Source organism: Eriocheir sinensis, chromosome 45, assembly GCF_024679095.1.
Source record: "Eriocheir sinensis breed Jianghai 21 chromosome 45, ASM2467909v1, whole genome shotgun sequence".
NCBI lineage: Eukaryota > Metazoa > Arthropoda > Malacostraca > Decapoda > Varunidae > Eriocheir > Eriocheir sinensis.
The window spans coordinates 5,728,878-5,873,056 of NC_066553.1; the positions used below are offsets into that span (position 1 = coordinate 5,728,878).

At 41.2% G+C, this 144,179-nt stretch overlaps 5 protein-coding genes across 20 annotated transcripts in view; 1 reads left to right on the plus strand and 4 right to left on the minus strand.

The window, feature by feature from the left end:
- Positions 1-9,991: 9,991 nt before the first annotated feature.
- On the minus strand, positions 9,992-73,684 carry LOC126980671 (polyamine-transporting ATPase 13A3-like). Of its 8 annotated transcripts, none has more exons than XM_050830789.1 (20): positions 72,408-73,684; positions 49,162-49,229; positions 48,563-48,730; positions 46,351-46,418; positions 38,818-38,892; positions 36,692-36,825; positions 34,697-34,794; positions 33,790-33,945; positions 32,876-33,031; positions 29,060-29,275; positions 28,598-28,837; positions 27,094-27,186; positions 26,722-26,829; positions 24,553-24,723; positions 23,098-23,256; positions 22,597-22,719; positions 20,711-20,981; positions 18,809-18,966; positions 17,871-18,090; positions 9,992-11,860 (listed from the first exon to the last, which is right to left on the minus strand). In XM_050830789.1, the coding sequence occupies exons 1-20, from the start codon at positions 72,568-72,570 to the stop codon at positions 10,782-10,784; spliced, it is 3,924 nt and encodes a 1,307-aa protein (XP_050686746.1). In that variant the 5' UTR covers positions 72,571-73,684; the 3' UTR covers positions 9,992-10,781. The 8 variants fall into 8 exon arrangements, with proteins under 8 accessions (XP_050686746.1, XP_050686748.1, XP_050686747.1 ...); XM_050830791.1 differs by lacking the exon at positions 72,408-73,684 and adding an exon at positions 63,689-63,808; XM_050830790.1 differs by lacking the exon at positions 72,408-73,684 and adding an exon at positions 56,229-56,306.
- A 7,040-nt stretch (positions 73,685-80,724) lies between these two features.
- On the minus strand, positions 80,725-96,766 carry LOC126980673 (protein Mo25-like). 3 transcript variants are annotated; one of them, XM_050830796.1, is made up of 7 exons: positions 96,602-96,766; positions 91,835-91,971; positions 90,347-90,511; positions 86,904-87,022; positions 85,210-85,378; positions 83,862-84,026; positions 80,725-83,258 (listed from the first exon to the last, which is right to left on the minus strand). In XM_050830796.1, exons 2-7 carry the CDS (start codon positions 91,934-91,936, stop codon positions 82,968-82,970), a joined length of 1,011 nt encoding a protein of 336 aa, XP_050686753.1. In that variant the 5' UTR covers positions 91,937-91,971; positions 96,602-96,766; the 3' UTR covers positions 80,725-82,967. The 3 variants fall into 3 exon arrangements, with proteins under 3 accessions (XP_050686753.1, XP_050686756.1, XP_050686752.1); XM_050830799.1 differs by having other exon boundaries at positions 96,480-96,729; XM_050830795.1 differs by having other exon boundaries at positions 96,373-96,729.
- Positions 96,767-102,745: 5,979 nt separating this feature from the next.
- LOC126980674 (aspartate dehydrogenase domain-containing protein-like) lies at positions 102,746-121,856 on the plus strand. 4 transcript variants are annotated; one of them, XR_007733454.1, is made up of 8 exons: positions 102,746-102,913; positions 109,720-109,780; positions 110,044-110,143; positions 110,559-110,643; positions 112,943-113,122; positions 113,257-113,486; positions 114,351-117,334; positions 117,407-121,856. XR_007733454.1 is itself a non-coding variant. In XM_050830800.1 (7 exons), the coding sequence occupies exons 2-7, from the start codon at positions 109,738-109,740 to the stop codon at positions 114,538-114,540; spliced, it is 828 nt and encodes a 275-aa protein (XP_050686757.1). In that variant the 5' UTR covers positions 102,746-102,913; positions 109,720-109,737; the 3' UTR covers positions 114,541-121,856. The 4 variants fall into 4 exon arrangements, 3 of the variants coding, with proteins under 3 accessions (XP_050686757.1, XP_050686759.1, XP_050686758.1); XM_050830800.1 differs by having other exon boundaries at positions 114,351-121,856; XM_050830802.1 differs by lacking the exon at positions 102,746-102,913 and adding an exon at positions 105,592-105,612 and having other exon boundaries at positions 114,351-121,856.
- On the minus strand, positions 121,854-128,162 carry LOC126980675 (uncharacterized). Of its 2 annotated transcripts, XR_007733455.1 has the most exons (5): positions 128,003-128,162; positions 125,285-125,460; positions 124,345-124,660; positions 123,021-123,153; positions 121,854-122,089 (listed from the first exon to the last, which is right to left on the minus strand). XR_007733455.1 is itself a non-coding variant. In XM_050830803.1 (4 exons), exons 1-4 carry the CDS (start codon positions 128,111-128,113, stop codon positions 122,030-122,032), a joined length of 663 nt encoding a protein of 220 aa, XP_050686760.1. In that variant the 5' UTR covers positions 128,114-128,162; the 3' UTR covers positions 121,854-122,029. The 2 variants fall into 2 exon arrangements, 1 of the variants encoding a protein (XP_050686760.1); XM_050830803.1 differs by lacking the exon at positions 123,021-123,153.
- A 6,986-nt stretch (positions 128,163-135,148) lies between these two features.
- LOC126980678 (uncharacterized) overlaps positions 135,149-144,179 on the minus strand; it is a 56,376-nt gene continuing 47,345 nt past the window's right edge. For all 3 annotated transcript variants that reach the window (XM_050830806.1, XM_050830807.1, XM_050830808.1), the window contains exons 4-5: positions 143,956-144,055; positions 135,149-135,524 (exon numbers count right to left, since the gene is read on the minus strand). In XM_050830806.1, the coding sequence (XP_050686763.1) occupies positions 135,294-135,524; positions 143,956-144,055 (331 nt within the window). In that variant the 3' untranslated portion in view covers positions 135,149-135,293. The remainder of the gene's footprint in view (positions 135,525-143,955; positions 144,056-144,179) is intronic.

Genomic DNA, 144,179 nt, shown 5'->3' on the forward strand with positions numbered 1-144,179 from the left:
ACCACGACCGGCCCAAGTCTTGGGGCTTCCAGACTTGCTGCAAGGACTGCGGCAAGTCTGATCACCGCTCCAGCGCCTGCCCCAAGCCGAAGCAAGTGGCGCAGGCGGGAAACAGCAGCGGGCTGGACAAGGGGGCGACTACCCAGCCTGCCAAGGTCGACACGCCCCCACTTGTGTAAGATGCCGCCATACCACTAGTTCGGTGCAGGTGGAGGGCAACGTAGACGGTAAGTCTTGCCGCCTGACAGTCGACACCGGGGCTGAAAAGACCCTGGTGCGCCCCGAGTTGCTGGACGCTGAGCGGCTCCCAGACGCCCCGCAGAGATTGTGCGGCGTGACGGGGCATTGCGTGGCACTCCAGGGGCCTGTAGTGGCTCGTGTCGGCGTGGGCGGCGCAGAAGAGCGGCTGCCAGTGTACGCCGCCGACCTGGATGAAGAGGGCTTGCTCGGTTTTGACTACCTGGTGCAGACTGGCGCATGTATCGACTTTGGACGGAAGCGGATGAGGGTGCACGGACAAGAGGTGCCCTGGCTTCCGGAAGTCGGTTGTGCCGAGGTAGTGACGGCCGAGCGACTGCACCTTGCCCCCAGGACGGAGCGACGAGTCCAGTGTCGACTGTCGAGGGTGATGCACGACGCGGAAGGCATAGAACCCTCAGAAAACCTGCACCTGACTTACGGTGTGGCAGTCGGGAGGAGCCTCGTGGGAGCGGGGTAGGAGTTAGGGACAGTACTTGTTGCTAACTTCTCTGACGAGGCTCGGAGACTACCCGCTGGTGCCAGACTAGGCACATGTGAAGAGGTGGAGCGAACTGAACAGCCGTCGAAGAGTGCGTCTACGCCTGCGGAGGAGTGCTGCCTGACTTCCTTGAAGACCTGGCGCTCAGGGGCTCCGCTAACCTGACGGAGTCGCAGGCGGAGAGGGTGCGCCACACCTTGACGCAGTACTCAGACGTGTTCAGCTGGGGCGACTTGGACTTGGGCCGCACGTCGCTGGTGAAACACAGCATCAACACTGGAACCAGCGCGCCCATCAAGTGTCCCCTCGACGTATCGCACCTGCCCGACGAGAGGAGATGCAGCGCACCGTCAACGACCTGGCAAATCAGGGGTGATCGAGAAGTCCGACAGTCCGTGGTCTTCAGCGGTAGTCCTGGTTAAAGAAGGACGGCACACAACGCTTCTGTGTGGACTACCGGGCACTGAATGACGTGACTGTGAAGGATTCTACCCCTGCCGAGGATCGACGACACCTTGGACGCGCTGGTAGGGGCGAGGTGGTTCTCCACGCTCGACCTGAAGTCGGGCTACCACCAGGTGGAGATGGCCGAAGAGGACAAGCCGAAGACAGCCTTTTCCTTCGGGCAGGGCTTGTGGCAGTTAAATGTCATGCCCTTCGGCCTCTGCAACGCCCTGGCTGTTTTGAACGTCTGATGGAGCGGGTGCTGGACGGCCTGCAGTGGAGGACGGCCCTCATCTACCTCGACGACGTCATCGTCTACACGGAGGCACCTTCGAGGAGGAGCTGGGAGGCTGGAGGAGGTCCTGCAACGCCTGAGGAAGGCTAACCTCAAGCTCAGCCCCAAGAAGTGCTCCCTCTTCCAGTACGAGGTGCCGTTCCTGGGCATGTCGTCAGCAAGGACGGCGTGCGCACAGACCCGCAGAAAGTGGCAGCAGTAGCAGACTGGCCTCGGCCCACTAACGTAGCTGAGGTCAGGAGCTACTTGGGTCTGTGCACCTACTACCGTCGCTTCGTGCAGGACTTCGCCACCATCGCGGCGCCCCTACACCGCCTCACTCGTAAAGGAGTGCCTTTCGAGTGGGACGAGGCGTGCCAGGCTGCGTTCGACGGCCTGAAGAGGGCCCTAGTGGAGGCGCCGGTCCTGCCGTACCCCAACCCGAAGCTCCCTTACCTGCTTGACACCGACGCCAGTGCGGAGGGCATCGGGGCTGTCTTGTCGCAGGTGAAGGATGGAAGGAGCACGTGGTGGCCTACTACAGCGCCAAGTTCAGTAGGCCTGAACGCAACTACTGCGTGACCAGGAAGGAGCTGCTGGCAGTAGTAAAAGTCTCGAGCACTTCCAGCCGTACCTCTACGGCGCTGAGTTCACCGTCCGGACCGACCACGCTGCCCTGCAGTGGTTGAAAACACTGAAGGCGCCGGAGGTCAGCTGGCGAGGTGGTTGGGAAGGCTCGAGCAGTTCAACTACCGGATTGTTCACCGCCCGGGTCGTGTGCACAGCAACGCCGATAGTTTGAGCCGGCGCCCGTGTGAGGCAGGTTGCTCTCACTGTGCTAGCAAGGACCCCGACCCTGTGACTCGACGCCCGTGTGAGGCAGGTAGCTCACATTCCGTCCCTGAAGGACCTGACGCCGTGAGTCAGAGCCCGTGTGAGGCAAGCTACTCACACCAGGCGCGTCGGGACCCTGACCCTGTTTGCCGACGCTTAACAGTGCCTGCCAACGCCACTGAAGGCAACGACCGGTGGCGTGAGGCACAGAGCGCAGACCCGCTCTTGCTCCTGTAGTGCGTTGGCTCAGGGCCAGCGGGGACCCCGGTGGGAGGAAGTGTCGGCGGAGAGTCCTGCCACTAAGTGCCTCGTCGACCAGTGGGTGAGGCTGCGGTTGGACCGGTGGGGAGTGCGAGGACCGCGGTTGGAGGTGTTATGCGGAGTGGGCAGAGACGCCTGGGTAGTGGTGGTACCCCGTGCAAAGCGTGCTGAGGTGTTACGTTAGTTGCACGCCGGTGTTAATAGTGGCAACTTGGGCGAGAAAAGACCATAAACGTCTCCGCCAGCGCTTCTACTGGGTCGGTATGCGGAACGACGTTTCCGAGTGGTGTCGGGCCTGTGACGTTTGTAGTGCGAAAAAGGGCCCCACACGCCGGAATCGGGCTCCGCTTCAGTTGTACAGCGTGGGGGCGCCAATGGAGCGGGTTGCTGTAGATATTGCTGGCCCGCTGCCCATGACGCCCCGGGGCAATCGTTTCGTATGCGTCGTGATGGACTACTTCACGAAGTGGCCTGAGGCGTATGCGCTCCCGAACCACGAGGCTGAAACAGTGGCGAGTGTCCTAGTAAACGAGTGCTTCACCCGGTTCGGTGTGCCGTCAGAACTGCACTCAGACCAGGGCCGTGAGTTCGAGTCCCGTGTGTTCCGTGAGTGCTGCGACTTGCTGGGAGTGCGGAAGACCCGAACGACGCCACTCCACCCGCAGTCGGACGGGATGGTGGAGCGGTTCAACCGGACACTCGCACAGCAGTTGGCCAAGTATTGCGGGCAAACCAGGAGGACTGGGACGTCAAGTTGCCCGCAATGCTGATGGCGTACCGGTCCGCTGTGCACGAGGCCACTGACTATACACCCGCACGTCTTATGTTTGGCCGCGAGCTCAGACTCCCCGTGGATCTGGCGACGGGGCGGCTGCCGGACGTGGGCCTGCCGACTGTCACCTCTGGCTTCGCTGCCGCGCTGCAGGAGAACCTGGTCGAGGTCCATCACCAGGTGCGCGGCAAGCTCAGAGTGGCAGGCCAGGCGATGAAGGACTACTACGATCGCCGCATGCGGGACGTGAAGTATGCGGTGGGTGACAGAGTGTGGCTGCATAACCCTCGCCGGAAGAAAGGGTTATCACCGAAGCTGCAGAGTCCCTGGGAGGGGCCCTACACGGTGATTGCAGTCCTGTCCGCTGTCACCTACCGCATCAGGAGGGCCGCAAACGCTCCTCTGTCGTCCACGTTGACCGGCTCTGGCGCTACCATGGGCCGGGCCGTTACTCCTGGGGTACTGGCGCTGAGGAGGACCCTGACTACCCCAGTAGTGACGAGGAGGACCGGGCAGAACTTGACCCGGTGGACGTCGAGGTCGCGGATGATGTGGAGGAGGAGGCAGGTGGAGACGCCGACCTGGAGGCCGGCTCTGCTGGTGACCTGGACCAGCCCGCTGCCTCTCACTCGCCCTCACCTCCACCGCGACGACCAAGACGTGAGAGGAGGAGGCCAGGATGGCTTACAGATTTTGATACAGAATGATTTGTTTAGTTCCCCAGTTATGTTTTATTTGTTTTGTTAAGTTGGCGAGGCGGGTCGCCTGCGCTTAAGGGGGGGGTAGTGTTACGCCAAGGCTTAGCTTAGTTTAAATTGTAATTGGCGCCACGTGACGTAATGAGGGTTCCTGCGGCCCCGTTGAGGGGCGGGCTGGAGAGGACGCCATGCGGCGAGGAAGAGTGGAGACGGAGAGAAGACAAAGGACGCGCTCGCCTGTGCTCTGTGCCTTAGGACTTAATCGCCTGTGATTTGTGCCTTGACTGCCTCCCCCTTGGACTATAAGGATTGTACAACGTGCTATTGCTTAGTAAACCCCAAGAAAGTCCGCCCTGTATTTAATTGTGCCTCGCTGTGTGCTCTGTGGGTGTGTGCGAGTGTGTCCGCCGGAGTGTCTTTGTGTCTGCTGTCCGCCTCGTGGGAGCACTGTGTTTTCCATATCGAGCCCAGTTTAAGTAATTGGGAGAGCACCTGTCTGCCTGTGTGAGGGGTAGACAAGTGGAGTACAACAATATCATTCTGACTTCTGTTGGAGAGGAGTGAGACAAGAGGTCTTTTAGCAGTTCCTTGCTTCTGTTTTACCAATTCCAAATGCAGTTTAATTACACTGTCATATTTACCAAATACCTCTACCAACTCTATGAAATTACCTCTATTTTGGCTTGACGGGTTCTCATCATCTCCTCTGAAAGGCAATCCCTGTCTTGCCAGGTAAAGTGTGGTGGCTAGTAAGCGGGACAAGATTTCTCTGTTTTTTTCTCTTTCCCTGTCTTTAGCAGCTTGTGATGCACGGTCACCCATTTCGAAAGCTACCTCCAGTGATCTCTTTTTTGAATTGTTCCACCTCACCATACTACACATGTGTGATTCTGAGGCACTGTGACCTTTAATTCTATCAAGAGCCTTTCTCCACTGATTAACTCCTTCTGATTTCCATGTTTTCCGGTTTATGTATGCTGCAAAAGGGCACTTCGGGCATCAAGGTTCAAAGGGGCAGGGGCTCGAGCCCCCTCCGCCCCCCCCTCTGCACGGCCCTGGTTGCTATCCATATATAGGAGCCTTGTCCGCCCTCGTTTGGAGTGGAAGGGTGCCGAGTGTACATTAAAGATATAATTCCTGTTTTTTTTAATCATGGAGGAGTCGAGGTGTAGAATTTTTCACCTAAGTTACATGAAGGATAGGTATAGTGCTTCTGTACCCCATCAGAATAAGATGAACTGGCCGAATATATGTAAACTAAACAACCAATAATGAATTCACTCGCGCTCCTGGGCTAGCCGGAGAGTGATTATTTAGTGTGTTATATTAATATGATGTTAATGTTATTCATAAGTGTTAATTTACTGAGACAAGCTCTGGCCTCTTCCCCATGCAGGTGCTCTACTGAAATGAGCTGTTACCCCCTCGTTGTGTGTTGTTTGGATTAGGGGATTAACCCAAAGGATTGTATATTTCTTTGATTGTGTGGATTTAGGATCACCCCATCGTAAACCCACACGATTGCCTTGCCTAATGATCGACTCGGTGAACACATATTGAAATGTAGAAGGGGGTAATTGCTAGTGGAATAATTCATCGTTGAAGCCTAGTTTAGGGTAGTTCTTGTGTAAGGTTACTTAGTATACATTAGGTGTCAAGCTATGGCCAGTGAACTAGTGACATGATCTGTGATGGGTATGCCCTACATATGGTGGATAAGGTGAGGAGTTGTAATTAGTGTTGTTCATTCACTTTAGTTGAGCTCGGCTACTGCTACCAACAGAATTACGAAAGTGAATGTTAATAAATCTCATGGCAACTGAACCTCTGTGATACTTACCCCCAATAACTAAGAAGTACCTTTGACAGTAATTCAATGCAGAGAAACGTACGCGAAGGCAACACACTAGTGGCTAGAGCGGTGGGATACTCATCATTGTTTACCTGAAGTGCCTACTAGTCACAGATCATGTGGAAAATAGCGCCGGTAGGCCATGGCCAAATTCCAAAACAGTTTAACTTCCCTGGAGCACACGTTAGGATTTTTCGTGCCCCCGGAGCAGAAGCTAACTCTTTCTTTGAAGATTCCCGTATGAATGAGGTGCTAGAATGGGAGCACGATATAACCATTATGTGGATCGGAAGTAACGACATCACCAGTAATACTGACCCAGAAATCGTTTTCAACCACATCAAAGAAATTTGTTACGCTATCGAGGATAACTGCCAGTCTGTAGTGTTTATATGCCAAGTTGAACCTAGACTCCATCCCAGAAATCTTTCTCACGAACAGTACAAGAAAATTCAATGCGGTATTAACAAGAGAATAAAGAAAAAACTACATGTACGTAACATTCATTTCAACAGCCTGCAATTTGTGGAAGAACTAGCTGGTGACGGAGTACATTGGAGTGAAGCCGGTCAAATGAGAGTCGAAGCAAAATTCAGAAAGGCTATCAAAAGCTTCATTGGAGAAGATGACTGATGAGTGAGGTGTGGGTACAATAAGGTAACAGGGTACTGGAGTGTACGCCCGTACCGAAGGTAAACGGGGATCGAGCCTCTACCTGTAACCCCTGAAACTACATCTCACCCATCATGAGGAGTCCAATTAAAAGAAAGAAAAATGAATGAGAAACCACTACGACAACAGTGGGGTTCATATGATCAATTAATGGGAAATAAAAACTTCACCACTACAGGACCCAGCGCCTGATGGGCGGTTCGCCAGGGATATCGATGCTTTAGAGCAGGATGTAGGTTACCTCAAGGATGTATTAACCCGGCAAAATGAAGTTATTCAAAGACTTGGTGATCAGTTACTAACTCCCCCACGACCAGTCACAGGGAATACAAAATCGTGAGAATGAACCGCTGGATCTTAGAAATGAGAGAATATAACTATGAAATACAGTACTTAAAGGGGAAGTACAACTTTGTGGCTGACCAACTCTCAAGGCCAGAGAGAATCATTCAACGTACTTCTGAAACCACATTGCTAGGTCTTCCTAAATTAGTTATTAAAGAATGTCAGAGAGAAGTGAAATGAAGAGAATTAGTTGAATACCTGGAAGGAGGCTCTATCCCTACCAAACGTTATCACAAAACTATCTGACAGCAGTTTGTAATAATGGATGAGATTCTATACTATACTAGGGAAACAATTGATGGAAGCATACATTACACTCTGGTAGCAGAGGTGGGCGCGGTACTGAAAAATCAGTAGTGCAGTTGCGGTAGTGCGGTACTTTTTCCGGAGTAGTGTGGTTGCGGTAGTGCAGTCCCATTTTTTTCTTTCCCAGTGTAGTACATGGTGTGCGGTGCTGCGGTAGCGGTAGTCAAAAAATGAAAAATTGGCCGGCACCACAGACGAGTCCGGGGTTGAAATGGCCGGCACTGAGCGGGTTAAAGAAGACTCGCAGTGTAGTAGTTTAGTCTGTCTATTTAGTATTTAATTTTGAACAATAACTGAAAAGTCAGAATGATTGAATCACTGATTCTGATGACTGATATCGATTGATTGAGTCCGATTCACTGTAAAATAAAAAAATAAATAAAAAAATAAAAATATTTGTGAGCATGCGGTGCAGCAAATGTCATCTTCGATAGCTTTCAAAGTACCGCAAAAAAGTACCACAGGATTTTTTAGTGCAGTATTTCCAGAAATTTTGCAGTAGTGCGGTACTCTTTTTGTGATACAGTACTACTGCACTAAGTACCGCACTTGCCCACCTCTGCCTAGTAGTACCTCACAGTTTAAAGACCGAAGCTTTACAACACGCTCACAAAATATCAGGTCATTTAGGACAAAAGAAAACTATCAAAAAGGCAGAAGAGCTATTCTATTGGTGCAACTTGAAGGTAGATGTCTGTAACTATGTACAACAATGCTCAACTTGCCAACGATTTAAGGGTTAAGGATTACAGCAGCCCTGGCGGGAATTACCTTCAGTGGGGAAACCTTTGGAAAGAGTAGGTGTCGATCTAACTGACCTGATTGCTGGAAGTCAGGGATACCGATATGTGTTCACCATCGTCTGTCATTATAGTCGTTTCGGTAAATTCTACCCCCTTAAATCTAAACAGACTGTCGATGGTGGAAGCTCTAGGACAGTATGTGGCTGACTATGGGGAGCCTGAGGGTATCGTCCTGGACAACGGAGGCGAGTTCACTTCGAACGCCTTCCAGGATTTCTGCCAGCAACACCTCATCACACTATACAACACTACCCCCTATCACCCCGCGGGAAATGCAATCACGGAAAGGATGCATCGCACGCTCAAGTCAGGATAATCCTGGCTGCGCTATGCCAGGGTCATCCCTTACCATGGCCACGGCTTCTCCAGACGTGCCAGGCCACTATGAATGCTGCTGTCCACACCAGCACTGGACAGCAACCTTACTATGCCTTCTTTTCGCGACACGCTCCCCGAATGGTTGGTACCCGCCTACCTGCCGTGGATGGAGAGGAGCTAGGACGATATTACGGTCGCACACCGCATCATTCGGGAAACACACGAAAAGATGACCTGAAAGTACAGGAGTGTGGCGAATAGAAAGCGCAAGGAGCAGAGGGTGGAAAGAGACGCTTTAGTGTGGGTTCAGCGAGAGACAACACAATCCGGGATGTGTAAAGCCCCTATTATCGTTCCTCTTACAACCAACCCCAACCGGGTAGCGAAGAAAATTCTCTGCCCTCTCTGAGAGATTATTTACGATTTGAGCGGCGGTGGCAAGTGGGTCAGTGTAGCACTGGATGGTGGAGAGGTGACATGCCTTCTCGGCGACAATCTTGTTGCTATTGCTCGCAGTTGTGTTTTAAGGTTACGACGGCCAACTTTAGTACTGGCGAAAGTTCATCCGCCGTGGTGGGCCGCGTTTCATCGATGTTTGCTATCCACCGCTCGGTTTGAACATATGCTAGTGTCGCGACCGACGGCGCCGTAGGAAACCGGATACGTGTAATAGGGGCTTAAAAAGTTAAGTGTCCGATGGAACGGTCCATATCAGGTAGCGGAAGTGTTGCGGAATGGTGGTGCTTATGTCGCGAAGGACCCATTTTCGGGCCAAATGTTACAGCGAGTGGCAGAGAAATTGGCGTCTGCTGGATTTAGCGGTATGGTTGTAGGCTATATAGTAGATTGTAGGCCAATAAGCTGGTAAAGTAGTGACTAGCGACTGTAGTGTGAGTAGTACTTACAACTTGAGTTCCACAACCAAATGAGAGGTAAGCATGTGTGGGCTGGACCAACCCATCCACCCTTCCCCCCCTCCTGCCTTATCACAGCCCAGCTAGGGTAAGGGTAGCATGTGATGACAGAAGTGGGGTGAGGGTGGGGGGGGTTAGAAGGCACAGGAATGCTTAACCAATTATTACTAATACCATTGGTCTGGTCGTAAGTGCGAGCAGTTGTAAGTCACATATGTCGTAACTCAAGGACTACCTGTATTAGTAATGTTATTGGCATGATTGAAAGTTGCATATGTCATAACTGAGGACTACCTGCATTGTGATGGGGCTGTTGTTGTGGGATGCCATTTTGGTTGTGACCAGCTTATCAGCTGTCCAGTTTGCTGAATATGTTCAGTAAGTGCGAGGTTCGGTTCAGTGGTGGGCCGGTTGAACATGTACCCACACATTGATTGGTGGTGGTGGAAACAAAGTTGACCTGGCAGTGCTTGTCCAGACAGTCTAGTTTTGTCTGCTCGACTGTAATTACCTTCACTCTTGTCCTTTGTGCCTCACTTTTCATCTAATGCAAAAATCAAACTTAGTTATATACGGAAATGGTCGAAAATAGTGAACTCTTCAGTTCATATAATGTCATTGACAAGGTTTGTTGTAAGTGAAAAGTTCAAGTCCCTTGGATATAACTGATTTTTGGATATAATGTTACTCCCTTCCCCAATTGGTTTATAAAAGCAAGAGTTTATACTGATGTACTGGTAGGAGAATAAGTTATTGTAATAAATATAGTTCCTTTCTTTATTTGTATACTCTAGACAGCTTTTATCTCTCATAGAACAAATCTGAGTTTCACAAAATGCTTAACCCCTTCAACACGAGGATGCGTATACTGCGTCCTTGCGTGCCCCGTACCATATCCGAGGACGCGCATACTACGTCCTGGCGTGCTTTAGCCAATATACGAGTTATTTCATCTTTATATTTATGCTTACATCTCAAAATTATCAATTAATTTCTGCTTCTTTGTGTGCACTGTTTAATTCTGCATGTCTTCATATGTAATATATAATGATTATGTTGAGTTTATGGCTGAAAGCTTGTTATATTAAGCAGCGACATTTAAAATTTGGCGCGCGCGGCGATCCTGGATACGGCGCGGGGCGCTGTTTTGGCCCGGCCGTAGTGAGTTTCTTTATGTGCACCATTTAATTCTGCATGTTTTCATATATAATACATGATGATTGTGTTGAGTTTATGGCTGAAAGCTTGTTATATTAAGTAGCGACATTTGAAATTTGGTGCGCGCGGCGATCTCGGATACGGCGCGGGGCGCTGTTTTCGCCCGGCCGTAGTGAAGGGGTTAAAGAAAGATATGTTACATGTAAAATTACAAGGTCTGTCCCAAATAAATAGTTAAGTTTACAAAAAGTCATCTTTAGATAATGAAATATAATATTTCCATCTCATGCAACTACTAATTACTATTATCATAAATACATTTTTACAATAATTCTCTTCAGCAAATAACATTTTAATTTTAGTTATTTGTAATATTGTTGGTCTACATTCCTCACAATGAAGAATGAAACTGAGTTACTGTGGTTACAACATTAGGGGGATGCCCATTTACCTCTGATTTCAGGGTTGCATCATGGAGCTTGCAAGCATCTAGAATCAGTTCTTTTTTGTCAACACCAACCTCTGCATCACAGGTAGCTAATGGTGGCCAGTTCTTGTCTTGTTGCATATCTCTTTCCAAAGCAAGATATTTCTTCTTTGATTTATCAATGTTATGGAATTTTGGTTTACATTTTTGATAAAAAATGTAGTCAATAATGACATATTCAGTAAATATTGCCAGAAGAGAATACAATGCAGAGATTATAACCATTTGCCATTTGAAGAAGTATGCCTCTTCATCATCATCAGGTGGCACAACTAATTCAAAGAAACTAATGACGAAGTCTGGAGGAGCCACGGTGAACACCACACAACAAATAGTCATTACTACAAGTGATCCTGTAAGGAGAAAATTTGTGTAGACATGTTGACGGAAAGGTGGCCCACGAGAAAATACTAGAGCAAGAATAATATACTGAAACTGGGATACTGAAAACACTGCATAATTTTCATAGCAACCAAAGATATCTTCTTCTGCCAGTGATGTATTATATGGGACAAACCAAGGCTGCTGTTGAACATAGAAGAATGAAAATGCTTGAAAACTGATGACAATTAACATGTGCAGTAGAATGGACATAATTGGAGCAAGTGATAAAAGTGCAGCTGGAGGAGAGTATGATGCCAAGGGACCATTGTAAGAATCAGTTCGACCAAAAAATATGGCAAATACAGTGATCAGAAAAAGATCAATCCATAAAAACTGAAAATCGGTAAGGTTGGTATCAATTGAGTACAAAATCATAATTGAAACAAACTGTGTAAGTGAATAGGCAGCCATGTATTTGAACACCCCAAAGCTGGTAACAAGAGCACAGCGTCCCTCTTTGATCAGCTTGGGAACACAGGAAATGTTGGGCTCAGCTGATGTGAAAGGAGAAGCAACAGATGCTTCAGCCTCCGAAAGAGAAATTCCTGCATGAGCCGCCTTGAGAGCACCACAGTCATTTGCTCCATCTCCACACATCCCTGGAACAAGAAATATCTACATTAAACAATCTATTAAAATCAGTCACAAAAGAACCCTTCATGTGTCTCAACTAGTACCTCTCTATTTACTTGGGTATTGTGTTCCTGGTGAATTTGCATAATGTAAACAATTTTTCTCATACTTTATTGTTTTGCACCAACCCTGTTGCCATGCACATTATCAAACAGAATTGGAGTTGAATCTATGTGTGTATTTTACCTAGTTGTGGTTTACAGGCCCTGAGCTAAGCTTGGATAGTCCTGTTTCCTTTACCTATTTGTATTTACCTCTTTGTAGTACACAGGGCCTGAGCTCAAACTCGGACAGTCCTGTTTCCCAATCTACATTTGTCCAACTTTTCCTTCATTTTATGGACACTGCCCACTTCAACAATGTCTTTGTTTAGTCTACCCCTTCACTCTGGGACACGTGCACTGTGCTTAGTGGCATAATACAGGGTGCAGTCCGCTGCCACTCTTCTCACTCAAGTGATTGCCAACAATTGATTTTTTCTCATTCTCATTATTTTGTCTGGTTTGTTTATTATCCTTTTCATTTTGCTGTATTACTCACTTTCATGATGACATTACTTTTGTTAGAATAAAAATACATGTGTATAAATAATTCAAGTCACACATAATGAGTAAGTCTTTATCTGGATATAAAATCCATCACCCCTGGAGGTTTGCGTGAGGCATCATCATCAAGTAAAGGTTTTTTTTGTTGCCCAGGGATGGACTTCTTCCTTTATTTCCAATGCCTCACAACCGATATGCTTTGTGGCACTGGGTGGACTATTCTGAAGGTCCAGCTTTGTGTTCATGCCAAGTCCTGTAGTGTTCCATTGAGCACAAACCAGGATGACCATTGCATCCAGGGCGATGGTATCTCATGTCTTTGCGCTTCGGGTAGCATCTTACGCCGCTTTCTCTTCTTTCCTTCAAAAACTACAAACTGATGAGTGCTGCTCAAAACTCATTCAGTAGATACACTCGTACAAAAGTCGGGTGTGTTTATTTTGTCAAGCACTGCAGCACCAAGGTTGTGCTCAAGCAACAGCTCCCTTGATAACTCTCTAATGTATATGAAAAAATCCACACCACTCATACTGTTGGCAGCTTTATAAGCAATGAATGAATTCAGCAATGACCGGAATGTAAAATGTAAGCCCAACTTCTTGAACCATGCTAGACTTTTTCTAAAGCTCTCAAAAGGCTCAAGTATTTGGTCGGCATAGTTTATGCTCCCCATTTTCTTGTTATATTTTTTTTACTTGTAGTGGCTTATTGAAAAATACTGTTTCCCCACCAAAGTATGTTTTAGTTTTTTCCACCACATTTGCTTCACACTTGGTGGACAGGAGGCATACTTCCTTATCTTGTCATTTCACTAGTAAGCTATTTCCTTTTCTATCAAACATAACCTGATTTTTTTTTCTAGTTTTTCGTTTTGCATTATTTTGAATGGATCTCCTCCTCCTTGCCTAACAACTCCGGTCAGCATTGTTGCTTTGGTTTGTAGGGAGTCAGATGATCTTAAGTTTGTCTTCATCAAGTACGTCACCAAGAATCTCTACAACAATCCTCTCCAAAACTGAGATGTGATCCGTTTGGGTCATCATGTATCTTTCCCATAGTACAGAATGAAGTTTAACGAATACCCCATCCACTGTTCATCACTAGGAGAGGCAATAAACACTTTCACACCAAAGTGTGCCCTCTTTACTTTGATGTACTGACAAAAGGCTGGTCTCCTTGTCCACACCTACGGACTTATCTGGTCTCATAACCATCTGACATCACTCACATAGCAGGTCTAGAGAAGGTTCAGTGTGAGTTGCTGGATCATTTTTTCTAAAATAGCCTGCTGGAGAAAACCACAGAAATTTCAACATACTGAAAAGTGATCTCTCGACATGACTTGTTTGCAAAACACAGCAGGGCCACAAAGAATCATATCGGTGCTTCAGTAGAATGGAATTTTAGGAATAGGCATCAAAGTCATTGCCATGATTAGGGCAAAAAATGTATACATATCATCATGTGTGGCAGGGCGCCAAATAATGCCATTCACACAACCCTTATTCTCTATTATTTGGGTAACCGGGGGATTAATCCTTCCAGGGGTCCTGCGTCCCTGCCCCTATGGTGAGCAGTCAGCCCAGCCCCTGATCTGGACTGGTTGGGGGGAGGGGTTTGCACCCCCTCCCCCCACTAAAAAATTATCTCTTGCCAAAAACAAATTAACGTAGAGGTCAGGGTCAGGGCGCGAGCCTCGACCCCGATCCAGTCTTGCTGAGGGGTCCAACCACGTGGCAGGCTTCCACGATGCATCTGCATCCGGGGAGCCTGCCGTCAATGACAGGTGCAGGGCAAAGCCTACGGGACCCCTGCACCTCGAAGGAGGAAGGGCCCCCTACCCTCTCATTTTGTTTTGGGGGTGGCTGGGGTAGTGGAGAGGCTGCGCCCGCCCACAGAACCATGCCCCCGGTCAACCTTCGGAGGGCTCTGCGTGTGGGCTCCTGGAAAGTCCGGAGCCTCTCGAATGATGATTGACTGCCCAACTTATCAGATAAGCTCAAAAGGCTGAGGGTGGACATAGTGGCACTCTCTGAGATGAGGAGGCCTGGCAGTGGTGAGATCAATAAGGGGCCTCCTTCTACTGGTCTAGCATGAGCAATGGCTTCCATGTCAAGGGGGTAGCTATGGGCATCTCCAGCCAACTGCTGCCATTGGTGGTTGAGGTTGCTCCAGTTGATGAGCGTATAATGCGAGTGAGGCTGAAGCACACACTGGGCTTCATGTCTCTTGTTGCAGTGTACGCTCCTACTGAGATGCGTGAAACTGAAGAGATGATGTTCTACACCAAACTCGACTCCGTATTAGACCACAAAGGAACACAAAGAAAGAACAAACAACAGCAGACCTGCTGGTCCTTACGAGGTTGTTTGTGACAAGCTACACTAACTATCTAATCAAATGCTGGAGGGGTAGCTAAGGAGACTGATCACATCCTCGTAACTACTCGTTGGAGGATCCTTCAGAACTGCAGGGTTTACTTGAGTGCTGAGTTCTTTGCAACTGACCATAGGCTTGTTGTTGCAACACTCAAGCTTCATGTCAGGTCAAGAAGAATCTCGAGATACAACACTACTGTGTTCTATCTCAAGAGGCTGAAGGACCTGGCATGTGCTCAGGAGTATGCAGTGACAGTCTCAAATTGGTTCAATGTGCTCAGCACCCTGGAGGACCCTGTAGAGCTGTGGGATACCTTCAAACGTGAGACTCTACGAGCTGTCAAGGAGTGCATTGGAGAGCGCACAAGATCTAGGAATGGCTTTGCCTCGGTGGAGACGCTGGAGAATATTGAGGAGAGTCGCGCTGCCAAACTTGCTGGGAATTGGGACCAATACAGGGCTCTGTCGCGTAGGACTAGAGCTCTCCTGAGGAGAGACAAGGAGAGGTATGTCAGGGGTCTCGCTGAGGAAGTTGAGGGCCATTTATATGCAAATGCCCTCCAACCTGCTTACCGAGTCCTGAAGAAACTCCGCTCCAAGTCTCCCTCTCAGGTGAGCACTATCCGAACAGCTGATGGCTGCCTCGTGTCGGACATGGATGGGTAGAGGGCTTGTTGGGCTGAGTACATTGAGCAGCTGTACATGGCGGACCCTCCAGTTGCTGGGTTGCAGGTGGTGGATGCTGATCCACCCATTGACGAAAGCCCACCCTCTCTGGTCGAGGTCAGAGAGGCTGTGGCAAAGTTGAGGGGTGGAAAGGCGCCTGGCACCTGTAACATCAGTGCGGAGCTGCTCAAAGCTGGAGGTGAGGCCATGATCTGTGGGTTGCATGCGGTCTTGACTGCCATATGGCGGTTCGGTACCATTCCTCCTGACTGAAAGAGGGGGCTGGACGTCCCTATCTGGACCGCCAGGGCTGCAACAACTACCGTGGTATTACACTACTCAGTATGCCAGGCAAGGTGCTTGCCCACCTATTGCTGATGCGGATCCATAGCAGCTGCTGAAGCTGCAGACACCTGAACAGTCTGGGTTCACGCCTGGCAAGTCAACAACTGACCGTATCCTAGCGCTTCGAGTACTGGTGGAGCGCCGACGTGAGTTTTGACAGGGGATGCTTGCAGCCTATGTCGATCTCAAGAAGGCGTTTGATTCAGTGCATCGCAAGGCACTCTGGGATCTTCTGTGACTCCGTGGGATTCTTGCGAGGACTATTGGTTTGCTGACTGGCCTGTATTCTGGGACAGAGTGCTGTGAAGTGTGGGGGGGGGCTTGTCCAGCTTCTTTCCCGTGAATGTGGGAGTGAGGCAGGGCTGTGTCCTTGCCCCATCACTTTTCAACACTTGTATGGACTGGGTACTGGGCCGAGTTGTGGACCAAAGTCATTGTGCAGCTTCCACTGGCAATACCAGGGTCACTGACCTTGTTTTTGCCTATGATGCAGTAATCTTGGCAGAGTCGCTGGAGGTTTTGGTGATGGCTCTCGAGGCACTGCACAAGGAGGCGAAGCCCTTGGGACTTCAGGTCTCCTGGACCAAGACCAAGGTACAGGTGTTTGGAGGCTTGCTGGATGAAACAGTAAAGTCTGTTCATGCATGTGACGAGGACGTTGAGATCTCGGAAAGTTTCATGTATCGATGGTTCATAACAACAGTGAGTCTGGCCACGATGTCTTACAGCGGACTGGCCTGGCCCACGGTGTTATGGACTCGCTCAACACGAGTATATGGTGTTATCGATACTTGTGCAGAAGGACAAAGATCCGGATCTTCAAGTCCCTTGTGCTCCCTGTCTTACTCTATGGTTGTGAGACATGGACATTAAATGGGGACCTGGAGAGGCGGATTGATGCCTTTGGTAATAAATATCTACACAGAATCATGGGATATTGCTGGAATGACTTTGTGTCAAACCGGCAACTACTCCGTGAGACTGATTTGACACACATTACCTGCATAGTCCGTCAACGTCAACTCTGGCCATACGGGCACGTGGCACGTTACCCTGAAGCTGATCCTGCTTATCAGGTTGTCTCTGTAATAGACAATCCCGAGTGGAGGAGGCCAAGGGGACGCCCGCGGAGTTCATGGCTTGAGCAAGTCGATAGATCCTGCTGGGAGGTACTCGGGTTGGGAAGGGGGCCTGTATGGAGACTTGCCCGGAGGGACCCCCGGGCTTGGTGACGTAGGGTGGGTGAGGCGACATGCTCCCCAGCGTATGCCCCCACTAATTGATTGACTTATTATTCTCAGGATTATCAGCAAGAAACTGGGCAGCTCTCTCATTCATCCATTCACATAACTTTCCAACCAACTCATCATCAAAGAATAGCTTGAAAGTGTTAGTGAATGACATCAAAGATGAGTCCCAAAGTGCAGGATTCAGTCCAGAAAACTGAGAAACAAACTGTGACGGTGAATAAGGACGCTTGTCAGAAAACACCTGCAATCAACTTCCAACCTTCCTCATCTCTACCTCAGTAGTCTCAAGCTCATCATCACTCATGGAGTCATAATCATCATCACCATCCTCCATGTTTACCATATATTCATCCCCACTACTGTCATCAGAAAGGTCATCCATAATGACTGGGAGACAAGTAACTCCTCTCAATAGCAAAGACGCAGTGAGGGAGTGTTGAGGGTGCGTCGAACCAGCCAGCCAGGGGGAGTGTTGCTAAATGGGTGGCGTCACAATTATTTCCTGTTTAATGATTGAATGACGACCAAAGGGAGCCAAGCTCTAAGTGAGTGAGGCATTCCAAGGACTGTGCTCCCTGGAACCCAGTCCAAGATTTTAATTCCTCCGAGTCTATGGCACAGAGGGATGATGCGCCAAGTGTATCACCACACGGCTGTCCAGGCAAGCCATGATGCACCTTGTGTGTCACTGTAGTGAAGAGGATAATCATTCCTGCATTACCAAGCATTAATAAATTGTAATCTTCTTTAATTATTGAAATGGGTAACAATATTCTCATATAAAAGACTTACCTACAAAGTAGCCGAGACCTTGCAGTTCTAACACAAGTTGCTGTTTCTGGTCTGGGTTCATGCGTGCAAATATGGCTCCACGAACAACGAGCTTCTGTAATACTTCTGGAAAGTATTGGTGTACCACTCTCCAAGATTTTCCTTCCATGGCAAAGCAAAATGAACTATTCACCTTTTCATCAAGATCAACTTGGACCACAGAATCCACTCGTTGAGACATCTGCAAGATGAAAACTGAATAAATAAGATGCACATGAAATTTCATTGCACACACACGCACACACTCAGCACTGAGCTATGGAATAGACTGGAGGATGTGGTGGTTTGTGCGTGAAACATTCATGATTTTAAGTAAAAATTGGATAAGCGTGGATATGGAGACGGGACAGCGTGAGCGTAGTTCTTTTCCTGTATGTCACAACTAGGTTAATACAACTAGGTAAATACACACACACACATGAATGAATGTAGATATGGAGACGGGACTATTAGAGCTTAGCTTGGGTCCGGTAGACTACAAACAGGTAAATACACACACATGGGAGTGCCACCAGTCAGAGCAGACATGGGATCAGAGCTTCCACAATTTTCAAGAGGAGTATGGGTTTACTGATGAGCTACAGGCCTAGGGGGTACATTCATTGATAACTTTTGGTTAAGCCATCTCCTTTTAGGTCATTCCAGGCTCATGTGTGTATCATAGTGGTGCTTTAATTTGTTAAGGGTGAGCTTTCCTTTTCTGACGACTTTTTTTCCATAAATCCCACCTCAACAAATTGGCATCACAGTACTGAAAAGTTTCTAGATATAAACTCACCATTATATACTTAAATTTTTCATGTATCCTCACACCTAGCCAGCCAGCCTTTAGAGTTATTTTCTAAAGTCATAAACAGTATCATCAAACATAGAATAGAAAAATAAACTGAACTTCCTACCACAGGGGTCGCTGGAGTGCTAGGCTTGTTAGCGTGGAATGCAAGGCTTGCAGCAGAACCCTCGTCAGGGGCCGTGGCTGTGATGGTAATCACTTGTTGGTGAGGACTGACCAGACCACATTCACGCCCAACACTGAGTGCAGTCAGCATATTGTCTCCTGGAAAAATAACAAAAAATCCTGTACTGCTACTTGGCCTGTTCACAGAGAGCATATAAATGTCTATTGTATTTTTGCATTGTATTGAATTGTATTGTAATTTTCTCTTAACTTCAAGGGGCAGAGGGGTGACTTGGTTAATTTTCAGTGCCTATTTGCAAAGAGAATTTGACATTCATTGCCATAGCAATGTAAGATATTGTCAAGTCCATATAATATGATTAGTACATACTTGGGAATAATGAAACTATGTTGTTATGTTGAAAGATAAAAACCCTCATTACATAAATGATAATTCTACAAGAATCAACAGTATAGGAAAGGACCTGCAATATTATTCTTCAATAGGCCATATGCCTAAATTGCTGATGATATCTGTCAGTTCATTAGTCATTAGGTTGAAAATATTCATACTATAGATACATTATAGATAACAGAAAGCACGTACCAAACCAAAGGTTCCAGAGTTTGGAATTTTTATTATGTTAAAGGAATCACCTGGGCTGTGCGGTACTTGGCAGCTGATTGGTGCTACGTCATCGACCATCCTTGCTCAGTGATTGGTCAAAACTCCCTCATTCTCATGCCTATTCAGTCAGGGGCACGTCTCTCCATTGATAACACTGATAGCTGCCGTGTTTGACTGACAAAATGGCCACCAAATGTTTTGCAATGTTATGCAGCGGACCAAACAAATCACGTCAAGATGGTGGCATTAGCCAAACGGCCCAAGTTGTTGCGCAGGGGGTTGTGGGGGTGGGGATGGGGGGTCAGTGTTTGTAAATAAGGCAGTGGCATAGCTGTATGGGTGTGGCCAGTGTCGCCTCTGCTGCAGGTTCTTGCCTTCCACGAATGAGTCATTCAAATATGATTGCTGTTTCTGGTAAATGGTTGCCCATAATAACTACTGAGGGAATAATGTGAAGGAGCTGTTGCTGTTGGCAGCTATTTTTGTTTCACTCAGCTGATTGACTGCAGCTTGAATCACCTCCCCACCCATGGTGGTTTCTGTGGCTAACAAGTGAACTGAACCCACCCGTAATAAGGTGGTGGTGGGAATGTTATAAGTATAATATCATGGTGTTTCATTGTTTGGTGGGAAAATGTCCAAAAAGAGGTATACTAAGCACAAAATGTGGGGTAAATTGACCACTCAATAACCAATTAGAATTATTTCCCTTGATTCTTCAATTCAGCTATTATGCACTTCTGCAATCACATGCAGTTTTGTAACCAGTTAGACAATAGGATACAAGTAAACATATAGATATATACTTAAAAGCAAGGAGATAACTTAATGACTTTCCACTGAACATGTACAAGAACACATCATTGTCACCAGCAGCAACAACAAAATGGGTCGATGTCATTTTTTAATTTTTAATTTCAATTTGTAGACCTCATAATTGTGACTAGGTTAACATGTTTACTCCTTAACGATAAACAAATTGTCCCTGCCCTCATCAGCTGAGCGAGACAGTGTTCTGTTGAGTCCCACATGGGAGGTTCAAGACAGTCTTGGTCTCTCTTGCATACCCAAACATGCCTGAGCTACTGGAAGTACTATCTGGCAGGCAGGCTGATGTCTGGAGTGAAGCTTGAAAATTATCAGCCATGAATTAAAAAAATAGAGTGGAAGGGATTGAATGCTGAGGCAAAGAGGTTAGGTATTTTAAAATGCCAAAAGTGTAAATTGTAGAATAATGGGGTTGCCTGTATAATAATAGCAGTGCATATTACATACCAGTGATCATTATTGTCTTGATGCTGGCCTTGTGAAGTTGAGAAATAACAGGTGTCGTCTCCTTCTTTAGCCTGTTTTCCATTACAAGTAGTCCAAGGAATTGGAGGTCACACTCTACTTCATCCCTGTTAATACGCTGAGCTTTTAAATATGACAGCTTGAGAGGGCGCCATCCAAGTGCCAGCACACGATAACCCTGAATGGTATACTGATGTAGCTGCTCTGTAAAGTCTGTGGGAATTGTTTCTGGGCGAGATAAACTGGCAATCATCTGGAAAATAAAAGTAAAAGTGTTTGAATAATCATGCAAGTTTTTATACTTGACTGCAGTGTGAAAATAAAATTTAAATATGTTTTATGTAATTTTCATTATTTCACCCAATTTATGTACCAAACATACTGGAGATAAAAGAGTAAAGAACAATGTTGAAGGGTATGAGTTTGCCCTGTAGCAAGATTCCTAACTAATCTATGAGTTTGCCCTGTAGCAAGATTCCTAACTAATCTATGAGTTTGCCCTGTAGCAAGATTCCTAACTAATCTATGAGTTTGCCCAGCAGCATGATTCCTAACTAATCTATGAGTTTGCCCAGTAGCATGATTCCTAACTAATCTATGAGTTTGCCCAGTAGCATGATTCCTAACTAATCTAATCATCAAATAGGTAAACCAGAATTGTGTATTGGTAAAGTTGGGGACATATGCTAAAGGTGCGTGTGGTATCAGCGCTCAGCTCTGTCCCACTGGCCCTTGAGTCTGAGTGAGTGAGAACCCTCATATGAACTCAAGACACAGCAAGAGTCCAAACTTCGGGCCACCACAGTTTACCTTCTGCAGGTTTCCCCAGGTTCCCATTTATCAAGCTGCCTGAAATGGTGTATGAACAGTTGGGTGAGCTGCATGCTGACTGCCCAGGCCAGGATTAAAACCCAGGCACACAGATTCATAGCAGCTTTTCCAGTTTTTTCTTGTACATTAAATTTATCAGGCTGGAAACATCTTGGTTGTTGCTCTTAATAATCCTTCAATCTTGTCCATAAATTATTTTTTTTATTTTTATGTGGGGAACATACGACTGGCAAGTAAACTGATTCCTGAAGAAACTTGCTTTCTCTTCTACCATATGATTCCTCTTTACCTCTGTAGTGCTCTTTGTTTATATGTAACAAAAATCCATCACCCTGATCCAATGCTGCTACTCATTCTGCATCTCAGTTACACACCTTGCCACCTACCTTTGTCACATTTACTTCTTTTTTGTCTACCTTTCTTATTTTTCACACATGACAATATCTTCATATTTTGCAGATTATTTCCAGTAATCATTACAATTACACAGGAAATTTTGTACCCTGCTATATGCACGTCTTCCATAACAACATGTGATTCTACATTATACTATCTCAAGTATTTTGCAGTTTTGCAATTTAAAAATAAATGTTATTGATGTAAACACTATGGTTGCAAATTCCATTTTGATCATCTGCAAGACCTTGACCCGTGAGTTTGTAATTGATAAGAATCCATTACCATGGAGCACAGGGCCAGTATGACAACCTGGTTACCACATTTTATTCCTCCAATTTCTTCTGGTATCCATTTAATGACCAGCCCAAAAGGGAGGATGAACAGCTAGGTGGCCTGTGTGCCAAATGCCAAAACTGGTATCAAACCTGGGCCTGCGGATTTTTAGCTAGGTGTGTTAACCACTGTGCCGTGGAGGTGCTATACTTTCAGATATCTATTGACAAAAATTGAGTGTGCCTAATGATGCAGGTGATTCAAAATCACAGGAAATGCAGGAAACTTTGGATTATAACTAATATATTGACATGCAAGAGGCATTAATCATGTGTCTGGTAGTGACGTACTGAATATCAACTTACCTCAGGAGAACCCTTACAGTACAAATCAAAGTTGGAAGCCCCAAGTTTGCGAGTGATAACAGACATTCGCTGCAGACTAGAGGAGAAAGGAAATTGACGGAGCATTCCTAGTTCAAGTGGTGGCTGAAACATGAGAAAATGTGCATTTTAGAAATCATACCAGCAATTTATACTCCAGCCTCTCTGATGCAATGGGCGTGAGGCACTGGTATGCACCTATACAGCTGCCCTGCGCATTAATGATCAAAATCAATATCAAGATAGGTTGAGAATAATGTTGGCATGTAATATGTTGCAGTGCAGCTACTCTGTATCTCAAGCCATGTCCATTTAAGTCCTGGATGATCACATGACACCTCAAACAGCAAATTCTTATCTGAACCTAGAACCAATTACTAAAACAGACTTTCATCAGCTTTGTGGATTTTAGGTGACTTCGGATGTAAAGAAAAGAGAAAAATGACCATAATATGAGATGAGATAAATTAGTGTAGTTCTTACCTCAGTTTCAACATTCTCATTGCTGATGACAACATCTGGTGCACTAGGTCGAACTACAGAAGGCATCATCATATCATACTTATTAGTGTCATCTAGACCTGGTTCATCAAGAGTCCATCCTGTGCTTTCAAACATCTTGAGATCTAAAGGATCCCCAACCTGTAAAAGAAGGAGAGTTGCTGTTATCCACTGGTTCAATGGAGGAAAGATTCCTTTTATCTGTCTGTGATTTTCAATTTTTGCTTACTTTTATCTTTAAAAGCCTACCTGTAAATATAATGACACTTAAATTCACTATTCAAAATAGTAATTAAAAAAACTACAGTTTATGCAGATGATTTTTTAACCAAAGTCCACCCATCGAGCTTTGATGCCCAACTTTACATTTGCCTCCCATGCCATAACAAAAATGCAAGAGGCATTAATCATGTGTCTGGTATTGACGTACATTTTTCCTACTCATTGGTGTGAGGGGAGGAGGGCTCCCTCCCTCCAGTAGGGTGACATTTTGTATAGCCTTGAACAATTTAGCCTGAAATTTCCCCTAAATCCTTGTGTTTCTGCCAATTTTTGCTGGATTACATAATGAGTGGAAAACCTACAAATGCCAGTAATCACTGATCTTTACATTGCTGGACACAGTAATAAGGGAATTTGCAACCTAAAAGGACTGAAGCTTAGAATAGTGTGTGGGTGCAGAATAGGCTTAGAATAGGTGTGGGTGCAGAATTGGATATTTTGGTGCACTGCTTTTTTTTCCAGTATTTTCCATGATTTTTCTGTCACCCCAAAAAAGCTAAAAATGACCCTTGGCTGAAAGTTCTGAACCATCAGGATTTCTGAAGTATCGAGAGAGAGAGAGAGAGAGAGAGAGAGACTGACTGACTGACTGACTGACTGACTGACTGACTGACTGACTGACTGACTGACTGACTGACTGACTCTGAAAGACTGCCATAGTTTCTTCACCACTCTATCCTTTCAATATTTTTATGACCGCACCAACTTATCATTCTTTCCTTTAATTGTTCTTTAATCAATTTCAAATTTTGTACCTCTTTCTCTCTCACCTCATTCCTTGCCTCAAAAATACTTCGCAACCCTCAGGCATTTTGTTTCTACACTATATGAACAAACTTATGTAGCCCGCAGGTACTTCAAATCAAGTGGTCAGGCCATGGACCTTGTAAGCTGCACAAATATTAAATAAAAATAAGAACTAGTGCAAGTTTTGGCCAGTCATGATTATTACAAAATATTCAAGCAAAATTTTTAAATGATATGCAGCAGTAACAAACCTGAGAATAATCCCTGCAGAAAATAAATAAATAAATTCACAAGACCTAAGTGGTAACCTTATCATGGAGAGTGCCAGGACAGCAATAAAATTTCAAAGGATTAATAGAAAAAATCTGATAAACATTATGATGGAATAAAAAGAAAATGGAGGCTTACTTTCTCTAAGTTAATGATAGTTATGGAGTGACAAGTGGCCATAGCAAAGAGCAGGTGGTCATGAGGTAGTGTCATTGCAGATGTCATTGGGGTAAGCTCCACATTGTCTGAGGCTTGTGACACTGGTACCACTCCTCTCATGTCCAAGCCATCTTCAGTCAGTGTACCGGTCTGGAAACAAAACAAAACACAGAGAACGTCAGATATATGAACTTTGTTGAATATATCTAAAGTAACGTCTCACACTTGGTGACTAATTGGTGCTAGAAAAGGCTCGTCATACTCAAATTCGCCAAATTTGAATTAATAAAGGAAAAACGTTAATAAGTATCAGGACCCTTAGTCAACATTGTTTTGGGAGGTGTTTTAAAATCTTTTTTTCTATCATTCATTTTTTGATACCAAGAGGTATTAAAAAAGATGAGATAATTTTTTTTCTAACCCCTCAGAACAGCAAAAGTTTCTCGGGTGATCCCCCTTAACACAAAAGTCATCGAAAAATACACTTCGAAACTGAGAAAAAGTCATAAAAGATGTTTTAAAGAAAATTTTCTACCACACCCTGCTGTGATATCTGTTTCTTTCTAGGTTGTCGCATTTGTCTGGAATTCCATGATTCCTGAAAATTCCAACTTTTTACTGGTGCAATGTACAGGAAAAAATATTGAAGAAAAGTTGCCCATTTTATCACAACGGAATCTGAAAAGTATAGTTTATAATCTTTTACCAGGAAATTTACTGCCTAAAGCCAAAGTTTTTGGTAAATTTTTGTAGTTTTTTTCATTCTGGAATAAGTCTCATTTAATAGAAGTTGTAGAAAATCATCTGTATAACTCAACTGAGAAATCAGATTATGATTTGGACTGACCGTTTGGGTGGAATTCCATGATTCCCCAAAATTCCAAGTTTTTACTGGTGCAACGTACAGGAAAATTTATTGAAGAAACTTCTCGGATTCGACTTGTAATACGGCCCGTAAACTTTTAGAACATTCTTTTACTTTAATAAAGTTTCTACTACCCAACCTTAGTATACAACTTTGTCATTTCTGGAGGGTTGGTGCTCTGGCTGCTTTTCGAGATCGTGAAGCATTATCAGCTCTATTTCAGCCAAATCGCCATAGTTTACAATTCAATGAGCATGTTCTTCTACCAAATTTTTCTAAAACTAATCAATTTTTCTGTATATTTATTCCCAATATGATTAAAACATGGAATATGCTTCTGGATGACATTGTTTCCCTTGTTGACACTGAAAAATTCAAAACAAAAGTTAACACCCACTCATAAGTTAACACCCACTCATAAGTTAACACCCACTCTAAAGTTAACACCCACTCATAAGTTAACACCCACTCTAAAGTTAACACCCACTCATAAGTTAACACCCACTCATAAGTTAACACCCACTCATAAGTTAACACCCACTCAAAAGTTAACACCCACTCATAAGTTAACACCCACTCAAAAGTTAACACCCACTCAAAAGTTAACACCCACTCAAAAGTTAACACCCACTCAAAAGTTAACACCCACTCATAAGTTAACACCCACTCATAAGTTAACACCCACTCATAAGTTAACACGCACTCATTAACTCATTAGGTATTATTTTTGCACCTTTTTTTTCTTTTTTCATTTCCTTGCTTTACTCACTTACTGTTCTCACCCATGTCTGCTTATCAAGGGGCCTTGGTTTAGGTCTACATCAACTTATAATTTTCCCTTGATGCCCTTTCATGAATATCAATAATATACTAGTAATAAATATGACTTAGTGTTTGCTGGAGGGGGAAAATAATAACCAGATGGGAGAACATGGTCGCCAAATGAGAATTAGCATAGTGATTGATTACAGGCACCAAATACAAATATGCCAAAAACAAAACTTTACTGTATATAGATATGGATAGATAGATTGAAATAGATATAGATTTAATAATCACAGATAGATACATAGATAGATAATTGTTTGATGAGAAAGAAAACTGAAAAGCAAAACATTATAGACATTTCTTTCTCATTCAGATATTCAAAGTCTGTTGAAATGTTCAAAATAAGATATATCATATGGTGTTGATGATGAGACACTTGGATGACCTACCAGATATACAGATCATAAGTAATCAAACTAAGCATTTTCAAATAAATTACATATCAGTCATCTTACCTTATCAAAACAAACGCAGTTCAAAACTCCAGATATATTGATTGAACGTGGTGATATGCAAAATATCTTCTGGTGTTTAAGTCTCTGCAGAGCATACAGGATTCCAACCTGGAATTATGTTTCTTGAATTAGTATTTCTGCAGTGTCAAAATAGCTTATTTATAAGTTAACTACATCCTTTTATCTTCAGCAACTCATATCTACATCTATCATAACATTCTCACCTGTCTGCCCAGATGCTGTTACATGCACATTACTTGATTTCAAAAGACATTTATGTCAAGAGAAAGGAACCACTACTTACAATACAGTAAAAATCCTTACTCTTGCTTACTATAACAGCACTTCTAAAAAACATGAGGTATTCCTTACCGTCATAGCCATAGGCAGTGCTGGAGGGATTACAATTGTTATGAGATCTAGGGAATCCAGTGCTATTGCTGAAGGTGACAGGTCGCGCAGGAACTGGAAGAACAGAAAGAATTCAGCATAAGTTCAGAGTGGCACCACTCAACTCTCTAAGAACATGTTTTTTTTCAAATGGCCAATTACCATAAAATGCAGTGAACTAGTCGACCTCAAGATGATTAAAATAATGGGTTAGGCCTATACTTCCCATACAAGTCGGCCCCCAAAATATGGTAGGCTACTGGTAGGCCAAAATTTAAATGTGGATAGGCCACAGTATGGTATGTGGTAACCTGTTGCAAAAACATATTAAGCTGGTGTCTCAATGGGCTTTTTTCCTCCTGCTGCATTGGCAGTAGGAGCAACCAGCAACTCCAACTTTTCCGGGAGTGTGTCATACACGGCCAAGGTCAGTTACACATATTCACAACATAAATAAAGCACGGACCAATCACTTCCTAAATTCTTCTTGATGAAGTTTTCATGTCTGTGGTCCCACAACACAGGGTGTTTTCATATCTTGTCAATTAAATAGTAAACAAAGCAGCTCTGCCAGCCTCTTGCAGACTTCTGCGTTCTTATGTTCTTATGTTCTTATTGCACAAGTCTCTTGGTAAGGCATCTTCCACTGCTTCTCACTCCTCAGCCAGTGTTGCCATCTGTTTGTTTACTTACAGCCACGCAGTTACTCATATCCACAACTGTTTTCCATCCGTATGGACAACTGACAACTTGCTCCCAGTAGGGTGTACAGGCAACAGCGTTTGCCCCTCAGTGGTAAGGGTTCATATTTTATCCTAGGCGTATAAGTCGACCCTTAGTTTTGGAGAGATTGTTTCAGGCTCAAAAAGTTAACTTGTACACTGCAATTTATGGTATACTCATATCTTCAAGGATGCTGTCTATCAAACTTATAACTGGGGTGTGGAGTTGGATTCAGTCAGGAGGCAGCTTCTTCTAGCTGAAGTCAAAGTTAGTTGGTGAAAACATTCCAGAAACAATCATCTCAGCTCCCAACAACATTAATTCCATTAAATTTGTTGTTTTTATGATTTCTGATTTAATATGATATATCTTTATATGCTAAAAAACTGGGAGAAACATAGAAAAGTGGTAATGTTTGTGGCCATCTTGGAGATCCTGGCATCAATTTGAATTATATCCTTGAGTTCTGTTGTTCTGCAGTCATGATTTCTGCTACTACATGGCTATAGCAGCACCAGTTAGGGCTGGGTGCACCTTGATTCCTGTACTGTCCGGGAAGTTAAGTGTGTGTACATTAAGTCTGTATATATTTCAAGACCACAGCTCTGTAATCACTCATGGTTTTGCAACTGTGTCCACAGCACAGCATTTTACCCACACACTAGCATTCTGCTTTAATCCAGCACACTTACAGGTAGTTAAAGCCACTGACCTAAAGTAATGAAATTAATGCTACCTCAGATTTTTAAAATAATAAACTTACCTTGGTAACGACTGTATAAATGAATCCTACAGATGCAATGGCTGCTAGAACTCCAACAAATTTGTAGGAGTCTTGTTGGAATTTGAAGTCCACTGGAGGAGGGTACATAATGGAGCGCACCAATGAACCCTTGCTCGTGGAGAACCCGGTGCGTACCACAACTGCCGTCACCCTCTCCCCTCCATAAAAGCGGGTCTGTATTATTTGGGTGCCACAGAAGAGTGTGTGCCGCCCATGTTCCTGGGTAAAGAGAGTACTGCCAACTGCATATCTGAATATATCTGACCTTTACACAATTTAAAAACAAAACTAAACACATGAAGAAATTCAGAGCTGACTAGCTGAAATACAACAAACGATCTGATATAAAATGTCTGGAGGGAGTTATTTCAATTCTCATGATTTATTATATATATATGACAAACTGTAATTTTATTTATACATATTAAGCTGACTATTTACCTTTTCTTTATAGATTACATCTGGGCGATCAACAATTGAAGTTTTGGTGACTGGAACAGATTCTCCAGTAAGCATAGACTCATTAACTATACAGTTTCCTTGAAGAAGAACTGCATCACACTGCATCATGCATCCTTGTGGTGGTATGACTACCACATCTCCTGGAACAAGGTGTTCGGATGGAATCATTTCAACTTGGTCACCTGGTCGCAACACCTGCAAATCAAATCATTAACATTTTTATGTTGTTGGCTTTAAACATGTATGCAGACAACAGGGCATGTCTGCCACTATCCATCTACTGTGTCAGGCACTATGGGCAAGAATCCTTTGTACACATACCCCTCTACAGGCTCCCTCCTCTTTGGTACCTTTGATTTTTGGTAATTTACTTTTAATCAGTTTAAAAAGTTTAACTTTTGAAGTTTACTTGCACATCTGAAGAGAATAAAAACCACATTCTAGATTGAAGGAAAATCTCAAAAAATGTAGAATAACTAAGCATGCAGTGAATTCCTAATAAAATTAATATTAAGGCTGTCTTTTTTACAGGAAAAAAATCACACCAAAGGTTGAAGGAAAAAATGTTGGTAACAGCTTCTTGAAAGATAGAAAGGGAAGATTTTCCAAAATTTGTAAGGCTGAGTTAGTCAAATGGTCTGTTCACAGCTGGGCATTTTGATGCCCATTACCAGCAGGATTTTAATTTTCTCTTAACTTCCTTGGGCAGAGGGGTTACTTTGCTATTTTTCAACACCAATTTCCAAAGAGAATTGACTTTGATTGCCAATGCAATTTAAGATAATACTAGACATGACCATGCTACAATTTGTATATATTTGGGCATAATGAAGTTTCTTTTATCCTTTTATAAGATACACACTCTTATGTCAATGATCATTTTGCAAGTAAGTGTGAGCTAAAGAGCAAAGGACCTGCAATATACTGTTCAAACTTACTTGCAGAATAATCTTTTATATAATGAGGGTTTTTATCTTATAACATGATAAAAATAGCTTCATTTTGCATATATATATATATATATATATATATATATATATATATATATATATATATATATATATATATATATATATATATATATATATATATATATATATATAAACACAAATCATTTTATATGCTTTGGCAAACAATATCATATTCTCGGTGTACTTTTTTGTGCAGTCTACTGCAGTGTTTGTAGTCTACACCCAGTATCTGTAGTCTAAGCTACATAATGAACTGACCTGTCTCCTGAGACCTCATCTGAAGCTGTATTGTTAACTAAGTGCTCCTGACTCAGTAATAACCTGACCATAGTCACTGTAATAACAACTTGACCTGTCTTCGGAGACCTCGGCTTATGTTGTCTTATCAGTGCTCCTGACCAGTCTAAATAAAAGGACAATCAGTGAACATCCACATCACTGTGCTCCTTACACTGAAGCCATTAATGTCAGTAGCCTATAACTCATTCTGCTAACTGCAATGCTGTCAAAAGATTTCAACATACATCATTTTGGCAGTGGAAACAGCAGTTGCATTTTTAAGAGAAAACAATCTTCTGGATGATAGTAAATCATTATTCAGCACTATTGAACTTGTTTTATCATCATCTTGCAGGTTAAAGTTTCTGTAGTTGAGGTAGATTGAACGCTGAATTGTAATTATGGTGGCAGACCGCACGCTAAAGTGTAAATGGCCGGGTAGACGCATGCTGAAGTGGCACCAAATTCTCTTTGCATTGGCATTGAAACATAGCTAAGTCACCCCTCTGTAAAAAGAAAGTTAGGAGAAATTTAAAATTATGGTGGTAATAGGCATCCTACTGCCCGGCTGTGAACTGGCCAATTAGGTGTCTTTATATTTTTGATATTATTGGAAGTTTCATCTTTTACCCTGCTGAAAGTGTAATTTGTAGAAAAGAATATAAACACTGAAAGGAAGAGCTCTAAAACTCATTAATGGAAAGGATAAGAAGGTAATCATATTGCTCAACAAAATGGCAAGACAAGGATGAGCTTGGGCAGGGTATCTTATGCACAAAGGGCAGAGGAGGTGTGGAAGTATGCATCTGGCAGAGTTTAGAAGAGGAATCAACATGAACAATAAATGGTGGCAAGGAAAAAAAAATTACAAAGTTCTGGATGAGGCTGAGGAAGTCAATAAGGTAAACAGCCTTTGACCAAACTTATTTAAAGAAGCCCCTACACATGTAAAGTGCATCCCATACATGGACGAGCAAGGTCCTTGTATATATTAAGCATTTGGGATTACTTGATCAAGGCATACGCTCATGGAGAGAACAGTGACCATCTACTACAGCAGAAGCAGAATGCCCAGAAAGGAAACGAGATGAAAGTACAGAGACAAGTAGAGTCTGTAGAAGGGTAGTTTAGAAAGCAAAGATTTGTTCCAGACTCTGACAAAAGCTTTTGAAATATCTTAAAGGCAACAGCAAATGTTTCACTGAAAAGGATAAGAAAGGATGACCAGGAATCAGGAAACCAAGATCACTAGTAAAATGCAAAGAAAGCAAGATGATCACCTGTAGAACATTCCTTGCAAAGTCAGGGATCAGAAAAAAGGATGAAAATAGAGATATGCTCAGGATATTTCCTCTTAAGAATTATTTCAAAAGCTTTAGAATGACAAGTAATGCTATAGAATGGTAGTTTGAAGGGGAAGAGTGGTCACCTTTCTTTGGCTCAGGTTCTTTATAGGTGTACTTTCTGCAGGAAGGAAAGATAGATTTTGAAAGGAATAGGTAAAGTTTGACCCAGCAAGGTGTCAGGATGAAAGCACAATTTTTAAGGAAGATACCATGAGTCTTGAGGATTTAGTTCAGAAAAAGGATAGAAAACATAATTTTTCAGAACTTCAATAACAGGCATGGTAAAGACAGAGGAGATGAGGAGGAGGAAAAGATCACTGAAAAAAAAAATATATATATATAGAGAAAAGGGAGACAGAAGAACTCCGAGGACACCATGGTCGGTATTACAAGACAAATTCGCTTCTCACATCACCAATTTCTAGAGGTCAAAGAAGGGGTCAGTCAGATTCTTATGAGTGTTTCTTCAGGTTCATGGTACAGAAGAAGGGTCACGCCACCACCAGGGTCAAAAGCTACTCCTGGAAATGCCCACAACTCCTACGAAAGCCTTGTCAAATAGGTGTTCTTGGACGATGAAATGTCTTATAATACGACCCCATAGTTCATAGGCTTAAGGAAAGAACAGTGACAATGTATTACAATGAAAGTAGACTGGCAGGATGGAAGCCTTGAATTTAAAGTACAAAGATGAATAAAAATTTGTATTGCAATGATATATGCAAACCTGTCAATAGTTTTTGAGATGTTAGAAGCGACAACTTCTGTTTAACAAGGATACAGGTGTATGTTTGGAAGGTTACTGAAAGGACATCCCTTAGAGCCCATACTAATTATCAGAAAGGTAATACTTTTTTCACTATTGAGAAGTTATGACAGTATACAGGACTGGAGCAGTCACCCTTCAAAGGTGAAGAATAACCATAAGCATAGTTCCAACAAGGAAGAAAGATGGTTGGCAATAGGAAGAATTAACTGGCAGAGTTTTGTGGATAACATTCATTGATTTTAAGTGTAATTAATTTCATATTGATAGATTTCTCTAATACTATATATTTTTTTAAATGTGATAACTTCAGAAAAATATCAATTCTATTCATCACTGTTTCTAACCTCATACAGGATAGATACAAAGAATTTTAAGCATTTAGAGCAACTGCCTTGATACAGGAGATTTAAAGTACATTTTTGTAACCAACCTGAACTGTGTCTGCTGTCTGTATGGTGTTACTAAGTGCCACTTGGTTTCGGTGCATCTGGTATACTTCGGATACTAAGGAGACAACTGAGGTTACCACAATAACTGTGGCATACCACATATAGTCATCTGAATACCACAAGCACACTGAAAACAGCTGAAAATATGAATACCATTAGACATGTAAATGAGATGAAATCATATTTTGATATAAAAGCAGATCAAAAGTAACAAAATATTCATATTTTTCTGACAATGACAATGGGATTTTTAACTGTTTTGTCATATAAAGTTGCAACTAATCTTATTCTCATTTGGAAAATTTCATCAAGAATGTAAAACATACAAATTTCATGCATGTACATGTGCAATTAAATATTCATAATGTGGAGTAAAGTTATTATTCAAGATATGAACTATGAATGTATGGGGGTTTAAATTGACAATGCAGCATTTGCTAGTGTTTGCCAACAGTGGTCTGTGAAACAAGTTCCTCATCATTTAAACAGACGGGTGCATTGAAAATGAGTAAAATAAAAAAAGTTGAAGACTTTCAATGTGTCTTGGCCAGTGTTTTATCTACACATAAAATAATACCTTTACCCACAATGTTGAAATACTAGGGTTGACTTTTGCACAAGGTATGTTAAAGATTCCAATTTTTTTTGACCCCTTCCCCCCCGAAAATATATACGAGATTTCATTTGTATTTGATATATTTAAATTTTAGTGCTTACCATTAACTTTCTTTTGTCAAGCGCCAATGCATTCTTCTAAAGAATTGGCACTTTGAAAAAACAAGTAACATACTTGTTATTTTTATTATTGTTACTAAAAATAAAGAACTGACTTTTACATGTGATTGACTATTACAAGAGGGTATGTAGTATAAACATATATGTATGTAAACTTTACCTGGAATATGTAGAATGGATTTAGGGCTTCAAGAAAGAGGAGTTGATTGATTGGTGTAATTGGCACCCGAATAGCATTTTCTCCATATATGATCCGCCTCCGTGCTTGTTCAACCCAAGAAAGTCCTCTGTAGCCATGCAAGTCCTCTGCTGTGTTCTGAAATCAGCAATAAAAAATAACATTCTTATTATTCAATATTTCAGTATACCTTTGGTTATGTGATTAATTCAGAGTTTGTTATATTCAAACACATCTCCAAAATAAATATCTAACAATACACCAGTGCAGTGAACAGTCATGCCATCCCAGGCCGTTACATCAACTAGTTGCAAATAAATGTTTTGCGAGTTTCAAAAATTTTATTTTTTACACACTTAAATTAAGTGTCCTCAAATCACTCAATTTTTCAATGCATTTGACAATCAGGCTATAGCTGCATGAGAAGTATTAGAAAAAAGAAAATACACCTGTAAATAAGCAATCATTTACCATGAAAGCAACTTCTTAATAGTTTAGTATTCAATAAACATCCCATATAATTTGTGCAAGACTATAACATGGTAAATATTTGGAGAAATTAATTCATGCATGATTTTAACCCTGTAATAAGCTTGGTTAGAGAGGTAATGTACATGTTTTAAGAACATAAGAATGTAAGGAGTCTGCAAGAGGCCGTCGGCCTATACAAGGCAGCTCCTGTAATCCTAACCCCACCTTACTTCACCATCCATGGCTTTATCCAACCTCTTCTTGAATGTATCTATGGTATTGGCACCCAAAACTTGGCTGCCAGGCCTGTTCCATTCATCCACCACTCTACTGGTAAACCAATTCTTGCCAATGTCTTTGTTGAATCTGAATATATCTAACTTAAAACCATTGCTTACAATAGCAAATAGTTACTTACCCCTACATCTAATCCTCTGAGTCTGTAGAATGATTGTGTGTCTTTTTCCCAGATGTACAGAATTTTTCTACATTTAAAGACTCGAATGCTATCCATCTCTGGAAAGGATTAAGATATAAGTAAAACAATTCAACAGCCAAAAAAATTCCATATTATGATAAAAGATTTATCATTTTAAGTATTAAGAGACCACTGTTAACTTAGAACTGTAAATCATTTAGCTTAGCTTCTCATCTCTCTAAATATTTTCCTTATCTCATGAAAGTTTTAACCCCTTCACTCCAGCGACACCGACGTCAGCGTCCGACGGCGACACCGTATGGAAAGGGCTAGTCCTTTTCTAAACCCCTTAATCCTCTTCCATTTCCTCTTAATCCTCTTCTAAACCTCTTAAGAGGAAGTGGAAGAGGGTTAAGAGGAATTTAGAGGAGGATTGAGAGGTTTAGAAGAGGATTAATCCTCTTCCATTTCCTCTTGAACCTTTCCATACTGTGATGCCGATGTCTGCGTCACGGGTGGAAAGGGTTAAGAGCTGCAGCAATAATTGATGAAGAATGCAGCCAGACACCAAGTTACTCCTACCCCATTCATAATTATATTGAAATACACGTGTAAAAGGTTATTTGATGCTGCCACCTCAAAACTTTTACCAATTTTTCCATTTCAAGCACTCCTATCAATATTTTTTTGATGAATAAACATCCTAAGAGAACTGACATGCATGGTATAAAACTACTTAAAAAGAAATTATTGAGGTGTTTGGAAGGATGGTTGTCATAAGGCTTACACACTGAGACTACCAAGGCGTACCGGTCGCCCCAAGATTTTTAGGACTTATGTGTCTTCATGTTGACCCCTCTCACCTGGCTCACCCACTTCTGTCAACCCATCATCAAACCTGTCAGACCTAACAACTGGTTATTGAAGCAAAACTACGACACATCACACACACCACTATAAACCACAGAGCATGAAAATTGAGCTAGTGAGTGGCCTCGCCAAGAAGAAGGATATGAGACAATTACACTATTCATCAAGCATTACCTGTGACTCCCGACCGGTGTGTAAACCAAAAATTCGCACAAAGACCAAAATGCAGAAATGGTCATATTTTGCAGATTAGTGCAGTGACCTATTGAGTATCACAGTGTGCTTTTGTTTAGGTCAGGAGTAACAGATGGCATGTAATGAATAATTGTGGGTAAAACAATACATGAACTATTGCCCTTTATTTTCAACTGCAGCCAGATCACCCACAGTTCAGAAGTTTTCACACTTTGTAGTTTTTGTCTCTAAATCCAGTAGTTGTAAGGGTTTGACAGTTCAATGGTGTTGATAGAAATAGGTCAGCCAGGCATGTGTGGCTAAAGAGGAGGCAGGGTCAGTAGCAGGCCACAGTAGCCACCATGCACAGGCCTCATAACAATCATCCCACCAAACACCTCATAAACTCTTTTCAGGTGAGTATTGTATTATTTGTGTTGTGTTAATGATCAATATTAATTCAGCTGATAAAAAAAAAGTGCTGAGGGGTTCAATGGGAAAAGTGAATCAAAGTCCTGGAGTGGCAGCTCTAATAATACCTTAATAATTTTATCCTTGGCCATGATCAAGATGTAAGTCTGATGACCACATAACATAAATGACAACAAACAATTAATTGCAAGTGTTAATAGTGGCAGCATCTTGCTTGTTTGCATATATATATTGCTAATTCTCTCAGATTTGACTCAGAGCCTATAACTCCTATTATCAACAAACAAAGGTGCAACTACGAACTGCCCCGCTTGAATCCAGTTTAATTCTAAACACTCATCTTCTACTCTTGTTCTGATTTCCTGCAAAGATCCAAATATGTTTGTATAGTGCACAAAGGTTCTCTTTCTGAGAGGCTTTTTGATAGTCTCAAATTTGTTGGTTGAATAGAGTATGATATTGATTAGTTGAAACCTTCAACAAATAAAATCGTCTTCAAGAAGCAAAATGTTACAGCACCTGTCATGGACCCAGCTAGAGTGGGAACCATAAGTGTTGTGGGTAGATTAAGATCCTCCATCTGCTGGACATCTTCAATCCCATCGTCAACAGGGCTGGTTCCACCATGCAAAACACTGTATTCCTTTTCATAACTGTAAATGAGATAATAACAACACTATCTTGCTAGAAACACACACACACACACACACATACGCACACAGGCACACGCACACGCACACACACACACACACAGATGCATACAAGTATGCACACACGCACACATGCATGCACAAACACAATGTTTGAAGAAGTAAAGTGAAATTAAGTTTGAAGAAGTAAAGGTGATAAGACACGAGAAGATATGTGGGAGGAGGGTCTGTTTATGAAAGCATCAGATATCAGAAACCCACAAAGGAAGAAACAGAGGAGCCATGGGGGATATTGATGTGAACAGAGAAGAAATACAGGAGATGAGGAGCCTGGAGAAAAGGAAGGCAAGAGGACTGGATAGGGTATCAAGACACATTTGAAAGAAGTGTAGCCGACAACTGATCAAATCAAAACTACGTGAGTGTTCACTAAAAACAGAGAAAGTCCAAAGGAGTGGAAAAGGGCAGATATAAATCCAGTTTATAAAAATGGAAGTAAAGAAGAACTAATAAATTATAGATCAGTATATTTGACAAACATTGTATGTAAAATCAGTGAAAGGGTACTCAAGAAAAAATATTAAAAGAGAGACAGTTTGGTTTTTGAGAAGGATGATTATGTATCACTAATTTGTAAGTTTTTACTCTTAGTGATACAAATAACAAGAAAGAGATGGATAGGTGGACTGCATATATCTGGACCTAAAAAGTTATTTGATAAAGTTCCACATAAAAGATTATTATGGAAACTATAAGACACTGGAGGCTTGGGAAAAAAAAAAAAAAAAAAAAAAAAAGTATTTAGAAAGAGAAATGAAAACAGTGATAAGAGATGAAAGATCACAGTGAAGGAAAGTGACTAATGGAGTGCCACATGGTTTGGTGTTGGTGCCAATTGTTTCAAATTTATGTAATTAACATGCCAGAAAGAGTGAACATTTGCATGAACCTTTTTGTGGAGGATACAAAATCATTGAGGAAAAAAAGAAAGAACAAAAACTGTGAGAAGTTGCAGAAGGACATTAACAAGATAATATGAATGAAGTAAAACGAAGGAAAAGGAATTTAATAAAAAAAAAAAAATGCCATGCCCAAGAAATGGGGAAAAGTGAGATGAGACCTACATACACCTACAGAATGGAAAATGATATAGTAGTAGGAGAAAAAGAGGAAAAAGACCTGGGAATGGTGATTCAGGATGATTTGTCACCAGGGAAGCGTGTAAACAATATATTCGGAGACAGACACAATATACAAAGGAATATGAAAACGCCATTTCACTACCCGGGAAAAGATAACCACAATGATTAGACCAAAACTGGAGTATGCAGTTGTATAGTTGTCTCACAAGAAGAAACATGTGAAAAAAATAGAAAATAATAGCCACTAAAATGATACCAGAACTGGAAGACCTAACTTAAGAAGAAAGATTAAAAGAAATGCCAATGATAGCACTGGAAGAATGACAAGAGTGAAGACCTTATTATAATATATAAACTCATGCATGACTTAGAGGAATCAGATAATAAAAACCTATTATTGGAAAGGAAAGTGAAGTTAGGGATTTAGGAGCACACAAGAAAAAAAATAGAAAGGGAACATGTTTTAATGCCACAAGAAGTACAGCTTTCCCCACATAAATATTAAAAGTGGTGAAGGGAAAGTGTGTGGCACTTGAAGAAAAAACTGGACAAATATAGATTTGGGAACAAAACCACACAAGTGTAGCTCAGGCCCTGAATACTACAGCTAGGTACACACACATGCATTATGTGGCTAACCTATTATGCAGATAAGAATTTGTTACACACAAGCTGCAAGTGTAAAACAAAAAATGTCAATGTGAAAAACTTTTAACCATGCAAAATAAGACTAAAGTCTATCCACACAAAGTTGAAATGGTTTGTAAAATAATCCAAGAAAATATACAATTCTGCACACAAAGAAATGGTCCATGGATTAAAAAAAGGGTTAAAGATTTGCCTCGCAAAATACCTTGCATCAATCAAGAAATAGAAGAGATCTTGAAGACTTTTCCAGATCTTATTATGCGGTGAACTGGGAAGTAAGCTAAAAGGTGTTAAAAGAAGACTATTAGATATATGTAGTTAACAGAATCTGTTTTAGATTATTTTGCTACTTACTCGTCTACATTCAATGAATGCTCTACTTTAACATTACCCTAATAATTATGCCACAGATAAAGAGGATATGGGTAATTGTTTAATAAGTTGGATATACTCGCTTTGTAGCCAATATCAATTGCTAAATAGCTACTCACATACGTACATCCACAGTAATGTTACTAATGTACTTCAATATTAGTCACCATAAGTATAATTCACAGTTAGACTATAAATACTTTATACTACATTCCACATATAAATGTTATTCTATTTGAAGCTTTCAAATCATTAATATATTCTTATATTAATAATATCTAGTAGTATGAGAGGACTCTCAGAAGTTTATGAAGGACATCACCACTATTGCCTTGCCCCTACACTGGCTGACAAAGAAGGGTGAACAATTCCGATGGAGTGCAGAGTGCTAGGCAGCACGTGACCAGCTATAAGGGTCCCTAGCACACACCCATGTGTTGCAGCGCCCATACCCCAGCTGCCCATACATCCTGGATTAAGAAGTAAGTAATGAAGGGGTTTGAGCTGTACTCTTGCAGAAGGATAGAAGTGAGTGTAGTAGCATATTACTGCCACTCAAGCAGAAAAAAACATTGGCTGTGGTGAAGTCTAGGCCACTTCCACCCATATCTGTATGGAGCCAAATTTACAATGAGAACAGGTCCTGCAGAGCTAAGGTGGCCAAAGATGTTAAAGAACTCAGGACAGCTTGCAGGATGGATCTGGATGCTTGAGCAACACACCTACAACATTGTGTACAACAGATAGTTGCAGTTGACGCCTGTACGAGCCTGACTATTGACACTGCAGCAACAGGGAGGAATACCTTGGGAAATGTCAAACACCACTTCAGGTAGATGCCTCCGACAGTGACAGTAAACTGGAAGAGGCTTAGCATGTCGACCCTGAGATTGGCTTCATAGTCAAGCTGTTGGAAACATGCAATGACAAGCCACCCTGAGATGAAATATCAGCCACCAGCCCAGCCATCAAGTATTACTGGGCACAGTGGGAGACCAACTGATGAGGTGGATGATGGCAGATGGTTAAGTACACTTCTGGTAGACTGTGGTTCCCAAGAAAATGAGAGCAAGACCAATGGGTAAGTTGCACAAAGTGACAAGTGGCCACCTCAGTGAGAGGAAGCCCCTGAGCAGACTGCTGCAGCACTTCTACTGAAGAGGTCTGCAATGTGATGGAGGAATCATTTTAAGTCTGCAACATCTGCAATGCCAAGAATGGCCCTGGAGATAAGACTCAAACCCTGATGCAGCTACACAGAGTGAGGACTCCAGCAGAATGTTTAGCGATGGATACTGCTGGCCCACTGCCTCAGACTGCTCACTTGACCCACAGCCATGAATTACTTCAAAAAGTGACTCAAGCCTATTCTCTGCCACAACATGAAACCACAAAAGTAGCTTGGGTTGTTGTGGATCAGTTCTTCATGAGATTTGAGGTACCCAGTGAACTGCATTCCATCCAAACCCGTGACTTTGAATCAGCCGTCTTTCAAAAGTGTTGTTAGCAGTTGCAACTGTGGGGGCTAAGAAAAAAGGAGGATGCCCCTCCAACCTCAGTCAGGCAGTATGGTTGAGAAGTTTAATTGGACACTGGTACAGTAGCTTGCTAAATACTGCAGCTAAGGACAGATATAGTGGGACAAGAAGCTGCCAATGTTACTCAAGGAATACCTATCAGCTGAGCAAGAGACCACTTGGTACATGCTGGCCAGGCTGATGTTGGGGTGCGAGATCCATCTACCCATAGACTTGATCATGGGACGCCCCCCAGATGAGGAGCTACCCACAGTGAGCACTGGATATGCTGGAGTGCTTCAGGATAGATTGACAGAGGACCAACAACAATTTAGAAGTAGCCTGAGCTTGCAGGGGTCTCAGTGAACTGTCACTGTGACTCTGGTGCCAAATCTGGTGGTGACTTCACTGATGATGACTATGTCTGGGTGCATAACCCAATGTGAAAGGCCTCTCGCCCAAGCTACAAAGTCATTGAGAGTGGCCCAACACAGTCATGGAGAGGCTTACGAAAGTGGCGTACAGAATCACTAGGGATCAATGCTCCAAGCCCAGGGTTGTCCATTTGGAGAAATTATGAAGATATCATAGCTCTGGAAGGTAGGCATGGGACAAGGACGTAGCTGAGGCAAGAGGCAAGGGACGCCTGGGGAGGCAGTAGCTGAGTGGTCAGTGTCCAGGCGCGGCTTCCAGGAGAACGCAGGTTCGTGTCCCGCACGCCGATACAAACAAGCAAGCAATTTTAAAGTCATCACCAAGTGGCCTAAGACTACCCACTTGCTGTCCTGAAGACCATCTATCAACTTGGACTCTAGATTCTCTCATAAAAGAGAATCATAGATAAGCTATGGGGGGCAGCATGAGCCAAGAGAGATGAAGCCATTTTAAACACTTGCCTGCACAACAAAGGGCTGGGGCTGCCCACCAGACCCCACCAAGAAAGCCTACCAGCGCCATAGGTATGTACTACGATGAATGTGGCACAACAGTTTGGGTTGCTAGAGCAAGTAGTGTGTGGGTGCATCAAAGAGTGAGAAGAAAAAGGTCACTCCAAAGGAACTGGTAGAGTATGAATCTGGTGTTTCTAAACCCAGCCACGGTTAGGGTAATGGCATTGTCTGATCCTCCCCACACTAAGGGGATGATATTCTGTGATCAGCAGATCATGGAAGGGAACCAAGAAACTAGTCTTCAGAAGTTTCTCTCTGAGGTTGTCCCACCTACCTGGCAACCAAAAACTGTGCCAAAACCAGCACTTCCCCCTCAGGTCAGGGGTCAAATAAGGTGGTTTGTTTTGTCAACAGCAGAAGATATGTATACTAATACTATTTAATTATTTACACTATGTATAAGATGGGAGTCAGTTCTACGTGGTCTGTCCAGGTTTCCCTTTGTTTCACGGGGAAAATTCCTTTCTGCCATGTCGGGGTCAGCTTTTGCGTGGGTCAGGTCCTTGTCTTCGTCCAGGTGCCCATGAGGGGGTGGAGTCTAGCAGTCCAGACTGCTGTGGTGGCTTGGGCAGCAGGAAGGATTTGTTTAACAGAGCACTTGTCCTCAATTTAAGCTACTGTGTGAATAATTCTGTATATTTCTTTGTTTCACACTTAGGATAATATAAAGCTATGGAGAGCAGCCAATGTAATTAGTTAATAGGCACGTAAAGGGGGATAGGAAGCTGTTGTTCCTCCTCGCTGGCAACAGCTGGTAACCCCGCCTGCCTGGTGGGGCGGCTTCAGGCAGATATATCGCTGACCCGACCCCAGGGTCAGCAGGGTCTTTTCCCACGCCGCTTGCAGCTCAGCTAAGTCAAGGCCTGGCTCCTCTCTCCCTTCGTTTTCCTGCAGTGCCTTCACACAGTTTCTATAGTTTTCCATGCCCACAAGCATGTGTTTTCATTACAGGGGAGAGGTAGTCGTTAGTTTTTGTAAGGTAAAGTGTCGTGTCCCTGAATTTACAGTATTTTCGTTGTGTCCTGCTTTGTCTTCCCCTCATTCATGCTGCCCCTCACCCATGTTTGATTATTTCCCCACATAGTGCAGGAAAGGGAAGGCTGGGCTCATGGAATTTATTTAGACCTACACAAAGCATTTGATAGGTGCCACATAAGATGCTATGGATGATAGAGTGCATTGGAGGACTGGGAGGAGGACTCTTGAGGTGGATGAATTACTTTTTGAAGAATAGGGAAATGAGGACGTAATCAGGAGTGCGAGGTCCTCATGGGGGAAAGAGATAAGTGGATTCCCACAGGAGTCAGTGCTGACTCTGGTCACATTTGTAATCTACATCAACGACATGGCGGAGGGAGTGAACAGCTATATGAGTTTGTTTGCTGTCGGTGCTAAGTTGCTGAGGAGGATTGGGAGTGAAAAGGACTGTCCAGCACTGCAACAGAACCTGGACAAGCTATGGGAATGGAGTCGTAGATGGGAAATGGAATTTAACATCACTAAGTGCAGTGTGATGGAATTTGGAAAGAGCAAAAAAGAATTTTAGGTAATTTTACATTGGGAAACAAGAGCGTTAAGAAAACACCAATAAAAAAGGACCTGGGAGTAATGGTATCGGATAATTTGTCGCCGGAGAAACGCATAAACAGAATTGTAAGTGGGACATACAGCCTGGTAAGAAACATAAAAATTGCTTTTCAATATATGGATGAGAAGATGATGAAAAAATTGATTGTAACCATGATCCATCAAAGATTGGAAGACGCAGCAATAGTATAGTCACCGAGTACAAAGACAATTATAGGGAAAGTAGCAGGGATTCAGAGGGCAGCCACAAAACTGGTTCCAGGACTAAGAGACCTAACATACGAAGAGAGATTGAAGTAGCTGAACCTACAGACACTGGAATAGAGGAGGGAGAGGGGAGATCTGATTGTGGTATATAGAGAGCTGAGTGAGATGGAAAAAATGGACAAAGAATATCTAATAATGTGGGATACAAGAGAATAAAGAGGTCATAGAAGGAAGATGAAAAAGGAAGCCTGTAGAAAAGACAAGGAATAACAGCTTTCCACAAAGAGTGGTGGACACATGGAACGGCCTGGAAAAAGATGTGGTCCATGCAAAGACGCTTCATGATTTTAAGGCCAAGTTGAATTACAGTAGATAAAGGGACGTGACAGAACAAGCGTAGCTCCTCTCCCGTATACCACAACTAAGTAAATACACACTTAGGATGAAACCTTGATATAGTAACCATATTAAAGTTTAAGGATCAAGGGTCTATTGATGGCATCTAACATTTCCTTTTCTTTAAGTTTACTTGTGTAACTTCTTTCAGCTCATTCATAAGCCAGCAATGCTCATCATATGTAGTAGCCACAACAATGGACGTTTGTCGTCAACTAGAGTTCCCAACAGATACTGAGAAATTGACATTATTGTTAAAAATTGACCATTAGTAGGCAAGTCCACAGTGATGAGCTTGCCTGTGCAGATCATTCTCATGTAGGATCCCTTTACATCTACTGCTAGACATCTGAGGTTCTCTAACAAATGGAAGAGTCAATCATTATCTGATTCTTAGAAATCTTGAGTTACCAACAAGTAGAGTTTGCCTAAGGATTTCCTAGGTTTGCTGGCACCTTCTCATTGGCACCCTAACTATTCTGGTGAACCATGCTATGGAATTCCCTCTGACTCAGGAAGGTAGCAAAGGGCTGCAACAGGTTTGCCTCCCACCCATCCTATCCTGTGTGAAGTCCTGATATACCTGCATCAAAATAGCATAATGTTTTATGATAATACCCAACTGATCTGTATCTGAATTACTCCATTATCAATTCCTCTTCTGAGGTTGAAAACTTCAGCCTCATAAATTAGGAAATGGCAACAATAAGTCCTTGCCACAGTTTGATAGGCTCTTAAAGGGCACAAAATGGCAGGGGTGAATTTTTAGCAACACCTTTTACTTCCATAGCAAATGTCAAAACCTTGCTTTCTCTAATTCTTCCAGACACTTCTGGCACCTGGCCAAAAATATCTCCTCTAATTTCACTTTTTCATCTTTCCCTCCTCTCCTCAATCCTGACGGCAGCACCGGCGTCTCATCTATCTCTAAGCCTGAACTCTTCTCTCCAACTTTCGCTAAAAACTCCACTCTGGACAATTCTGGGCATATTCCTCCCACTCATCCCCCCCTCTGACTCCTTTATGCCTGTTATTAAGATTCTTAAGAATGATGTTTTCTATGCCCTCTCTGGCCTCGACCCTCAGAAGGCTTATGGACCTGATGGAGTGCCTCCTATTGTCCTCAAAAACTGTGCTTCCGTGTTGACACCCTGCCTGGTCAAATTCTTTCACCTCTGCCTGTCAACATCTACCTTTCCTTCCTGCTGGAAGTACGCCTACATACAGCCTGTGCCTAAGAAGGGTGACCGTTCCAATCCCTCAAACTACCATCCAATAGCTTTACTTTCATGTCTATCTAAAGCTCTTGAATCAATCCTTAACTGGAAGATTCCAAAGCACTTTTCCACTTCTGATCTTCTATCTGATCACCAGTATGGGTTCCGAAAGGGGCGTTCTACTGGCGATCTTCTTGCTCTATTAACTGACTCTTGGTCATCCTCTCTTAGCTGTTTCGGTGAAACTTTCTCAGTTGCGCTAGACATATCGAAAGCCTTTGATAGGGTCTGGCACAACTGTTTGCTTTCTAAACTGCCCTCATTCGGATTCTATCCTACTCTCTGTTCCTTTATCTCTAGTTTCCTTTACGGCTGTACTATTTCTGCTGTGGTGGACGGTCACTGTTCTTCCCCTAAACCACTCAACAATGGTGTTCCACAGGGCTCTGTCCTATCACCCACTCTCTTCCTGTTATTAATCAATGATATTCTTTCCATAACAAACTGTCCTATCCACTCATACGGTGATGACTCCACTCTGCATTATTCAACTTCTTTCAACAGAAGACCCTCTCAACAGGAATTGCGAGAATCCAGACTGGAGGCTGCAGAACGCTTAACCTCAGACCTTGCTATCATTTCCGACTGGAGTAAAAGGAACCTTGTGTCCTTCAATGCCTCAAAAACCCAATTCCTCCACCTATCAACTCGGCACAATCTTCCAAACACCTATCCCCTATTCTACGATAACACTCAGTTGTCACCTTCTTCAACACTAAATATCCTCGGGCTATCCTTAACTCAAAATCTCAACTGGAAACTTCACATCTCCTCTCTTACTAAATCAGCTTCCTCAAGGTTGGGCGTTCTGTATCGTCTCTGCCAGTTCTTCTCCCCCGCACAGATGCTTTCCATATATAAGGGTCTTGTCCGCCCTCGTATGGAGTGTGCATCTCACGTGTGTGGGGGCTCCACTCACACAGCTCCCCTGGACAGAGTGGAGTCTAAGGCTCTTCGTCTCATCACCTCCCCTCCTCTGACTGATAGTCTTTTACCTCTTAAATTCCGCCGCAATGTTGCCTCTCTATCTTCTATCAATATTTTCACACTGACTGCTCTTTTGAACTTGCTAACTGCATGCCTCCCCCCCTCCCGTGGCCCCGCTGCGCTTGACTTTCCACTCTAGCTCGTCCATATACTGTCCAAACCCCTTATGCAAAAGTTAACCAGCATCTTCACTCTTTCATCCTTTACAATGGTAAACTCTGGGACAGCCTTCCTTTGTCTGCATTTCCTCCTACTTATGACTTGACCTCTTTCAAGAAGAGTGTATCAAGACACCTCTCCACCCGAAATTGACCTCTCTTTTGTCTGTTGTGGGAGCAGTGAGTAGCGTTTTTTTTTTTCTCCACTCTTTTTGTTGCCCTTGAGCCGTCTCCTTTGTTGTAAAAAAAAAATATATATATATTCTTAAAATGTGTGTATTTCTTACCGTATATTTTGGGCACGGACTTCATTGATACTTTTAACAAAGTTCCTCTTGTACTTCTTGAAATATTCCTGAGAAAAGAAAGCTCATATTAAAAGTAAGTCCAATCATGAACTCAGCAGGATATACATATTGGTGCAACACACTCATATTATCTTTCTTTCCCTTAGCCCATGGTGTCAGTATTTACTGTATGTGTGTTTGTGACATTATTTTTCTGTCCCTTTCTTTTTGATGCCTTAAGAGTGGAAAATTCACTCAACATGGCCTCTTTCTCATTATTTACTTTTGTGTTAACACTTCATTGTCCCTCTATTTCTAGTCTCTGTCAACATGCCACCACTTAACCCTCTCTCAGAGTTTACAATAAGACCTCTTTTGGCAGTACAGTCAGGGTGGAGGCCTTTGGCAACTGAACTGAGTGCAGACACATAGGACTGGCCTCCACCCCCACCCACCCCCAAAAAAATAGACAAATAAATAAAAATAAATGTTTGCATATAGCAGAAATTTGTAAGCCAGAGGGTAGAGCCTCCACAGCAGGACAGGGTATGCATCTAGTGCTGTAGTGAGGTACAGGATTGCTTGACATCCCTTGCTTTCAGCTGCAGCCGCTGGATAGCTCCAATGAAAATAAGGCAAGAGTGCAAAAGTCCTTCCTGCCAGTACACAGACCTTCAGAGGGTTCTCCTTGTGGCAATCGAGACCTTGCAGTTCCAGGCTAAATCTCTGGAGTATCTCAGAGCATGTTGGAGCCCCAGAGGTGCTGTGTGCATGACCCACCAGTGTGTGGACACGCCCTGCCACTCCATCAATCCAGTCCAAACAGGTGGGGCTTGTTAGCCATGGTAGGCAATCCACCTAGGCCCTCAGCCAAAAACTGGGGTTGCCTGCCAGGAAGGGTATCCTCAACAGAAAAAGTCTAACTCCAAACCAAAATGAACGACGACAACATCTTCATCAACCCATCCAACCCAATAAGGGAAAATAAGGAGGTTAAATGAAGAAGAATCCCTTTTGGTGGGATATAGAGCCATTCAAGGGCTCATTATCAGTTCTGTACATAATGGGAGACTTTCTAAGCTTAATTCTGATAGGGGCAGCACTGTATCCAGTTCCTCAGAGTGAACGAGATGGAAATGCAATAGTACTACAATATTTCATTCAAATAATACAAAAAAATATTGTATGAAAATATAGCACAGAAGAAAACATTGCTCACTTTGCTTTATTTCTTACAAAAGGAAAGTACTGTAGAAAAAATCTGGAAATACCACTTGATTCTTGACATTTTTTTATCATGATAATGCAAAGGTGAATAAAATCAGGCTTCCAAAGATATGCAATCCATGCTAATGTATTAAATAAGCACAATTTTGAGTGTCCACAAAATATAGAATAAATTTTGTCAAGTAGTATCTGAACACTGTGCCAGGAGACTATAACAGTTGATAATGTTTACTTTATTCTTAATGCTGACAGAGGGCACCAAAATGCCATCAAGAGAACAGATATTCCCTTGATCAAGATAGTGACTCCTGTGAGAGGGGGATTGCAGTAACTATGTAATTACCTTTCTGCAAGTGTTCTGAATGAAATAAACTCTCTCCTTCTGGCCACTCTCATCTGATGGACGGTGTCTTGAGCTTTACGTGCCAGATTAAGAGTGCTGCCAGCAAACTCTTAAAATGGTGACCTATCTGGGTGACTCTGATGCCAAAGCAACTATCTAATATTCTTGGAAACTGTGAATAGTGACTAAATATAATAGGAAGCCCCTTTCTTAGAGTGATAAAGTGTAAGCTGAAACCCTTACTACGCTGCATACCTGTGCCTGGTATCTCCCCTAACCAAAGTTCCTACTAGAGAGGAATTAAGGATTTTTGCTTAGCAAGAAGAAAAAGACGTCAGCTCTGATCATAAATATATCAATAACATTCCTGAGGTCTCATAAAATTTAATGTGGTAAATAAATTACTGGAGAATACAAACCACCTCTCTGATATGCAATTAGTTGTTCTTCCCTGTGAAATGGTTCTACCTGCCTACAAAGTTGTCATGGAATTAGGAAAAAATAATTAAATAAATAAATAAAAAATTAAAACAAAAAAATTACTGCCTAATGCCCTAATCACTGAGATCTTTTTTGCCTTTGGTACTTTTACTATATATACTTAACAAACTGTGAGCAATACATAGAAAAAATTATACTCACCACTATGAGAACCTTGGTGGCATGATTTAGGGAACACTGTGAATGGGTGGCCTTGAGCATCCACACGGGCACCCAGTGAAACACAAGGCGCAGGAACCCGGCAGACACCACGATGAAGAACCAGGTGATGCCCGTTTTGACTCTTGATCGGCGGTATCCATATATTTCCTGGAGCAAAAAATATTGTACTAAGTTATTATACAGAACAATACAAAATATTGATATAGGCCTGAAGGAATTACTCTCAAATCTGTAGCATCCCTCCTAGAATATACATGTAGACAATAATATTATATAATTTAGTTAGGGGTAAGTGTTTCAAACAAAGCTTATAAGACTACACATAGCATCTTTTCATGGCAAAAGAGTTGTAACAATAATCTAGAGTGTTTTCTGGGCACTAAATCAAAGGAAAGAATGAATGGATGACAATAAATACATAGGCCTATTTTACTAAACATAGGTTGTAAATCACACATAAAATTCCATCTTTTTTTATATATCTTTCAGCCAAATTGATTGCCAGTGAAAAGAATGTTACCTTTGATGGCATGACCTCACCCTTCTCTCTGGGCTCAAAGACATAAGAATGCACTTACTGCTTGGTCATCTTCATTGGCGTCTATATGGTCTACACCAGGTTTCACGATGTTTGGACCTTGCTCTCCTGAAAAGATAAAGGAACATGTGTATTATAATCATCATCATCACCTTCAGGCATTATTAGTCCACTGAAAGGCAATGGTCTTTCCCAGAGCTCTCCATGTCTCTGTCTATTAATCTATAACTCCATCTATTGCTAGCAAATCTGCCAAAGTTAATCTCCTCACTGTGATGGCCTGAAATGTACTACAATTGTTATGGTATTTTTCCCCAAGTAAATAGAGTCAACGGGATGTTTGCGCAACCATATATGTATATGTACATGGGTTTCTCACGACTTGTGAAGGACTAGAGAGAGAGGGATAAGAAGAAGGTAAGAGAGAAAGTTATATGGTTGTACAAACATCCCATGTTAACTCTATTTACTTGGGGAAAAAATACTACAACAATTGTAGTACATTTCAGGCCATCACAGCTATGCCACTGATCAGACAGGAAAAACAGGGAAAGACAGGAAGTGAGTGTCATTGATTAGGGAACAAAGGCTGAAAATATTTAAAATTATTAAGAATATGAAATTAACTTTGGCAGATCATATCAAGCATAGAAAAGATTAACAGATGCATAACCAAGGTAACAGTGACAAGTCAAAAATTGTAGGTCAGGCCAAACAGGACCAGGTGGAGAGATGAGATTAGAGGATTTGCTGGAGCAGGATGGAGTACAGAACATCAAATTCTCAACTAAATCAACAATAAATCATAAGAAAAATATCTATATAAATAAAATGCAATGTCTGTGTACCTCTATGGTGCAGTTGCCAGTCTGTCATATTATCGCTCAGTTATTTTGTCGGAAAACTTCCCGATGTAAGTCTAAATTATCCCTGTAGTTTCCTTTTATCGTTCAGTTATAGCGTTGCAAAATTTTCTGAAGTAAGAATTTCTTGATTGTTGAAAATCATTCTAGAAAAGTCTAGTTTAGCAGTATTTGTTTATATGCATCTAAACTATTCTTGTAATTTCAGGAATGTTCAATGAATGAATGAATCAATCAATTGGGGGCACATGCCGAGAGGCTCATCGCCTCACTCACCCTATGACACCATGTCTGGGGATCCCTCCGGGCAAGTCTCCATGCAGGCTGGCCCCCGTCCCATCCTGAGAATCTCCTGGCAGGATCTATCGACTTGCTCAAGCCACGAACTCGGTGGGCGTCCCCTTGGCCTCCTCTTCTCAGGATTGTCTCTTACAGAAACAACCCAATGAGCTGGGTCGGCTTCTGGGTAGAATGCCACATGCCCGTCTAGCCAGAGTTACCGTTGACGAACTACGCAGGTCACATCAGTCTCACGGAGTAATCGCCGGTTTGACACAAAGTCACTCCAGTGGTATCCCATGATTCTGCACAGACACTTATTACCAAAGGCATTAATCCACTTCTCCGAATCCCTATTTTGTGTCCATGCCTCACAGTCATGGAGTAAGACAGGGTCCACAGGGAGCACAAGACTTAGAGATCCGGATCTTTGTCCTCTACACAGATATCGACGTATTTCGCGCCGTATAGCGTGCACCTTTTTCACATAAAAAATGAAAAATGCCTGAAAGTTTAGCCCTGCGCATTATACGCCGAATGTTCAAATTTTTTATGATTTTTTTTCTTCTTTGGGGTGTTTTTAAGGGTCTGTTTTTCGTCTTATCCAATAACAACTGCAAACTTACCTTTATTATTGTTTATGATCCTTCATAGTCCATAGTTGTCTTATAATATATTACCATAGAATACAGGGCGATCAAATAACTAATACCTATACAAAAAATAAATCGGTGGAGGATCGCCCATGCCCTGCTGTTATCCCGTTTTTCCGTCGAGCGCCATATGTATGATCTTGATCTTGATGTCACAGGTGGCTTAAGATTGTATGTATAAAGAGCAGTACAAGCTACATTAAAAACCACATTGAAAAAAAATCCATGTGTTCATTATTAATTATTTATATTAGTGAGAATAATGGGGTAAATATGATATCAGAAACTGTACATCATGAGTAATGTACGAGGAGTTATTTCGCGCAATACCAGCCTAGCCGCCATTGCTTTGTTTGAAAACCACATAATCACACCCATACAAGAAACAGCTGCATGCCGCGTGTCACCAGAACCGCGTGAATTGTGTCTTCCCTAGTTGTCTGTCACAACCTACGAGTGATTGTGAAATAATATGCTAATTATGATCTCAGAAGCTGTACATCATCAGTATGTTCCAGGAGATATTTCGCGCAGCACCAGCCCGGCCGCCATTTTCATTGCTTTACTCAAGGATACTTGTCAATTCAAGCAGTACAGATTACGCCAAAAAATATATAAATTTCGGGAAACTGTACATCGTCACTGTTTTAAACCCGTACATATTTCTGAGCATTTTAAGAACCTTTTCTTTCCAAAATTGTTCTTAAAGTTTGGGGTGCGCGTTATACGCCGCGAAATACTACTCGTGCTGAGCGAGTCCATAAAACCCTGGGCCAGGCCAACCTGCCATGAGATGTCATGGGAAGACCCACCATTGTTCTGAACTACGTTATTAAGGTTGTTGAAATTTTCGGAGATATCAATGTCCTCGCCATACACCTGAACAGACTGTACTGTTTTATCTAGCAAGCCTCCAAACACCTGTACCTTGATCTTGGCCCAGGATACCTTAAGTCCACAAGGATTCCTGCATCATGAGCAAAATCAAGGTCAGCAACCCTGGTAGTCAACAGATATGAGTGAGTGGGAGGGGTTGGGTGTGGACGTGTCGGCGTGAGCTCCTCGCTCCTCGGAACTGCTGAGTCGACAATGGCGGGCAGAACCAGGAATCTGAGAGACTTCTGTTGTGTCTGTGAAGATTTTACAGGCGAGAAGTGGATCGCATGCTGTGTGTGTCCAACGTGGTGTCATGTGAAGTGTGCTAATTTGACTGGGGTCACGCAGGATAATATAGGCTACAGAAGCCCCCCGCCGTTCACGGCCTCACTGTTCACGGATTCGCTTATACGCGGGTAGGGTATTTGCGACACCCCCCGCCGAACGTGGATGAAAACTCGCGTATATGCGGTCTGTAGCGCCTGGAAAGGGTACGTTTGAGAGAGCGACTCGGGCCGCCCCGGGCGCCCAGACGACCCGGACCCTTCACTGCGTCTGGACGGCAAGCGGACTGCCACCAGTGGCCGACAGGTGACCATTAACTGTTGAACGGCGACCGGATGGCAAGCGGACGCCGTCTGGTTGCCGTCAGACAGAAGGAGGTCGCTGATGTTCGCCGTCCACTTTTCATCTGTCATTGGCCGTGGTCGACGTCCGGCCCTCCAGCACACGGCGAGTTGTGCAGCGACCGGTGGTAGATCAAACCGCCCTTGCCCGGAAATGAGGTACATTCCTGAGCAATGCTGTGCCACGCCCCTCAGCCCGTCCAAACTCCGTCCCGACTCATCCTACTCTACACGGGTAAATGTGTATGGGTCACCTCTGCCTAACCAAAATAAATCACTGCAGGACATGATGTGCACAGCTGTGGAGCTATTGGTCTTTATAATTTTCAAAAAAGAATTGTTAATTTCATCTTCTGCTCTGCCCAGGGTGATGGAAATGCATTAGAACGAATATAATGTAACATACATACTAACAACAGGTTAAACCAAGATTGCTTGGAGCATTTTTTGCATGTCTGCGGCACATAGGGGGTGGGGGGTGGGGGGGGGGGGTCACAAATATCCGTCTTTTGCTGCAATGAAGCACATAATACTTTCATTACCTTTATAAGTAACTATTTTTTCACAAATAATAATGAGAAATGTGTAACATAAGTGGGTGATAATATTACTGTAACACGTCAGCAGCAGGTCGTTAAGGGAGGTCTCCGTCCTCATTGCGACAGGACGCGTACTGGTCCTTGCCTGTCGGTCACCGGTCGGCGTATGGGGGGCGTCTTGGCCTGACTCTAGGTGTGAGGTCAAGGTGTGAATCTCACCATGGTCGCCGTCCGGCCACACACTGGACGGACACTGAACGGACACTAAACGACCGTCGGTAATTAACGCCCCTCCCTGCTCTGGGTCCTGACCTATTTCTGGTCTTACTCCCCTAATCCTCTGCAGCTGCTTTCTTAACCCCTCGTAGTCCGCCTTCCTGAGGTCAGGTATTAATGCGTTGTTACTGCTGACTCTGTCCTACCATTTAATATTAAATCTAATTTCCTTATGATCGCTGTTACCTAATGAATGCCCAACCTCTATGTTGCTTATCATGTCCTCTCTATTAGTTAACAACAGATCCAAAATATTTTCTTCCCTCGTTGGTGTTCTAATTAACTGCTTAAGGAAACTGTCCTGTACCACATCTAACAGATCCTGCGCCTCCTGGTCTCCTGCTAAAGTATCCCACTCTGCTCCTATAATTAAAATCCCCAATTACACACACATTCCTATATCTTGACGCCCTACTAATTTCCTGTAAAAGGGGTTCTACTATCCCTGTTAAAGTTGGACGGTCTATAAAGTACTCCTATGACAAGCTTCTCCTTCCTACCTATTGTTTCTATTCAGAGGGATTCTGTATTGGTATCTACCTTCATTGAGTTGTTAATGACACACTTAAGATTGTCCCTGGCGAAGAGTGCGACCCCACCCCCCTTCCTGCCTATTCGATCTTGGTGGAATAACCTATACCCTTCAGTCTCTAATTCTGGGAGAAAGTGTCTGTCTGCAGTATTGATCCATGGCTATGATCGCTATCATATCAAATTTCTCTACGCACGCCTTTCCCCGCAATAAATCTATCTTATTCCTAATGCTTCTACTGTTTGTATAGTACACATTTATACCTACCCCTTGATTTACCCTGCAACTGCTATCACTTTTATGTTCCCACTAGCTATTGCCATCTTAGGCCCCCTCTAACTTACCCTAAAAAAACCTGCAGGGCCCCCAATCCACGTTCAAGGGAATCAGACAAAATCTGAACCCCCTCTCGTGAAAGTTGAACCCCGTCCCTCTGCTATAGGTGGTTCTTGCCAAAGAGTCAGTCCCAGGTGTCGACAAATGTCCATCCATTGGCTTTGCAATAATCCGCCAACCTGCAGTTTATTGCACTAGCCCTGGACAGCCAAATGCCACCAACCTGCCGCCTTGGCAGAACCACACACACCACAGGAACCCCGCCCTTGCACGTAACACTTCGGAGAGCCTCTCTATAGCGATGCAGAAGCATAGCTGGGCACGACAACAGAAAACATTATTCCCGATAACCGATAACTGATAATGGAAAACCTTATCAGTGATAACCGATATTCGTTAACTGAAGACACAAATATAGGCGATAACCGATACCCGATATAAATCCATAATTCCGATATTAGCTAGAGATAAGTCCGATAGGCGAAAACGATACTATATTGATATTTCAATCAAATAAAAAACAAAGATGAATTCAAATTTTCATTATTTGTATTTTAGAAAACTTACAAAACCTGAAAACCACACGTTGACACGTACCTATGGACGGTAATACTAAGAACGCCTGAGCCGGTTTTGTCCCCACCATCAAAAGCTGGCGCTTGTGTTTACAAACACTGGTCTCTCGTGAACTGCGCATGCTCAGACCAGCAAGCGTAGACCTGTACACTCGCACAAAGCTTTTTAACCGTAATAAAGAGTTGCTGGAAGGCTGAATCAGACATACAGTACCACTACCACCGTTCTCTCTGTTTCTAGAACGACACTCTGTACGAGTTGTATTCATATGTACAGCTAGAGTGTCGTTCTAGAAACAGCGAGGATGGTGGTCCTGCATGTCTGATTCAGCCTTCCAGCAACTCTTAATGTGTTAAAAAGCTTTGCGAGACTACAGGGCTACGCTTACTGGTCTGAACATGCGCAGTTCACGAGAGACCAGTGTTTGTAAACAAAAGCGCCAGTTTTTGACGATGGAACACCAAATAACACAACACCGGGTGCCTTCAATACCATGGCATGCTCACAAACGAATATGGAATATCAAACTTGAGGCAGTGAATAATCATTTGTTGGGCAAAGTTTCTTTGATTTTTGAGTCTAACATAAAAAAATAACCTAATGTTTTAATGTTGATGGTCTAAGTATGAAATCTCTTCACCGAAGATATTTCATACCCCGAAGTTTTTTCATACAACACCGGGCGCCCGGGCCACGCATGCGCAGTAGGGAGAAAACTTTTTTTTTTCTGAGGCGGAAAAAAGTAGCGTTTATCGCTAGTTTGGTTACAAAAGTAACGAAGATACCGATATATATTTAAATAAGTAGCAGATGGCCGATAACCCGATTTTGTTATCAGCGATAAAGTATCGCGATAACGCCCAGCTATGCGCAGAAGCTGCTCGCTCCCTAACCTGCCTATGTCGTTCCCTCCCACGCTCAGGCAGACGATGGGTTTGACTCCCTCGTCTACCATGCACGTCTCTACCCTATCGCTGACATCCCTAATCCCCGCCCGTGGAAAACACATCCGGGTCCTACGCTTCTTATCTCTAGCACAAAAGGCCCTATCTAAAAACTTGACCTGGCTATCCTCAACAACCAAAATGTTACCTCTGGGAAGGGATTGGTCATCTGCCCTCCTCTCCTTCACCTCCTGGTCCTCCACTGCTTCCTCCTCCCTCGACTCAGAGAGAGCCTCGAAGGAGTTGCGGCACTCCACACCCTCAGGAGTGGACCTTTTCAGCTCAAGGCGGCTTCCACGGTTCTCAACCACCTTCCAGCCCCCATCTGCAGACGGTGTACTTTGTACATCACCTGACTGAAAACATGATGAGCGGAGGACTCGATTTGCCTCCCTCATGGCCTCCACAGTCTTCTCCAACTCCTCTATTCTCTTCAATAGAGAGTTTACCAGTTTCACTGTATCGACTGCCACCCCACTGGCCACGCCACCACCCTTCACTGCACCACCGTCATTCATCCCACTAGACACAGTCAACCCAGAGCACGTCTGAACACCTTCAAGACCTGAGGGCAACTCATACCTTTTCTCTCTCCCTTTTACCTCACCTTTACCTGACCCTCCCTCCCTCTCTCTCTTCTTTTCCCGTCCCATTTCCTCCACTCACTGCCCTTGTTTCCTCTTTCTCACACCATCTTATCTTTAGTCTTATCTCTCACTCTATCACTCTCTTCCTCCTTCTCTCCTACCTCATTAGATTATATGAAAACACACACACACACACACACACAGAAGGGGAAATGGAAAGGGTGTGGGGAAGAAGGGGCAGAAGTGAGTGTCAGGTCATGTCCTGACCGAAGCCCTGACCTGACTCTCCCTACTGCCCCTCCCTCCCCACACCCTTCTCCTTTCTTCTTAACCCTGCGGGGCATATGACGCCCCTGTCAAGATACAGTATGGCGTCAACACGTGGTAGCTTTTATGTGTTTGTTCGTCGGCAGCTGCCGTGCCAACTATGTTCAGTTCTTGTTTGAGTCATGAAGTAGGAGGCACTGTCCGCGCGGTCATTCTCCCGGTCTTGGCTATAATTGCGTTTTAAATCTAGGGTACTCATCTTATGCTCTGGAGGTATAAGAACTGTGGGAGTGTTACAGACTAGCATATGCCATTACAGTAAACAAATAATACGCGAGACATACTACCGTACGCCATTACAGAAAAAAAATAATAAGAAACTTTATATTTTTTTATTTCTATAGTGACAATTTTTCTACGCATGTGCATAAATGTGTTTGTGAGATGTTTATTATATTTTGTGTTGCCTTTAATCACTGATTCAAGTAATATTATTTTATGTTGTACTTTTTTTTTTCTTTCTGGCAGGTTATAACTAATAGTATATAAAGACTTTGAAAGAGATAATAGTATAATACAAGATGTCAGGGAAACGAAAAGGTAAAGGAAAAGTGTAATACGGCGAGTAAAAGAATTTAATGTTCAGTTGTCGGAAAATGTTATTTTGAGTTACATTCTTTAGTCTCCCCTCACATTTACTTTTTTTCTTTAAATGAATCCTGTCCGTGATTGATGGTAAACTAGAGAAGTTGAACTTTAATTCCAAGCCTATAATTCAAAGATTGCTAAGAAACATGTTTTGATTTTTTTTTAAAGGAGTCTGTCACACTCACCGTATGTTATAGTAAGATGGTTTCATGCCTCATGCCCTTAAGGGTTAAGAACATAGGGAGACTGCACGAGGCCGAATGGCCTACACAGGGCAGCTCCAGACTCCCTCCCACTACCACCCGTCATCCTCGTCCATATGCAGCTATCAAGTCTACTCATAAAACAAGCTATCGTCCCTGCAGTCACTATGTGATTGCTTAGTCTATTCCATTCCCCCACCACCCTATTACTAAACCAATGCCTGCTTATTTCCCTTCTAAATCTATACTTTTCTAATTTAAATCCATTATTGCGTGTCCTGCTGGCTAATTCTCAGTACTTTACTTATATCACCTATGTTGTAACATTTGACCCATTTGAATACTTCTATCAGATCTCCCCGCACTCTTCGTCTTTCTAGTGAATGTAATTTGAAATGTTTCAGCCTATCTTGATATGGGAGGTTCCTCGATCAGTCCCTGAATCATCTTGGTCATCCTCCTCTAAACTGATTCTAGCAAGTTGATGTCCATTCTTGTTTACATCCTCTGTACCTCTCCCTGTTTCCTCCACTCCTTTTCCTTGTTATCCCTTCTTACATTCTCTATCTGTATTTTTTTTATCACTCATTCTGTCGCTCTCCTCCTCCCTTTTCCCTTCCCTGTATTTACCTAGTTGTGATATAAAGGAAGTGAGCTACGTTCATATTGTCTTTTCTCTGAGCATTTTTCCGTCCCGCTCAACACAGTAATTCCTGCGCGAAGTTCGTATTTACGAAGCAAATGTCGGAAGTCGAAACAAGAATTATAAAATCATTTATTGGGACCGTCGCAACGACGAAACGTCGTAGGAAGTGTTTATAAGAGTGTAGGAAAGGTCAAGAAGAGTGTGGGGGGGGTTTAAAAAGCCTTAAAATATACACGTATATATAATAAAATAAATATAAGGTCACTACTTTGCGGATTTTCGCCTATCGCGGGGGGTTCTGGAACCTAACCCCCGCGATAGACGAGGGATCACTGTGTGTGTGTGTGTGTGTGTATATATATATATATATATATATATATATATATATATATATATATATATAGACATAGATATATATATATATATATATATATATATATATATATATATATATATATATATATATATATATATATATATATATATATATATATATATATATATATATATATATATATATATATATATATATATATATATATATATATATATATATATATATATATATATATATATATATATATATATATATATATATATATATATATATATATATATATATATATATATATATATATATATATATATATATATATATATATATATTTATCTATCTATCTATCTATATATATATATATATATATATATATATATATATATATATATATATATATATACATACACACACACACACACACACACACACACACACACACACACACACACACACACACACACACATATATCCGCCACAGTTTAGCAGTACCATCTTTGCCCAGCGCACGATTTGACATGGCATTCCATGCTGTACACCACACCAACTGTGTGATCTTGAATTATTACACATTCTGCTACCACGCCACCAAACCTTCACTACTTTCACCGTTGAGGCCGCGCCGCTAACAACAAAATCAAGGCCGCAACAATGCACAAGAACTTAACAAACAACCAAACACACAATCATATACTGGACGTGGCCTTGAAAAGTCAAATTCAACTCAACCTAATCTAAAGTACCTTAGTGATAAGTTTCCTGATACTGTTTTATGCTGTTCCTGCGAAATTCCCAAAGGTGCGAGATACGCGTCTTTGGGCCAGCACTGCTATCCCGACATACTACCAGAAGCAACAAAAAGAGCAAAATAATATACTACAAACAGCAAAGAATATACTGCAATTAACAATAACAAAAGAACTTCTAAACATATACTATGTGGATAAAATAGGAGGCGGTGGCTGAGTGGATAGCGTGACGACGCCGCGTTCCTGACGACGCGGGTTCGCGCCCCGCCCGGTGCCACAAGTTGGGATTTTTCAGTCACCGCCGAGTGGCCTAAGACTACCCACATGAGACCACCTATTAACCCGGACTCTAGATTCTAGGATCAAAGATGAGCTCTGGGGGTCAGCATGAGCCAATGCAAGATGGCGCCACTATAAACACTTGCCCGCGCCACAACGGGCTGGGGCAGACCATCAAGCCCTACCACCAAAGCCTACCTACCCAGTACATATTACAAACAGCAATAAGGAACTCCCTGTCAAAATTAACCTCCACTTGGGCTAGTAAAACTAGTATATCTGTGAAATCGCCAGTGACCCGAGACTCTCGATCCACGCCCAGCCTCTTATAAGACAGCGTCCTCAGATGTGAAGAAACCCAACATAACGAAAAAACATTTACGCACACTACTTGAAATATGCACCAAAGAAGCGCCCTTCACCTGCTCCCGCGGAAAGTTGTATTGCCAAGTGAATGGCGTGGCCGTGGGCAGCCCCATGGATGTACTTTTCGCATACTTTTCATGGGAAGCATCGACTCGACGACCATCCAGAATCGTCGCCTCTCAATCTACGGCCGATACATCGGTATGTATATATATATATATAAATATATAAATATATATATATATATATATATATATATATATATATATATATATATATATATATGTATGTATATGTATATATATATATATATATATATATATATATATATATATATATATATATATACATATACATACATATATATATATATATATATATATATATATATATATATATATATATATATATATATATATATATATATATATATATATATATATATATATATATATATATATATATATATACACACACACACACACACACACACATATATAATGTTTGGTGTGGGGGGAGAGTAGAGAGAGCGCGATAGTGTTGCCCGCCTATCTGGCGAGCTGTTGTGGCAAAGCCCTCCCGACACCCGTCAAGGATACGGAATCTATGATATAATGTATGTATGTATGTATGTATGTATGTATGTATGTATGTATGTATATATATATATATATATATATATATATATATATATATATATATATATATATATATATATATATATTATATATTTTACAAGCACAATCAATACAGTGAATATAAGGTAATATATATATATATATATATATATATATATATATATATATATATATATATATATATATATATATATATATATATATATATATATATATATATATATATATATATATATATATATATATATATATATATATATATATATATATATATATATATATATATAACAAAAAAACATTGAAGCCCCCCAAAAAACTTTTCTGTTTTTTTGAAAAAGTTTTTATTTGGAAAAAAAAAATGATTTTTTTTTAAACCGTGTTTTTTTTTCCACCCTGTATATACGTCAGAGTCAAGAACATGAAAGAGCTCCAAGAACTTAAATAAAAAAACTTACGAACACCTCCGGCATCAACTTCACATTTGATGTGTACAGAGGGACTCGCCTCCCTTCCTCGACGTGTTCTACGCCCATGACTCCGGTTTTAACACTGCCTATAGTGTACGTCAAAGGAACTATTATAACACAAGACTCTTGCCTCACCGGACAATATACATCCGCCGCGCCCACTGCTACAGTTCTAGGAAAAAAATATTCCTAGAGAAGAGTGACTGCTCTAATCCTTCAAACTACTGGCCTATTCCTTTGGCTTTCTTCAACTTTGTCTCTATAAAGCTTTTGCATCAAACCTTAACAGGAAAGTTCTAAAGCATCTATCAAATTTTGGCCTCTCTAATCACCCGTACAAATTCCGCAAAGGGAGTTCTATTAATGATCTTGCTTTCCTAACTGATTCTTGGTCACCCTCACAACCGTTTCGGTGAATCTTTTGCTGTAGCCTTATCTCGAAAGCTTTTGACATAGTCTGGCACAAATCCTTGCTTTCTAACCTAGTCTTCTATGGATTCTGGCACCCTCTCTGTGCCTAATTTTATCTCGAGTTTCCTTTCCGGCCGATTTATCCTTGCTGTAGCAGTCATTGCTCCTCCACCTCCATGGTTCTACCCCTAAACCTATCAAAAGTAGTGTTCCGCAGGGCTCGGTTTTATCTCTCACTCTCTTTTCACTGTCCATTAATGATTTTTCCAAAGCAAACTGTTCTATCCACTTCTACATTGATGACTTTACATTCTCGACATCTTTTACCACAAGACCCTCCGAACAGGAATTACTACAGGACTCAGGGCTGGACGCTTAACATTTGACCTTGCTATCATTTCTGAATGAGGCAGAAACAACTAGTCCTTCAGTGCCTCAAAAACTTAATATCTTTACCTGACAACACGTCACAGTCTTCCGAACACCCAACCCCTATTCTTCTATCACACTCAGCTGTCCCCTTAACCTCTTCAGTACCATGACGCAGTATATGAGTCATTTCATCTCTCGAACCATATCCGAGAGACGCTGTATGTGCGTCATGGTCATTGGACTATTCTACGTAGTCTGTAAAACCAGGATATGGCATGGAGGTTATGTTTTGTCTGCTTGTATTGAAGGGGTTAAATACTAAACACACTCGGTCTATCATTAACTCAAAATCTCAACTGCATGGAAACTTTATATCTCGACTATTGCTATATCAGCTTCCTCAAAGCTAGGCGATATGTATCGTCTTCACCAGTTTTTCCCCTCCCAGATGTTATCTTGTCCGCCCTCGCACGGAGTATGTTTATCATTATGTGTGTGTGGGCTCATACACACAGACCTTTTGGACAACCAAAAAAATTTCGTCTCATCAACTCCCCTCCTCTTAATTTGCTCTTACTGACAGTCTTCAACCTATTAAACTCCGTCGCAATGTTGCCTCTTTCTATTTTCTATCGATATTTGCATGCTGACTTCTTCTCTTAACTAGCTGTACACGACTTTCTACTACTAGATCATCCCTATTCAAATCCCCTATGCTAGAGTTTACAAGCATCTTCATTCTTTCATCCCTTTTGCTGGTAAACTCCGGAACAGCCTTCCTTCGTCTGTATTTCCTCCTGCCTATACGACTTGAACCCTTTCAAGAGAGGATTATCAAGACCTCTCCATCCGAAAATGACCCTTTCTTTTGGCCACTCGAACTTTTTTTTTTCTTTTTAGGGGCAGCGTGTAGCGGTTCTTTTTGTTTTCTGCGTATGTTTTGCCTTGAAGCTGGTTTCATTACTGTAAAAAAATAAACCATAGCTAGAAAGGCTCACCCAAGTTCCTGTTAACAATGGATATCACGACATCAATGCAGCTATAAGCCGTACAGTGTAGCCTATCACCAGCCCGATAACAACACAGCATAGCAGAACATAATCAAGCAATACTACAGAAGCTACATGTCACTGGAATACGTACACAAGACAGAAGAGATACAGTTAGTAAAGACATTTTCTATAAAAAGTCAACAGACACTGACTGTAACTTACAACTGACAATACACTAGAAAAACATGAAGACGTCACATTTACTCATCAAGAACCACCAAACACAAACACCTGCACCTTTGCAAGCAGACCACGTCACCGAGCACACCTGCGCTATTGAGGACTACACTGCCGAAATGCCTTGCTATCTACAGAAGGGGAAAAAAAAAAAAAAAAAAATCACTACAACATCGCACTATACACTATACATCGCAGACACGTGACCATCAATCAACTTTGTCACAAGGTTTGCAAATATTGCCTACAACGAAAAAAAAAGAGGAACGCAGTGGAATAGAAAACGTCATCTCACTATGAGGGTGATAAACAAATTTGCAGATAACAAAACGAACGTTGTTGGGCCAGCCGAGCAAAATATTGACAGAAAAAAAGCTTTCCCACCACAGAAAAAAGAAAGATGGTTGAACGCTCCGTGCACACCTGAAGCGACCTTGAACACGTTTCACGGCCTGACGGTTTAGGGTTACGGGGCGGGGCCTGCGATGCTGCGCCCGACATTCTATGAGCGGAAATCCGGTATATACAAGTCTTATTTGTGGTGAAAATGCGCAGCTGTCTTCTGGTCTGGGGGAACGAGAACTAATAGGAGCTTACATGGCATTTTTTTCATGGTTGAACTTGACCTTATCTAATCGAGGTGCTGAATGCTACTGTTTGTGTAATCAAGGCCCGTCGGTGGTTGCTTTCACCCATGTGTTGGACGTGTCATCCCAATTACCCATACAATATACACATTTAAAAAAAACCCATCAAGCTAATTCACCTACTAACGTCAGCTAACTATAACTGCAAAGAAATAATTATCACTTATTGAAAAAAATCCTGCAAAACACTCCTGGTGGGACATCAGGTACAAGAAAAGACTTGCCTTCCACCCTCATCGACGATTACGTGTTGATCACCACTCAAATGACGAGACAGATTCATAAACACACACAACCGTGTACACACATACTCCCACCTCGATTTCTTAATCTCGACTGGCAAAACATTCTTTTCCGGAGGTGGTGTGGTGGGGAATGCTGAGACGCCGATACCTATGTTCGTTTTCTAGTTGCTTTTCTACTCTCTTGTACTTATTCGTGAGAAATGTACAACCTCACATATAAATAGCGACATCCACCTGAGTCGATTAACGTAAAAAGTTAAAAATAAACAAGTATATATCTTTGATAACATATAATTTTAAAAATAATTTATGGAAATGGTAACTCAAAATCTACCTGTCCTTCTAGTGTTGCCATGTGTCACTGGTGATCGACTTGTATGGTGAAATGGTGGGTTCCCGTGCATCTACTCAGTATTCTACTGACATCAAGGGAAGGGGTAGTGTTTACTAAAGTGTGTCAGCGGGCAGTCCACGAGCTCAAGGCCGAGGAAAGGCGTTTCGGAGTGGACCAATTGTTGTTGGTGTGGAAAACGGTACCTGGTTCTGATGTGCATCTTTGGCCTATGCAACATCGTGAATGGAATAACACGAACTATTACACTACTATTATTACTACTACTACTATTACTACTACTACTACTACTACTACTACTACTACAATTACTACTACTACTAGTACAATTAATACTATTACTACTACTATAATTACTATTACTACAATTACTACCACTGCATAGAATAAGAATAAAACTGAAAAGGAGAATCAATATAACAATAATAATAATAATAATAATAGTATTAATAATAATAATAATAATAATAATAATAATAATAATAATAATAATAATCAGTAGTAGTAGTAGTAGTAGTAGTAGTAGTAATAGTAGTAGTAGTAGAGTATTGTCGGTAAGTTAGTGGTGTTAAAAATCTTACTGGTGTACTTACTGCAAGCACTTATGCATATTTATTCGAGGCATACATAATTCTTGAGACAAGCTTTGTGCATTACATGTGTGTGTGTGTGTGTGAGAGAGAGAGAGAGAGAGAGAGAGAGAGAGAGAGAGAGTGTCTTAATTAAGCTGTGGTCAACCAACACAACTTCCTTGATGATGTTCACGTTCTCGGTCTCAATTATGCTCCTGGTGGCGCATGGCCCTCCTATTGTTTTATAAACGGCTAAAGGTCGAATCACACTACACCAGCACGTTTACGGGGCGTGGCCGTACCTGAACGGGGCCGTAACTGACCGGCAACAGCATGTGTATTCACACTACACCTGCACGGGACCGTCATGGGCCGGCAACACCGTTACTAATACAAATTCAATAAAAGTCTAGTGCTGAGAAAATTCTCTCTCTCTCTCTCTCTCTCTCTCTCTCTCTCTCTCTCTCTCTCTCTCTCTCTCTATCTATATATATATATATATATATATATATATATATATATATATATGCAGTAGCTTCAAATTACCGCAAAGCCATTGTGTAGAATTACAATTGGTGAAAGAAAAGAGAACTGTATGGGGGACCTCAGAAAGGCGTCTGTATGTATGCATGTATGTATTTATAAATGTATGTATGTATGTGTGTCTGGGGGGAGAGGGATTTGAAACATAATTAGCGGGAGTGGAGAGAGGATTGACCTGACCCCATCCACCAGTGTGTGGGTGTGGGTGTCTGTTTGTCTGGATTATTAATCCTCTCGACGTTCACACACACACACACACACACACACACACACACATCGAGAGAGAGAGAGAGAGAGAGAGAGAGAGAGAGAGAGAGAGAGAGAGAATGGGTGAATGAATGAATAAATGAGGTGCTACGCTCCCCGACGCCACGCTTGTCTGCTGTGCTGGTGACGGAAGCGTGACCACACTATCCAACACTGACAGGCTACGGACCGGCCCGTACCGGCGTGGACCAACAAAAATATTCTCGCCTATAATACCAACCGGTAGGTGCTGGTTAAGGTCCGTCCCGGAGACGTGCAGGTCCGTAGCAGTGTGAACACAACAATGGGTTTCCCATTGAAGAATATTTTGTCGGTCCGGAACTGTACATCCTGTGCCGGTCACTTTACGTATAGTGTGCATCAGCCTTAACCCCTTGGATGCTGATTTCCTACAAGAAGACATCACCAAGCTACAGGAGTGGAACAAAAAGTGGGTGCTCCAATTTAGTGAAGAAAAATGTGAGGTCATGCATCTTGAGAGGGGAAATCCAGCATATCAATACCACATGGGAAACACTCCACTACCCACCACAGAGGCAGAGAAAGACGTGGGAGCATATGTTACTAGGATACCAGTGAAGGCGAAATCCGTGCCAATCACAGCGGACGGGTTAAGGCAAGCCCCGAGGTGATAACCACCTTGCTACTCTGAAGTGTATGCTTTCTCTTTGACATAAAACGAAAAAAAGAATATGTGCAAGAGGACTTTTTAGTTTTTGTTTGTTTTTGTCCTTGAGCTGTTTCCTTCACTGTCAAAAGAACAAATACTAAGACTGAGCATAACACTAACAGGGTAAAGAGTTTCTTGACTTTTCCCTCGCACAAACCCGTAAATACAGATATTGTATGGATGAAGACTCGTGCTTAACTTTTTATTCACCTAATGAGTGCATCCACGACTGAATGAAGACAAACATGAGGGCGTGGTCCCATGGTCTGACCAGCCCCCTAAAACACAGGAGACAATGAGCGTCCGAAACTGAAGGCGAAGGGATATAATGTGCTCAACTTTCTCTCTCTCTCTCTCTCTCTCTCTCTCTCTCTCTCTCTCTCTCTCTCTCTCTCTCTCTCTCTGCCTGTAGGTGTGTGTACGTGTCCAGCATATAAAAGAAGTTGCAGTTAAATAAAAAAAGTTATATTGTGATTTCACCGCCGGTATAACTAAATATAAAATTATCTCATGAGTCCGTAAAGGGCATGAATGAGCATCCATAACTAGATGTAGTTTTCTTCTTCATAAATATACTGATATTGTGCCAAAACAACTCATGACTAATTGAGGAGGTGCTTGACTTCAATTATCTCTGCGGAAGTAGACATCGAACATCGTTAAGTGTTAAATCATCATTATATATATATATATATATATATATATATATATATATATATATATATATATATATATATATATATATATATATAAAATATGATGATTTTTCGGCAAGGTAGTGGTGTTAAAAATCTTACTGGTATACTTACTGCAAGGAATTATGCATATTTATTCGAGGCATACATAATTCTTTTAAGACAAGCTTTGTGCATTACATGAGTGTGTGTGTGTGTGTGTGTGTGTGTGTGTGTGTGTGTGTGTGTGTGTGTGTGAGAGAGAGAGAGAGAGAGAGAGAGAGAGAGAGAGAGAGAGAGAGAGAGAGAGAGAGAGAGAGAGAGAGAGAGAGAGAGAGAGAGAGAATATCATAAGACATTCTTGCGGCTGTAAAATAGATAAACAGATAAATGAACTCAATAAACTTCAAATAACCTCAAACTTAATGGGACATGGGATGTTTTTGGAAGAGGAGATTCTTGATGCTGGACTATGAGATACGGGGTGTTCTTGGAAGAGAAGCAAAAGAAACAATAACCCCAACCAGGAAAAAAATAAACGAATAGTTACACCACGGACGGGAAGTGTTTTTTTTTTTTTTCCTATTCGGTCATACTCATACATAAGGTGAAATGATCTTTTAGTAGACTGTATCAAACTGCTCTATGAGTCTTAAACACACTATATTTATACAGTCTCTGTGTGTGTGATCACAGACAGAGAGACTATAAGTATGGTCTGTCTGCTTCTGTGTGATCTCATCCGTTTCTGTGTTGTGTAAACTCCGTAAAATACATTCAACGGACCTTGACGTAAACAACTTCAGTCTTGCATACAGGACTGCTTCTGGGTTACCTAGTATACAAACCTTTATTCTAAATATATTTTCCTCTAAAGACGAAGTTCTTACTCAACCCCTAAAACCTTCCCTTTGACCTCCTCCACAACCTCAACATTTTTCTCTTGGTCCCCAAACCTCCTCAATTTCAGCGAGACGCACAGAATATCTCGTATTTACTTCTGCACCAATATGGCGGCAAGAAAATGCACACAAAATACACTTGATGTCACGTCGTAACATTTACATCCATGCTTATACCCATGCAACGTTTGCCTGTGGTAGCCAATGAAGGAATGTAGTACTTTACAAACGTGTTGTATTTCATTATATGTATTTGTAATTTCAGGGTTAAATGGTCAGATTTCATGCAATTTATGTACATGTTTGCTTTAATTTAAGGAAAATGTCATGGTTATCAATATTTGTTTGAATATCTAACTATAGACTATTAAGAAATTTTCCCCACTGCTTGGTATCCACAGTATCTTGATCCGGGCAAAAGTAGTCCAGCCGTTCGACATATACGTATCTGTGAACGAGTGGGTAAAATCTCATCGATACTGCTGAATCCAGCGATACATGTGGTTGATGGAGCCGGTGGTGTGATCCAATAGCCAGTGAGTTACTGCAACAGCTCTGAAGCCATTCATCGCTGATCTTCATACAAGCCAAAACACTGCACACCGCCACAGCAGCGCGCCCTAGTACGCCCTAAGGCTTCCCTGACCACAGCTCCTCACTCACAACTTTCCCATTGTCATTCCTACCTACATTAATGTAGACAGCAGGAGTACTAACCCTACCCCTGATGTAACCCTTCACAAACGGTCTCCGGCCCATGGAGGACAAACTTTCATTATCGTCCTCCAAGCCCTACCACGGAAAAACGTTATCGAAGTACCTAACCTGTAGGTTCCCGACAACATAAGTAAATGCTGGGCAGGATTCTTTATCTACCATTTTTTTTTTTTTTGTAACCAAATAATTTGCTATTTTTCGTGGAGGAGGAAGACATGGCAAGACAATCTTACTTGTATAAGATTTGTATCTTCACTCCCTTCCTCCACTGACGCCCTTTGAAAGAAATCTATGGGTTGCCGATGTGACTCTACGGGCATCAAGACCCAGAGATTCTTTTGCAACTTCCCTTATTCAGCCCTCTGGACACGAACCACGAACTTTTGCAGGCGGGGAAGCTGAACCAGTATGTCACTCTTATCCACAAAAAAAGTTATATAGCTAAGGAAAAATAACCATTCTGCGAATTATCACACATATATCTTACTCAACTTATGTGACTCATGTCACTTGACGCGCTGAAAAAGTCTCTCTCTCTCTCTCTCTCTCTCTCTCTCTCTCTCTCTCTCTCTCTCTCTGTGTGTGTGTGTGTGTGTGTGTGTGTGTGTGTGTGTGTGTGTGTGTGTAGTTGGTTATCGACAGCATGCTGTCTTCCATCAGTGTGTTCTTGCCGTCATGGTCCGTGCCGATGTCTCACGCCAGGAAGAGCACGATGACTGAAAATATTTGCCTTCAAGCACAACTGCACAGAGCTATTACATCGTTTTATAGAGCACGTCAGCCCAGTTTTATACATATTTTATTTCCGGTTAGGGAGATCCATTTGTTTGCATCTTTAACATACATGAATATAAACTTGAGTGTGTGTGTGTGTGTGTATATATATATATATAAAACTGTCACTGGTAAAGTAAATGCACACATTATCGTACTTCTTTATCGGCTTTTGCCCTTCAGTGCAATCCTTCCATGAAGGACCTTCCTCAGTGTCTGAAAGCGTTATCAGTTACTATTTTCTTTTTCTCTGTGGCAAGTCTCCTCCAGATATTTCAAGAATATATATCTGCGGGATATCTGTTTGCAAAACTACGCGGAGTAAGATTGTGAAGCTTGTAAAACAGCGTAGCACAAGTAGTTGGAGAACTCATTGCCTTCTAAAATGAATAAAATGTCTCTTATTGTTGCGTTGGCATTATGTTGATCATGGTGAGCTATAAAAGTTGGGGTCGCTAGTGGGGTATAATGCGATTTATTACTATGAAGGATCAACTTTTTGAAGTAGCTACGGCAGCAGTTTACAGTCAATGATCTGTTAAGATGATGAGTCAGTTAGGCACTGTGAGGCTGACACGCCACGTTGATCACCACAATCCCCGCCACCCCCTCCCCCCGCCCCACTCTATCCCCTCTGCTCGTGCTCATGCCCATCACTCACTAAGAATAATCGGTCTTGAAACACAAATACACGGTTAGAAATTAGAGAATAATGCTTAGCATCATAATTAATTAGCTGTGAGTTCATCAAATGATGCCACTCTCTTCACAAAGGGTAAAAATTAACACTATTATCTTCATAGCTATAAGGTGTCAGGTTTTAAAACATTCTCAGAGATATCATCTAAGTGATGCTGCTGGTTACGGAAACACTATGGAATGTCTACGAAGTGATCCAACCCGACACACAAAGATAGGGTTGCCTCAGAGAACTGGCAAACGACGCAGGACAAAAGAGTATCATGGTTGATCATCAGGAGCCTGTCTCCCCGCCCCAAATGGTGGCGTCAGCACGGCGGACCGGTCATGCTGCTCCTTCTCTTATGTAAAATATCTCTAACTTCCCCCCTTTGCCCTATCATTTGTAATAGTAAAATAAAAAAAGAAAGCTGCAATGCCTGAAGCTAAAACATAATGGCAGTAAGACGAGTTTTCTATAAAACCGCACAATCAACGAAATTTTACAACACACTCGGCAACACATACAAGTGGCACACACTGATGATGCTACGATCTTAGGAATGCATCACAAAAGGATGAGTCTTTCTCCCACTTCGTTACAACGTTTTACTTAACTGTTAACCGCACAGTATATAACACGCCAAAGAATAAAGAGCCAAACAAGTAAAAAAGTTTTGTTTTCAAAGTAGCGCAGTGAGGCAATAGTTCAACGTCTGCATGTGATACTTCATTTTCTCACCTGTTGAATGAAAAAAAAAAATAATACACACGACTAAAATCATATACTGCACAGGAAGGTGAAAATAGGAATATATATATATATATATATATATATATATATATATATATATATATATATATATATATATATATATATATATATATATATATATATATATATATATATATATATATATATATATATATATATATATATATATATACACACACACACACACACACACACACACACATGGAGAAGCAATGGGTCAGTGGTCAGAGCACGGGCATGGTAAGCCCGAGGACGGTTAAGATTTGTTTTAGGTCCGTGCCAGTATCTCATTACCTACGTTATGAAACATCAGTATCTCTTCATATATCTTTTCTACAAACCTTCAACAGTCATGGAAACGCTTTGAAAATCCAATTCAAGGACTTTTTTTTTACTCTTGAAAATAGGGAATAATGTTTACGAAAGCGCGTCGCCTCCTCTGCTGGCCGCGGCGACGCTGCAGCGGGTGTTGCGAGAAATACCTCCTCGCTGAAATAAGTCATATATACATGAGGGGGGGTCCAGGGGGGGCTATGCCCCTCCTGGTTAGAAGGGGGGTTCGAGAGGGGCGCAGCCCCCCCGTTAGTAGGTCGTAAAGTTCGGTTGGAGTAGTTTAAATATGCTCCCCGACCCTAAGCCCTCTGCGAGCTATTTTGCGGCTGCGGCGGCTGCAGCGTCGCCGCGGCCAGCAGAGGAGGCGACGCGCTTTCGTAAACATTATCCCCTATTTTCAAGAGTAAAAAAAAAGTCCTTGAATTGGATTTTCAAAGTGTTTCCATGACTGTTGAAGGTTTGTAGAAAAGATATATGAAGAGATACTGATGTTTCAAAAAGTAGATTATGAGATACTGGCACGGACCTAATACGAATCTTCACCCCGAGGACCTATGTTCGAGTCCAATCGATGCCCGCTGACAGTTTTCAACCACCGTCGAGTGGTGGAGGATACCCAAAATCAGCGACTTTGTTCAAGTGCAGCACTGGGGGGCAGCATGAGCCAAACTAAAGTCACACATCACGGCTGCCACTACAAATAAAAATCGCCTGTGTCGCTAACGGGCTGGGGTCGTCCAAGAGACTTCACAAGAAAGCATACAGGCGCCGTAGGCAACACATAATAACAAATATTTATGTATATATATATATATATATATATATATATATATATATATATATATATATATATATATATATATATATTGTCATAAAATCTTCATTAGGTATACGATTATTCTGCAATTATGTATGGACAGTAGAGCAAAGGACCTGTGATGTTACTGTTTTTCAAATCTTGGAAACGCGTTGACCTAGTTTTTAAATAGATAACGGTTATCATTTTTTTGAAAATGAATATCATGGTAAGCACTCACTAAAGGCTGGCAGAAATTAAACCATGATTTTTGGGGGGCGAAAAATAACAGAAACGGTACGTACGTATACATATTAATTCATAAATGGTTGAATGAGTGAAATAAGGCTGCTGAAAGTGGTTAGTTACACATACGGGTGAAGATTGCATTGAAGGAAACATTATGTCCAAATGGAGGTAAAATAACAGAATCCTGAAGTTCGTTAGTGAGTGGGGGGGGGGGAGGGGTTCCGACTCGTCAAATATGCGCATGCCGTACAGACTAGTTGAATTGTCTGCGGGCAAACTCATTAGCTATATGTTAAAATGTTAAAGGTTGTTAGTTACGTACCTCAAAAGCTAAGCAGGAAATCCTCACTATTAATATAAAATGTGATCAACAACCCATTATAAACACCAACTTACCTGGGGTGGGCAGCAGCCGCGCGCTCTGCTCCTCCACGATGGGGGTGGTGGTGGGCTGATACACGCTGCAGTGACATGATCCGCGGCTCAGGGAAGGGCGGCTCGTTCCACGAAGAAAACTGAGACTCAGGGTTGCTCTCCGGGAATTACTCGTCCCAGCCATAATGACAAGTGGGTGGTTTTAGTTTATAAGGCTTCTTGAGGATCCCCTTTCCCGCACTCCACACCACCTTGACTTGGGTGTAAGGGTTATGCCACACACGACCTCGACAGATGTACAGGGCTCACAAAACCCATTCACCACTCATTTATTGGTAGAATCGTTTGTGTAGGCGCCCAGCATATAGCACCGAACGAGTGTTATTACACCAGTCTGTCTATGTTCACTGTTTATTTACTTATTCCTCATCGTCTATTTCTGAAGAGTGCTATCTAACTCCGGAAACCAGTTGTGAGGGCAGGTGCCTCAGGGCGATCGAGGGGATGTGAGTGGCCCATCGGCTACGGGCGTCATCATTGGGCGGCCTGCAGTACCCCGGGCCAGGTGGGGGTTGTGTGTGTGGCCTCGTCCTTGAGTAGTATCATGAGCACATTGCGACTCCTCTTATTCCTCCTCCATCGTCGGCGCTGTCCACTGGCCTGCTCCACCACATCGGACCTTGTGGATGCATCTGCCACGGCCGCTTCACCTCGGTACAGTTCTCAGCTTCCAACACGACACCACTCATGATTACAACACACAACATATCGACTCGAGCTCAGCGTCCATTCTCTTAATTTCAACCGAACATGTGATACACCTGAGTTTCATCATTCTCAATGCAAAGAAATCAACCTGGGTTTAGGTGTGACTATGTCCAATGAGCAGAGAGTAATATATAGACTCCACACGAAACTGGGGCACTACCGACGGCAGAATACACTACTCAGGGAGACACACGCCTGAGTATTGGCCCGTCAGGATGGGGGGATAAATATAGCAAGTGTGGCAGCATGGACGATGTTCCCGCGTGGTGTTAGCAGTGTAGACGGAATAAGCCAGATAGTCCCCTCGGTTCTGCAAGGTCTGCCTCTCCTCCTCCTCGACAGACTGGGCGTACAGGAACTCTCCAGTCAGTCTAGGCTTCGCTGGTTACAACAAAATGGACACACGAGCACTCTGGAGCAGGGTGGGAATGACAGGCCAGGAAAATTCTGTCCTCTCGCCACGGGAGCTCAAGTCGATCGACCGTGTGTACGTGTATGTGTGTGTGTGCGTGTGTCTGGGAGTGTGTGCGTGTGTGTGTGTGTGTCTGCGCGTGAGGGATGCCGGTGCGCAGTCAGTCATTTTTAGGGTAGTTGTATTTTATTTACGGAAAGCTTCTCGTTACCGATATATATTTTTACGTGTGTCCCTAAATCACTGCTATTGATTAAATACTTGCCTTTGATGTTGCCTAACCGTGAATTGGAGCGTACCATTATATCCTAGCTGGCACCTATTTCTCACCTTGCAGATATGTCAGAAATTGGAATTGTTAAACGTTCTTTCCACGATGCACTGCAAAATCCTTCCCTTTCGTTGCACTCAAGTAACTTGGCTTGTGCAATATGTCAGCACTGAGAGGTCACAGGTGTGATGAAAGCTCTGCTATCAACTTAATTATTATCAAGCCATTTTTAACGACTTGCGCGAGTGAAACACCATCATAAATATTTTAATGGAAATAGATGTCAGTTAGCAGAGTTCAGTCGATCGAATACACATCATGCAACTTAGCATTCCATCACAATAAATATGTGTATTTAAATAGAAACCGGAGAAACTTATATATATCTCGAGTGTCGAGCCGTACGTGTGCTTTGGGAATTTTAATTTGGGTCATACGGTATTCCCAAAATGCCTTATGTTCTATCCAGACAAGCAAATGGTTTCCTCTTCCAGAAAATGTTTTCATGCTGCCTATAAGACTTTTAAATGTTTTAACTTCAGTTAATTATATTGTTGTAGCCTACTAATTATCATGTCTGAAATATAATGTAATGATTATTGGGAGTTGATATACTCGGTCTAATCATTCTGCGTGCGTACGTAAGTACGTATATTGTGTACCTATACACGTGCAACGCACATACATAGCCTCCAAATTTGCTCTTCTCAATGATCTAGAGCAGTCGGTTCAGCACCCATACACGTTTTCCCGACCTCTTGGAGACAGGCCCAACATATTAGACCTCTTCCTTACCTCGATCTAATCCTTCTGCTTACTGTCAAACTGTTCTCTCCGTTGGGCTCCTCCGATCACAACCTTATTTCTGAATCCTGTCCTATCGCTCCAGTACAACTTAATTCTAGACCCACCGAAGAGGCAATGCTTCTGGCATTTTGCTTCAGCTCGGTGGGACGACCTGAGGATGTACTTTTCCGACTTCCCGTGGAATGATTACTGCTTCCAGGAGAGAGACCCCTCTGTGTGTGCCCAGCGCATCACATGCAGAGGTGATTGTCTCTGGAATGGAGGCACACATTCCACGTATACTTTCTCTACTCATGCTAAAAATTAAGCCTTGGTTTAATCACGCTTGTTCTCGTACTATCAAAGATAGAGAGGCAGCTCACAAAAGGTACCAGAGCCTTCACACTCCTGAACCATAATCTTTACATTTCTGCCCGGAATCGTGCCAAATCTATTCTTCGACTTACCAAAGGCTCTTTTATTCATAGTAAATGTCAACACCTTGCTTTTTCTAATTCTTCCAGACTCCCAGAGACTTCTGGCACCTATCCAAAAATATCTCCAATTTCACTTCATCATCTTTCCCTCCTCTCCTTAATCCTGACGGCAGCACTGCCGTCTCATCTATCTCTAAGGCTGAACTCTTCTCTCAAGCTTTCTGTAAAAACTCCACTCTGGACGATTCTGGGCATATTCCTCCTATTCATCCCCCCCTCTGACTCCTTTATGCATGTTATTAAAATTCTTAAGAATGATGTTTTCTATGCCCTCTCTGGCCTCAACTCTCAGAAGGCTTATGGACCTGATGGAGTGCCTCCTATTGTCCTTAAAAACTGTGCTTCCGTGCTGACACCCTGCCTGGTCAAACTCTTTCGCCTCTGCCTGTCATCTACCTTTCCTTCCTGCTGAAAGTATGCCTTCATACAGCCTGTGCCTAAGAAGGGTGACCATTCCAATCCCTCAAACTACCACCCTATACTTTTACTTTCATGTCTATCTAAAGCTTCTGAATCAATCCTTAGCCGGAAGACTCAAAAGCACCTTTCCACTTCTGATCTTCTATCTGATTGCCAGTATGGGTTCTGCAAGGGGCATTCTACTGGCGATCTTCTTGCTCTCTTAACTTACTCTTGGTCATCCTCTGAGCCATTTCGGTGAAACTTTCTCAGTTGCGCTAGACATATCGAAAGCTTTTGATAGAGTCCGGCACAACTCTGCTTTCTAAACTGCCTTCATATGGTTTCTATCCTTCTCTTTGTTCCTTTATTTCCAGTTTCATTTCCGGCTGTTCCATCTCTGCTGTGGTAGACGGTCACTGTTCTTCTCCTAAACCTATTAAGAGTGGTGCCCCATAGAGCTCTGTCCTATCACCCACTCTCTTCCTGTTATTCATCAATGACCTTCTTTCCATAACAAACTGTCCTATCCACTCATACGCTGATGACTCCACTCTGCATTATTCAACTTTTTTCAACAGAAGACCCTCATAACAGGAATTGCAAGACTCCAGACTGGAGGCTGCAGAACGCTTAACCTCAGACCTTGCTATAATTTCCAATTGGGGTAAAACGAACCTTGTGTCCTTCAATGCCTCAAAAAACCAATTTCTCCACCTATCAACTTGACACAATCTTCCAAACACCTATCCCCTATTCTTTGACAACACTCAGCTGTCACCTTCTTCAACACTAAACATCCTCGGTCTATCCTTAGCTGAAAATCTCAACTGGAAACTTCACATCTTTCTCACTAAATCATCTTCCTCGAGGTTGAGCATTCTGTATCATCTCCGCCAGTCATTCTCCCTCGCACAGATGCTTACCATATATAAGGGCCTTGTCCACCCTCATATGGAGTATGCATCTCACGTGTGGGGGGGCTCCACTCACACAGCTCTCTTGGACAGAGTGGAGTCTAAGGCTCTTCATCTCATCAGCTCTTCTCCTCCTACTGATAGCCTTTCTTTCTATCTTGTATTGATATTTTCATGCTGTCTGCTCTTCTGAACTTGCTAACTGCATGCCTTCCTCCCTCCCGCAGCCCTGCTGCACATGACTTTCTACTCAAGCTCATCCCTATACTGTCCAATCCCCTTATGCATGAGTTAACCAGCATCTCCATTCTTTCATCCCCTTCACTGGTAAACTTTGGAACAGCCTTCCTTCATCTGTATTTCCTCCTGCTTATGAGTTGACCTCTTTCAAGAAGAGTGTATCAAGACATCTCTCTTTTGGCCACTCTATACTTTTCGCCATATAGCATCAACAGTTAGCGGGCTTTTTTTTCTACATTTTCTTTTTATTGACCTTGAGTTGCTCTGTGCTGTAAAAAAAAAAAAAAATATATATATATATATATATATATATATATATATATATATATATATATATATATATATATATATATATATATATATATATATATATATATATATATATATATATATATATATATATATATATATATATATATATATTGGATACCGTGGCAGCCTTTCGGCCGATGCCTTGCTCATTTTTTTTTTCATTGACAAGAAGCGGTTCCTGCCTTCCCTTGAGCAAGGGGGGTTGGATTGTGTGGTGTTAGGTCCCAGCAGGCAGCAGTACCCATATAGATCGACTAACAACCTTCAACTCGATCCGGAAGGATATTATTGGCTGGCGGTATGAGTCCAGCACCTGATCAGACCATGGTGAATTACACCTGCCCATGTTCATCCACGCATGCTCATACTTGTGGAGAGGCTGATGTAACACATCTTTCCTATTTCCCTTCGCTATCGCTGCCCATATCACCTTCCTCCCTCGAAGCTTTCACAATCACAACCTCCGCACGTTATCACTTTCATATGCTCCCACACATACACATCCTTAAATGCAGATGTGTCACCAACAATCAAACTTGTTTCACAAATCTCTTCTTACGTTCTTCATTCAATCCATTCATATAATGATACATGCAACTGTAAGAGATCTCCTCCCTCCTCCTCTTCCCAAGGCACAATTTTGACTTGATCTCCTGCAGCCATTTTTATACACTACCCTAGGGACCAATGGCACCTCAGAGGGCTGATACTTTCAGTAATCATGACACACTACCTAAGTGATGCGGATAAGATGTAATATGCTGCTTGTAATCCTTAATCTTGTAGACATATTGGAATGCATATGGTAAGAAAAAAAAAAGTGTAAATTGTTGAGACATGACGTTTCACATCCTCTTTTAATTGTCTCATCCACTGACAGGGTCTTAGGTTGCATGCAACGTTGATCCTCAGCTGACCAAAACAGAAGCGCTGACACTGTACGCTGATACTGTTCTCTTTAAGTTTGACACGGAGAGTATAGTTAGGTAATGTTATCAAATGTGGTATTAAGAACACGTAGGATGGTAAACTGTCCTAATTATATTAATCACAGTATAAGTATTGGCTGGAATATCAGCATTGCATTTGCAATGAGTACTGATACTGGCAAGGAATCAAAATATGTATTAGTGTCGGTATAAGTTCAATAAAAGGAACTGGTATGTATTGGTATCTTCAAATTACTGGTATAAGTACAGCCTTAATAGATATTATCTTTCTCATTAGCTGCTCTTCCATTTTTGCTATACTGTCCACCAGGGCAATTCTGGTATCTGAAACCCTAATCCAGCAAACCTCAAGTTCTTGGCCCATTAAAGTTTCTGAAAGAGAGAAGTTTAATAGTCCTCATCCCAAAGGTATGGGGAACAATGGATTGCTAAAAGTCAATAGGGAGCTCTAGAGTCTAGTTAGGCATTAGATACTTGCATGTCTTGGAGAAACTCATCTACATCAGTATGAGTAAACACAGCGGTAACATACGAGACCCAATCAGCACATAGAAATATGTTACCAATTGCTTAGTCAAATTAGATATGAAAGTGTTTCAATGATAGATGTCAGAAAGGACTGGAGCTATGTGACAGAACATGAATGATCAAAATTTGAAGAAGAAAAAAAGTGAGTAAATCGACAAATTTTTAAATGAAACAAAACTGATAAGTAAGAAATACAATTGGAGAAAACATGTAATGTTCTAGAGGTAAGAGATATAAGTTCAAGGTGCCGAATGATTACCATATTCAATAAAATTATTTCAGATAACTAAGGATGATTAGTCCACCTTAGACAGAGGATACAAAACTTAAGAGAATGAATGCTGCAATCAGTAACAATGCTAAAACAGGAACTATATGATGTGACTAGATCGATAATGAAGTGAGAGTTGGCTGACTGTCTGCCACCTCCATGGAATCAATATGACCTCTCTGAAAGAAGCAAGGCTAGTGACCTCATGGAAATATAATATGATCTATGAGGGAGGATAGGAAAATTATTTTTTGTAGGCCCAACTCCTATACAATATATAATATCCAAGAATGTATCAGAAAAATGACAATTTTGGGAACAGGATTGACTCCAGCCAGGTCTCTGGTTTGTGTGAAGATGTGAGAGATAGAATTGTCAGATGCATTACAGTATTTTTGCTTATGGTACTCTGGTGTTGGATCATATATCAAGTACAAAATTACTTGGCTAAGTTGCATTTGCAAAATAAAGGGAATGATGTTGAATTTTAGGAAAGAATTACATGCTTTTGAAATAGGTGGTGAGAGACCAACTTGGGAATATAGAATGGGAAGAAAAACAAGAAATTAAAATAGGAAAAAAATCTTAAGTGACTCCATACAGGAAGACTTTGCACCAAAAAAGTATATAAAATCATCAGAGCAGGTTTCAAAACTATGACGAACATGAGTGACCTTCATTTTTATGGATAAGGATTTGCTGAAAACTGTAGAACTGAGGTTTCATTACCATAGTAATATTATCTGTCCATCAACTAAGATATCTGTTCCTTAGAGCTCTTATTTTTGATAAAGGTTGCCATGCAAGCATCTTAATATTATCCTGCCTATACATTATCCTCTTCCCATCCTTCCTCTAAAATATTAGAAACTACCCACCCACTTAACAAGGTCACTTATCTATTTCACATATGTCCACACACTGTATTCCCATTCTCTCTAGAAGACCATTATGCTTCACCTGCCTTAGCATAATGAATAAAAGAAAGGAAGTTGCAATGAAGTCACAAAGATGATTCCTAAAATGAGATGATACATGACCAAAAAACTAAAGCTACTTTTGTGTCTCCTGAATTGGTAGGAAATAATGGGATTTTGTCATTATGTATAAAAGACAGAACAGAGCATGTAGATACTAAAGACCTTGTTAGAAATAAAGAAAAGTGGATGCCATCCAGCCCTCTGGAGGCACCCTAGGGCTGACATGAATGTATGGCAAGTGTTCAGCTTCCATCTTCTATGATAAGAGGTCTGGCTCAGGTCACAGCAACTTCTTGGGAGGAAACTTTCTCTCATAACTAGAGCAAGGCTATTTGGTCTGAGTTACTTACTTAGAGGTAATGTAAGCACAGCCTGACAATGTAGTTGTTGGTGTCTCTGGGTGTCACAACCAAGGAGTTAATAAATTTGAAACCTTACCTAACCAGATAAAATTTGGAATGGTTTTCTTTGTGTTGTAGCTTCTGTTCATTTTGCAGATGAATATAGATACATCACTCTAGGAGCTGTGACCCCACTCTTTGGGAGGAGCTGTAGGACAGTAATTCTGGACTCCTAGGAGTCTGTGTTGGGTAAAAAGGGGAAATGGAAAGAGGAAAACATGCAAGCTCAATTCCTGTATACCCAAACTAAGTAAATACAAGTTTTGAATGACTAGATTTTCATAGATATACGGAAATACAACTTTCCAAAAAACACTGAGATGTGGGATAACCTCAATATGAACAGTCTAGGTAGAAAATATCCACTATCACACAATTTACTTTTAAAAGTAAATTGAACAAAAATTGGAGCAGAAACTGACTAATACAGCAACTCCTACATAATTAAACTAAGTAAATACCAGCATGGTCGTTCTTGAATGTAAAATTAAGTGAAAAAAAATAGTCTGTTTCACCCATATTCATAACAGACTACATCATATACACAGTGCCAGTTCTCAACATCTGATGGTAGTTTAGAGAATGTAAAGGAAAAGTAAATCATCATTAAATCTATTTCATATATTTTTTTTTGGCATGTCGTCACTAGCCAATGATGCAGATGTTGAAATTAATTAAAAGTTCTAAACATCTGAAATGCCAAATGCTTTTTCTGCAAATAACTTTAATAAAATAATTATGCAGCTCTACACTTGGCAAAAAAAATAAATAAATAATAAAAAAATAAAAAATAAATAAATAATAAAAAAAAAAAAAAATAGTTTTACTTTAATGAAATTTAAAACCTCAGAACTAAAACCATACAAATACTTCATCACCATGGACTGGATTTGTAAACCATCAATGCAAATGCAAAAATCTAAGACACTTCCCCTTGGAAATATATCACAATGCCATATTCTTAACTAGTGGCAGCATCCCAAATCATTCCATCCATATACATACTGCTTTGTCTCACATTTACTAACCTTGCATAAGTATAACAACTGCAAATCATACTCTAATTTTAAGTTTTATCAATTTATCTTTTCCTTCTGCATTGACATGTGAACACTTCTATTTTTTTCCAACAGACTATAACTCATCATAAATCATGTTCAAGCATTCTTACATAAATGGTTAATAAGGATTAAGCATAGTTAACTATTTTTGAATAATGCCAATTAATCTAAATTTATCATAATTAATGAAGCTTTAACTATAATAAACTAATTTTCATAATTTAATATAGGAATAACATCTGATGTCTCCTGTGAGACTTATTAGTCTTCTCCAAGATCAATTAAAAAATATCTACAACTGTTAGTGACATGCAAGATGCATGATGATTTTTAAGTAAACCAAGAAATGAATTGCATTTTGTAAAGAACAATACTTCAATTATCTTAAGTACTGAAACATTACATAAAAACAAGCTGTATACAGAAATAATTAACTCTAAGGATGGTAACCAACTCCTATATATAGAAAATTCGCATCCCATTTCACATATACTTATGTACAAATATAAAAGTCTTACTTTGCCCATAAGAAATTGGTATGTGGCAGCTCAGAATACCTCTTCAAATTATAATTTCTGGGTATGATTAATGTACTAGCATAACAATCTCACTTTTCATTATTAAATAAATATGTTGAGTTTTTAGAAAAAAAAGTGAAAACTACAAAGTATAATTATAATATGAACCAATACATAGCAACATCTCAATATGTTTCTTCATCAGAACACTTTGTAGGTGGAGCCTGCATCTTTAGAAAGTAAGGATTATGATTACCCATGATGTAAACAATCTGAGTGGCTATACTGAACCAGATAAGGAACAGGGGAAAACTGCAGCCTTCCATTACCTGCGCACTAAAATAAGATTCCTGAGCCAATTGCAAAAGATGAGACAATCTACATAAAATGTATGTTGTAATATATATCAAGGTACTAATAAGGGAATTGTTAGTTATAGCTACACTTCCTATTCCTATGTTGTTCCTGCTTATATTTCCTCAACCTGGATATGTTTTCAGAATATATTTTACTTACATGGTTATGAAAAAATTACTATATAACTAACTGTTCTCAGTAACTTGAAGATCATAGAGTATAAGTTTTCTCATCCTTTATAGCATGCTTGGGCATTTTAGTGTTTGTGGCTGATGGAGATATTCAGTCTTCTCCTGCCTTGACCTGTTCACTGTGCTGCTCAGTGAATGTACTGCTTTTGCCTGTTTTAATATCCTTAGGATATTTCTAAGAGGTAAGTTACACCTGCAAAATGTGAAGCTGATCAAAAATATCAAGTCGTTGCTGCAGATTTATGCAAGACTTTTCATATCCAAAAACATTTCATGTCACTGGGATTACTTAGGTCCCTTACATATATTTTTCCAACTTGATCACTTACAAAGATCTGGAATGCCCTATGTAACAGGGTTATTCATAAATATGCAAACAGCTTCATATTGGCCCCAAGGACAACATGCTGGCAATCCTTGTCCCAGACTACAGTGCAATTATCTAAACATAAAAAAAAAATACACATAATTACCAAGTTAAGCTAAAATTAAAGCCTCAGGTATTCGTGACAAAACCTATACCAATAAGGCAGTATGTAGGGGAAACATAACTTAGTAATATTTATTAATCCAAAAGCAGGACTGGGAATCTGACATATTCATACGGAAGCTCTACATTCTTTAAGCTTCTGACTGATGATGATGATGTCCAATCAGCAGTAGTTGGATAGAACCAGACTACATGTAGTGCATGCTGCCACTTCACTTTCTAGTTTATTAAGCTACTGGTCTGGGGGGAGAGGTTTAAGTTCTTTGATTTGTTTAATCAAATATGCCTTCTCATCATTGAACTGTTCATCTTCAGAGCGGTCTGTATGGAAGCGTGTCAAAAACTCCACAAGTTTGTCCTGATTCCTTAAGAGAATCTCTAAGATAGGTCGAGGCTTGTCTGGATTGGCAACAAACACTTTGAAAACATGGAAGGCTTCAAACTGAATATTACGAGACTTCTCTTTCAACATGATCATCATCAACTTCAAGTTATCAGGATTACTGATGTACCTTTTCATAACCTGCAAGGCAAAAATACACATGTAATCAAAAGGCAATATAAAAAGAAATAGTGATTGATTGGAAAATCAAATGTTTCAGGCAGCTTGTCATTCAATTATAACTTTTATCTAATCTTGAAACTAGGTAAGGATTATGCAGTTCTTGTCTTGTATGTCTCAACATTCCAGTTCAGTTGTAGTCTCAATAATCTAACCTTCTGACCCTCACTCACCACAAGGGGCATAATCCCTTTCCCAGTCCTACAGAAAATATGCAGCAAACCAAGCTGTCCCTCCTATAGCTTCAATGAACCCTACCTAATTACCTTTGAAATGTTCTAGTCTCAAATAAAAGAAAGAAAAAAAAATGTTTCATTGTTATTACTAATATGAAACTAATCTTTAACCCCCATTTCAGAAATCTTATTTTTCATTAGTTAACATCAGCCAATAAGTAGGATCATTAGTAAGAGCTGCAAGAAACAAAACCTGATAAAATTGAATAAATAGATTTTTGGAGAAAGGAGGTTGAAATAATTGATTTTGCAAAATATTATCACTCCAAAAAAGTTAAGTAGCTAAATATAATGATAAAAAATTTCCTCTGTAACAGTGTGTACTTACAGAAAAGTTGTGTCTGTCTAATAGCAGCTCTCCCAGCAACTTGAGTGACTGTCTGCGAGTAACATAGTTGTCAGAGTTAAGAAGATTCTCATACTGAGAGAACACCCGATCATAATTTTGTTCCAAGAACTCTGCACAGAGCATCTTGTGTTTCGTCAGAAGCTCCTGAAAAAAAAAAAAAAGCAAAAAAAAAAATCAATTACAAAAATTATATACTACTGATCCTTACCCACCACACAGCAAGGTTACTGAGCACATAGGGCAAGACCAATTTCATGCTTGATGAAGTTAAGTTTTAATGGGAAAAAAGGGGTTAGGCTCAATGATCCCCCTGAACCCCTTATATATATATGATAAAACTGAAAAATCAGACAATATTGGGTTAACCTTACCATGGCAAACAAGCCTGCAGAAGATAGAGGACACTAACCTCCTACAGGTACCTATTTAACTTGTGTCTCAAGATGAGTGTTTCCTTCCCCCAGCACCAGGGAGAGAAAAACTCCCATCTCCACCTTGACACCAGGAATCACATCACTCTTATAGTTTTCCCAGACTGGGCCATTTGACCAATAAGTGCTAAACAGTCAGTGAAACCAAACATCACCACAGTATTGCTGAATTCCCCACAACATACAAAAACACATGTTAGCAACTGCATGACATGCCTTTCTAAGGAATTCCAAAACTCTTTCCTGAGACCCCTAATGTAAGGGTATGACCAGGCATGCAAACCCTGGGTCTGTGGAATATAGGTCCTTGCAAAGGAGGCAAAGTGAGGGAAGATGAGGAGCAGTGGCCTGTGGTGCCTCATCAGTCTCCTAATGGCCAGGAACACAGGCATGGGCAGGGACTCAACAATAGGTCTCTTGATGGCTCTCTTTTTGCCAAGAACAACCATCTAACTATACATATAATGGATCAACAAGTGTGTGCTTTAAAAACCTTCCTGGGCAGACAGTGTTGCCTTCCTGTGAGACTTAGCAGAACACACTACTTATGCAAGGTCTCAGCCTTTATTTCTTTCTGTTAACATCAAGTTTGTGGTAGATAAGTGTTCCTTGCCCTATATATGCTAGGTTAGGGTGGCTGATGTATCAAACTGCTACAGTGAACATTACCTTGGGCTACTCTGGCATGTACCAATCACTGTCCATCACACAAAAAGATGGATGGGCTGTGATTCAGATGGATGTTTACCAAAAAATCAATAAAAATCTCTTAGCCTTTTGACATATTACCTTTAAACAAATATATATTAAACATTAATCTCAGAATGACACAAAGATGGCTATTGCATTTTTATACACGATTACTTTAATAGTTTAACAATAAAGTTGTAACTTACCTTGAATGTGGAGAAGGCATCAGAAGCAATGTCAAAGGTGGAGACCTCAACATACTTAAAGAAGTTGTAAAAGTCATCACTGTTAAGAATAATTCTTGTCAATGCCTCATACCTGGCACATTCCCTCAGCATTGTGCCACAGTGGAGAGCAATATCTTGATGTTCATACCTGCGTACAATGATAAAAGATTACTAATAATTCAGAGTAATATGAAAAGTTAAGTGTCCATACAAACTTAATACAACTCCAATTAATCTACCATATCTGAAAAAATCTAACTGCATACAGATATGAGATTTTTCAAAGTGAGAATTGTAAAATCTTTCGGTCAGAAAAATAAGAATTGATTGATTTAGTAGCATAATACACTTTAGGACAGAAAACTCATCTTGGAAAAAAAAAATAATAATAATAATAATAATAATAATAATAAAAATAAAAAGAAGAGAAACTAGTAAAAAAAAATGTAATAATGTAAGGGTTAAGTAAACACCATACAACCAATACAAAAACTATTGACACCTTAAAGAATCATAACAAAATCATTTAAACCTAGAGATGCTGTTGAGGAATGAGAAGTAACAGAAAACAATATAAATATGGGCTGAGATGGGTAGGACATAATTATACAGTGGAAATGAGTTACTTTAACCCGGTAGCAGCGATGGGTCAAATTTGTGGCTTTACCGTGTAGCAGCGACGGGACAAATTTGTGCCATGATATAACCCCCCCAAAATAGATGATACTTAATCTGATCACAAATGCTTTGATATATATCATGAAATGGTTTGTGTGAGGGGTGATTTTTTTTCATTTTTCTTGCTTGAATATGAAATGTTTGTGAGTGGTGATTTTTTTTCATTTTTCTCGCTTGAAGGGACCATGAAACATGACTGTTTGATTTTTTTTTTTCTTGAAGGAATGAATAAGAAACATGACCCCTGCTGCTACTGGGTTTAAGAGTAAATAGGACTCAGTGGTGAAAATATTCAGAAACTGGTTGTATATATACCTAGTTCTGATATATATACAGGTTTTCAGGTATTTGCTTGTTGTTTTATGTCTGCACACATTTCTTTCTGATCCATCGTTTTAATACATATGCTATGTTCCCACAAACTATGCCTCCAGGCTATAAAGTTACTTATCAATTTTAGTGCTTCCTATTTATGTATCTCCATTTTTACTCCTCAAGAAGAGCTAGCTTGGGATTATAAGGGTTAGAACCAGACGTTATGTAGTTTTGGAATGGTGTTGTTTCCAAATAAATTACATTTTTTTGTGTGGGGAGAAGCTGTGAAGGAGATGGGTTTTTGAGGACAGGCGTTATGTAGTTGAATAGTGTTGTTTTACATGCAAAATTTTTTTTTGTGGGGAGAAGCTGTGAAGGAGAGATGGAGAGAATATTTAAAAAACTTCATGAATTTTGAGGATGGACATCCAGCAGCTGTACCAGCAGCAGTTTTGAGTAGAGGTAGAGGAGGAGTATATGAAGAAGTAAATCAAGCAATAAAAAGGTAAAAAAATGGAAAGGCAGCAGGAATTGATGGAATCACAGTGGAAATGTTGAAGTGTGTGTGTGTGTGTGTGTGTGTGTGTGTGTGTGTGTGTGTGTGTGTGTGTGTGTGTGTGTGTGTGTGTGTGTGTGTGTGTGTGAGAGAGAGAGAGAGAGAGAGAAAATATATATATTACCCTTTCATGAGAGTGAAGAGGATCTCTGGTTTGGTGCAGATATATTCTACTGTTGGAGACCGAATGCCAATTTGCCTACGAAGAATGTTGTTGAAGATCTGGGCAACATCCTTCTTGCCCTGAAAAAAAAAAAAAGGTAAAAGTGCTAACTTTTAATGTACTCCAATCAATAAATCAATCAATCAATGGAAGCATAAGTCAGGGGAGCACATTGCTTTTTCCAACCTACAAAGCAATCCCTGGGACAGTGAACCCTACACTATGGACCAGGGGCGGACTGGCCATCTGGAGACTCTGGACTTTTCCAGATGGGCTGCCCAGTCTGTGGGCTTCATATAGAAAAAATTACTGAAAGTTAACATAAATAGAATAATTAAATATATATATATATATATATATATATATATATATATATATATATATATATATATATATATATATATATATATATATATATATATATATATATATATATATATATATATATATATATATATATATATATATATATATATATATATATATATATATATATATATATATATATATATATATATCAATTAGAGAGAGAGAGAGAGAGAGAGAGAGAGAGAGAGAGAGAGAGAGAGAGAGAGAGAGAGAGAGAGAGAGAGAGAGAGAGAGAGAGAGCCGTGAGACACGTTCAGTTCTTGTGCGGCAGTGGGCCAGTGGCCAGCCTGTAGGGCCGGTGAACAGTGTTACCAGATCTAGCATAACATTCTGCTTTCAGCATAATCTGAGCAAATTTTGAATGTCTAGCAAAATTTCTAGCATACCCCTCAATTTAGCATAATTCTAGCACAATTCTGAGGCGTTTGGCATAATTGTAGCACAATTGACTAAAGAGGTGAAAATTAACTGAAAATTGAGTAAAAGTCCAACACAAATATGAGAAATAATCTCAAAGTAAACAATAAGCAATAGGAAATGATTTGATGTGCTTTTTTCAGGAAGAGTGTGTCCGTTTTTCAGGTCACATGTGTAGGAACCCTGCTACTGACTCCCCTCAGGAGCCTCAAGTGTGTGTTCGTACATACGTATCGACATCTACCACCCCGCCAATGCAATGTCCATTGTCTGAGACTGATTCATTGGGTCCCATAATTTTTTCTCTCCTTTAGCACAATTTTACCTAATCTAGCATAATTTTACACCGAGTCTAGCATATTTCAGTTACACAGGTTACATGTGAGAGAAGTTTCTCCACTCTAAAATTCATCAAGGATCGACTTAGGAGTACACTTTCACAAGAACATTTGCAGGCTTTTATGTTGATGGCAGTAGAGAAAGGTATGTTAATGACTCTTGATAATGATGCTATAATAGATAAGGTTGCTGAGAAGAGTAACCTGCTCAGGAAATTACTGACATATTGAAAATTGTAATCATGCTAGCTTTAATGTCAATTTCTTTTGAGTACCGGTAAGTCAGTCTTTTCTGTAGAGTTAGGCTAAAAGAGCAATACTACCGTGCTAGTGTATCTTCATTTTATTGATACTAATAGCAATATTAATATTGGAGTTACAGTATTTTAATAATTTACATTATTATTTTACAATTATAATAATATTTCCATTCAATACTTGTAGTCATAATGTTAAAAACAATTACTTTTTTTGATTTTTAGGAATCATAATTAAAGAGCAGGATGCCAATATAACTTAAGTTTGTAGTAAACATTTTAAGTTTCGTGTCTAATTAATAACTAGCCTAGAGGTTTTGCTTTGAGTCAAGTATGTATGTGTTTGATTACAAACCTGTAATATTGGCCTATAATTATAATATAGTTACATTTTCCTGTTTATATTTCAAAATATTGTTCGAGAGGTGCGTGTGTGTGGGACGGGGGGGATTACGGCACCTGTCCCGAACATCCCAGCTGAATATGCTCACTTAGCTCACCAAGTGGGCTGCTTCAAAGACAAAAGTCCAGGGCCGATTTTTAGTCCCAGTCCGCCCCTGCTATGGACCAGCAACTTGCCCCAGCCCTGTCATTAAGCTGCGAATTTTGGAAAATCAGCCGCTTTGGTGTGAATTGCCATAACTCCCTTATTTCTTGGGCTACAGAAATGTTTTTGGTATCAATCAACGGCAAAATGAAAGGGCTATATTTTTAATAAGCGACCGGGCTCAAAAAATGACTCAAAAGGGTAAAAAGTTGAATAAATTTGCAAAAAATGTCTGAAAAAAAAAAAAAAATTAATTCCCAACCTTGAAACCCACTCATTTTTTGAGAATTTCAAAAAACTTATTTAATAAATAATTTAACCCTACCAATGTGCTTTCCAATATGACATATAACATTTCCCTACTCCCAGTAGTTTTGTCGCTAGAGCTCAAAATGTAAACCCTTTTGAGAGCGATTTTGACGAACTCCAGACACTCTGCCGTTTTTGTCTAGTGTGGCATTGTTATTGCCTCTAGAAGGCTGTAATTTGGCATGTAGCCCCTCTTGGCAATGTAGTTTGACCAGCTTGAAGGATTTTTAAACCTAGATGCCTTCCCAGTTGATATTCTTTACTGAATTGCAGTTTTTTCTTTGTTTTGAAGGACCTAGTGTGTCTGATGGTGTCTTTTCTTGGAAATCGAGCCAAAATGCAAACATTATCTCTGGCTTCTTCGGGGTGACTGATTTATGTGTCAGCTCTGCTGCCTCCAAGGCCATCACAGATGTTAGTTTGCCTCAAGATACCACACGAATATTCTTTTAGGCTATTTTCAACGCTGAAACATGACGATGTATGCACCTGTGTATGATTATAGCTTTATTTTGTTTTGTTTTACTTGCCAGCCTACAGTGCCATGCCGGTAGACTTTCTTGAGGGGCCTGAATGGTGGTCAGCCCCAGCCCGTCATGGCAAGTGTTTTACAGTGACGTGATGAGCGGAAAAAGGGGGGGGTTCAGCCATAACTGTCATTTTTGCTTATTTCTTCATAATGTTTTGTCAGAAGCTAGCCGAGGCGTGTGCAAAGACGTGAAAATTTTCAATTTTTTCAATTTTTCCCTTTTTTTTTAAGTATTAATGTGGGACACTTTCCTTAAAGTCCATCTAAACATAGTTGCAGCCATATACAAATGATTGACATGTTTTGTTGAATATTTAATACTTAGAAAAATATGGGTGGATCATCTTAAAAAATCTAACTACATATTAATTGAATAATTTTAAATGTAAATCAAATCTACATAAATGCTGCATATGCAGATGATATTTTTTCCAAACTTGAAACTCTCAACCTATAAACTCACTGTTTCCACTACCACTGCTCCATTAGGCCTATAATTTACCAAAAAAGTTTTATATGAACATAGGCACCAATTTCTTACACAAAACACAGCATTTACTCTGCACAACTATTTAATATGGAAAATATATCCCTTTATTCAGCAATTACCACAATCAATAAAGAATATATTCACCAACCTCAAAATCTATTCTATGAAGATTGTGGATTAGGAGCAGCAGCATGTTGGTGTTGTAGAATTCATGTGCCAGTTGTGCCAGGACGATATCCTGTGGCTCTGAGTCAGTGGTGCCGTACAGCATGGTTTTGATCTGCGTTAAACTCTTGCTGGTGTCTTCTTGTGCCTGGAGAATATAAAAAGATGAAAAATTACTATATATATTATTTAAAGAATATAAAATGAACAATAAACTAGGATATACTTTAACCCGGTAGCTGTGGGGATCATGTTTCTTAATGGTCCCTCTAAGTGAGAAAAATGAGAAAAAATCATCACTCATACAAACCATTTCATAGTATGTATCAAAGCATTTCTGATCAGTTTATGTATCTATTTTGGGGGGTTTATATCATGGCACAAATTTGGCCCATCGCTGCAACACGGTAAAGCCACAGATTTGGCCCGTCACTGCAACCTGGTTAAATAAATATTATCAGAACAGGATCTTATATCACACAACTCTCACTAGTCAAGCAGTAACACATGTCTACAAGTTTTTTGTTTTTGTTTTTGTTTTTACCTTAACTGGCAACAAAAATTAGTTGATCAAAAAAGGTGAAGATATGTTAGCCTACAGTCTGTATTAAAATGATAAGCTTTTTCCTTCCTTTCCTATTTTACATGCAGCTGTATACTGCAACAACTATATCTTTGATTAGCATTACAGGTTACAATACTCCCAAATATAGCATACACTGCACAGATTCTGGTATGCCCATTGTTTTTTGCAGCTTAACCCGCAAGCCATTAGTCTCATTATTACGGGAATATGTAAGGATACCATGGGACTTCAAGAATACAGTTGACCCCCACAATGCAGCACCTTAAGAACCAATAATTTACCATTTCTTATCCACATCCATTTATCTAATTAATTTCCATTTGAAAGTTTTAACTGTTTTAGCATCAACACAACTGATAAGTTTCCCCCACTCATCCACTGTGCTATTCGTATACCACATTTAGCCTATTTCCTTCTTGAACCTGAGTTTATCAAAATTATGCCCCCTGCTGTGGGTTCTACCATCTTTCATTCAGTACAAGTACTTATCAATATCACTTTCGCTAATCCATTCTACCCCTGTAAACTTCAACAAATTCATAATGCAGTTTTGCATTTCCAAAATTACAAATCAGTTTGTTTTAATCTTTTTATATAGTTTGTTTCTTACACTTAATAAGTTTTGTCACTTCCCTGCACCTGTTTCAAATTCATTATCTTTCATATAATAAGATATCCAGAAAACAGCAGCATTTTGGCTTGCCCTCACACACAGATGGAAAGACAGGAATATCTAATAAATTTGGAAGCCTTAAATTCAGGGTCCATAAATATGAAGGTAAAAATTATAGAGTGGCAAAATACATACTGTGTGAATCATCCATCAAAAGGAATAGGGTTAATGATAAATATGGTTCAAATACCAGACATTAAATTCAACCTCACCTTTTCAGCCTTTTTATCAGAACGTTCCAAAGCTGTCAGAGCATCTTTTAGGGCTTTGGACACCTCCTGAGGGCTCTTTGGACTCTTGCGAAAGAGGGACATCTTAGTGGTCTTGTACTACGTTATAACACCATCACCTAGAAATGTGGAACAAATTTTAAACCTTGGGCAAAAATGTAAAAATGAATTAGGGATATAAAACTGATTTCCATGAAAATGCATAACTAAACACAGTAAGATCTCTCAAATAATGTCTGATTGGTGTTTGTAAAAGACACTTATTAGCAAAAATGCTATTTGCATGATATTTAAATACATAAATAATTAATTTGAGCTGCCATCCCAGGGCTTTCACCCATTCCCTCCATTTTAAATTCTATAACTACTTTTTTTTGGCTGAAATAATAATAATCTTAGTTGAACTGACATGAGTGAGGCCGTTTGCATACGAGTGATCCGTGGTCACCACGCCATGATGACACGAGTCACTTTTATGACGCTGTTACACACAATTTGTGGCTTGACTGAGGGACACCGTAGAGTTGCCCATGTGTAAGGTTAGCTGTGGCAGAGAGAAACACAAATACATGCCTCTTCAATTTCTTCAGTTTGAACGACCGACGGGTTGCAGCTTTGCCCGACACCAAGTGACCACAAGTGCCCCGTGTGTAATGGTCCAAGCCACAAAGCTATGCCACTTGTGGCGGGGATCCACGTCTCCTCTCCATAGTTACCAGTTACAGTCACTCGCGTGAAAGGGTTCACTTCAGAACAATGAAAACTCGTGAGAAGCCACATCCCTGCTAGTGTGTGTTGTCACAACCTGGCGACCACAAATCTTTCATGTACAAGCAGTCTAATGTAAGACTCACCTCAAAGGAATTAATGAGGTTTTTGGTGTAATGGCTGTTCAGATGCTTACGCATGAAAGCCATTGTCGCATATTGCTTTTCCATTCCCACACTGTTGCAGTAGGGGCAGGCCTATCTAAATGAGTAATGCAGTGCACTTAACCACTCTGAGCTGTATCCTTCTTTCCCTCTTCCTGATTAATCCTTCTCTCCATTAGATGTGATAAACACTGAAGACAGGTTGGTGCCCGCTTAACCCAAGTCCTCCCACGTTTGCTGTGTGTGGCATCCCTGTAAGACTGAAAGACAGGAGGTTGAGGTTGAGCGATGCTGTAGTCATGTCCTGAGGCTAGCAACACACTTCTTTGGTCCCTTATTCCAGCCAAGATGGCTGGCCTATCCTGGAACTAAGTTAATTGGTTAATCTGTGGGACCATGAGCCAAGCAAACACCACTGCCAAGTGGTGGCTGCATATACTATCCTGCTACCTCTGGGTTTGTTGGGCTAATAGACACAACAATCGCAGCAGGAGAGCACCCCTGCCCCGAACACACCCACCTCTTTCTCTTGAGGACTGTCAGGGTGGCGCATACAAGACATGAGCTCACTGAGCCAGGCCTGGGGTTAACCCCCGGCAGGCTCTCCACATGAGTGCCTAGAGCATCCAGACCCTCTCGGATGATGAGTGACTACCCTATCTGTCAGCCGAGCTCAAGAGGCTGAGAGTGGACATAGTGGGGCTCTCTGAGATGAACAGACCTGGCAATGGAGAGATTAGTGATGAGGATTATACCTACTACAGGTCTAGCCAGAGTGATGGTGCTCAATGCAAGGGAGTAGCTATAGCCATTTCTAGCTGACTGCAACCCTCTCTCTTTGGGGTTACTCCCACTGATGAGCAATTGATGCAGATGAGGTTCAAGCACACCTTGAGCCTAATATCTCTCACTGCAGTGTACGTTCCTACCGAGATGTGTGAACTTGAGAAGAAAGAGATTTTCTACACCAAGCTCAACTCCTATAGTTGACTAGTGTCCCCCATGCGACACATCCATTCTTGGGTGACTTCAGTGTAGTTACTGGCACAGAGAGAGAGATAGCTATGAGTTATGTGTTGGTCTCCATGGCTCTGGCACCAGAAACGACTTGAGATGGAGAGGACAGCTGCGTCAGAGCTTGCTCAGGAAGACTGTCAGGAGTGGAGGTGCAGATTGAGTGTAGCGCCGCACCCCATTAGTAGTAAGTACACTGCTCCCTCTAGCCTGACTCACCCACTCCTTTTAACACATCATCAAACCCAACATTTACAACTACTAGATACATATAGGTGAAACTATCACACAACATAACACAATGCTTTATATCACAGAGTATAATTACTTCAAAGCTAGTGGGCCACCTGGCTGTGACCAAGGATAAGAGACAATATCAATGCATCGAGCATCATCTCTGACTCCCAATCAACATGAAAGCATGGCAATGAGGGGTGCCAAAAATGTACAGTAAACAATGGTCAAACTGTGAGAATAGTCATGCCATGCAGATTGGAGCAGTGAACTATCAAGACACCACATTGTGCTTTTGTTTTGGTCAGGATTCACAGACAAAACAAGATGCACTGTGGGTAGCTAAAACAATGCTTGTTGAACTATCCTCATTGTTCTTATCCTGATTGCAGCAAGGTCACTCACAGTTTAGAAGTTTTCATACTCTTTGGATTAAAGTAACCTGTGTGCAGTTGTTATATTTTCACCTATAACCAGTAGTTGTAAAGGCCCTGACACACTTGTCCCCAAACATTGTCTGGATCATTGCTCCAAACATGTTACCAACACATCAGAAACATGTTCCTGTACACATTACCAATATTTTTAAAGCAATGGCTGATGACATTGGTCATGGATCTACTATGACACAGATCCTCACCTGCCAATGTTGTGATGAGCATTGCAACCATGTGTCCTTGTGAAGTGTAATTTACCAGTGAACATGTTTTAGTATTTTCCATGACCAATGTTATCAGCTATACCTTCCTTTGAAAATGCTGGTGGCCTATTCAAGAACGTGTTTGTTACACTGGTAACATGTTTAGGAGCATGTGTGTCTGGGTCTTAAGGGTTTGCTTTTGATGGGTATAATGATGTGATGAAGTGGGTCAGTTAGGCATAAGAGATGCAACGTGCAAATTTTGGAACTAACATTAGATCAAACATCTCATTAACTTCTTTAAGAAGAGTCTTACATTACTCATGTTGGGGATTATTCACGTAAGGGTAGCCTACTAATTTCGAGATGCTGACCGCTTATTTCTGGACAAAATATGATGCCGTTTATTATGGATAGTATTTTTCTCCGGAAATCACTAAATGATTGACTTTTCAATGCCTTTTGTGCACCCGCCGCCGCAGCTGCAAAATAGCTCGCAGAGAGGTTCAACTTGGGGGCTTCGTGGGAAATCTGGAGTTTTGTGTGGGGGAGCATATTTAAACTATTCCAGCTGGACTGCCGCCGCAGCCGCCGCCAGAGGAGGCTACCCTTTCATGAATATTATCCCTCATGTAGATTCAATAGCAATTTATATTATATACTTCTGTTACTTCAGCTAAAATAAAAGTGGATGGAGAGGTTCACAGGAGAAAAATGGATGAAAGTCCTGGGGTGGCAGCACCAATAATCCCATTATACAAGAATCCTTGGCTGTGATCAAGGCGCATGCCTCACATCATCAAGATAGCAGCAAACAACTGCTATCCAAGATGCACCTAGACACTTTACTGTCTTAAAAAATGTTTGTGATTTCAAAGAATAAAAACTTGAATTTAGAAACTTGGAATTTATTCTAACCTCATTATTGTCAAAAATGTTACTTTGGAAATTGCTAATGGGATGACTCTTCTGTACCTTCAACTGCTGGATACGTTAACAAATATCAATGGATTATCAGACACACACTCACACACACACACACACATATATATATATATATATATATATATATATATATATATATATATATATATATATATATATATATATAAAAACACACATATATTAAACTTCAATCCAGTTTAATTTGGCTAAAAGCAACATTCCCAAAAAGTTAAGTGTCATGTAAAAATAATACACAAGGGTCCTAAAAGGGTTAGCTTTGGCTGTAAAAGCACTTCTTCCCTTGTCACCCACTGTTAGTGACTGATTTGGCTTTCTGCTGATTCAACTCTTGAATGATTTTGCCCCTGTTGGTTGATTTGAAAAATACCCTGACTGATTATACCCTTGATGGAACAATTGTTTTTTCAATATATGATGAAATTATGGCATGTAAATAGGTTTGAATAATCAGTCAGAAAGTACTGAAGACATCCACAGCAATATGTAGTCAGAATCAACCAAAACCAAGGTCAGCCAAACATTTAGGTCAGCACCAGCCCAGGGGCCATAACAGCACCAGCCCACACAAGCCCTATCCCATGGTCAAACTTGTTACCCATTCCACAAAGCGATAAAGCTACAAGTCCTCCCACACACAAGCTATGCGGCAGAGCTACCAGGCCCATGTGTAACCAGATAACACGTGCTGAGCCGTGTCCTGCGACGTCCAGGTAGGCCTATGTTTATCAACGTGAAATACACCGAGACGGGGGAGGAGGTCAACACTCGCCTCCCTCCCGCCTGTGTCTCTGTACCCGTGTAAGTCCGGCTGTACACGCTGCTCGGGGAGGCTGGCCAGGGTGTAGCAATTGGCGAGAATAATGGCCAGTGTAGGAAAAAGGGGCGCGGCGCTGCACCTGACCTGCCCCTCTGCTGCTGAAGTCGCCACCAGTCACTCAGGTCCTCACTCCTGGGCCGCCATATCCACCCACTCACTCCACCTCCACCGTTTTCTCAAGGTCCAGAGTGTCCTTAATAGCTTACAGTGGACGGAGGAGCTTCGTCTTGCCCCTGCCTTGCTTCCCTGTGTCACGATATCAAGAGCCCCGGCAGAGATTGACTATCAGTGGGGCGAGTGTTCCTTCTTCTTCTTCTTCTTCTGTGTGGTGCCAGCAGGGTTACCAGGAGCCATATTCCCGAGCACTCACATATTTGACAAGGCTTTCCTAGGCGTTTGGGGCATTTCCAGGGGTAGTTGAATGATCCTGGGGGAAGTTTGACCCTTTTTCTGTACCCTGAACGTGAATAAACCCTGATGAATACCCAATTAATCTCCTTTTTTCCCAGCAGGGTTACCAGGAGCCATATCCCCGAGCACTCACATATTTGACAAGGCTTTCCTAGGCGTTTGGGGCTTTTCCAGGGGTAGTTTAATGATCCTGGGGAAGTTTGACCCTTTTTCTGTACCCTGAACGTGAATAAACCCTCATGAATACCCAATTAATCTCCTTTTCCCAGCAGGGTTACCATATTTCCGAGCACTCACATATTTGACAAGGCTTTCCTAGGCGTTTGGGGCTTTTCCAGGGGTAGTTTAATGACCCTGGTGGTAGTTTGAGCCTTCTTCTATACTCTGAACGTGAATAAACCCTCATGAAATACTCTATTAATATCCTTTTTCCCAGCAGGGTTACCATATTTCCGAGCACTCACATATTTGACAAGGCTTTCCTATAGGCGTTTGGGGCATTTCCAGGGTGAATTTTTTTTTTTTTTTTGTTACCCTGAAAATAACCCTCATGAAAAATGATTAAAATTAATTTTTTTTTTTCCCAGCAGGTTCCATATTCGAGCAGCACCATATATTTGACAAGGCTTTCCTAAGCGTTTTGGGCTTTTCCAGGGGTAGTTGAATGATCCAGGGGAATTTTGACCGTTTTTCTGTACCCTGAACGTGAATAAACCCTCATGAAAGACCGATTAATCTCATTTTTTTTCCCCAGCAGGGTTACCATATTTCCGAGCACTCACATATTTGACAAGGCTTTCCTAGGCGTTTGGGGCTTTTCCAGGGGTAGTTGAATGATCCTGGGGGAAGTCTGACCCTTTTTCTGTACCCTGAACGTGAATAAACCCTCGTGAAAATCCAATTAATCTAATTTTTTCCCAGCAGGGTTACCATATTTCCGAGCACTCATATTTGACAAGGCTTTCCTAGGCGTTTGGGGCATTTCCAGGGGTAGTTTAATAACCCTGGTGGTAGTTTGACTCTTCTTCTATACTCTGAACGTGAATAAACCTCGTGAAAATTCAATTAATCCCTATTTTTGCCCTTTGAAAATAGTTGACGTAAGAACCCATGCAGTGCTCAGAACATTGCAATTTTATCAGTTTTCAGACCCCCAAACTGTCGTAGTCACACCAGTAGTGATATCCAATTGAAGTCAGCGATAAAACCGTATAGTGTCGATGTTTTTCTTATATTTTTGTGGGTCAGAAACCGAAAAAATACGATGCGCTTATTAGTAACGTTGCCACCAGCCCATATATTATCGTGCTCAGATCATTGAATTTATCGGTTTTCAGGCCCCCCAAACTGTCGTAGCCACATAAATACCGACATTTAATTAAAGCTCTTGTTCAAACCGTTTATTGTTGATGTTTTTTTGTAATAGTAATAGGTCAGAAAACAGAAAATACAGCGTGTTAAGTACGACAATCTTGCTGCTACCGTAGTGCCAGAATGTACCAAAGAAACGTACCAGATGAGGAAAAATTTACTATATCAAGGAAACACATTGGTATCTTGCATCTCATGGCTGTGACTAATTGACATATTCGTGGGTTAGTATTTTTTATATGATTTCAATTAAACTGATAACAAGTGTCTTAATCCCTAATGCATTCGTTTTGTGTTGATTGATAAATTCTCGGATGTCTTAATTCATATTTCACCTCCACATCCTATTTTCTTTGACGCAGCACACCTAAATTCCCACCAATAAGGATACCAAACGTACGACTTAATTTAGTACGGCCCGAAGTACTTAATTTGGTTCTTTAGTACCAGAAACGGTAACCTTTTTGTAAGTCACCCTGGCTGCACCCTTCGATCAGTCCAGTTATTTTTCTTAACTAATTTCAACTCAAAATCATAACATATCTATACAGTGTCATTCATGTATACACCTTTTCTATCTTATTTATTTTCTTTATGCTTACACTCATGATTGATTGATTGAAGTTTATTGTTGCAAAGAGAATCACAACAAGGGAGTGAGATCGAGGCTTCCCTACCTACACACATTATCGCCATGACGTCCTAGCTCCCTTTTCTTGCCTTCTCTTTCTTTCCCCTTTATGATCTGCTGCATGGACGAGCCAATCACATATATAAGATTTTCCAGTGGGCGAGAAAACGTGGGATATCGACATTATATAACTATTTTTTTTTGTCACCTAGAGCATATAATAATAATAAAATAGTGCAACATATCATTTCTTCTACTGCATGTTGATATGAATTAATACCGTACACACGTCTCATGTATTACTGCACATTACACTGTATTGCCTGGGGGTCGGGATGTCATATGTTCCCTCCCATCTCCTTTGTTAATTATTGTGTACTTTTGCAACAATAAACCATCAGTCAATCAATCAATCAATCGATCATACGTACGACAATATACGGTCCAGACACACACTTATGAAAAAGGCTTAGACCCACCTACCAAGCTAATCCCACACACATAATTTACATCATCTAAAATAATCAATATTGGTGCCATGATAAATAAGTTTCTGTTTACTACAATACTATAGTGTGGGCAAGGGTTTAGGCCGCGAAATTCAACAGAACAATTCGGGAGTTCCTAAAATTGTGTACAGATCAGCTTGTTAAAACCTACCTATCAACAACTCTGTCTGTGCTCTTTGCTTAAAAGGTCGGATTGTCAAGCTATGAAATGGACGTTCGACCCATCTATCTATCTATCTATCTATCTATCAAAAGCTCAATGTGTAAAGCTAGAAGTGTCAAGCTATGGAGTGGCAGTTCGACTCCTCTATCTATCTATCTATCTATCTATATCTATCAACAGTGCCATGTGTAAAAAGTTTCAGTGTCAAGTTATGGAGCAGCACTTCGAGTCTATAAATTATGTTCATCTACCTTTCGCTTTCTTCCCAATTATGCGTTTTTCTTTATCAGAGAGCGGAACATGCCTATAGATTCCCCCCTCCCGCCCAGGCAGTAAGGTACCCAGACACCAAAAATCCACTCATCATGCATCCTCTGTGGTGGCAGATAACATTTACATAAAGGTTTTTGGAAGGTCGTCATGCTTTGTCAGCTGATGTTTGGCCGTGGTTGCAACGCTGGAATCACAAGAACGTCAACATTACTATCTTTATACCGTACCTATAGCGTGCTCAAGCCTATATACTGGTGAGGATGAAGTAGGATGTGACGTAGAGGAATTTATACACGGATTGGAAGAAAGATTGTGATCGAGGGAGGATTGTGGTTCAGCAGAAGGCCAAGGTGGTTCAGCATAAGTGGATCAGAGATAAGACTTGCGTATATCTTAAACATCTTGAAGGGGTGATTTGTGGGGTTAGAGGTATTATCTTTATTAGCTAAGGTTTATCCACAAGTGTAATTAAGGTATGTTGTTGGTATTTAGCTTTTATTTGTGTGGGTCTCCCGGTTGATATATATATGTGACCAACTCGGGTTGAGATGATATTGGGTTAGAGTGTAGTAACTGATGTTATTTTAAAGGCAAGGGCACGGAAGTTGCAAGGTTTGACGAAAGGGAACGAGCAAGATATTGGAATGTTAACAATTTGATAAAGATAGAGCAGAGTAGGGGTGGAGCTGAAGAGGTTGAAGCTACTTCAAGTATACTGGTAAAGCTTAGATGTTTAGGGTGAGTGCAAGGTAAGGGGGAGCGCTGCGGGTCACTTGACGGGCAAACAGGCGTCTTTTTCTTAAACTATTATCCTGTTTGTATAGAGATTAGTGGAGCCTCCCCAACCCTTTCCGTTTCCGGCTCCGAAGAACCCGTATCCGTCAGCGGGTGATAAGGCTTTGGGGCGTTCTTCGTTATGCAAGCGCTAACGTCACCTAATATACAAACAAGAAAGGAAACGCCAACTGTTTCCTTCAACAGTGGGAAACATGAGACAAAAATAAAGATGGGCCATTTATGATAGAGCATGGAAACCCACTCGGTTACAGATGTTAGCACAACGTTGAATGAGTAATTCTTATCGGTATTTACTCAAGAGGATACGTCGTCATAACCTGACGCCCTTCAGGTGTTCATGGGAAGCGAGGGAGAAATATAATACGCTGTAATCTGATCACTGGCTCTCAACATGTGTTCGCTAATGATAAATCAGATCTTTCTAATCTTTTGACATTTAAGTAAAAAGGTGTAGCTACGAAGAGGCAGAGGAAGAAAATATGATATAATAAATCTTCACTTTATGGAAAGTACAAGTCCACGGGGTTGAGGGTCAAATAAGATTTGAGTTTGAGGTGAATCAAGGCGTGGCTTAGCGACAGAGTTAGCGTAAACAGATATAAATCAGATTTGGTTCGCATTACTTGTGGTGTCCCACATGGATCAGTCAAAGGCCTAGCATCAACAACTACCTTAAATGCGGGATAACTATAGCGAAATCAGCACGATTGCTGATGAAGCGAAAATAGGATGACTAATTTGGTGAATGTTCCAATGCACAGTTTTGGTGCTCCCATTACATAACGGATATATTTTCACTCAAATCAGTTCACAAAAGCAAGAGTTACCAAAATGATTCAATGACTTTTAAAAACCTGACTTAGAGAAAAACTAAAAAAAAAATGCACTTACATTCTCTGAATATATAAGTAGAATCGGGACAGCTAGGGGTGGAGTATTCGTGTTCGGTATTCGTATTTGAATACAGTTTTTAGGCTCACTTATATTTTTATTCGTATTATGTTTATTAAAAATCGAAATACTACATACATTCGCAATCGAATACTTGGGCAAAGTTTGTATTCGTCGAATAATCTGACAAATAATCATATTTTATGACATCATCCATCAGTTTGACAGTTAATTTGAGACTGAACGCATAGAAGTATAATTCGCTGTGAAATGTGATTTGAGCTTAAATTTTGAGGCAGGGAGTTACGAAATCGTAGCGCCAAGATTCGGAGCGAGATTTTGTCAACCTAGTTTCAAGCAGATCATGTTGATAACTAAGTCAGACAAATTCTGCCTATATAAATAACTACATGACTGCTGCAGCACTAAGATGGCGAGCGAATCACTGCTAAAAAGACTGAAGAGTCGATTTTTCATTTGCGCTCAGAATTATTATAATGATATAACGTTATGATTAAGTCTTACACCCTGATTCACTCATTATGACTTAGAGAATTATATGGGAGATAATATTTATGAATCAGAAATGATTTAATCGAAGTTCTCAAAGGGGTGAAGATGATTAATGAGAAATTGGTCAAGAGGTTTAATGAGCGATTTAGATAATGTAGTAGCTACAGGTACCGACAACTGATGTAACCTGGATAAATTTAAGTTTATGAAGGTAACAGACAAAAATTGGTTCACGAATAGCGAATTTGATGGGTGGAACAAATAAAATATAATATGTAGTTAATACAAACACGATTAATTGTTTTAAATGGATGTAAATTAGACAGAATGAAGTTGAGCACTGAGTAACTCGCTCTCAGGAGCTATAGTATACCGTGTGTTGGCCATTTGGTCTCTGAATTAGCTGTTGTCTCCTTTTATATCCTTGTGTGAATTTAAGCACATGTGCATGCAGTTTAAGCTGCGCATGGCAGAAAGCACAGGCAATGCTCGTTGCCATAGTCGATCTTCTGGTGGTATTTGGCACGTCTTAATTAGTTACATATTTCTTATTTACATCGAGATAACGTGCACATGACATACTACAAGGCACATATTACTTTATAAAGTATGGGAGACTGTCTGGAAGGATTATTTTCTGTAGGATGGACCGTTCAAGGCCTCAGATATACCGTCAGCCAAGGGGTCAGCATTACGAATCCTTCCTCATTGTGGTGTTGGAAGCTCTCCTCGCTAACGTAGTGACAGGCATCACGGCCACGGCAACCTTGTGCCCACCGACCCGCCATCCCACCCCTAAGGGCATCCCTCCCAACCCAACACCCTCCCATCCTATGAAGTTTACATTCCTCTGCTCACCGACACCACTGCTGCTCTCTCCTCTTGATTGTTGCCACCCCCCCTCCCTCCAGCAGGCCGTCCTTTCATCCTTGATCATAATTATCCCTCTTCAGTCGAGGTAAGAAGGGAAGGTTATTATACTGCCGTCAGAAAACATGCAAATAGCACATTCCTTCTCCGGACTGCTTTATGAAGAGTCTGAATGGTTTCTGTAGGTCTTAAATTAAAGGTAGTTTGTCTGAATTGCCTGCACAGTACAAGGCCTGAACACTAAATCAAGGCCTTTATTTTTTTTAACACTTGTCCCCTACCATTGTATCTTTTTAGTTTCCTGGTGCTACTTACACATGTCATTAGTTGTATAATCACACTATGTACTGCCTGGGGGTTGGGATGGCATGCTCCTCCCTTCTCCTTTGTTGTTTTACTTGCAACTATAAACTATCAATCATTAATTCGCTTCCTCTGTTGTGCACGTGTGTGATTTTAAGAGTGAAATTTATCACCATGGCCTGATCGCGTGCTGGACTCGTGATCGCCAGCCAGTAAGCGGCCCTCCTGGAGAGAGCTGGAGCTTGTTAGCCGATATATGGATACTGCTGGGACTTCACAGTAAAAATGAGACATGATTGAAATGAAAATGACAAATATATGAGGAGAGCAGGACGCCGAACCTACATATATTGCACCTGTTAATTTTAGGATCGATCCAAACTGCCTATCGTACAGGGTTGGCACTGCATGGCTTTTACTGTCGTTTCTTTTGTTACAAGTCATCACCACGCCTCGTTTCAGTAGTCTCATTTAACTTAATTGCTTAGATGAGGTTTGGTTTGCAATTTCAATTATAATTTACTTTTCGCGACCTATATATAATTTGTTTTTGTCTAGCCTGTTACTTTTCGTTTTCTTTACGTAAAATAGGCATTGTAAGTGAAGGAGAAACCCAAGGACTGTATTTAGAACAACAACAACAACAACAACACAGGGTTTTTTTCAGGTCTTCTTTGCCTTCTTTTTTTTTTTTAGGTGCTGCCTATACATATAAAGCCCCGGTAGGCTTATATACTGAGGTCTCTTCGACGATCCTAGCCCAACGGTGGCGCAGGCGAATTTCGCTTACAGAGATAAAGATTGACACTATCATAAAGGCTGTCGTAGATATAGTAGGTATAAATTTAGCGACAACACAAGATTTTGTTCACGCCATTTTTGTCTGTCTGTCCGTCTGTTCATGCGTTTGGTGAGGACATTAAATTCAATCAATTGAGATCACGGAAAATTTCACATATATACCTTAATTTGATAGCGTGGTTCAGAACTTTAGAACAATGTTGAGTCTCGCCAGGAAGTCCTACGGCGGATTGGCTCGGCCCACGGTGTTATGGACTCGCTCAGCACGATCGAGTAGGCTATATATGGCGTTAACTGTCGATACCTGTGTAGGCGGATTGATGCCTTTGGTAATAATTATTACCAAAGGCATAAACACTTAAGTGTCTACGCAGAATCATGGGATATATCGCTGGAATGACTTTGTGTCAAACCGGCGGGTGCTCCGTGAGACTGATTCGAGGTCTATTACATGCACAGTCCGTCAACGCCAACTCCGGATAGGTATATACGGGCATTTGGCATGTTACCCATGCAGAGGACGACCCAGCTCATCAGGTTGTCTCTGTAAGAGAAAATCCCGAGTGGAGGAGGCCAAGGGGGCGCCCACAGAGTTTGTGACTTTAGCAAGTAGATAAATCCTGACAGGAGGTACAACTATAGGCTACTTAGGAAGGGAAAGGGGCCTGTATGGAGACTTGCCCGGAGGGACCCCCAGACTTAAGGTGCAGCAGTACTTCTGCACATGGGAGAAGACCTGGCAACTGAAGCACCGCAGGGGCTCCGGGGTGAACCTCCTGACGGAGAAAACACCCCAGACGCCTAGGTCAAGAGACGCAGGGAGAAATCCCCGGAACGTCACCTCGACCTGCTGCATGGGCTCCCTGCGACAGTGACCCGCGTTGTATGTACACCTCCTTGCGAAGGTGACGCGCGGGTCCTCCAGGATCGGTCGGAGGGACTGGCCAGGAGGATACTGCGTAACGATACCCTTCGACCTACCCTCGGCCTCTCCTAGGGAGATGCCAAAAGTGGTCTCTCTGCTCAGGCGAGCGAGAGAGAAAGCAGCTTCCTCGTCCAGGGGTTTGATGTAAATCGCATCCCCGGCTTTCTCTTGCACCCGGACCCGGAGGTCGGGGTGCTCCCTCTCCAGTCGTCGAACAGCGTGGAAGGTGCTGGTTCCTTCGTGGTTCAGGATCTTGTACAGGCGGAAGTCCGGGGCCAGGGGTGGAGTCGGGGCTCGTCGACGACGCTTGTCGACAAGAGTCCAGCCCTCATTCTCTCCCTCGGGCGGGGAGAGGTTCAGGCGCTTTCGAGAGCGAGAGCGTGCCATTGGTCCAGTGAGGAGGAGAGAGAGCTCCTTCCTCTTCCGCTGTCGAGGCTCCAATGTGACTGAAAGATGCGGGGCCAACAGCACGTGGGGGCCGCGTCATACTGACATGACGCGAGCGTACTGGTGCTCAAAATTGGCGTCGTAGGGTGGGCGAGGCGACGCGCATCCCCGGAGTATGCTCCCATTGATTGATTGATTTGTCCCACCTGTCGCTACGCTTTTCACACACACACACACACACACACACACACACACACACACAGAGCTCCGTAGCTCTGTGGTTAAAGCTCTGCGATGCCAGGCTCTACGGTCTGGCAGGAGGAGGTTCGATCGAGCAGGCAGGTTTTTTTTCCGCTGACAGTTAAGGAGTGGTTAGTGTTTCCCCTTGGCTTTTAGCAAAGGGAGTGTGGTGTGTGGTGTGGTATGGCCCCGGCAGTGCCCAGAGATCGACTAATTAATGAGCCTAGATCTAATCGGGAGGGTAGGCTATACTTGCTGGCGATGACGGATCCAGCTCGTGATCAAGTCGTGGTGAATTACACACACACACACACACACACACTCTCTCTCTCTCTCTCTCATACCAGCCATCCCATTAATCTGAGCACACTTGTGTCAGACATGCACACTTTTCCCTAACCAGCTGAGAGTCAGCGGCCAGTGAGGTTTGGGTGGTTAAATGATTTTATTATTATTTTTTTTTTTAGTGTGTGTGTCTTTCCTTGGTGTTAGTCATTCCACTATAAGCTTTACGTCACCACCAGTTGGAATGTGGCGTAGGACTACTTAGCTTCCGCTAAATTGATCCTCCTCCGCTAACTTTAAATCCACTAAAAAATTCATACAGGTTTGTTCTTGTCCGTTGTGGGCAGACACAACACGAGTTGAGCCACATGGCGCAATAATTCCAGGGCTTCCACTTTTTGGTAAATAGGGAACCTTTTTGGTATTTTAGGGTAATGCATCATCCATTTCCAACTCTTTGAACTCGTGATTTAATATCGTCTTTCAAACCAGTTTTCTAAATCTATACCGAGGTGCACTGCATTTCGCGCATTTCAGCTTTTTAAAACCATTCAGCTTTATAAGACCAAGGTTAGGGATAAGATAGGGCCGCTTAAGTCAGGAGAATCACTGATTGATAGTGATGAGGAAATGAGCGAGGCGTTAAATAGATATTTCTTAACTGTATTTACCAAAGAAAGATTAGATGATATACCTCAGGGAGAACAGATCTACAGGGGAGAAGAGGTAGAAGAATTAACCGACATCAACATAAGTAGGGAGCTCGTGATTAGACAGATAGATAGACTTAAAGTCACTAAGGCGCCAGGGCCAGATGAACTTTTCCCCAGGGTAATAAAGGAATGTGAAACTGAAATAAGTGGGCAGTAAACAGAAGTATTTAGGAAGTCACTAGACACAGGGGTGGTGCCTGTTTCATGGAGGCAGGCATACGTTATTCCAATATTTAAGAATAGAGACAAATCTTCTATGGAGAACTATAGGCCGATTAGTTTGACGTCAGTTATAGGTAAAATGATTGAGTCAATAATAGCTGATAGTATTAGGGACCATATAGACAGACATAATTTAATTCACGACTCCAGCATGGGTTTACTAAAGGAAAGTCGTGCCTCACTAATCTTATATCCTTTTACAATAGAGTATACGAGGCAGCTGACAATGATGAGAGCTATGATGCGGTTTATCTTGATTTTAGTAAGGCCTTCAATAAGGTACCTCACCAGAGACTGTTAAACAAAGTCTCATGGGATAAGAGGGAATGTATTTGATTGGATTAAGGCGTGGATTAGCGACAGGAAACAGAGGGTTACCATTAACGGTAAAAAATCCGAATGGGGTAATGTTACCAGTGGGGTTCCTCAAGGTTCAGTTTTAGGCCCGCTTCTATTCATTATCTACATCAATGACATGGACAATGGGATAACAAGTGACATAGGTAAATTTGCAGATGACACCATAATAGGATGCACTATTAGGACAGGGGAGGATGCTAGAGCACTGCAAGAGGATCTCAACAAACTGTTAGCTTGGTCAGAGAAATGGCAGATGAATTTTAACATCACCAAGTGTAGCGTACTTAGTGTAGGAACACGCAACCCATTACACGGATATAGTTTAGACTCCACTGCGATAGGCAGGTCTGAGTGTGAAAGGGATTTGGGAGTGTTAGTGAACTCTGACCTAAAACTAAGGAAGCAATGTATTAATGCGAGGAATAGGGCTAACAGGGTATTAGGCTTTATTAACAGGACGGTAACCAACAGGAGTGCAGAGGTCATCCTCAGACTCTATTTAGCGTTAGTTAGGCCACACTTAGATTATGCTGTTCAGTTTTGGTGCCTGCACCACAGAATGGACATCAACTTGCTAGAATCAGTTCAGAGGAGGATGACCAAGATGATTCAGGGGCTGAGGAACCTCCCATATCAAAATAGGCTGAAACATCTAAACTTACATTCACTAGAGAGATGAAGAGTGCGGGGAGATCTGAAAGAAGTATTCAAATGGGTCAAGGGTTACAACAAAGGCGATATAAGTAAAGAACTGAGAATTAGCCAGCAGGATAGAACTCACAGTAATGGATTTAAATTAGAAAAGTATAGATTTAGGAGAGGTATAGGCAAGCATTGGTTTAGTAATAAGGTGGTGGGGGAATGGAATAGACTCAGCAATCACATAGTTAGTGCAGGGACGATAGCTTGTTTTAAGAGTAGACTGGATAGCTACATGGACGAGGACGACAGGTGGCAGTGAGGTGTGGGTGCAGTAAGGTGACGGGGTACTGGATGCGTGCCTAGTACCACCGGTATAACGAGGATCAAGCCTCTACCTGTAACCCATGTAACTACACCTCACCCATCGTGAGTAGTGGGGGGGATTCTGGAGCTGCCCTGTGTAGGCCACCCGGCCTCTTGCAGTTTCCCTATGTTCTTATGTTCTTATGAATACCATGAAAAAGACCGCGAGATGAGAACTTGAGAAGTCGCGACTTGCGGGGAATTAGCCTACATATGGGAACTCGTTTGATTGTGATAAAAAGCGTTTGAAAACCTAATATATATTTTCCCACTTATTAATGATCTCGTTTTATACATAATAACTACTTAAACTCTGCACCAGGACAAAAGTAAACTCAATAAACACACATAGATGGAAGACAAAGGTGCTTCATGGAAGGGAAGGGCTACTGGGGTCCACCAATACCATTGCTGCTGGCATTAACATGACTATCAAAGTGGTTTCCACCCGACGGGTGACTTTGTTAGCCTAATTCTATTTTCTGTGGGTCTGCTGGGAATATTTTATATTCCTCCTCAGGTCTGTTACTACTGTTAAAGGCTGTGCAGGAAGGCATTTCTGTATTAAAAAGCACTCATGCCAAATTCATAAATAAGAAAAATGATCCACGAGACACCTGAGGTCAACACTGGTGACAGTGCATGTTGGCACAAAACTGCACCCTGTAGCCTTATATGCATACAGTGTCACCAATATTGTTACTCTTTCCATCAGGGGCTCTGATCATAAGACGACCAAGAAAGATTCTATGTCCCCTCTTAGTACTGAGTGGACATTTTGACACAAAGTGCCAACTCATGCAACTCTACAGCTTCTACAGTATATTAGTATCCTTATAACATTAGATAAATACAGTAAAATAAAGCTAAATCCCATCCCCCTTCCTACATCTCTGAAACCCTCAGAATCTTGTCATGACTTTAATTTCTTATCAACTCTTCCCAAGGACTTAACTTCTTTACTCTTTGTAGGTTCAGCTTTACCCAACCTAGCAATCCTACCATATAGTGAATTTATATAATTTACTTCATATTAACCCTTACCTCTTTCTCATTCCTGGTTTCTTCACCTTTTAACCAGTCTTACTTGCGCACTTCTATCCCAAATTTAATTTATGTAGTTCCTCAATCTCAATTCCCTTCTAGTCCCTTAGCTTCATACACTTAGCAATGTCAATTTGGGTCTATGTAGTATATTTCTATGACAGCAGACAAACAACTAAACCTTCTCCTTAAAATTCCTGTTTTATGAAATCTCTCATTTACACATACAATCAATTCTCCAGTTATTTAATGATTTTCTCCTATTTGTCTCATTCCATAAATGCAAATTGATCATATAGGGAAAAAACATGCTTCTTAAAAACCTATTCCTCTCCTCATGTAGTCTATGACATACTGTATTAGTTTCCTCCATCCACACCCCATACATTAGCCTTATACCTCCAACATTCACATTTTTATATTTTCATCCATGACATCACCACCTTTTCTTCCCTTGTCAATTTCATTATCTCAGAAATTCATCAAATGCAGCATTCCTTACGTCATGTGTGATAAATGGATTATTGGTAAGATATTTTTTTTTATGTTTTTTTTCAATGTTCTTTCAAAAGCTTCACCAAGCAATTAACTATTTTTTCTCTGTTACAGGCTTCACAATTCAAGAAAATGGCTCCAAAAAGAATTGGTATTGTTGGATATGGACATTTAGGTATGCTCCATGAGAATGTTTGTCAAATAGTTTCTCCCTTATCTCTGACGATAAATTCAGGTGAACCAAAAGCACAATGGTAAACTCATTTGGTGATTGCAGAACATTACTATTTCAGACTGTTTTCCTTAAGACTTGCTCAGATTTTACATTAGTTACTCTGTGATCACAAATCTACACAACCTAATTCCCTACCACCATTGCACTTGGGTTGCCTATAAGAGCACATGTACATATTATGAAAGTCACATTACCTCCACCAGGAAAGTACTTGACTCAAAAGATTCAAGAGAGCCCTGACCTGGAGCTGGCCTTTGTTTGGAACCGCACTGCATCCTTGGTAGAAGATGACCTGGAGGACAAGTAGGTCATCATATGTTAAATTGGTCTACATTCTGGGTCACAGTAAGGTGCATGAATTAAATGACAAAACAATGTACACTGCTTTGCATATTCACCACTAAAGAAAATGAATGCATCCCGGAGTATAGTCATATTTGCAGCTGTCAGTCATCCCAGAATGAAGTATGGTTACTTTGTGGGTCTGCTTGTGGCTGTCGGTGGAAAGAAACAGTCCTGAAGTAATATGTAACCAGAACTTAAGGTAGCTTATAGATTAAGGGCAGTGAAAGTCATGCTAGAGAAAAAAAATGTTCTGCCCATTACAAATTAGCATTGACTTGGTATAAAAACTTCATCACATATGCAATCAATCTCTCCAATTGAATAACCATTTTCTCCTTCCATTTTATGTTTTTATATGATTTCCTCTTTTCAGGTACATTTGCCATAACTTAGAAAACTGCAAAAATTATTCCCCTGATTTAATTGTTGAGGTGGCTCATCCCATCATCTCCAAAGAGGTAAGAGCTAACTGCAACTGTTCATTCATACAGTAAACCCTCTCTATAAATTGGACCTCTGTTTTGGATATTGGAAAAATCAGACTCTTTCAGGGCTCAAGACATATCTCTGTCATTGGACCAAAATCCAGAATATAAGGTGTGTGTCTGGACAACATTGGGATGGATGTTGTAAATCAGTTGAAGGTCTGGTGTATAGATAGGAATTTGGTGTGATTCCAGACTGCGTCACCTCAAAACAAAGGCTGCCTGTCTCTCACGTTCCTCCTGAATCCTTATTGGTGTAGGGTAGGAGGAGCGAGGCCACTCGTTGGTTGATTTTATTTTTTGACTGTATATACACTGGGAAAAGTTGAATTAATTTTCAAATTGAAAAAAAAAGCTTTGATTTGTGTGCACCTCATGCAACTCATAACTTATTGATTCAAAACTTGCTTTCCAAACATGCATGGCATGCCCTATAGTTTTCTGTCCCGTGCTTTCCTTACAACCGCCGCCACCTGACCCTTGCCACCCTGTTGTACAAGACAGTACTCCAGAGCTGCCAAAAAATTATGTTAATATGGCCCTGCTCTACTCCAGGTCCCCCTATAGTGCCTTAATCTTTTATGCAAAAGATAATCAGAATTGCTGGTCAACTCTGGGACATCCTGGCTTGGATATACACTTTTTTTCAATTCAGATATTTTGGATTTCCAGTTATTTCAGATAAGGCCCAATTTATGGTAAGGGTTTACTGTATAGTAAAAATTATGAAATCACATAATTAATGGCATTTCTTCTTTGGTGGCTGAAAGATTATTTTTTTCACCATTGGTTATGCCACCTCGCAAATTTAATGTCATTTAAAAGTTGACCAGCTTTTACATTACTGATATTAATGTCCATATGGTATTCTAGAGTGTCCAATGAAGCTAGGCCTCCCTCCATTTGCTGGCGTTGCTTCTGGTAAGGCTGCTTCTGGAAAGTCACTGATGTGATAATTTGCAAAACTTCATACATTGTTCAGCTTGAAGTTACAGCATGTATACTTGATGTCCAGATTAGGGACACACGATCCATGATAGATCTAACTTGGGCCTTCCATAGTGTCAGGAGGCTATTGGTGTCCAGGAGGTGCTTCACCTGGCATTGCAGTGTCACCACCTGGGAGACCTTTGGTTTCATTCTATCAAGGTGTCACATAACAGTTGGTTACCTTACAGACTAGAGATATAAAAGTTGTCTAGAAGCTTCAGGTGGATGGTGTAGCATCAGCACTTTAGCTTTTCTCTCAAACGACTTGTGTCTGTAAATAGAATATCACTATGACCTGTTTTTTTTCCAGGAGTTTAAACAGTCAGTTGGATTATCTTTTTGTGATTATTGTCATTATCAGCTGTCCATCAGAAAATATGGAGGGAGCTTCAAGGCAAGGCAAAGACATACATACATATGATGATAAATGTGGAACTTTGTGAATGGTGAAGAAATGGAGGAGGTCAATGAGTTTAAGTACCTTGGATCAGTTATGTGTAAGCATGGTGGTACGGAGGGAGAGACAAGAGAAAGGGCATTGCAAGGAAGAAGGGTGGTAGGGTCTTTGGGACGAATCATGAATGGCAGAAGTGTGAGCATGGAGGTAAAGAGGGATTTGAGAAATACAATAATAGTACCAACCCTCACATATGCAAGTGAAATGTGGGCCTGGAATGAAAGTCAGAGGTCTAGAGTGCAGGCAGTGGAAATGAGTTATTTGAGGAGTGCTTGTGGTGTGAGTAGACTGGATGGAATGAGTAATGAAAGTGTGTACGAGCGTTTTGGAATGTGTCACAGGGGTGAAGGGAAGAAGTGTGGAATGGTGGAAGAAGTGAAGCGACAGACTTTAAAGTGGTTTGGCCACATAGAGCTAATGGAGGAGAGTAAGATGACCAGAAGGGTGTATGTGAGTGAGATAGAGGGAGGGAATGCTAGAGGACGACCTCCAGTGAAATGGAGGGATAGGGTGCAAGAGTACGTTAGGGAGAGGGGGGAAAGATCTTTGATAAACTTTGAGCAGGCAAGGAGGGAGTGTCTGGATAGAGAGAGTTGGAAGCTCTTCTGCTGTGGACATCCCCTGATGGGAGCTCCTAGGAGCAGGCTTCGATGAAATGATGATGATGATGATGTGCAACTTTGTGATGCATAACAGGAAACTACTGGAGAGCAAAACATAATGTATTTGTCTATTGTATTGAAGACTTGAAACTTGTTCCATGTTCAAACTAAAAATTATCTATCCTAAAATTTACAAATTAAGTGAAATGTAAACACTTTACAGTTTGGACAAATGTTCTTGGAGGTGGCAGATTATATGATTGGATCACCTACAGCACTTGCTTCTCAAGAAGTTGAAAACTCACTGAGAGCTGCTGCCACAACACATGGCTTGTATGTACCAGCTGGAGCTTTTTGGGGAGCTGAGGACATCATGAAAATGGCTGATCAAGGAACATTAAAGGTCTGTTGTTGAATTTTTATCATGATGTTTAATGTTTATCCAGCTGTCTAGGAGAGACTACGTAGGCCTCAGTCACATCAGCAGATGCAAGTTTTGTTCAGTTATTTTAATACTTATGATTTCTTTATCCTCAGGCTCTCAAAGTCACTATGATCAAACATCCGAGCTGCTTTAAATTATCTGGAGAATTACAAAATAAGAATGCACAGGTGTCTGGAGAGGAAAAAGTCATCCTGTATGAAGGTTCAGTGCGAGGCCTGTGCCCTTTAGCTCCAAACAATGTCAACACGATGGCTGCTGCAGCAATGGCAGCTCACAACCTTGGCTTTGACGGAGTGAAAGGCTGCCTCATTGCTGACCCTTCGTAAGTAAAATAGTTATAGAACAATTACAGTATTATGTCAATTTAATGCAAGACAATCAAACACTGGGGACACATTGCCTAAACCACCCTACAGCATTGTGCCTGGGTGTTTCTTTGAGCAAACCTCCATGCAGGCACCTTTCCTATACAATCACCCAGCAGGATTCATCAATTTGCTATGAGCTTTGTAGGTGCCCCCTTAACCTCTACTCAGGATTGTGTCTTACAGAAATAATTCAATGTGCAGGGTCAACTTCTGGGCTGCATTCAGTTGTTATTAGGTGCACAACTCCATGCAGGGGGGGGGTTGAGCCAAATGGGGAATGTGAACAATGGATTAGCTGAGCTCAACATAAATAATGTCCCACACAAAATTTCTATGGGGGGGGGGATTGGTCAAATGGGACAGTGGATTATCTGAGCCTTACAAAAATGGCATCCCACACAACAGCTTCCTCAACATTTCTGCAGCAGCTCTCATAGGCAACCCTTTACTGAAACATCAATCATAGTTGAACAAAACATTTATAGAAGACAAGAAGACTCAACAGGGGTGACACTAGCTGCACTCATAAAACTATGACATCCCCTTTGATTTAAAACTTTTAAAATGTATTGCTACACATTGGTGACAAAATACATGCTGCCTTTAAACTTTTATACAGTTAATGAAAATGATTTATGAGAACTTGAAAACAAATTATAAATGAACTCAAAACACATGTCATTTCAAAATATTTACAGTGTTTTAACCTGTTCTTTACTTTTCTCCCTCCATGACCATAGAAAATAAGGAAACTGATAATGATGATTTTCTTCATATAATTTTGGTATGTTTTTAAGTATCTTCCTATGCCCTAACAGGTCAAAAGATTGGCACATAGTAGAGGTCGAGGTGACTGGTCCCGAGATAGCAGGAAGAAGATTCAATGTTATAACCACACGCAAAAATCCAGCTGATCCCGGAGCAGTAACAGGCACAGCAACCTATGCTTCTTTTTTATCCTCTGTGAAGCGAGCTGGTGGTCAAGGTTCAGGCGTTCATTTGTGCTAGTATTCTGTTTGGTGCTTTCATGAAGATATTTTTTATTGTAATCAGGAGGAACAATGCTATTTATAATATGTACTGTTATATTTGTTTCCTGAGCTCATGGTTGTCATCAAAGTGCAGTACATACTTAATTAAAGGAGATTAAGACCATACATTCTAGGTGCCAATATGCAGACATTCATTGTTATTGTTGATATATGAATGTATGTTTCATTATATTCTTCTGATATTTTCCATGTGACTTCATGCTTTATGTGCAGTGAAACAGATTGAGATACACACTATGTTCACCAGACTGTAAAAACAAGTTGACACCCAAACCGAGTTGGTCGCAGCAGCCATGAAATAATACACCCTATCCATGCCCCTGCCAATACAACTCCCCACCCTGCTGTTTAAGATTCAAAGATATTGGGTGTTGCAAAATATCTTACAAATTATATAACATCAACTAAGGTCACCATTATCTGAATGTAATAAAAGTATAAGTTACAAGGATGCCATTAAAGATATTAAATATACAACGTATCTTTAAATTTCTATTATTTCAATTGCAGAAATACAATTCTTTTCTACTTAATTTCTTGTTCAGTGCATTCCTTTCTCAACAGGAATGGTCATGAAGATATAGATACTTTTTTGATATGCAAGTGAGAAAATGTCATGTATACTGTCATGTATTCAGCATTGTACAATTCCTCCAAAATGTATGGTATAATGTCACCAACATTTATGCATAATGAAAATGCGTTGTTACAGCAATAATATATTAAGAGTTTAATGAAATGTACTTACATTGTAAAGCTTTATTTTAACTTTAGTTCAACATTGGCAAAGGCTCCAAACTCTGAAGTTACTACTACACACCAAAAATTGTAATTCAGTGTAACATTACGGTCAATTGGTTCCTCTTATTTTCAACAATCCTCATGTGTCTAAAACATAAAAAAATGATCATATCTCTTCATATCATACTGAACACAAAAATGTTTAATCAGTCGTAAGAAACTGGAAACAGTCAACCTCTGTTTTGTCTTATTTTTGGGACTAATTCTATTCTAGGAATAACTTACATCCATGTATCAATATGTATTAATTCATTCTCATTTAGAAGAAAATATCTACTTTGATGTAAGAACTAAAACAATTTATTTTAATAAATACAAAATGAACGTATAAGCCAGTTTTGTGACAAAGAATACCCTAAGCCATACACAAACTGCATGATACACTGATAGATCAGCTAGCCAGTCTTGTATGTCTTCCCTGTGATTGATCTATAGCCATTAGCTGCAAAAGTGTGTGATGATATTGCATTTTTTAACCAAGGAGCAATTTTCTCTAAAATATGAAGCTTTATTTTTGACAATGTTAGTGAATAATATTTTAATTTGTCCTTATTGTATGAGGGTATTACTTGTGTTTTTTTCTTTCCTTTTTGGAGTCCTAACTCAACTGATTATCTTGTCAAAAAAACTAAGATACACACACACCTGATGAAGCATCACTTGTTGAAAGAAATATGCACACTGATTTTTTTGTAGCTCATAAAAAAAAAAGCTGAGATCAGAGGTGATCTGTTTGCTGTTATCTTGAAATAAATACTTTCCTTTAAATCAGTTACAACAACTGTAATTTAGGATGTCATTATAACTATACAGATATATATTAATGAAAAAGATCCTAGGACCATATCTTAAAAAATGCAACAGAACTGAAAAATATATTTTTAAAATGATTTAGAAACCTTTAATTCTCTGCCTAGTTTGTTACTTTCTGCAAGTGAAAAGTCACAAGGATGTGAGAGACAGCTAGTTTACTATAGTAAAAGTAGGTTGACATGAATTCCAGTGGTCTGAAATTCCTAAAAATCCTAATTTTTAAAGTCAGGAGATAATGATAGAAAATACAACTGTCCAAGTTCTGGTGTAAGGAAAAATGAAAATAAATTAATACAAAAAATATTAATAATTTGAAGTCTGAATGGGAGGAACTGATAAATTGAAAATAACAAATATGCACGTTTAAAAATTGATGAAAGGATGTCAATCCTTTATATTTTTGTGTCAAACCAGTCAGCTTTATAAACAACATAGAAATGTGATCTCTGTAAGTCTTCTTTTTTACATAAATCTCGCCTTGAGATGCCAAGAAAAGAGCTAATTGGTGCCTAAATCCAGGACTGCCACCCATTTTCCCCATTTGAAACCCTTCTTTCACTACCTTTTTGCTTAAATAATAAGAATGCTAATGAAATCAACATTAAAAATAAAGAATTCACCTAATGGAATCAATGGGGTGTTTGTTACAATGGTTGCCCTAAGGCTTGTGCATGGCAGCTTCCGGAGATTACACCTTGCCCCATCCTTATTCTGGCCCCTCTGCCTGGCTCGCCCACTGCCAGCAATGTATCATAAAACCCTTTAATGCCAACCCTCAAAACTAGTGGTTATAGTGACAAAACTATCACAAAAGAGCACACACACCACTTTAAATCATAGAGCAAAAGTACTTAAGAGCTAGGGGGTGACTTGGCCAACATCAATTGTAAGAGACAATAACACTGCATTAAGCATTGTCTGTGATTCCTGACCCATAATATGCAATCACACCATTGAGTGGTACCAAGAAACGTACATTGTATAATGGCCAAACTGCAGGACTAGTCATAGTATGCAGATTATGTAGTGAAATATCAAATTACCTCTCAAAACTGTGCTTACATTTGTATCAGAGGACACAGACGTCATGTGATCCATTGTCAGTAAAATAAGGCTTAGTGAACTACTGCAGCCAGGTCACCCAGAAGACACAGACGTCATGTGATGCATTGTCAGTAAAACAAGGCTTAGTGAACTACTGCAGCCAGGTCACCCTGAAGACACAGACATCACGTGATGCATTGTCAGTAAAACAAGGCTTGGTGAACTAGTACGGCCAGGTCACCTGTACCTCAGAAATTCTCATGCTCTGTAGTTCAGTGTTGTGAGTGATGTTGTGTAATACTTTCGCCTCTATAATCCAGCAGCCGTAAGGGTTGGCTCTGATGGGTGTTTGATGTGTTGATGAATGTGTGTAAGCCTGGCATGAGAGGGCACAGTGGGGACACCAACATACAATATAAATAATCAAGATGCAAGTTTGACAACTATGTCATCAAGGTAGTGGCAAACAAACACTATCCAAGATTCACCTAAACACTTCCTTCAAGTAAAGAAATCCTTTCACTGAGAATCCAAACATTATTATAGAAATAGGGTATCTATTCTACCTATCTGTTATTGTTAACCGTTATTAAAACATCAGAAAAAAGTCTTACACATTTTGGCTAAGTTAACAAACCACCCATTATGTTTGATGTTACTAAAACTGTATACGTATATGCATTGATGATTTATGGTGCCATATGAAAGTCAGAAAAATCTGCTGATCCAGAAGAGTGTCTGCTGCTATTTGGATTAACAGATTTTTATTGCATGCAGGAAGTTGTATGGTAAAGGAAATACATAAAGTCTAATTCAGATGTGTAAAAAACAAAAATCACACAAATGATTCTCTTTATTTCAAATCGCTGTCAAACTGTACACTGTAACTGGCTTTACCTGGACAAATTGCAACCTTGAATTAATGCCAGAGATTGATCTATTAAGTGAATTCAGTATTGTTACTAAACGGGACAATATATGAGGTGTTCAGTGATCTTCCTGACTACGTTTACTAGCTGTTCTGGCAGCAAAATGGTGTCCGCTGATCTTCCTGGGCTGCAGCGTCACGCATTTGAGAGCACTCGGGGCGGTCCGGGCGGCCCGAGTCGCTCTCTCAAATGCACCCCAGCTCAAATGTGTGCTCGTCAGGTCGGGACTGGAAACCCACCTCACCGCCGCCTCTCATGTTGACAACACTCGCCCGCCAACCACCACTGCCTACGCACTCACACTCACCACAACCAACCACAGAGTGAGTGTTATATTATTACAGTCCATATTTTAAATTTGTGATTTATGCGTATGTTAAACCATATAACAATGCTTAGAAATGCCTTAAAAATCCATTTTTTTTATTCGATCGAGATGGAAGAATGAAGCCCTATTTTCCCTATTTGATCATACTCCCGTTGATCGCGGATTCGTGGATCATGGGAATCTAGCGGAACCAAATACCCGTGAACGGCGGGGGGCTTCTGTATTTCAGATGAACAAAAGTGAAGGTCACGGTAAAACAGGGGATAGAAAAGAAAATGGAAGCATCCGAACGCGGGACACTCGTCCTTTTATGAAACCCACCAAAATTTCTGCCTGTGGGTCACTTGTCCTTTAGGGGTTAATTCTGACGGCAGCACTGCCGTCACATCTGTTTCTAAAGCTGAACTCTTCGGTCAAACTTTCTGTAAAAACTCCAATCTGGACGATTCTGGGCATACTATTCCTCCTACTCATTCCCCCTCTGACTCCACTATGCCTGTTATTAAGATTCTTAAGAAGGATGTTATCTATGCCCTCTCTGGCCTCAATTACAGAGGGCTAATGGGCCTGATGGAGTGCCTCCTATTGTCCTTAAAAACTGTGCTTCCGTGCTGACACCCTGCCTGGTCAAACTCTTTCGTCTCTGCCTGTCAACATCTACCTTTCCTTCCTGCTGGAATTACGCCTACATACAGCCTGTGCCTAAGAAGGGTGACCGTTCCAATCCCTCAAACTACCGCCCTATAGCTTTACTTTCTTATCTCTTTATAGCTTTTGAATCAATCCTTAACTGGACGATTCCTTAGCATCTATCCACTTCTGACCTTCTATTTGATCACCAATATGGGTTCTGCAAGGGACGTTCTATTGGTGATCTTCTCACTTTCTTAACTGACTGGTCATCCTCTCTTAGCCGATTCGTTGAAATCTTTTCTGTTGTCATTGACATATCAAAAGCCTTTGAATGGAGTCTGGCACAAATCTTTGGTTCCTAATCTTATCTCTTATGGTTTCTATCCCTCTCTCTGTACCTTCATCTCCAGTTTCCTTTCCAGCCATTCTATCTTTGCTGTGGTAGATGGTCACTCTTCTTCCCCTAAACCTATCAGCAGTGGTGTCCCGCAGGGCTCTGTCCTCTTTCCCACTCTCTTTCTGTTATTCATCAAAGATCTGTCCACAACAAACTGTCCTATCCACTCGTATGCTGATGACTCTACTCTGCATTATACAACTTCTTTCAACAGAAGATCCTCCCAACAGGAATTACAAGACTCTAGACTGGAGGCTGCAGAACGTTTAACCTTGGACCTTGCTATCATTTCTGATTGGGGTAGCAGGAACCTGATATCCTTCAATGCCTCAAGAACTCAACTTCTCCACCTATCAACTCGACACAATCTTTCAAACACCTATCCCTTAGTCTTTGACAACAATCAGCTGTCACCTTCTTCTACACTAAACATCCTTGGTCTATCCTTAACTCAAAATCTTAACTGGAAACTTCACATCTCTTACTAAATCAGCTTCCTCGAGGTTGGGGGTTCTGTATTGTTTACACCAGTTCTTTTCCCCCAAACAGGTGCTGTCAATGTACAGGGACCTTGTCTGCCCTGGTATGGAGTATGCATCTCAAGTGTGGGGGGCCTCCACACACACAGCCCTTTTGGACAGAGTGGAGTCAAAGGTTCTTTGTCTCATCAACTCCCCTCCTCTCACTGACGGTCTCCTACCTCTTAAATTCTGCAGCAATGTTGCATCTCTTAGACATCTCAAAAGCCTTTGACAAAGTCTACCACAAATCTTTGCTTTCTAAACTACCCTCCTACGGATTCTCTCTCTCTCTCTGCTTTTATCTTCAGTTTCCTTTCAGGCTGATCTATTTCTGCTGTGGTGGACAGTCAGTGCTCCTCCCCTAAACCTATTAACAGTGGTGTTCCACAGGGCTCTATTCTATCTCTAATGCTCTTTATGTTGTTCATTAATGATCTTTCCATCACAAACTCTTCTATCCACTCCTATGCTGATGACTCTGCTCTGCATTACTCAGTTTCTTTTAAGAGAAGCCCCCCTACAGGACTCAAAGCTGCATGTCACAGAACACTTGACTTCAGACCTCGCTATTATTTCTGAATGGGGCAGAGGGAACATTGCTTCCCTCAATGCCTCAAAACTCAAAAACACCTGTCAACTCAACACAATCTTCCAAACACCTATCTCCTATTCTTCGATAACTCTCAGCTGTCACCTTCTTCTACAATAAACATTCCTGGCCTATCCTTGATTCTGAATCTTAAATGGAAACAGTCTTCTACCTCTCAAACTCCACTGCAATGTTGCCTCTCTTTTTATCTTTTACTACAATTTTCATGCTGAGTGCTCTTCTGAACCTAATAACTGCATGCCTTCACCCCTCCCATGACTCCACTGCATACGACTCTCTACTGAAGCTCATCCCTATGCTATCCAAATCCCTTATGCAAGAGTTAACCAGCATCTTCATTCCTTTCACCTGTCACCCCACCTGCCTGCAACAGCAACAGCCTGGACCACTCATGGATGGCAGGAAGAGAATGACACAGCATGGCATAATAAACTTGGTAAAGTTGTCAAAGCTCCGTTTTTACAGCAACATTTCTGGGTTATGGGTGAGGGATTAACATCTTGTGGATTCTTTGTAAACAGTATGGATATAAATATCAATTATTTCAAAGCAACATTGAAGTAGAGCAGAATGCAACCAGATTCATAAGTGACAAATGGGCCAATGTGCTCTGCTTCCTTTTTGTCCAACATTTAATTCATTACAATTTAAAAGAATAATTATTTATCATTATAAGTATTAGAAAGTACACAGTGATACTTCATTATTTTAAAACAAATTCAGGATTTAATCTAAAAAAAAGACGTAAGAAAAGGTTATTAATAGTTGGAAAACACTGATTGCCTTCTGGCTCTATATTTGCTTTGAAAAACCTTGTCACTGAGCACCACATTTATATAGGTAAGGTAAAGTTGGGGGCATAATGCTATAGCTGTGTGTGGCCTTGGTGCTTATCTCTGTTGCATTGGCCCTTGAGCCTGTGGTGGGAAGAACCTATTACCCTGGAATACAGTGCCATAGTGGCATGCACATTACCACAGCTTACCTTCCCCAGGTTTACCCAGGTACCCATTTATCAACCAGCCCAATAAGAAGGATGAACAGCTGGGTGAGCTGTACGATGACTACCCGGGATTTGAACCTGGGCCTGCTGATTTGTAGTTAGACACACTAACCACTGCTCTACAGAGGCATATTTGCATAGATAAAAAATAATAATAATAATAATAAAAAAATAAAAAAAAAAAAAAAAATTTCCAATGTAAGTAAAAACCTCCCTAAAAGCCATCAACAGAACAGATCTATTGCTAAAAGTATAAAAGCTTGACTTGCACATTAGTAATCATAAAAGCTTCATAAAAGAATCTATGTCCATCATACACCTTAAATCTATCTTAAAATATTGCCAGATTTTGAGTACTATAACATGCTAGGGCCAACTGATTGGCTTCCGGTCCAGCTTAGGCTTCTTTTTATTTTCCATTGGCTCCTGAAAAGAAAACAGATCTTTCAGGCTCAGGAAACATTCCCTTATTTCAAGTTATCTTAACTTCTAGGTGACCCTGCACAGGTAGTTTGCAGCACTTATCACTTATAACACTTTTTTTATGTTTTACTGTCAATTCCAGTGTAAAAGCTGATTTAATGAACACAAACACACAGGCGGGGCAGGTACATATTGGCACTGCCACTGGTACTAACAGTACTGGCTGGCATATGACATGCCAATGGTACCAGACTGGTCAGTGCCAGCACTGGTGGGCACTGATAGATCATCACACATTCCTATATAAGCATTTATGATGACCTGTCAGTATCACGAATACTGACTCCTGCACTGACAGTACCCACACTACTGTTACTGAGCAATTTGGTACTGTTACTGTGTTGTACAGCTGGTACTGATATTACCAGTACTGGTACTGGTACCTGCCCAACCCTTACCACCAATGGGGACTGTTTGTTTATGTTTATCAGCTGAACAGCTGTTTGCAGTTATGATCAAGTGTTCATAGTTTCATAATTGTGTTACCTGATTTTTATAGAAAGAAGCATTCATTGGTAAATAATTTGCATGGTATGATATGCATAAACACATGAATTTGAAAAAGAAAATGCCAGAGACTTCATGGTGAGGACCCAACAGTTAAGTGAACTTTCAATGACTACATATCAGTAAGAAGTTTACATAAAGTACAGTTATGGCGTGAATAGCTCCACAAAAATTCCTTTGCATTTTTTGGGAAAATCCATCAATGTGAAAATCTGCAAGGAGTGAAGCCCCAAATAAGGGGGGGACAGGTGAAATGTACAGTAGTCATGGAAAGTAACATAATGAGCCCCCCTCTGATGCTCCAATAGCCATCTTTCAAAAATCAGGGTTCCATTCAAATACAGTACACTGGGAGTTATTATCATACTTTGGCAACTCATTGAAGTGATGAATGATTTGTAGTTCAGTGTCACTTGAGACTTAGTGGCAGGAGGAGGATGTGCTGGGCCCTCCTGTCCCTCCCCGTCTTACATCTTTTGTATACCTCCGTATTTCAGCTCCTATGTTATGTGAGAAGGCCTTACATTAAAATAACTTTGGTGGCTACTATCTGAACATACAGAGGAGAGTGAGGCTGCCATATACACCCTGCTCAAAAGGGTCAAGTTACTGCTGCCCGGGCAAGTAATCAGCAAGTGCCCCTGTTCCAAGACAGGAGCACTAATTGATTGGTTGATTGGGGTATGCTGTCATAGCAAGGATATTCCTGGAAGACCATACCTGCCACTGACAACCTAGTAAGATGTGGTTATCAGAAATCCAAGTACACATGATCCTTGATTTTCCGTACTAATAGGGGGAAGCACCTGTCTGGGAGTCCAGGAGTCAGAGGGTGTAAGTATCGTATAATGCGCACCTTTTTCACTTAAAAAAATGCCAGAAAGTTACCCCTGCGTGGTATACGCTGAGGGTATAAATTTTGTTTGATTTTTTTTTTCGGTCTGCCTTTTTCCGCCGTAATTTTGAAGTTTGTGTGAGGTTTTATGGGTCAGCATGACTCCTAGGCTGCCACACAACTTCTCCGTACCATTCTCAGTGTTTCTGTGACTGTAACAATGGCAGGAGTTTTTTTTATCTTCCATGTCTGATCCCGAGCCTGAGTGTCCACAGCCAGTGTCCTCGAGACCTCATAAACCTCCTCTTGCTCCCAAAAGAGTTCTCAGTGCGAGTGCAATTGGGAGAGAACTGAAAGTGACTTTTTCAAGCTTCAAAAGTGGTGTTAGTGAAGACAGTGACGTCAACAGCATTGAACTCCAACCCATCGTCTTATCAGAAAGGCTGACGGCTGTACAGTACAGTCTCAGTGTCCACTTACTATGCACAGCACATTTGACAATGTTTGCTCTTACAAAATTTGGAAGATTATGACATGTTTGCAGAGTATTTCTACACTGCAATTTGTCAGAATGGCATATTGATAAATATATTAATAAGTAACTATTACTGAAGAAAACAATGTATGTACTGATCAAACATTAAGCTACAAACAACTGTCATACTACTGACTTTTAGAATGATTCCCTTGCTCTAGGAACAAACCATACTATTTTTAACTCTAGAATATCGAAGAAGTAGAGGTAGATTTTGAAGATGCATAAGAATTATTGAGCATAATGAAAAAGAATACTTTCCACATTGTATATTGATAACCATTTAAAAATAATAATTAATGAAGAACTGCACATACTTACCTCATGTCCAGTTATGCTTTCATGGTCATCAATTTCATGTTTCTCTGAATTCTTTTCAGGTTCAATTTTCCTCTCATCATCAAACAGCTTCTGTTTCTTTGTACTGGTTTCTTCATCATTGTTTTCACAGTTCTTCCTCTTAATGATGACAAAATCTAAATCACCTGCTGACGCCTTTGCTGTAGCCCCAAGCTTGATTACTTTCTTCTCCGTGTTGATGCATGAAGGAGGCGGCTTCAACCTCTCACCACCATTATTTGCGACAAGTTTTGTAGACAGGCCAAGGGATGTTTTGCTTTTAGATTCTGTCACAAGCCTGAAAGAAGAGTAAATACTTTTATGTGCAGTTTAAATTACAGAGAAAATTAGAAGCCAAGGCTCTTCCTTTTTGATGCATGCAACTTGACTGACCCATCCTCCTTAAGCTCGTTCATCAGTTTTTTTTTTCCGACTAAATCCATAGGAAGAGCAACTATTACCCTTTATATCTATGTGATTGACATTTTAGCGTCTACTTTATGTGTATATGGTTAGGGCTCTAACCTACCCTAACTCTCTACCTTATGTGAAGGAAATATAGAGGTAAAGTATAGGATGTTTACTGCAAACCGCATGAAGAATGGAGAAAAAATTGGACTTGGAAGCTGCATTAATTTGGGAGAAAGATATATTAAACAAGAGACACATTTGTTTTGGAAATTAATTATTCATGTAATTGTCTCATTAGTGTTTTTTGAGTATGCACAATAATTATTGTAAATATGTATGTATGCATTTAAAAGTATGTTTCTTGAACCTCCCTTCAGGAGTGGTATAGTAGAGGCTATAATTATGTAGTCTATTTACTTGTTACTGCACTAGATGATTCCTTACCTCAGGCTTCTTACTCTTTCTTAGTCCTTTATCAATATCTACTTTGTTCACAACATTTCAAACTTACGTTTTCCAGTCATCATCTTTCAGCCTGATTGCTTTCCTTTCTCGTATTTTTTTCATTAATCTTCCACGGCGATTGTCTCGGCAGTCACGCTGATATTTTGGGGTGATGTATTTATAGAACAAATGAATTATTTTTTCTCTGTCTGCTTGCTGCAACACAGCTGCTTTCATTCCTCTCTGAAAAGATGGAATAAACTTATTAAAATTTTATGAATCTCGAAAAAAAATTCAATAACCTAATCCTTATTCCTACATAAACATTCTAACTTTTTTTTCTTCCTTGTTAACATTCAGTATTCAGTATTTTTTTGTGATGAAAATTCATTTGTAACTAAAAAAACATTCCATTACAGTTGCCCCTTAACATTCCCGGGGGTTATGTAACAGGGCCCACTGTGAATTTTAAATTTCTATGAATATCTGCTGGCCCCTAAAAAGCACCCCTAGATTGTCCTTTTCCTCAAAAAAAAAAAAAAAAAAAAAAAAAAAAAAAAAGTAAAAAGCCATTTTTATATCTTTAGAAACCAGGCTTGGGTCTAAGTACATGTGCTTGTACTCATACTTAAGTACACAAACATGTGGCTGGTGTGGTGTTTGATGACCTGCATGGGTGGAGGTGAGGTCAGTATAAGGGATTAACATAGGTGTGTCCTAAGCTTGGGGCTTGGAGAGGCCAGGTGGCCTTGGTCCTGAGATGAGGTGACACTGAGGTCATATCAGATGACCAGGGCAAAGAGGGATTGGCAGTTTGTCACTTGTCAAAAAGCAGAAAAGCAGAAAGATCATAAGGCTAAATCAGTAAAAATTACTTGTATACTTGGACTTGAGTACAGAACATAAGAACACGTACTTGGACTCCAGTTCCGCCATAAAACTGAGTACTTGTGTTTATACTTGGATTCATGATACCGAAGTGGGACCATACTTGGACTTGAGTACGAAGAAATGTACTCCCCACCCTTGGTTTGCAAGCGGTGGGCATGTGCGGTAGTACTGCATCACAAACAAAGTACCGCACTACTGCAAAATTTCTGAAAATACCGAACTACCACGGACTGCACTAAAAAATCCTGCAGTACTTTTTTGCGGTACCTTAAAAACTATTGAAGACGACATTTGCAGCACGTCATGCTCACAGATATGTTTATTTATTATTATTTTTTTTACAGTGAATCGGACTCAATCAGTCAATCGGTATCAGTCATCAGAATCAGTGATTCAATCATTCTGACTTTTCAGTTATTGTTCAAAATTAAATACTAAATAGACAGACTAAACTACTACACTGCGAGTCTTCTCTAATCCATGCGTTGCTGGCCATTTCAACCCCGGACCCGTCCGTGGTGCCGGCCGATTTTTCATTTTTTATTTTAAGCATGTTTCCTTTGTTTGGATAGCAAGGATAGGCACTGAAGTATTTTTTATTTTGACTACCGCTACCGCAGTACCACACACCGCGTACCGCACTGGGAAAGAAAAAAAATGGGACCGCACTACCGCAACCGCACTACTCTGGAAAAAGTACTGCACTACCGCAACCGCACTGGTGATTTTTCAGTACTGCACCCACCTCTGAAATTTTAATACTGTTTCGGCATTTACCACCCACCTCGGCAAATCGTTCCAGTTGTTGACGAGCCTGTTTGAAAAAGCATACTTCCTGGTGTTGAGTCTTAATCTTGTCTTAAATATCTTCTTTGTGTTTCCTCTGGTTATTTCATCCTCCCTCATCTTGAAAATCCCTCTTGTGCATTCTTGATTGTATTTCTGTGTTATAATATTGTACGCTTCAATCAGGTTGCCCCTGGAGCTCCTGTGAGTCAGGGTAGGCAGGTCTAGCTTCTTCAATCGTTCTTCATGGGGAAGGTCTTTTAATTGCTGTACCATTTTGGTAGCACAATGCTGAGCATTCTCTAAGGCCCCTATGTCCTTTATCAAGTGAGGACACCAGGATCTGGTCAGCATACTCCAGATGTGGCCTCACCAGAGCAGTGTACAAAGCCTTGAAGATGGCAGGGTCCAGATGTATAAATGTTCTCCTGATTAGTCCCACAATTATGTTGGCCTCGTTAATCTTTTCGACTAAATGGTCAGAGAATGTCAGCTTGTTGTCTATTAGCACACCAATATCTTTCTCAGCATTTGTGGTGGTGATCCTATCAAACACGGTGTACTCCTGGTCCCCCGCATTTGTCCTGCCCATTCTCATGTGTTTACTCTTTTCCAGGTGGAAACTGAGCATCCATTTTTCAGACCAGTGGCGTAGTTGATCTATATCCTCCTGCAGCTTGTCGCAGTCCTCGGTGCCACCAATCCTCCTGAATAGCTTGGTATCATCTGCATATAGATACACCTCAGTCCACTTGTCCAGGACCTGAATCAGTTGGAGCACTGTTGATCTGCCTGTGATGAACCCATACTGTTTGTTGCTAATGAGTTACGGTATGCCTCTTCATGTGGGCCGTTATTACCTCCCTCATAGTTGACTCCGTTATTTTACTAAAAACAAGAGTGGCTTGCCTTAAGTTTGGGAAGCTTACCTGAAGACTCTGCTCCCCTCCTCGAGTAGGTTGTTACCAGAGACTAGACGCTGGTGTGCCGTGCCTCGGTCAGCACGTCACTGAGTGTAAGGTTGGCTACAGGGACGTGCTGACCTAAACACTCTGACCAGCGAGTGTTCGGCACAGGATGACGCAAGGACGGTGTTGCCGTGACTCACCTCTTGCAGCACGTCAATCATTATTTGCACGGGGAGTATTTCAGGCTGTAGGCAGCTCAGTGTCCGCGGCTCCTCGTCCTGGGCCTCGCGCGCAGCACCACGCCGAGCCATGTTTGTTTTGGTGCTGGGCGGCGGGCTACGGGCTCACCGGATGTTGCATGACATTTAAACAAGAGACGTATGGAGGTTTTATTGAACGTTATTTGTTATATAGCTATGTAGTGACACGACTTGCCTGATGGGCGAGCCTCCCATAACCCACTTAGCCAGAAGGGTACCTCTTTGGCCGACTGGTAAAGGAGTGGCTCTCCCGTTACGCTGGTCGCGGGTTCGATCCCCGGCGCCGGCAAACCTTTCCTTGTCTGGATTAATTTCTCGTGTGTTTCGTTACACGCAGAGGTCGTGTGGGAGTGTAGATAAGAGTAAAAATTCTGGCATTTCAGCTACAGTTTATACTGATGCTCAGGTCAATTTGTTCCTTTGAAAAAACGTAAACGTGTAAAAGAAGCGAGGAGCATTCACTTGGCGAAGTTTTCATGTCTGTGAGTGTGGCAAGGTTTACCTTTTGGACACACACGCCTCAACGCCCACCTGCACAGACTGAACCAAGGAGACTATGTATGCATTTAGTCTCCTTGGACTGCACATAGTCCAGGACCCACACTGCCCATGGTGCCCCACACAGCCTGGCACAGCAGAACATTTCCTGCTGCACTGCCCAAGATTCCACTCCCATCGCACCAACTTCAAAGCATCCCTGACCAGACTCAACATCCACACTGCCTTCCAAGCCCTCAAGTGGACACAGACGTTCCTGCAGAAGTCCGGACAGCTCGACAGGATCTACCCCCTATCCTAGGAACCCATCTTAAGTACAACGACAGCCGCAAGCAATCTGTACTGCCGGGTCTTTATAAACCGTGGCCCCATGGCCTAACCAGCCCCCTAAAACACTGAAGAAGAAGGTTTACCTTGATCTGTGGTCCCACAGGATTACAAGTCACACCCAATATAGTCACTCCGGCCTCCTACCCTAGTCACTCCGGCCCCTCACCCTAATCACTCCGGCCTCCCGCCCTATGATATGATATGAATCGCAAAAAACGACTCTAAAAAAAAAAAAAAAAATAGAGTTCCCAACCTTGAAACACACTCATTTTTTGAGAATTTAAAAAAACTTATTTAACAAATAATTTAGCCCTACCAATGTGATTTCTTATATGATGCATAACATTCCCCTACTCCCAGTAGTTTCGTCGCTAGAGCTCGAAACGTAAACCCTTTTGAGAGCGATTTTGACCTCAAGACACTTTGCCGTTTTTGTCTAGTGTGGCATTGCTATTGCCTCTAGAAGGCTGTAATTTGGCATGTAGCCCCTCTTGGCAATGTAGTTTGACCAGCTCACAGGAATTTTTGATAGCTCGATTCCAAGTTTGTCGTCGAGCCGTCACAATATAGCCTGTTTTTCGGCCCTTTTGCCGCGATTAGAACATGTCCTAGTTTTTTGCTTATAACTTTTATTTATTTACTTAGTGCTTTCCAATTTTTACTGATTATTAATCTGTATTAATAGAGCTTTCATTTACCACCAAGCACGCCTTCCTAGCTTCAGTAGTTTTTGCTCAAGCTTGACCAGAATTCGCGATGAAAATTCACCGAATCTGACTCATTTCACGCGCCGAGACAAAAAACCTTCCTGACGCCACAAAAATTAATATATCTGCATAAAAATTCTTATATGAACACTTCAATATGTTGACTATCTTGTATTAAAATTATTTTAAGATATCTATATAAAAAGTTACTATTTTTATATAATCAGTTCACTATATAAATCAACCTATATTAAGCGCCTTATTATACATGTTATTTTTTTATATTTAGTATTCAACCCTATTTTTTCCCATTTATGAATAATTCAATTAATTTGCTTTCTTTTGATACCAAATATGTGTGTATGTATGTATGTATGCATATGTATGTATGTATGTATGTATGTGTATATGTGTGTATATGTATATATGTATATATATTTATGGGTGTGTGTATATATATATATATATATATATATATATATATATATATATATGTATATATATATGTATATATATATATATATATATATATATATATATATATATATATATAAATTAAATGTATTATAAAAAATGATTTCAATACAAGATAGTCAACATCTTGAAGTGTTCATATATGAATTTTTATGCAGATATATTAATTTTTGTGGCGTCAGGAAGACTCTTCGTCTCATCAGCTCTCCTCCTCTAACTGGCAGTCTTCTACCTCTTAAATTCCGCCGCCATGTTGCTTCTCTTTCCATCTTCTATCGATATTTTCATGCTGTCTGCTCTTCTGATCTTGCTAACTGCATGCCTCTCCCCCTCCCGCGGCCCCGCTGCACACGAGGTTCTACTCATGCTCATTCCTATACTGTCCAAACCCCTTATGCAAGAGTTAACCAGCATCTCCATTCTTTCATCCCCTTCACTAATAAACTCTGGAACAGTCTTCCTTCGTCTGTATTTCCTCCTGCCTGTGACTTGACCTCTTTCAAGAAGAGTGTATCAAGACACCTCTCCGCCCGAAATTGACCTCTCTTTTGGCTACTCTTTACTTTTTACTTTTGTGGGAGCGGCGAGTAGCGTTTTTTTTTTGTAATCTTTTTGTTGCCCTTGAGCCAAAAAAAAAAAAAATATATATATATATATAAAAAAAAATATATATATATATATATATATATATATATATATATATATATATATATATATATATATATATATATATATATATATATATATAAACTTGATCCAATGTTAAAGTTCCGTTTTGCATTTTGCGTAGAATAAATTTCAGTATTAAAATCTGAAAAAAATAACGCACAGAAACCATTCTTTGGTGACGAAAACGGCAACACTGGCAGAGTTCCGTTTTCAGAAGCCGAGAATCATTTAAGTTGCAGAACTGGATGGATAAAAAACAAATACAAAATAAAAAAATGTGAGTCATTGCAAGCACCTGACGCCTGCCCGTCACTCTGTCCTAGATGTGTACGAGTCCTCTTGTAATGGCCTGGTTGTTTTGGCAAACTGTGGAAGCTTTTTGGCTGTTTTTCTGTTCGTCACATCAATCTTAGATCACATCGCTAAGAGATGGTTATTCTTCTTTCATGATTTCTTCATAAAATTAATTATAAAAATTATACCGTGCATGCATTCTCTATCAACTGCATCGCCTGTCACCGTGCTACGAGTGAGGGGGAAGATACAGAAACGCTCAGGGAGATAATTTTTATATGAATATTATACTCTAGATACCCTGTTTAGGTGTGCCCCATGTTGGAAGGTCGTGTCCTTTCCCTACTCCACGGGGATGTAGAGGGGTGGACGGGGCCTTGCAGTACGCAGAGCTGGGAGTGGAGGGAAGCTGCCGGAGAAGGAACAGAATTCTCAGCATCGATGATGTGGATTTGCTTTACACGTTTGGCATGTGGAACCTTTGTTTTGAAGACGTCTTTGATTTAGTATTCTGAACAAAGTGTTGTAATGATTAGAAACGACAAGACCTGCCGTGTAAATAATCGTCGAAAAGTTTCTAGGATGCAAAAGACATTTTATCTTAAAAAAAATCTATAAATACGATGCAATCTAGCGCCAAACAACTACAGTACCTCTTGAAGATAAAAAAAAAAAAAAAAAAAAAAAAAAATAAGGCACTTTTCATTTCTACAAAATTTTGGTGCAGATAAATATACTCAAGTAACATACTTGTGCAGTTTCCTCCTCAGCACTTGCACAGTTTTGCTCACAACATGACTGTCCTTCATCGACATGAAGAACAGTGCGAATAAACGAAAATGAAGATTGCTGGTCGAGCTCTTGCATCCTTTACGATATGAATTCCATTAAACAGGATAAATACAGTAGAACATACTCTTGACTTGCTGACTACAGTGAATAATTAGTTTATATTGTTACGCCACCCCCCACTACAATCATTCACATACAGCACATTCGTAACAATATATATCTTTGCCCATGGCACTGAAAAATATTCATCGTCAATAACTGTGCCCTCGGGGAAGAAAAAAAATCTCCAAGACCTGAAAGCTCTCCTACTATTCAGTGAATTACGGTTGTAAGGTTTAATCAGCCGAAGTCCAACTTGACGTAGGCACAGATTATGGGAACAAATATTTCCTCCATCCACCAAGCAGCGCAGTCCGGAGTCATTTACCCTAACACAAAGGCATTGATTTAGTTGATTCCATATAGTATATTTTTGCATGGTGTGCCTAAATTGTACGGACACATTATTGTAAGTAATTGAAAAAACGGCAAAAATACAAGCAAAATGCCGTAAAGAGCGAGATACAAAATCACTCCTGAGGCTACAATCTCGTCCGTCGTTAAGTACTTAAAGTGGAACTTGGAAGCTCAGCGGCTCAGGTTCCGTAGCAATCAGAACCACAAGACAAGCACAAGAACGCCTTCTTACCTGATATGGTAATCTTGAAACAACCCTGCGTGTATCACACACACACACACACACACACACACACACACACGTAGAATACAGACTGCGAAATACTGTCTTGTAATGTATGTACACATACACACACACACACACACACACACACACACACACACACACACACACACACACACACACACACCGCTCCGATAGCTCAATCGGTTAGAGCGCCGCGCTGCAAGGCTTCACAGCCAAACAGGCGGCGGTTCCAGCCCCGCTCAGGCCGGATTCTTTCCGTTGACTAGGATTGGTTACTGTCCCCCTTAAGCATTGGGGATGGGTTGTGTGGTGTGTGAGGTCCTGGCAGTACCCAGAGATTGACAATAATGAGCACTTGCGCACGTCGTGAGGGTACCTGCTGGCGAAAGCGAGTCCAACGCGTGATCAGGCCGTGGTGAATCACACACACACACACACACACACACACACACACATACACACACACAATGTAAATTGAACATTTATTGTGAGAACGAAACTAAACCACAGGGAATGCTGGAGAGCAAAGTATAATTAGTATAGTGTTCGTGCAGAACGCCACAATTCCTCGCCACGCCACCACCAAGACCAAAATTGGTTTTACTGCTTGCATTGTTCTTTCAAAGTTTGTGAATGTAATGGGCATAAGATGAAAATATATAAAAACAGCAGAACTCCTCGATGAGACCACCCAAACCTAGGAAGAAATTAGCCAAACAGAATGGTATAAATACCTTTCATGCATCATTTCTCAGCCGATCCTATGGACGCCTTTACATTTACTGACACACCAATGTAACAAATAAACAACGTTTCTCAAGAGACACTGACAGTGGCAATCAGTAGGCGCCCACGCAGAACACACACTGTGAAATACTGTCTTGTAATTCTTTATATAAAAAATTCAATGGAAAAGACATTCTTTTGATTTTTCTAGTATACCTCTTTGGGAAAAAATGCAAAATATATTGCTATTCTTTCGCAATAGTACAAATTTCTTCAGTGTTTCATATTAAAAACAAGATGAAACCATGAAATACATCAAAAGCAAATAAGCTACACACACACACACACACATACACACATATATATATATATATATATATATATATATATATATATATATATATATATATATATATATATATATATATATATATATATATATATATATATATATATATGTGTGTGTGTGTGTGTTTAAGGGGACGTCCTCACGGAACCGCATATTAGCGATGTAACTGAATAACCCCAGCAACTTCCACATCCTATATTCACTTTGTGACGTTTTGGAAAACACACTTGCCATTTTCAGACTGTGAAATGTTAAAACCAAAGTAAAAACAATTGGACTTAATCCATCAACACCAGGCGCCAACCAGAGGCAGTGCATGACTTCCTAACACAGAGGTACACAGATCCAATGGTTACATTCTTAAAATTACAGGAAAAATGAAACTAAATATTATAATGTTAACTCCTAGACCCTATTTGTTATACTGTGAAATCGAAATTATTTAATACAATAACCAAAAAATTACAATATTAGAAGCAAAATCCCTCGAAAAAACTAGTCGCTAACTTACCCTAACCATAAGCATTCAGTTTAAAATGAACAATGATTCTGCAATTCTCTAATCTGAAGAATGGTTAGCTTTAAATATATATATATATATATATATATATATATATATATATATATATATATATATATATATACATATGAGGTTTGATATGAAATCTACTTTGGGAGAAGGTATCCCCACCGAAGAGTGCGGGTAGTGTGGGTTGGAGGCTGGCTGGCCCTTCCAACTAGTTTACCCTCGAGCATCCGACAAAATCGTCACGTGACATTCTTCATCTCCCCGACTCACCTGTGCGAGTGTATTGCTCAAATTCCTCTTCCCCATACCTTCACACGACCTCTGCGTGTCACGTAACACACGAGAAATTAATCCTGACCCGGAAAGGGTTTTACCGGCGCCGGGGTTAGAACCCGCTACCAGCAAGATGGGAAAGCCATTCCCCATCCAGTCAGCTAAAGACGTAGCTGCCCCTCCTCGAAGAATCAGTCTGGGAGACTCTCCCCTCAGGCGCGTCAGGCACCACACGGGGAGTGGGCCGACTACTACTACTACTACTACTACTGCTACTACTACTGCTGCTGCTACTGCTACAATGGTAGTAATAATTTACGATACATATATATATATATATATATATATATATATATATATATATATATATATATATATATATATATATATATATATATATAAGTCTGTTCAGAATGTAATGTAATGGTATCACTTGCATTGCTGCAATAAATCAAGAATTACAACATGGCTTGTTCTGTAGTGAATATTTGATTTTTTCTTAAACATTTACAAAAATTGCCAGCGCCATGACGGGATTAGGCCGACCATCTGGCTCCTGAAGAAGGCCTACCGGCGCTATAGGCGGGGAAAAAAAACTTTGAATCGCATGCATATGAATCTCTTACGGCTGCAAAAATATTGTTCATGATATTCTGTCTAATGGATGAGTCAAATAAACAGCCAAGAATTCCCCTCACATAGAAAGTAGCAGTAGGATGTTGCATCATAAGAGAGGTATCAATAATTGCGTACAGATTATTATTACAACACAAAATAGCATGGACTTTACATTCACGTGACTCTGTTCAAACGATGGCGCCTGGCGTTTGTAAAATATGAAGATAAACTGAATGCAAAGTAAATCGATGTTGACCTCCAAGTTCCCTTCACACATTCTGGACTCCCTGCAGGTTGTTGGGGCTCGAATCCTTCCTCTTCTTGGGCGTGTGCTGGGTGGAAACGGAGCCGTCCCGTGGGTTCAAGACAAGCTGGTGGCGAGGCTTGGAGGGGCGAGGGGGGCGAGGGGGGCGCGGCGGGCGGGAGGACGTGTGTTTGGGGCTTCGCATGTTGGTGCCGAGCAGCAGTACGATGATGGCCGCGTAGAACACCACGATGACCTGCGGCAGAGGAAGACTTACCGGGGGGCGGGGCTGGCGTTCGTCAAGTGGTCAGGCAAGAGGGAGACTGAATGTATATTGTATAAGGAATATTCCAGAGTTGCCAACTAGCGGGTATAGGGTCACGGGGCCCACGAAGCTTGAGCTATTCTTTCAATTATCGTAAATTATCTGTGTTTCTCTGGGGCTTGTAACAATTACACTTCAATATAATAAGTGACACTACTGTTAATGAAAATGTAGCTGATCATTCTCGTTGTTTTACTTGTTGGTAAACGAGAGAAAATATAAGTGTTGTCCGGCAGCCTCTCCTCATCCAAAATCGTTCTTGCATGAAAGTCCTGCGAAATCAAGCAGAAATGAGATTATTATTATTATTTTTTTTTTACATTACATTATATGCTGAGTACCTGCTTTAGATGCATCAGTGTCGCCTTCGGCGAAATTTATCAAAAACATTAGGGCGCCAGCAGGCATCGCGACAAACCCCTCCCCACCAAAACTAGGACTGCCAGGAGAAATTCCGCTTCCAGCGTATCATACTCCGCCCTCATCTATCTGCTGCTTGTTGTGTGAGATGGACCAAGACTTTGGGTGGATGCCTGCCACTACCAGGAGCGTGGGCAGGTCAAAGGTGATACACCCGCCGCAGGTACTCAGTAAATATTGTAATGTAAATAGAATTTTTTAAAGAGCCCATTTCTGCTTGATTTCGCAGGGCTTTCATGCAAGAACGATTTTTGATGAGGATAAGCTTCCGCACGGCATTTATTTTCTCTCGTTTACAAATAAATAAAACAACGAGAATGATCAGCTACATTTTTATTAACAATAATGTTTCATTGTATTGCAGTGTAAATGTTACTTGTCCCAGAGAAACACAGGTAATTTATGATAATTGAAAGAATAGCTCAAGCTTCGTGGGCCCTGTGACCCAATCGCTGGTGACACCTGCTAAAGTATACCTCATTATATTCACGCGCACACGCGGACTGTCGCATTAATAACCTATTTTTGCAATTCGTAAAAACAATCAGGTATTCTTCTATTTGTTTTGCTTTAGCTTCGTCATTCCAACTAATACTGAACCTGTGGGATATGTATTGTATTAAATATCTGCTGTGTTTATTTCGCACAAACGCAATTACCTATTTCATTAGTTTTCTATAATATTTGCTTCGCCATTCCAACCACTACTGGACTCATGCGACGTATTGCATTTATATCCTGCTCTTTCTTATTTGGCAAACCAGTGACCCACATATCTAGTCAATTTTTATCATAGAGCTTCGCCGTTCTACTAACTACTGAACTTAATTGAATTCCTAATGGTTGTTGAGAATGGCGCGAATGGTCTCTAAGGAAGCGTGTGTAGTGACAGACAGAGAAGGAGAGATGATAGCAGAGTGACGGCGGGACGGATGGGTGCTGAAGGAAAGGTAAAACTGGGGACATGCTATAGCTGTGCGCTGCGTCGGTACTCATCTCCGTCACCTCAGCCCTTGACCCTGTGGTGGGCAAGACCCATTATGCAGGGACACAAGGCCAGTATGACATCCGGGTTACCATAGTTTACTTTCCCCAGGCTTCCCCAGGTACCCACTTATCGACCAGCTCAAGAGGGAGGGAGTTGGGTGCCGACTGCCCCGGATAGGGTTCGAACCCGGGGCAGATTCCTAGCTAAGCATGCTAACCTTTACACACACCATGAAGGCGCCGACTAGATGTCAATATGAATATCAAAAAAATATTTCAGAAGGGAGATTCGAAGACTTAAAAATCTTGAGCATTAGGACGGTGATGCAATTTTTTTTTTTACAGCAAGGAAACAACTCAAGGGCGCTAAAACAAAGTGGTAATAAAAAAAGCCCGCCAAGCGCTGCTCCAGCAATAGAAATATAGAACAAGAGGCCAAAAGAGAGATCAATTTCGGGAGAAGAGGTGTCTTGATACTCCTCTCTTGAAAGAGGTCAAAACATAGGCAAGAGGATATACAGATAAAGGAAAGCTGTTCCAGAGTTTACCAGTAGAATGGAAAAAGGAATGAAGACGCTGGTTAACTCTTGCATAAAGGATATGGACAGTATAGGAGTGAGCAAGAGGTTAGCAAAGTTAGAAAATTCAGAAGCGTAAAGGTATCGGTAGAAGATAGGAGGAGAAGCAACACTGCGGCGGAATTTGAGAGGTTGAAGACTGTCAGTGAGAGAAGGGGAGTTGATGAGATGAAAAGCCTTAGACTCTGCCCTGTCCAAAAGGGCTGTATGTGTGGAATCCCCCAACATATGAGATGCATACTCTATACGAGGGCGGACAAGGCCCCTGTATATGGACAGCATCTGTGCGGGGGAGAAGAACTGGCGGAGACGATACAGAACGCCCAACCTCGAGGAAGCTGATTTAGTAAGAGAAATGTGAAGTTTCTAGTTAAGATTTTGAGTTAAAGACAGGCCGAGGATGTTAAGTGTAGAAGAAGGTGTTGAAGAAGGTGACAGTTGAGTGTTATCGAAGAATAGGGAATAGGTGTTTGGAAGATTGTGTCGAGTTGACAGGTGGAGAAATTGGATTTTTGAGGCATTGAAGGACACAAGGTTCCTTTTACCCCAATCAGAAATGATAGCAAGGTCTGAGGTTAAGCGTTCTGCAGCCTCCAGTCTGGAGTCTTGTAATACCTGTTCAGGAGGTCTTATGTTGAAAGAAGTTGAATAATGCAGAATGGAGTCGTCAGCGTATGAATGGATAGGACAGTTTGTTATGGAAGGAAGATCATTGATGAATAACAGGAAGAAAGTGGGTGATAGGACAGAGCCCTGTGGAACACCACTGTTGATAGGTTTAGGGGAAGAACAGTGACCGCGTACCACAGCGGAGAGAGAACGGCCGGAAAGGACAGCTGAGTGTTGTCGAAGAATCGAGAATAGGTGTTTGGATGATTATTTCGAGTTGATAGGTAGATAAATTGAGTTTCTGAGGCATTGAAGGACACGAGGTTCCCCTTACCGCAGTCGGAAATGATAGCAAGGTCTGAGGTTATCGTTGGACACGAATGCTCATATGTCACGGTAGCCATTTCGGATTCGCCTGTACTATTAACAGGGAGGGGGGGGGGGGGGGGACATCCACCAGGCCCCTCAAGAGAGCCTACCGGCGCTATAGGGAGCACATGAAAAAAATAGCAATGTCTGAACATGAAGGTTTATAAGAATATAAGAACATAAGGATTCTACAAGAGGCCGGTAGGCCTATACAAGACAACTCCTGTGAACCTAACCCCACCTAACATCACTATCAATGTTTGGACACGGAGGCTTATATAGCAATGTTTGGACACGGAGCCTTATAAAACAATGTTTGGACACGAAGGCTTATAAAGCAATGTTTGGACACGAAGGCTTATAAGTCAATGTTTGGACACGAAGGCTTATAAGTCAATGTTTGGACACGGAGGCTTATAAGTCAATGTTTGGACACGAAGGCTTATAAGTCAATGTTTGGACACGGAGGCTTATAAGTCAATGTTTGGACACGGAGGCTTATAAGTCAATGTTTGGACACGAAGGCTTATAAAGCAATGTTTGGACACGGAGGCTTATAAAGCAATGTTTGGACACGGAGGCTTATAAAGCAATGTTTGGACACGAAGGCTTATAAAGCAATGTTTGGACACGAAGGCTTATAAAGCAATGTTTGGACACGGAGGCTTATAAGTCAATGTTTGGACACGAAGGCTTATAAGTCAATGTTTGGACACGGAGGCTTATATATCAATGTTTGGACACGAAGGCTTATATCGCAATGTTTGGACACGAAGGCTTATAAAGCAATGTTTGGACACGAAGGCTTATATAGCAATGTTTGGACACGAAGGCTTATAAAGCAATGTTTGGACACGAAGGCTTATAAAGCAATGTTTGGACACGAAGGCTTATATCGCAATGTTTGGACACGAAGGCTTATAAAGCAATGTTTGGACACGAAGGCTTATAAAGCAATGTTTGGACACGGAGGCTTATAAAGCAATGTTTGGACACGAAGGCTTATAAGGCAATGTTTGGACACGAAGGCTTATATCGCAATGTTTGGACACGAAAGGTTATAAGGCAATGTTTGGACACAAAGGCTTATAAGGCAATGTTTGGACACGAAGGCTTATATCGCAATGTTTGGACACGAAAGGTTATAAGGCAATGTTTGGACACAAAGGCTTATATCGCAATGTTTGGACACGAAGGCTTATAAGGCAATGTTTGGACACGAAAGGTTATAAGGCAATGTTTGGACACAAAGGCTTATATCGCAATGTTTGGACACGAAGGCTTATAAGGCAATGTTTGGACACGAAGGCTTATATCGCAATGTTTGGACACGAAAGGTTATAAGGCAATGTTTGGACACAAAGGCTTATATCGCAATGTTTGGACACGAAGGCTTATAAGGCAATGTTTGGACACGAAAGGTTATAAGGCAATATTTGGACACGAAGGCTTATGAGGTAATGTTTGGACACGAAGGCTTATAAGGTAATGTTTGGACACGAAAGCTTATAAGGCAATGTTTGGTCACGAAGGCTTATAAGGCAATGTTTGGTCACGAAGGCCTATAAGGCAATGTTTGGACACGGAGGCTTATATATCAATGTTTGGACACGAGGGCTTATATATCAATGTTTGGACACGAGGGCTTATATATCAATGTTTGGACACGAGGGCTTATATATCAATGTTTGGACACGAGGGCTTATATATCAATGTTTGGACACGAGGGCTTATATATCAATGTTTGGACACGAGGGCTTATATATCAATGTTTGGACACGAGGGCTTATATATCAATGTTTGGACACGAGGGCTTATATATCAATGTTTGGACACGAGGGCTTATATATCAATGTTTGGACACGGAGGCTTATATATCAATGTTTGGACACGAGGGCTTATATATCAATGTTTGGACACGGAGGCTTATATATCAATGTTTGGACACGAGGGCTTATATATCAATGTTTGGACACGAGGGCTTATATATCAATGTTTGGACACGAGGGCTTATATATCAATGTTTGGACACGAGGGCTTATATATCAATGTTTGGACACGAGGGCTTATATATCAATGTTTGGACACGGAGGCTTATAAGTCAATGTTTGGACACGGAGGCTTATAAGTCAATGTTTGGACACGGAGGCTTATATATCAATGTTTGGACACGGAGGCTTATATAGCAATGTTTGGACACGGAGGCTTATATATCAATGTTTGGACACGAAGGCTTATAAGGGAATGTTTGGACACGAAGGCTTATATAGCAATGTTTGGACACGGAGGCTTATATATCAATGTTTGGACACGAAGGCTTATAAGGGAATGTTTGGACACGAAGGCTTATATAGCAATGTTTGGACACGGAGGCTTATATAGCAATGTTTGGACACGAAGGCTTATATAGCAATGTTTGGACACGGAGGCTTATATAGCAATGTTTGGACACGGAGGCTTATATAGCAATGTTTGGACACGAAGGCTTATAAGGGAATGTTTGGACACGAAGGCTTATAAGGGAATGTTTGGACACGGAGGTTTATAAGAACATAAGAACATAAGAACGCAGGAGTCTGCAAGAGGCCGGTAGGCCTGTACAAGGCAGCTCCTTTGAACCTAAGCTCCTGTGTATCTAACCCCACCTAATATCGCTGTCCATGAATTTATCTAATCTATTTTTGAATGTGACAATTGTATTGGCATTCACCACATGACTGCTAAGCCTATTACACTCATCCACAACCCTGTTAGTAAACCAATTTTTGCCTATGTCCCTGTTGAATTTGAATTTATCCAGTTTAAACCCATTACTTCGTGTCCTACCCGGTTCTCTTACCAACAAAACCTTATGAATATACCCCTTATTAAAGCCCTTCATCCATTTATAAACCTTTATCATGTCTCCACGCACTCTTCGCCTTTCTAGAGAATGCAAGTTTAACTGTTTGAGTCTTTCCTCGTATGGCAAGTTTCTCAACCCCTGAATCATCTTAGTCATCCTCCTCTGCACTGATTCTAACATTTTGATACCCATTCTATAGTAAGGTGACCAGAACTGAACCGCATAGTCAAGATGAGGTCTAACTAATGCTAAATATAGTTTGAGGAAGACTTCGGCGCTTCTGTTGCTTACACTCCTTGAAATAAATCCCAGTACCCTATTTGCTCGATTTCTAGCTTGAATGCATTGTGCCCTTGGACGGAGATCAGAGCTCACTAAGACCCCTAAATCTCTCTCGCACCCAGACCTGCTTATGAGAGTGTCATTTAAACCAATAGTTATGAGAGGGGTTGTTCCTACCTACACTCAGAATACTGCACTTCCCTACATTGAACTCCATCTGCCATTTATCCGCCCAGTCATACAATCTGTTTAGTTCATCCTGGAGAATACTTGCGTCCTGATCCGACTCAATTACTCTACCGATCTTGGTATCATCTGCAAACTTACTGACATGACTACTAATTCCTGTATCTAAGTCATTGATATAAATAATAAACAAAAGTGGACCTAATACCGAACCTTGTGGGACCCCACTCGTAACACATCCCCAGTCAGATCTTTTACTATTGATTTGCACTCTTTGCTTCCTATTGCTAAGCCACGCCTTGACCCAGTTCAAAACTTTACCCTCTACTCCGTGAGCCTGTAATTTAAGCAACAGTCGTTGGTGAGGAACTTTGTCAAACGCTTTACTAAAATCAAGATAGATTACATCATAATTTTCATCTCTGTCTACCGCCTCAAATACTTTATTGTAGAAGGACAAGAGATTGGTGAGGCATGACCTACCTTTAGTGAACCTATGCTGCGAGTCGTGTATTAGGCTATGTTTCTCTAGATGCTCCCGAATGTTCCTGGCTATTATGGACTCCAGCATCTTGCCTATAACCGATGTTAAGCTAATTGGGCCATAGTTTGAAGCAGCTGACCTGTCCCCCTTTTTGAAAATCGGCGTCACATTAGCTACTTTCCATAGGCTGGGCACATAACCAGTTTTTACCGACATCTTAAAGATGTCGGTTAGTGGAGTGGGTCACTGAGTACATCACCTAATTCCTTTAATACCCTCGGAAATATCCCGTCAGGACCTGGCGACTTATTCTTCTTAAGCTTATCTGAAAGAAGGCCTTAGGATTACTTTTCGCCTCATTTGCTACTTTGATCTCATAATTCCTTTTTGCTATCCTGGTGTTTTTCTTCACTAATCTAGATAGTTCGACATACCGGCCCCTGAGATGTGTTTCACCATTCTTTATTTTCTGATAAATTCCCTTCTCTAACCCTATCTCGTGTTTTAGTCCACGAGTCATCCACTTAGGGTCATTGTTTACTTTTCTAAGTGTTCGCTGTGGTATATGCTGTACTTGCCCCTCTACTATTATTCTAACTAAATTATTGTAAGACATTTATACCTGGTTCTCCTGGCTCTCCAACCCACAGTTCCGGCCCTCATGAATCCCTAAATTATCCCAGTTTACCCCTTCAAGATGTCTTCGAAGCCCCTCGTAATTTGCTCTTCTAAAATCTGGCACTAACACTGGGTTTGGTTCGCGGGTTACCGCCCAGTCTAAGCTAAAACGAACCGTTCTGTGGTCACTATTTCCTAACTCTCCGCCCACCTCCAGCTCATGTAGCAAGTTTCCATTATTAGTTAGGACTAAGTCTAATATGTTATCTCCTCTGGTAGGCTCAGTAACTACCTGGTTAAGGAAATTATCTTGTATAACTTCAAGAAAGTCCTCGGCTTCCAGGTCACCCACTAGGTCTTCCCAGTCTATATTCCTATAATCAAAGTCCCCCATTACGCAGACATTTTTACTCCTACTCGCCCTGCCAATCTCCTGTAGTAATATACTCATGTCCTGCCTGTTAAGGTTCGGTGGCCTGTACATAACTCATAGAGTTAGTTTTTCTTTCCCTTTGTAAATGTCCACCCAAACTGATTCTGAATCCATGTTAGTTTTGACTGAGTTGTTAACAAAACATTTAAGTGAGTCTTTACCATATAGCGCAACTCCACCTCCCTTTCTGGACCTTCTGTCTTTGTGAAACATCTGATAACTCGTTATTTCAAATTCCGATCTAAAATTTCTATTGGCAGTGTCTATCCATGTCTCAGTGATCGCTATTATGTCAAAATTTTCTGAACAAGCTTCACCCCTTAGTAAGTCTATCTTGTTTCTGAGGCTCCTGCTGTTAGTATAGAAGATTCTTAGCCCGCCCTCTGTTACTCCCCTATAATTACTTCTAAGTTGCCTGGTTGTATTATGAGCTAGATGTCCTCTCTCATTACTCCTCCCCCCCTTGTCTATACTAAAAAATCCCTCTAAAGCAATGTTTAGATTTAGCAATGTTTAAGGCAATGTTTGGACACGAAGGCTAAGTAACTCACGGCCACGAAGACGGCTGCCTCCGCGGACACCTCTGAGGCTGAAGGCAGGGCGCCACCCTCGCGTCCTTTTCGCAAGCCGCCCGCCAGCACGCAGCCCAGTCTGCGAGGGGGTGGAAGGTTATTTCTTGGGAATAGTAGGAAGTTACATGGGTTTCAGCGTCTCTACAACTACTGCTTCTGCTGCTGCAACTACGACTACTACTATTACTACTACTACTGCTACT

Excerpts from the sequence above, each read along its gene's own strand:
- LOC126980671 (XM_050830787.1), bottom strand. The coding sequence starts at position 56,139 with ATGAATGACGGTGGTGCAGTGAAGGGTGGTGGCGTGGCCAGTGGGGTG. Across the intron at positions 46,419-48,562 it reads CCACCAAGGTTCTCATAGTG|GAATATTTCAAGAAGTACAA; the intron begins GTGAGTATAATT and ends TTCTTTTCTCAG. Across the intron at positions 20,982-22,596 it reads ACTGTAAGGGTTCTCCTGAG|ATGATTGCCAGTTTATCTCG; the intron begins GTAAGTTGATAT and ends TTTATTTTCCAG.
- LOC126980673 (XM_050830796.1), bottom strand. The coding sequence starts at position 91,936 with ATGTCCCTCTTTCGCAAGAGTCCAAAGAGCCCTCAGGAGGTGTCCAAA. Across the intron at positions 90,512-91,834 it reads CTGATAAAAAGGCTGAAAAG|GCACAAGAAGACACCAGCAA; the intron begins GTGAGGTTGAAT and ends TATATTCTCCAG. Across the intron at positions 83,259-83,861 it reads TAGACAGACACAACTTTTCT|GTTATGAAAAGGTACATCAG; the intron begins GTAAGTACACAC and ends TTTGCCTTGCAG.
- LOC126980674 (XM_050830800.1), top strand. The coding sequence starts at position 109,738 with ATGGCTCCAAAAAGAATTGGTATTGTTGGATATGGACATTTAG. Across the intron at positions 109,781-110,043 it reads TGTTGGATATGGACATTTAG|GAAAGTACTTGACTCAAAAG; the intron begins GTATGCTCCATG and ends TACCTCCACCAG. Across the intron at positions 113,123-113,256 it reads CTGATCAAGGAACATTAAAG|GCTCTCAAAGTCACTATGAT; the intron begins GTCTGTTGTTGA and ends CTTTATCCTCAG.
- LOC126980675 (XM_050830803.1), bottom strand. The coding sequence starts at position 128,113 with ATGGCTCGGCGTGGTGCTGCGCGCGAGGCCCAGGACGAGGAGCCGCGG. Across the intron at positions 124,661-125,284 it reads AAAGATGATGACTGGAAAAC|GCTTGTGACAGAATCTAAAA; the intron begins GTAAGTTTGAAA and ends CTCTTCTTTCAG. Across the intron at positions 122,090-124,344 it reads AAAGCATAACTGGACATGAG|GAGCCAATGGAAAATAAAAA; the intron begins GTAAGTATGTGC and ends TTTTCTTTTCAG.